This window comes from Lampetra planeri, chromosome 3 (genome assembly GCF_965212315.1).
Source record: "Lampetra planeri chromosome 3, kcLamPlan1.2.h2, whole genome shotgun sequence".
In the NCBI taxonomy this organism is placed as follows: Eukaryota; Metazoa; Chordata; class Hyperoartia; order Petromyzontiformes; family Petromyzontidae; genus Lampetra; species Lampetra planeri.
The window spans coordinates 22,456,262-22,600,440 of record NC_136109.1 but is presented as its reverse complement, the minus strand read 5'-3'; the positions used below and the strand labels follow the sequence as shown (position 1 = coordinate 22,600,440).

Genomic DNA, 144,179 nt, shown 5'->3' with positions numbered 1-144,179 from the left:
TTATTCTCATGTGGCCACACCGTATCTCCCGCTGAGAATGTTTCAAGTATACAAAGAATTACATCAGTGTTTGTTTTGCTTTTTGATTATTTAGACTAATCGCATGCGTGATTTGTGTAGGAAGTGCAAGAAAATGGAAGCCTCTTTGGCCTACGTTTCATCTCATCCTCGTGTTTGACTAAAACTTCGAAACGCTGTACTGTATTTTATTTATTCTAAAACAATACCTGTTTTTGTCATTTAACATTTAATTTGCATTCGACTTTTTCTGCTTCTGACACAAATGTATAAAGAGTCTTCATTCAAAGCATATATTTAGCACGATATATAAATGGCGTACATGACAATGCAGTCCATATGTTAAACCTGAACAATTTGAACATGTATCATGAGACCTTTTGTCAGTAGCAAAGTATGAGAAATAATAAAGCCTACGTGTTAAATAAGAATAGGTTTTACCTGCTTTCTGGCAATAAAGCAGGTACAACCTATTTCTTATACTTTGATACTGACAAAAAGGTCCCATGATGTAGCTGCTCACCCCGAGCTATCAATGCTCTGATACGTACATTGTCTTTGTACTTCTAGACAGAGGTGGGACAAAGTCATTGTTATGCAAGTCCAAGTCGAGTCGCAAGTCATCAAATTCATGACTCGAGTCTGACTCGAGTCCAAGTCACATGACTCGAGTCCACATCTCATAGGTGGGACAAAGTCATTGTTATGCAAGTCCAAGTCGAGTCGCAAGTCATCAAATTCATGACTCGAGTCTGACTCGAGTCCAAGTCACATGACTCGAGTCCACATCTCATAGGTGGGACAAAGTCATTGTTATGCAAGTCCAAGTCGAGTCGCAAGTCATCAAATTCATGACTCGAGTCTGACTCGAGTCCAAGTCACATGACTCGAGTCCACATCTCATAGGTGGGACAAAGTCATTGTTATGCAAGTCCAAGTCGAGTCGCAAGTCATCAAATTCATGACTCGAGTCTGACTCGAGTCCAAGTCACATGACTCGAGTCCACACCTCTGCTTCTAGATTTGAAGTTTTCGTGACTGCAAGGATCCATACTCTTTGATTTTTTCCGGTCAAGTCACGTAGATTAAAAGAAAACAAATACATTAAATCACGACGTTTCGGAGGCAACACAAGCTTGTGTCGTGATTTAATTTATTTGTTTTCTTTTAACCTACGTGACTTTACCGAAAAAACCAAAGAGTATGTCTTTGTACTGTTCGTCTTTTGGCGTTCTCTGGTCTGACACTGGTGAGACTTGGTCATAAAGAAGGCTCTCTCTGGTGTAGGCCATTCCGTTTCAAAGACAATGCCATATGTTATATTATCAGAGCATGTTTGTTTTGCATGTTCACCACAAGTACGTGTGGTTAATGCAGACTTGATTTCATGCAAAAGGTATCTATGTGGTGTTTGAACATCTTAACAACTGTTTTATTGCCATAAAGGGTTAAACCTCTTCTTATTTCTCATAATATGAAAATGTTTTACACTCCATTGAATTACACTGAATGATTTATATCCACGCCGCTGAGTGAATATGCGCACGTTTGCACTGTTCTTGCAATGGATGAACAAACATTTTCACACGCAGACGTCCAATGAATCTTTTAACGCCGCATGTGCACGTGGAACGCGGTCCCGAAGGTTTGGCGGTTGCTATTTGGGTGCAATAAGAAACAGTTCGAAAACAAATTCCTCCCCTACACTCGAGCCATCGAGTGACTGGTTTGTCAGCCACGACCCTGACATTGTGCCAGCTCTCCGGAGGGTGTGATTGATCTTGGCGATAGCAACCGGAAAGCATCGCCTATCTGCCAGCAACGTGATAGATGCCCAATTGGGCCCTAAGGAAGCAGTCCATCTGTGCTGATCACACACACGCTGCCGGTAATCCAGGAGTTCAAATAGAAATGCAAAAAATACAAACCCATGTGTACCTACAGTCATTTGTCATTGTTGGCCCAAAAGCTTGGTCAGCCCAGACCTCTTAAAAGGGACATTTTTGCATTCCCCCGGTGGGGGGAGGTAGGGCAGTTTTGGAAGAGTGAGAGGGTCTATTTTTAAATGATGTGGCCAAATGTACGGTGTGTTGCAAACACTTGCAATGCAGAAACCGGAACCGCAAAACAGATTTTAGGGAAATATTTGAAGAGAAAAAAATGTATTCTTCAAAGGAGAAAATGTCAATGAGTTGAGTTTTGGGATACTTTAGCCAAGACACTGAAACGTTTTTTTTATAAAAAGAATGAATCATCTAAAAAAAAACACATTTGATAAGAAAGAAAAATACCAAATAGTCAGTGGTTATCCAAATAGATATACTTATCTGCTTTAAAGATGCATGCAAATACAGTTAAAAAAATCTAGAATTTATAAAAAGGTTGTGAATATTTGAAAAAATATATATATTAATCAATTGCTTGCCACTTTTGCCTACACAGTAAATAGCTGCAATTACTGACATGTCATGCTGTGGTTTCACCCTGCATTAGTCTTACTTCATTCGTTGTCAATATTTTGATGACCTTGTGACGTTCATGCTTAATGAGGATGGATTGACCATACTTCACCATAGGAGCCAGTGTGGATTGCTGAATAGTTTGGAGAACCCTGGATAAGTTCAGATATCATTTTCCAATGATGTTAGCCATGGGCTGGAGTCAAACCTGAGGCCCAGGCTTCATACCACAGCATGCTAGCCACTGTGCTACCCACTCCATCCCGGTAGCCTTTTGCGAACTTGACAGGGTACATAGCATCTTGTATTTTAAAGTCAAAGAGAGATCAATATCGATTGAAACACAATTTTTCTGTTCAAGCCATACAAGAGTGCTATATTTCTACAAATACGCAACTTTCACTTGTAAAATTTTCAAGGATCGTTGTAAATTTGATAGGCTAAAGCATTCTGATTTGCCATGTCCATGGTCATTACGCTAAGGTGTATGTTTACATTGCCGATTCACCTTTGGATTTGATCAATTGACAAAACCAACAACTCACCCCTGCCCTTGCCCCGTTCTCTCAACCTCGGCCTGCATCTGAACTGCCCACCTACCACTTCCAGCCACCTTCTTTCTCATGGGAGATTTGGTATTGGTTTAGCTGACAGCAAGAACACATTGCTTTTGTTCAACAAACAAGGTAATTGTGCCGATGGCAATTATTCATCGTAATAAGGATAAAGCTATTTGTCACAACATTCTTAAACAAAAATATATCTTCGAACTTGCTTATCTCCAGAAATCTTGTCATTTCGTTTATCAGATGATTGCTTGTTTGTTAAAAATGACATTTTCCAGAATTCTGAAAGCATAGTTAACGTATTTAGTGCTCTCCAACACTTCCTGAAGATAAACATATACTTTTACAACCACACACAAACGCATGTTACACAGTCGTGTATTCGAAAAAATGTGTTTCAACATTCATAAAATGTCTGCAACACGTTTAGCTGCACTATACTGGCTAACATGCTAGAATGCACTGGGATGAACTTAAGCATTGGGATGAATTACCTAACCTCATGGCACATTCTCCCTGCAGCACAATGTCATGACAATTTTGGAAGTGCATATCATTTGCTGAAAGGTGGGTACTATTTCAATTACTATGCATTATTCTCTTCTTACTGTTGCAAACCATACAGTGCTTAACGGTGAATAATGATTTACGATGACTTTTCAATAATACTTTAGGTATCAGGGTGTCAGTTATGCATTCTTTAATATTTGTGATTATCCAGCAGTTTGAGCAAGGTAAAGGCAACTAAACACATTCACGCGTACACTTGGGGCAGTTTGACAATGTTATCAAATTAGTTTCATCTCTCTAAACCTCCACATGGCTCTCGTTGCGTTGGCAATACAGGTCATATCGAGATTTGAGAGCGCCTTAGGGTTTTGCCAAAAGCTCAGGTGTGATCGTTTAACACGCTTTTATTATTTTCAGTTGCATACGTGTTTGTACCCTGTACTGTATATGTGCGTTGCCAATACAGGTCATATCGAGATTTGAGAGAGACTTAGGGTTTTGCCAAAAGCTCAGGTGTGATCGTTTAACACGCTTTTATTATTTTCAGTTTCATACGTTTCGATTTAAAGCTTTCGTGACTGCAGGGATTCATCTTCTTGGTTCTTTCGGTAAAGTCACGTAGAAGGGAAGTAATAAAATAATAAAAATAAAACATAATAAAATAATTCTCACGACGTTTCGGCTACAACGCAAGCAGCCGTCTTCAGGTGAAGAATGAGACACTGCCAAGCTAGGAGCTTATATATAAGCTGAGTTGGAGGTGGAAGAAGAAGAGAGCCTTAACAAAAGAATGTGCATATCAAGAGGAATTTAGCATATTCATGGGAAATGCGTAGGAGGTGGGCGGGGGGGTTTCAAAGTCATATTATGCCCATGCATTATGCAGGATCAGCAGCACCAAAGGGAGGGGGGGGGGTAGCATTAACAAAGGGAGGGCATGTTAATAGTATGTAGAAGCAATGAAACATGTGAATGGGAAAACGGTGGCAGGAGATCCGCAGCGGAGCAAATAATGCATTCCCTGTGGAGAACACAAGATACACAGTTAATGCCAGTGAGTGGACTGCGGTCTGAAAGTCACCATAAACGTGAACAACAATCAGTTAAGATCCGAAGTGGTTTATTACGTCCTTCCAATGATTGCTGAGCCAGAATCCATCTTCTCGGTTGAAATTGTCTCTGTGTTTGTATATGTGGATCGCCTCATGAACGAATCTCTCATGGTAGCCAGATGGCTTGCAGAGAACCTCTGTCTTGGAGAAGTCAATGTCATGTGAACCCACTGAATTGTAACAGTGATCTGCCACGGCTGAGGTGTTTGTCCTACCGTGTTTCAGGTCAGCTTTATGTTCACGGATGCGGTCCGAGACATGTCGTTTGGTTTCTCCAATGTAACTGCTACCACAGAGGCAACTTAGTTTGTAGACGCCAGGGTACTGTATGTCTGGAACCACGTCTTTTACAGACGGAACCAGATCACGGATTTTATGTACTGTGTTGAATCGTACCTGAATCTTGTGTTTAATCAGGATTTTGGAGATCTTTTTTGTGACCCCAGCAATGTAGGGTAAGGTGATGGTTTTGAAAGGCTCCTCAGCAGGATCCTTCTTGACGGTTGGAGTGATGGCCTTGCGGATTGTGTAGTCGGAGTAACCATTAGCCTTAAGAGCTTGGCGTACGTGTTTGAGTTCACTGGCAATGTGTTCCTGGTCGGAGATGCATTGGGCTCTATGGTATAGAGTCTTGATGAGGGAGTTCTTCTGGGATGGATGGTGGTGGGAATCCGGTTTTAGGTAGGCATCCGTATGGGTGGCTTTCCTGTAGACAGAATGGCTCATTGAACCATCAGGTCTCCTTTTAATTAGGACATCCAAAAAGGGTAGCTTGCCATCTTTTTCGACTTCCATGGTGAATCTGATGGCTGGGTGTATGGAATTGATGTGGTCGAGAAATTTGTCTAGAGCAGGCCGGCCATGTGGCCAGATGACAAAAGTGTCATCTACGTACCTCTTCCATAAGGTCGGGTGTAGAGTGGCAGTCTGGATGGCGTCAGTCTCAAATTTCTCCATGAAAATGTTGGCTACAACCGGAGATAGGGGGGAGCCCATTGGGGTGCCCTCAGTTTGCTTGTAGAAGGTTCCATTCCAGGTGAAGTATGTATTGGTTAAGCAGTGTCTCACCAGGGGGGGTACCCCAGCATTCAGTCCTTGATGAACCAAGTCTTCAATGATTGTGATGGTGTCAGGCACAGGAACCTTGGTGAACAAGGAAACCACATCAAAACTGACAAGCAGGTCGTCTGGGGACAGGGAAATCCCCTTGATTGTCGATACCAGGTCAGTAGAGTTTTGTACCGCAGAGGTGGTTTTCCAGTGAAAGGCCGTAGGATTTCAGACAAAAAACGAGCCAGTTTGTAAGTGGGGGAGTTGATAGTAGAGACAATGGGACGAAGAGGTGTATCTTCTTTATGTATCTTTGGCAAGCCGTACAATCTTGGTAGCCTGGCTGCAGAAGGTTTCAACGAGAACTGTTTGGTCTGATCAATTAATGCGGTTGAAGCAGAAATGATTTTGTTGGTTTTGGTGACGAGGCTGTTGGTGGGGTCTCTTTTTATTTTTGTATAGCTGCCATCGTTGAGTAGTTCTTGAATTTTGTTGTTGTATTCTATTTTGTCCATGATGACAGTGGCATTGCCTTTGTCGGCTGAGAGGATGACAATGTCATCCCTCTTTTTTAATTGAGCTAATTCAACAAGCTCCGTGATAAGAAGGCTCAGCTAATCGAGTCTCTCACCTTTCTGAAGAGATGCCGCGACTCTAAGGTAATACCAAACGCATTTACACTAACATCTGCTGCTGTAACTTCTTCTAATGCGAAACGAATTCTGTCTAGAACTAGCTTAGCTCTTATCTCAGAGAAAATCAGACTCACGCGCACCGAACTAGATCAGTTAGACAAGACACTCTACAAATCACACTTATCTTTGAGTGCAACAATGTCCACATCGGATTGGGAACATGTAGAAAAAATGACTGCCTCTTCAGCTGCCGCTATGTCGACTAAATGTAAGGACAACTTGATTTCCAAATTCAACCGCCTCTCAAACAAGAAACCGGACCCACACATTGAAAAGCTAGATGTTAACAAAGTCGTAATTAATCGCAGTAACAGTCCTATTTCTGAAGGTCTGAAATCCGTTTTAGCTAAAGGACTAAACTTTGCAGTCACACCTAGACACATACCAGTTAATGATATAATTGCTCGAGTAGATGTAGCTCTCAAGGGCTTGAGTCACATCGCTGCAGACGTAGCAAGATCTGAAATCTCTGCAACCCTCAAAAACGCTAAGATGCCAGCTAGCAACATCAGCAAAGATGAGCGTTTTGAATTAGCTCAATTAAAAAAGAGGGATGACATTGTCATCCTCTCAGCCGACAAAGGCAATGCCACTGTCATCATGGACAAAATAGAATACAACAACAAAGTTCAAGAACTACTCAACGATGGCAGCTATACAAAAATAAAAAGAGACCCCACCAACAGCCTCGTCACCAAAACCAACAAAATCATTTCTGCTTCAACCGCATTAATTGATCAGACCAAACAGTTCTCGTTGAAACCTTCTGCAGCCAGGCCACCAAGATTGTACGGCTTGCCAAAGATACATAAAGAAGATACACCTCTTCGTCCCATTGTCTCTACTATCAACTCCCCCACTTACAAACTGGCTCGTTTTTTGTCTGAAATCCTACGGCCTTTCACTGGAAAAACCACCTCTGCGGTACAAAACTCTACTGACCTGGTATCGACAATCAAGGGGATTTCCCTGTCCCCAGATGACCTGCTTGTCAGTTTTGATGTGGTTTCCTTGTTCACCAAGGTTCCTGTGCCTGACACCATCGCAATCATTGAAGACTTGGTTCATCAAGGACTGAATGCTGGGGTACCCCCCCTGGTGAGACACTGCTTAACCAATACATACTTCACCTGGAATGGAACCTTCTACAAGCAAACTGAGGGCACCCCAATGGGCTCCCCCTATCTCCGGTTGTAGCCAACATTTTCATGGAGAAATTTGAGACTGACGCCATCCAGACTGCCACTCTACACCCGACCTTATGGAAGAGGTACGTAGATGACACTTTTGTCATCTGGCCACATGGCCGGCCTGCTCTAGACAAATTTCTCGACCACATCAATTCCATACACCCAGCCATCAGATTCACCATGGAAGTCGAAAAAGATGGCAAGCTACCCTTTTTGGATATCCTAATTAAAAGGAGACCTGATGGTTCAATGAGCCATTCTGTCTACAGGAAAGCCACCCATACGGATGCCTACCTAAAACCGGATTCCCACCACCATCCATCCCAGAAGAACTCCCTCATCAAGACTCTATACCATAGAGCCCAATGCATCTCCGACCAGGAACACATTGCCAGTGAACTCAAACACATACGCCAAGCTCTTAAGGCTAATGGTTACTCCGACTACACAATCCGCAAGGCCATCACTCCAACCGTCAAGAAGGATCCTGCTGAGGAGCCTTTCAAAACCATCACCTTACCCTACATTGCTGGGGTCACAAAAAAGATCTCCAAAATCCTGATTAAACACAAGATTCAGGTACGATTCAACACAGTACATAAAATCTGTGATCTGGTTCCGTCTGTAAAAGACGTGGTTCCAGACATACAGTACCCTGGCGTCTACAAACTAAGTTGCCTCTGTGGTAGCAGTTACATTGGAGAAACCAAACGACATGTCTCGGACCGCATCCGTGAACATAAAGCTGACCTGAAACACGGTAGGACAAACACCTCAGCCGTGGCAGATCACTGTTACAATTCAGTGGGTTCACATGACATTGACTTCTCCAAGACAGAGGTTCTCTGCAAGCCATCTGGCTACCATGAGAGATTCGTTCATGAGGCGATCCACATATACAAACACAGAGACAATTTCAACCGAGAAGATGGATTCTGGCTCAGCAATCATTGGAAGGACGTAATAAACCACTTCGGATCTTAACTGATTGTTGTTCACGTTTATGGTGACTTTCAGACCGCAGTCCACTCACTGGCATTAACTGTGTATCTTGTGTTCTCCACAGGGAATGCATTATTTGCTCCGCTGCGGATCTCCTGCCACCGTTTTCCCATTCACATGTTTCATTGCTTCTACATACTATTAACATGCCCTCCCTTTGTTAATGCTACCCCCCCCTCCCTTTGGTGCTGCTGATCCTGCATAATGCATGGGCATAATATGACTTTGAAACCCCCCCGCCCACCTCCTATGCATTTCCCATGAATATGCTAAATTCCTCTTGATATGCACATTCTTTTGTTAAGGATCTCTTCTTCTTCCACCTCCAACTCAGCTTATATATAAGCTCCTAGCTTGGCAGTGTCTCATTCTTCACCTGAAGACGCCTGCTTGCGTTGTAACCGAAACGTCGTGAGAATTGTTTTATTATGTTTTATTTTTATTATTTTATTACTTCCCTTCTACGTGACTTTACCGAAAGAACCAAGAAGAGTTTCATACGTGTTTGTACCCTGTACTGTATATGTGCGATATATTGCCAACACATCAACCACACAGTTAAACTCGTTGTCTGTTTTCTAGTTGTATAATAATAGATGATACCTTTCATGGACACCTTGTAATATCTAAATAAAGGTAAATATGAAGCCCTGCACTTTTTGCCCATGTTCTGCTGGCAGAAGGGAATCCATTAGAAGGTCTATCGGGGCTATGTTGGCCTACTCTTCCAGGCTGGAGAGTTGGGAGCACCCACACTTCATCTCACCACAGACGGCAGCTCCCAGCGCATACATACCGTACATACGGCACATTTTCCACGAGGATGCCTAACCAATGACCGAAATTGGCCTGGGTCCATGCTTTGCATTCTTAGCTCATTAAGAGCCACTTTAAGTCTCTCTGGAGGCTGCATTCAGATGGTGGGGATAAGAAGAGGTCCTTGGCAGTGCAGCCGCTCACAATGTGCCGCTCGCCATGTGTAAGGTTCAGGCAGTCTTTGTCTTGTGAAGATAATTCAACCCGTCTCACCAAATTTAGTAGAATTACGCCACGGGGATAAACTCCTGCGGTTTTAAATCTGATACATCCCTGAATTATATTAACTTCTTCCTTAAAATAGGATTACTTTCAGTGTAAAACCTAATGGAATTCTACAAAATGCGTCTCCTTCGTCACCCATGCACCCACTTGGAGTACATATACAGCATATTTGTTGGCAGTACAAGTGTGAACACCGACAGGGTTACATTTATATAAATTTACATACTTTATTGTATTTAAATCATCCACTACCATGCACATACTCAGCCCAAGCAGACACCAGAGTGGCCAATAGCAGGTGGTTTAAAACGCTGTCTCACAGCATGCACTATGAACATACAGCATCACCACTTACCTTACACATGCATGCACGTAAGCATACAACTTGTGTTGTTTATTGTTGATGTTTTCATCTGTTATAGAGTCAATAGGTGACAGAGTGGCGGCTCGAGAATGGAACACATCCAAGAGCACGACCGCCGGGGAGATGGAGCGATGAATCAGCTCATTGCGGATTATTTCGAATGGTGAGAGCTGGTGCTGACTGAGTGTGTCCTTAATGCAGCAGTCGATTGACCATGACTGATGATGATGATGAAAGTTTCCGACCAATCACCAATGGGAAAAAAAGTTTCTAATAATAGTGACATATAATAAAGCTCACTTATGGTTGCATGACAAAACGTCACAATACCATCTAATGACGAGATAAGTGATATACTGTATTAAACTAACACAAAGTCATTAGGTGGTTGTCATTATTCTCTGGAATTTCTCAGGTATAAATCGTCTTCCAGTTAACGTCTCGCCACAGTGGCGAGACGGTAACTACTTCGCCGGGTATATAGGAGTTGGTGGGTTCGATCCCGACCATGACGCCTGTATATTTGGAGTTCGCATGTTCTCCCTGTGGTCACGTGGATTTTTCTCCGGGTCCTCCGGCTAGTCCCTCCACATTTAGAATCATGCGTTTAGAGTGTTTAGCTGCCAAACATTTCCACATAATAAGCCACTTCATTGAGCTATCATTTGTGGCCAGATCGCTTCTGGAAAAAAGCTATATAGCTCAGTGGGCCTTATGTTTAAAAAAAAAATTAGTTAAAATAAAATGGTGTTGAATGATTGACTGCCATGTGATTAGGAACATAATTGGGATACCATTCTCCTTGGATAAGAACAAAACAAAAACTACTTTTTAAATTGTAATTAGTGGAGAAGTAATGGGATTTGTTAAATTAACTTAACACAAATAGACAATCTACTTGATAAACCTTTTGACATCTGTCATCCTATCACCGTACTGTATTTCTTAAACTGAATTTGAGTTGTTGATGACATTAATGCATTTGTCATAAAAATAATCCTTGCATTTTTATATTCTTTGGGTCTTTAAGGTAAAGTCACGTAGATGACGACCGCTTGTGTTGCGATCGAAACGTCGTAGTTTTTTGTTATTTTCTTTGAACCTATCTACGTGACTTTACCGAAAGACCCAAAGAATATGAATTCCTGCAGTCACGAAAGCTTTAAGTTAAGTTTAATCATTGCTTTGTTATCATATGAGGCATGTGATGCCACATGAAAAACAATAATGTTCCATAACACTGTGTAGCACAGGAATCTTTCACCCACAGTGCACAAATGTGACCACAGGAAAGCATTATGGTTGCAGTATAATGGTTGTGGTCTTACCAAAGTGTCTGTGAATACTCAGGGTTTATCAGAAAATGCAAAAATATTTGTGGATTCACTGGGATCTGAGAATGATTTTATTTGTGTAAAAATGAACGGTGACTGCAAGTACTGAAGTTCCACTCTTTCTGTGGTACCGTGGTGGCGAGATGTTAACTACCTCGCCTGGTATACAGGAGGTCGTGGGTTTGTGGGTTCAATCCTGACCCTGACGCCTATATATTAGAATTCGCATATTCTCCCCGTGGTCACATGGAATTTTCTCCGGGTCCTCCGGTTTTTCTCTCCACATTTATAATCAACATGCGTTTAGGGTATTTGGCTGCTATATATTTCCACATGATAGACCACTTTGTTGAGCTATCATTTGTGGCTGGGTCGTTTCTGGATAATAGCTCTATAGAGCGCAGTGGGCATTACCTGGTAAAATAAAAATAGTAGTTAAGTAGTCGTTAAATGCCATTGTGTGTGGAATTTGTTGGAAACAATGCAAGGAATTATCTCAGTTGCCCCCCCCCCCCCACCTTGAGCTATTCACTATGACAAGAGGGAATAAAGGCACTAATTACACGAGCTTATATTTTATACGAACGTTGTACTGAAATATCACCTAAAAATATATTTTTAGAGAACCCATATGTCACGTAAATAGCCAGCCTTGAAATTGCTTGCTCACGCCATTGCTGATGGTAGGGCCTAAACTAGAGGGAGGTCCAGAGAGTCCATCTTGGGGGTTGTTGAGGCCTACTCATCCACGCGGGCCAGAGGTCTTACGAATAGATTGGAGTAGCCACACTTGATCTCACTGCAAGTGTAGCCATTTATATTGCTGGGTGGATAGAGGATGGAGGGGGATTAAGAAACGCGCCCCATTGTTTCAACCGGCGACCTTTCAATTGCACGTTAAGTGTGCCAAAGCATCCACCACCACTCCGGGATTACAGAGAGTCGATGGCGAATATAATGAACTAGAAATAAAGTTGGTTAAAAACCATGAAACAAAAATACAAAGCCATGATTACATCTTTATTTTTCAGGTGGGAATATTTTTTAATTATGCAACGATATACATTGCTTGATCAGATATTATATTCTATGCGCTATATACATTTTTATATTTAAACATTGTTTCACAATTAACTGTTTATCGTGAGTGTAAATTATTGCTTAATGTGAAGTAATGGACCTTTTCGTATGCATGAAAAATTTTGATTGTTTTCTTATGTACAGACTATTATGAAACTGTATTTTTTTGGCAAAAGTTTGCTAAACATCTGTGTATATTTCGTAACGATTGAAATATTTCAGCAGGCCATGCGCCAACCTGAGGCATTCGTAATTCTAATTCAATCCATGCTTGGGCCTTATTCAGAGAGCACATTTCTTACACAAAATATACATGCTATTTACACATTGTTTACCCAAGCGCTCCCGTGCAAATAGATTTATAACAGAACACTCTCAGGATATAGGTACAGCACATATCAGTAGTGCTCAGCTCTGTGTCACCACACGCATAATAATACGTGTCATTCCATCGGCCTAACTGATTTACATATTATCCCAAAAGAAACCCAACACATCCTTCAATATTATCCAACATAATTAGTTTAAGCAAGTAAACTCACGCTATGCGTTTTTTTTGTGAGCAAACTAATTACTTTATGACATATATTTCGATTCGTTCCGACAAAATATTTCAGTATATGTGTCTACGGGTTGTACATTGCTAATAATGTTGGTTTTTCGGCTTCTTCTACAATCACAGTGGAAACATTCCTTTGAAGACCTTAATGTAAGGTGGTGTTAATTCAGTGAGTCATCGTTTAGTAAAGAAAAATTACTGTCTTACATTTATTTGACTCGAAGGCAGCCATGTACCATGCATTATATACTACCACTAGCGGGACGTACCCGGCGTTGCCCGGGTGAAAAAGACACACACACATCGACTTACACACACACAGACTTCGACCCATACACACACACACACATCGACTGACACACATAGACACACAAACACACATCGACTCACACACGCACATAGAGCCACACACACACATATCGACTAACACGCAGACATATTGACGTACACACACACAGCGACTCACACATAGCCTAATACACACACACATGGACTGACATACACACTTGGACTTACACACACACATCGACATACACACACATTGACTTACGCACACACATGTAGCCACACACACACATCGACTTACACACACACATATGGACTCACACACACAAACACATGGGCTTACACACACACAAACATCGACCCACACACACATCGACTTGCACACACACAGTGACTCACAGACATCGACTTACGCACACACATATATAGACTTACACACACACACATAAACCCACACACACATGTAGACTTGCACACACACATCGACACAGACACGCACATGGACTTAGACACACACAATTATTGTAAAATTGACTAAGCTAATACTGATATATTAGTTGTGTACACACACATACAGCACGCACACACATCGACTTATATACACACACACACGGACGTACACACAAACACATCGTGGCAGACACGCACATCGACTCACATGCACACAAGGACATAGACAAGCACGTAATAATATTGTAATGTTTAGCAACCTAATTTAGATATATCAGTTGTCAACACACAAACGTAATAAAGTAAATATTTGCAGACTTATTTATTTGCACACACACATATGGACTTATGCACACACACACGGACGTACACACACTAACATCGTCGCAGACACGCACATGGACTCACACGCACACAAGGACTTAGACACAATAATAATTAGATTAATATTCACCAAGTAAATTTAGAAATATTAGTTATCAGCACACAAATAATTTTTTTTTACATTTCCAAGGTGATTATTGAAAGAATAGGTTTCTATGTACGTGAGTTTAGCGAAAGAGACCTAGTACCGTGCAGAGCCCCCGGCCTCGCCTAGATTGCCCAGCCAGCTGAGGTGGCACCTTGGCAGGCTGGGGCTGGGCTACCCCCCCCTCAGTCACGATCCCCCCGCCCGCTCTGCAGTAATATGTACGGCCTATAGTGGTAGCATCTACCGACTGCATAGTAGTAACTGCACACATCGGGGTGGGGGGGAGGACATCACACTGTGAAGAATTTACCTGAGCGTTTTATGTTTTTGTTTAGCATTTTTTACGCGAAAGAAAATGTCCCCCTCACCTGCACCGAACGCGTGTCACTTGGTAGAGGCCCCCCGCCCCACCGAAGATGTGTAAGTTGGTATGGTCGAGCGCGCGTTAAAAATAAGTAAACTAAATCGCTAATTTAACTAATTTAAAGTTTAGGGACGTGAAAAACGATTAGCGCTAGCTCACCGTGAGCCTTACAGCGTGATACCTGGCTAATCTTTTTTTTTATGTAAACCCCACCATTTGAGAGCCAAATCCTTCGCAAGTGTGCGAACACACACACAGACAGACGGACACACAGAAAAAATGCCTTTTATAGGTAAGATGTTAAGTACATGATCTATGTAATAATAATAACGTCATTTATATGTCCAGAAATGCATCTCTGCGTATCAAGACTAATTTAAAAAGGATCATGCATTTTAATGTTTGGCCTATTTGGTTTTAGCAACAATTTCACGTTTGGTGAAATCGTCTTTGTAAAGCACAATAATATATTTAATAATATTTGTTTTGTATTAAAACAACGCGTTATTCAAGATCCCACATACTGTACTAATCATGGATGTCATTTTATACATATATTTCTAAAAGCTGCTGTGATGAAAAACAATAAGGTAAAACATTAAATAATTAAGCCTACTGATTAACAGACCTTTGTGAATCCATTGTTGGGTGAAGTCCTCCCCGCACCGTGTAAGTGGGGGATGGTTACACAGAGAAGGGGGGGGGGGGGTCCAGTGCTGGTTTAGATAGCACTCGTTACTGATATTAACCTTGACCGCTAGTGAGTGAACCACTGCACCACCTCTCCTCCCTATGTGTAATTAATATATTAAGATAAATGAAGGCAGCCAAGTTATTTGATGCCATATTGCATATATATATAAATGCCAAACCAGCGGCAAATTGCCTCGCAAATGTCTATACTTTTAAAACCTATTGGCACTTACAGCAATTAAATACTGATCTGCCTTCAAATGGCATTTGAGAGTTTATTGATGATTCACTTTCTCAGGTGTTAAGTTGGTTTTTACATTTAATTTGTAGCCTATTTACTTACGTGGCACCAGATACAACTTATATCAACATTCAGTGTTTGTTATAACATTTCTTTCAGTACACATACCTGCTTGATATATACAACTTCGAAAATAGGTGTGTGCTACAAACCAAATAATCCGAGTGCACACCTGTGGGAAAGAAATCCGCGATAAAGTTGGCACCAGCTGTTCACTACTGAGCAAGCATTCTAACAGCGTAAGGTACATGTGTCTGTACATTTTTAAAAGCTGGCAAGGCATAAACAAGAAAGCAGTGAGTTCCAAAAAGACATTACACGGTCTGTAAAAACAAATTTCTTTAAAAAAAAGAATCCTGCAGGTGTGGCACATCAGTGCCAGTCAGTTATCGGGTGCCAAATGTGATATTTGCCATCTATTGCTGGCGGCAACCTGAATAAACAATTTACAAGTTCACATTAAAAAAGTACGTGATTAAATAAATGTTGACATGTGATTGAATTAGGGGGGAATGGTCAAAATGCGGAGGGTTTTGCAATGATGCTGTTGCATTCTTGGGGCATGACACACACAATGTGCAACCAGTGTGGAGAAGCAGGGTTTGGGGTTTTAGATAAAAAAAATATGTTTGCAGATTATGACTTTTTATTTATTTTGCATTTTGATGTTCGAAAAAGGCTTCAGGGCCTCGAGCTTTTTCCAGTTTTTTTGTTCCTTTTCCGTACAGTAATTGCACCCGAGTGTTGAAACGAGGCAGGCGCTAGCCAAGTAATCTACGTGGGTCTGATGGACGCCAAATAGTCTTTGTACGGAGCTTTTACTTGGGACTCGGCAGTCAACCTTAATAGCAGCTGTCTTCACCAAAAACAACGGGCACAAACAAGTCGGTCCTCCGAGGTGGGGGAAGGAGAGCGTGATGGAGGTATGTGCACATATGGGTATAGGAAGGTAGAGAAAAAAATAATACGTCGCTGCTCTAAAGGCCAACAGAAGGGGAAATCAGACACAGCGCTGCTTTTTGAGAGAATGCAATCGCCAGGGACATGTTATAATGAGTCTACATTGAAGAAAAAAAACACAAGTGGTTGTTTGGTGAAATGGAGAAGGGTTTGATGAGTCACAGTCCGTGCAGATGCAAAACATTAAATGTGTTTCCTATACATCTGACCAGGCATCGAAAACATGCAGCGCATTCCAACGATGCATTATTTTTTTTAGATGTCTTATAATCGATCACAAGTGCCTATATAAACTCCTTTAATCAGCTGACTTTAGAGACATAACTAAATATTGTATCAGTGGACTCACATTAACCTTCATATCCATTATTAATGGCTACCGTTACCAAATTTCTCTGTTGCCTGCAAGCAATCTGGCAGGAATTTCTATAGAGGCATGTTTCATCAGTGTCACTCCATAGTCCTACATTCTGTGGATGTAGTGGCATCTCTTTCGTTTGCCAAAGTATAAATAATCCTTGATGTTGGCACAAGCTACATTTTTTCCATTACATCTGGCTCAAATGATGCCTACAAAATTATGCTCTAGACAATAACGTTCAGAGTAGGGGAAGATTTCTTTGATGGACTTAGTACAAAGATGCAGCCAACTGAATACAATCTGGAAGGTTGTGCTTTTGCAGTTGTCTGAGTGGAAAACACATCAAGGCAGAATATGTTGGTCTTGAGCATTTCTCCCAATTAAGTAAACAAAGCTGCGGTGGTTCAAAGTCAGTATGCTGTGATAGAGACCTGATGAATGGTCAAAAGCAAAACTGTTAACATTTTAAAACAGTGCAGAAAAAAAAACTTGAAGACCAGTCACTCCAAATGTGTCTCGGCTACATGGCCAGGAGACCATGAAAAGACAAATCATCTGCAACCAATTTGAGTCGTCCAGCAAAACCCTGATTTGAGGTCACCCATGTATACAGAGTGGCAGATGTTACAGACAGATGTTTTTGAAGTGTACTTTTCATTATTTTGTTACTCTCGTACGGGGCTGAAAAAACGACACAGTAGAATCGAAATATGTAATCACGTTCGACGGATAACCTGTTTATTTTATTTATATTTATTTTCATATGCATCAAAAACATTTTTTGCATCTATTTAAACTTTAATGTTGTATTTATAGAAAGTCCAGTATAACCCTTATATGTAGTTAACATTGAAGAAAAATGTTGGGCACTTCGATGACAAGCAAAGCAACACAAATTCACTAATGTTAAACTATGTTTATGTATACATGACATGGCTTTCATGTGTCTATACTTTCTTACATTATTATGTACGTGTGTATGTGAAATTATGTAACTTTGTAGACGTTGTAATTGTACCTAGCGAAATGTAGGTCATATAACCACCAACTTCACCAATCCCAGAGCTTGCTTTACAGATTCATTTACAGAAATACTGAGCAAATGAGCTACATCCCTAATATTATAGCGACCTTTCTAACATCACTTTGTGTGTGTATATATATGTACCTATAATAGCAGACAATTAGTTTGATTACTAATTGGCATAAAGAAAGCCACAAGGGCTTTGTGGAATCTGCGGCCTGTAAGCGTTTGTACACGGGACACGTGTCTTTCATAAAAGTACACTGCGGTGACTTTAGAGCCTTTACAGATGCATATTTGTACGCCTTAAGAACAAACTAAGTATTTTTTTTCAACGAATTGTTGCATTTTTAAAACAAAAAACCCACTGGTATGTGGCACACATTGAAGTTATTTACAATTTATTACTGAATATATAATATCAACAATTTATTACAGTGTCTTCTTGGTTCTTTCGGTAAAGTCACGAAGAATGGAAATAATAAAATAATAAAAATAAAACATAATAAAATAATTCTCACGACGTTTCGGCAGAGTCTGTTGTCTCGACAGACCTGTTCTTCACCTGAGGACGGCTGCTTGCGTTGTGGCCGAAACGTCGTGAGAATTATTTTATTGTGTTTTATTTTTATTATTTCCATTCTACGTGACTTTACCGAAAGAACCAAGAAGATGAATCCCTGCAGTCACGAAAGCTTTAAATCGAAATTTATTACAGTGTTTTATGTTTCAGATGTTTTCCTGTAATGTACACACCCAAAGGGTGCTGAAGCACTCCTTGGGTGCATACATTTCCCCCCCAAATATTTTGTCAGATTTTTTTTAGGCTCTTATCGATGTTATTTTCATTAGGCTGTCACCGTCATATCATGAAAAAAAATGTTTATTCGAAAATTTGCGAGGTCCGAGAACAGCTGAACAACATGTGGACACCCTTTCGAGTGTCCTTTATACCTTTACACCTTTATACCTTTATACAACGGAAGGGGTGGGGGTCCACTTTCCCACTCGCTGGATATCAAACTTGATTTGAAGCTTTCGTGACTGCAGGAATTACTCTTTGGTTCTTTCAGTTAAAGTCATGTAGAAAGAAAATAAATTAAATAATAGAGTACGACGTTTCGATTGCAATACAAGCAACCGTCATCAGGTAGAACTACATTTGAGAAAGAGACAAAACACAGACACGAAGACACACAGACAGACACACAAGCAGAGAGAGAGACAACACAGAGACACACAGAGAGAGACACACAACATAGACACACAGATTTAATATCACTGGATATTAAATGTGCGTTTATTTGTTTTATTTTAAATATAATTTTTACAAAAATTACTGAAAAAACATTATCAGTGAAGTAATTCGCAACCCTACACAACAGTTATAGCGACACTGCTCAGAGTTATATCTCCAGCATCTCAGTCGTACCAGCTCAGCACTCTCACTTCTGAACCTATTCGGCTAGCCTCTCATATGATAATTGTTATATTTACTAGTTCCCTGTGGCGAGATGATAACTTACTTGCCTGATATGCAGGAGGTCGTAGGTTCGATCATAGACCCTGACAATGCCTGTTGTATATTTGGAGTCCACGTTCTTTCTCCGCATGGTGGTCGCGTGGATTTTTCTCCGGGTTTTCCTTCTACATTTAGAAACATGGGTTTAGATTATTTAGCTGCTATGATTTCAGTATGTGATGATATGAGTTCTTCCGACGAGATATCGTGTGTGGCCAGGTCGCCTCTGAATGAGAGCTCATAGCTCAGTGGGCTGCAACTGGTAACATTCATATTTGTATATTTTGCTTAGTGGTTATTCTTCAAAGGGGGATATTTCTGCTCGTGCTATATATTATCTTTGCTTTCGATGCACTGAGCCGATTCTTGCTAGGGCCGTTTACATGTACTGTATCTTGTTTGTTTTTTGTTTTATTTTCCCAACCACTCCACTGCCGTTCAAAACCTTTTCACCGAGCCACCATCCCATTCTCCTCTGTGGCAACAAAGGTATGAGATTAGATAAAGTCATTAACGTTTTGCCAAGTTCTTTCGGTGACTTTAGTCCTCTGTTATGTCTGTTATTGTTATTGTTGTAGCAGAGTAATTTTGTCAAATAAACCAATACATAAAAAAAATACTAACAAAACAATAAGGCATTATGGCCACCAAGGAGATGTAGCAATGAAATCAGCTTGAAATCAGCTTGAAATCAGGGGCGCCGTGGTCTCTAGATGTCATCTTCCTCGCCGGTTATGTAGAAGGTCGTAGGTTCAATCCCTGATGCCTGTATATTTTGAGTTTGCTTGTTTTCCCTGTGGTCGCATGGATTTTTATCCGAGTCCTCCGGTTCTTCCCTCCACATTTAGAAACATGCGTTTAGATTACTTGGTTGTGATACATGTCCACATGATAAGCCACTTCGTTGGGCTATCATTTGTGACCAGGTTGCTTCTGAAAAAGAGCAACATAGCTCAGTGGGCTTTGCCTGGTAAATTAAATAGTTAGTTAACTAGTTTCGTATGCAGGTGTTTTGTGGATTGCTACATCGCAGGATCATGAGAAATTCTGACAGCTTGGGGAGGCCTTGATCTAGCAGTGGATAGATTATGGCTGATGATGATGAACAAAACAAATTGAAGTGCCTTTCTCTCAACTACATACGTGTTTCACTACAATTTCTGCATTGAAATGCTGCGTAAATTCGAATTGTATTGAGAATTATACTGTATTGAAAAAGACTAAACAATTACATTTAGTTATACTGTTCGAAAGAAGTTCAACATACATACAAACATAGTTGCTTTAAAAAAAAATCTAAAGTAAAGAATCGTACATCCCAGTAATTGGACCATTTCTCGTGAAAAGGAGGAAGTTCCAGATGTTAGACTTGAAAAGCAAGCTGTACCCTTGATAGTATGAAACAGGGGATTAAAATCACGCATACGCATATATTCTGTAACGATTCCCAATTCGTGTGTGTCCTTGGAAGTACTGAAACATGTTGTAGTGAATTTGTTTTATATGCTACGACATGGATCAGAAAACATTGACGCTACAAAAGCTAATGCCTCTCCAAAGGTACCAACGGAGAGATGCACGCTTGGAATTACATTGAAAGGGGAATCCGTGCATTGCAGAACATTAAAGGCGTCTCGATTTAAAGCTTTCGTGACTGCAGGGATTCATCTTCTTGGTTATTTCGGTAAAGTCACGTAGAAGGGAAGTAATAAAATAATGAAAATAAAACATTTTTATTATTTTATTAGTAAAACATTTTTATTATTAAATTACTTCCCTTCTACGTGACTTTACCGAAATATCCAAGAACATTAAAGGCGTCTTTCGAACTGTTACGGAACGCGAGTGCACGTTGTCGTGGCACGTCGCTTGAAGAATGAGAGACGATGGCCCACGCTCGAGAATGGTGACGGCGCAGTAGCCAATAGCAGGGAACGTTCTCCGAAACGTCGTTCACTCCGGAGATGAGCGGAATGAGATCAGCTCGCGTGCAGGCGCGAGGCGGTGACGACTTGGGGGTGGCTTTCATCCCACGCGGTGGATCGAGCACAGCCGATGATCGTCAGCACTTGTCACACGTTGTGTTTTTTCACTTGACATTTTATGTAATTGTAAAAAGCAGACGAAATTACCGCACTACAGCCTGTTCTGAGTTTGGATTTTCTTAATATTCATCAGGGAATTATATTTTTACGTGATTTCTTGTAATGAACACAATAAATTACTTTTACAAATCAGACCACAATAAATCCACCGGGAGAAAATCACAGCTGCGCGAGTTTATGAATCCTTTCTCTTTTTTTAACACGGCTGAAGATTAAACAACTGCTTGCTTGGCAAAGTGTTTGGAATTCCTATGGCTTTGCATTGGTCCTGTATATTAATCAAGGATCATACTCAAGCTGCCAACTGCCTAACAAGCTCTCTCGCTCTCTCGCTCTCCCTCCTTTTCCTGGCAGTCTGGCTCAAGAGAAGTGGTTTGAGGACGGTTGATGTCTGCGTACAAGAAAATGTGTCCAGACAGCCAGGCCAGATGTTGAAAAACAGCTGTCGAGTTTTTGACCTCAGTAAGGCTTTGTCTTCCAAAGGCACGTCCTGCCTTGTCTGTTTCCTTTAGGGCAAAAAAAGTTTTAAAAAATGTACAATCCAACGTGGACGCCTGCTCTAATTTTCTCGGGCCACAGTCAATTGTACTCTTCAACCTGTAACAAGCCGCTCGTGACACCTTCACTTGGTTGTATATGTCATTAGGTATTGTAATAAGCAATGTCACACGGCAGCGCCTTTGGATTTAACCAATTTTGAAAATATCTTAATGTCAAGTGCCTGTTTCGCACAACGGGACTGCTGGAATGACCTCGAATGCCTTTGTTTCTATACGAGTTCGCGTGAAAATTATATTTGGTGGGGCCACATTTTTCGTAACGTTGAATATGACATGTGCATTGGATATGTCATAGTGTATTCTACTATATTTATCATAGAACAACACTAACACTCGATCATTGAATATGAAATAATATAATTTGTTACATTTCTAATATAACAATGGTATAGGATTTGATGTATCAGTGTTTTATTGTCAATTCCATCAATACTGTAACTCCATCGAATGCACAAGGGACAAACTGTAAACATAGGATAACATGTAATACTGCACACACAATACTGAACATAAATTGAAGACCCCCTGCAGCCTGAAATGTCAAATCTGTCCATCCATGATTCATACTACATTTTTGGGCTAGGCCACGTTATGGGCGACATGTTAAGCTGTCCATCCACGTTGCAGGATCAATTAATTGCTGTGATATTTATATTCGCAAAAGTTCAAAATGTATCTTCATTGACACCATGTGTGTAGGATGTTTATGGACGAACGTTGTCCATCCCGAGTGTAATTTAGCATCGCAAATCTCCTACGGATCTACGGTACAGCCGCTGCACCAGCAAGAAGACCCATACAGTGTGTTCGAGACGACAAGAAGTCTAATGCCGTGGAGACCCAACACATGGTAACATTTATGAGCACAGAAACGCAATGCCCGCTTCATTACCTGTCTCGCTCTGTTAAAACCTCAACAGGGTTCAAATAACAAGGCCGTTTGAGCTATCAACGCGTTTCTGGATTCAGATTTGACATGCTGATAGATGTTCTGGACCAGGTTTGGTGACGTCATTGCATTGGATTTTTTGTTGTTTTTTTCTTCTTCTTTAAAACACTGGGACCTTACCCTTGTGAATGTAGGTGAAGCACCACTACCACTCAAGACGGAGGCGTGCAGCTACCAAAGGGGGTACATAAGAGCAAATAAATCAAAATCACGGTTGCCTACGGTTTCTCGAGAAGAAGTATTTAAGCTATAATGAAGCACACGTGTCTTATGTGCATCTTCATATACTGTAAAATCAAACCCCCGGCCAAGCAGAGTGACGAAGCAGAGTGACGAAGTGGCAGCCAAGGGATGGAACACGTCCGAGAGGATGTGCTACGAGGAGATGGAACGGTGAATTGAGCCATTGTGCAAGTGCTCGGCGGATCGTTGCATCGTCATAGAACCGCGACGACTTGTGGAGGCCTTCATCCAGCAGTGGATTGATCACGGCTGATAACGATGATTGATGATGGTACACTCAACCCATGTAAACATTAGTTCACTTTGAAGCCTTTCAATACCATATATAACACTATTATCACATCACTATATAGTATTTGTTCTGTACGGTTTTTTAAGCAGACATCTGGACATGAAATATTCTTTGATTCATGACAAACCCCTCCACAAAATGATTGTCTCTGTTTCAGTATTTAACGCTCCAGAAAAATATATTTTTGTTATTTTGCAGATATTCGTAGTTGAACCCCATCTACTCAAAGCTAAGAGGTTGTCATGCTTGATCAATGAGTTCCAGGACAAGAACCTTTCCCCTCGAGGACACACTGCATAGTGTTACTTAGATTTGCAAGAATGTTACTGTACAGGGCATAGGATCTGTTTCTGAGGAAATATGTTAACTTGTTCCGTGGACATTTATACACGAGACTTCAGTTACAAAGAAAAGTGTAGCCTGTGTTGTTTCAATCTTTATTGGATTGTTGGACACAATAAAACAAGGATATAAAAGACACACATATAAAATATATACACACATTTCTAATATTGTATTTAATTTCATCGTTGAAATATTGTCGACTCAGAGGTCACGTGAATGAAGCAGCGCCATGGGGTCTGGCACGCCTTACAGCGGCCATTTTTTTTTATATCCAGCAAATCATTCTCGTGGTGTCTGAAAGAATGAATCTATTTATCAGGTCTGTCTTCAAAAATGTTGTATGTGGAACGGTGAACTATTTTCTTGGTATGAGATTAGGCAAGTCGTCTTGAGCATAATTCACACGTATGAAAAAATGTCCATACTATGTCTAGAAGCTCAAAGTCTGGAGACATTTTATTTCTTTGTGAGTCACATCTTCTCACACAAAACGTAAACTGACCATCTCAATGTGAGGCTTGCGTTAGGCTGTCTGTTGTGCTAAACTCTCCAATGCCACAGCTGCTATAAACCTGTGGTCACTCACCCTAATAAACAACGTCACTTGTCGAGGATGATCAAAATGCAATCGACCTCATGTCTTCATTTACAGGTCTGCTGCCAGTCCAATTCACAAAACATTTTGTAAATTTAGAAACCTTTTTTTTTCAATTCACTGCTTGATGAAGGCCGTTGCATGCGCTGTGGATCTTGGGCGTTATTTGACACGCATGTTGACTACGCTGCACAGTGACAAATGATAAAGGCAAGTATCATAGACGTTGAAGTGTTGACATACAGTACAACAATGTATATATATTTATGCACTGCCCTCTGCGGGCAGCATAGTACCAAATTAACCTACTGTGCCAGCTTTCAACCCTGCTTAGCATCTGTGATCTGATGAGATTGGATGCAACTTGGACATGGGAAAGGGAGCCACACGGTGAGCAGGCACCATATGTTCACCCATGCTCTGCGGTCCTCAATATAGTGAAGTATTTGCTAATTAACGGGTGTGTGCATGTGTGGGGGGAAACTGGACTACCTTGGAGAAAACCCACGCGTGCAAGGGGGCAACACTCTTATCACATACAGTTGGAACAGATGGAGGCTACATTTGAACCTCATGGCGGGACCCCGGGGTCCCATAAGCCCCCGGCTCTCGCATAAACTGCGTTGCGACATCATTTTATGTCTGTTGAAGGCGAACGATAGGCAATCTATTTCTACTGTGCCAGCTTTCAACCCTGCTTAGCATCTGTGTTCTGATGAGATTGGATGCAATTTGGAGCTCTACACGATGCGCTAATCAAAGTTACAAAGCTTAGTTTTTTCTGCGCATTCGTCCTCGCTGCTGCGCTTGGACGACGTGACAACAGAATGATCCGCGTCAGGTTTATGTGCGCGGTGGGACGGAGTCGCCAAAAATAAGTAGATTAATTACGATTTTGACTTCCGTTTATTCTGGACCCCGGGGTCGCGCCATAAGGTTAATTTGCTGTATCGCCTTCTAGAAAGGCAGGGTTATGGCACCTCGACGCCTACAGGAGGAGAGTTCCACAACGTTTGTGTGGTCCATCAACCCTCGCCTCCACAGCGCTGGGTTACAGGCGTGCACCACGGCCGCCTGCCACTATTGAGCATGTCAGCACAGATGCTAAGGTTGATACATTTTATAAATGGTCGAGATGGTAACCGTTCAGTCCTGGAATGTCTTGCTCACGCCACTGTGGGCGGAAGGGTCTCAACTATAAGGAGCTCTAGAGAGTCACTATAGATGGCTTTGGCCTACTCTTCTATGCCGGCCAAACATTGTGAAAGGGGTGGGAGTACACATATTTTACCTCACCGCACACAACATGCCAATCAACTGTGGTGTACGCATATTTACTGCCGAATGTATTTTGTACATACAGTATTGGATTTATATTTTGTAGAATAACAATGTGATTATTATAATTTACATTTCCTCATCACATTTAAACAAATCTTGATGGACAACGAAGAGAGTGTCTCTGGAATAAAATAAAATAACAAATTCCTTGGATCTATCGAGTTGGTTATAAAATTACTTTCTGGAATCTTGAGTTATAACCAGTGCAAACAAGGAGGCTGACAATTCTTTTGGCAGATAAATGCTACTTTATTTTAATTTGTAAAATTCTGTCATTTTTGGATTTGGAAATGCATAGCATATTAATTTTGCTGTCCTGCATCAACATTATTTCATTTTCATGTGCTTTGCATTATTAATAATCCATTTTCAAGGAAACTTAATTTAAGGTAGGAATGTGCCACATCGCGCCTAGCATCCATCTATAATGTTATGTATTTAAAGGCAGATGTTAGAAAATTGGACTGGCTTTCAGGCAATCCGATGGAAAAATTGCTTAATCTGAAGAACATTTGGTACTATGTCTCGGGACATTGTAATATGTTCTATTCACTTTCCTGTAGACTCCCTTTGTGTACTGCTGATTTCACATTGCCATGTGTTATCATTAGTCACATCAACTATCTTGAGTTGTTAAAAATAGCATCTTAAATGATCGATAGCTTGGCATTATAGTACAAGAAGTACTAGTCCAAGTGTCCAGAGACCATGCATTTGGCAATCCACACTAATTATTTTTTTAATTTTGCCAGTCATTTCTGCTCAATGTAATTTGTTATCGATGGGATATATTTAGGCTTTGGATGACTAAATATTTAAGCGAGCAGACCGAGGGATGGGTAATTTTTGTTATTAATATTGACGCATGAGACAACATATTGGTATATTGATGCCTATGACTGCCCAATATTATAACACAGCAGACATCAGTCATTCTAATTTAATTTGTTCCCTTGCTTCCTTATGTATGTCCCTGACCGTATATTTTCTTTGAAGCCTTTGAAATACGGCTAATAATATAACATTACTCTAATGGTTTATACCAATAACAACGTCCAAGACAAATAACATACGTAACATCTCCCTGGCCACGGTTATTTAGTCCTGGTAAGCAAGTTAAAAAAACAACTGGAACAAAAAACAAGATAATCGCCGGTCAAATGTCTATAAAATATATTAAAAACTGTGAGAAGTACCAATTGATGTTTTCCTTTTCCAAGCACTCATTCGTTCTAAGGGTATGCGGGAAACGTACCATGAAATTTGGGAGACATTTAATGGGCGCCAAAAGCGCAGTGATTTTCCCTGGGCTGAATATTGCAGTGCTTCACAAAAAATGTCCGGTTATGAGCACTGCCCAATATTTCTACTCACTCGTGCCAAATAAACACATCTAGTTTGGGGTTTGAGGTATCATTATGAACTGGGGCTCCGATTTGTCTAGATATTTTGGCCATCATTCCACCACATTTTGGCGGAATGACAGCCGCTTTGTCACAAAATGGGCCCCGTTCCACAATTTGCAAATCATGTGGGGCCGATTTTGCTCAAAAGATACTCGTGCCGCAATTGCGGAATTGCCCAAAGTGGACAGGGTTAGGACATAGCCAACGATGAAGGATAGTTAACGCAAATATGTGGAAACTTTTCGCCATTGTGCAGGATCGTGTCTGTTGCGCTTGGATCGTGGCTTGCGTGGGGAGCACTTGAGGGGGTGTGGCTGCCCATTCCACCCGAGTTCGTGTGTGCGTTTGACACTTTCATCGTGCAACCTTTTTGCAGAACTTCTGCATAAACTATAGCCACCTTTGGCTTAGCGCGATCATTTTGTGCCTCATTGGCTAATGGAGCAACTGTCACACGAACGGAGACGGACGGAGCCCGATTGGTCAGTTTGGTCCATAGGCAGGGCGAGAGGGCCAATAAGGCGCGGCCCTGATTCCCAGCGACATTTCCCCCAGGCTGGCGATTACCTGTGAGCTATTTTGCGAATAAGTAATATTAAATTTTTTTTTAAAAACACGCCTTCATGAAATGTACTAGTAATGGAATAACTCCACGACTCCAGGAAGTGGCCCCGAAGCTTGCCATAAAATAAGGGACCGTGGTGATTTACAGCCAAAGTCAGTTGACCGTGGACAATTACATCCAAGCCGAAACATAACATATATAAAAAAAAATATTTTAACATTTATATTTGTTTGATAGAATACAGTATTGTCATCAGTATGACATAAGTATACCAAGTTGCAGTCGATACCACATTGGGAAGTGGGTTAAATTTGAGTTACAAGATTTGAGGATACGACGACAACGACAGACTGAATTAATAAAACGCGTGTAATAATAAAAAGGGGGACAACTCATTCTGTTTGGCGAATCGGGCCAAAAAATTAGTACGTGTGTTTGGAGGAATCGTTATTTTTTTGCTAAAAATGTTACCGAAATTTTACATTTTATGCAAAAGCGTTACACAAAAATCTACTTGGATCGGGTCATATAATTTTTTATTATGTAAGCGCTATGTTAATAAATGTCAAGAAATATTTTACCAATTATATCTAATTTCTACTACACGATTAAATGCTTGCCAAAACTACCAATTTAAGTGGTAATCTACCCATTTTGTTTCTTTCATTTTACTACATTACCAATTTTCAAGGCAAAAAACATGTTACATTTTCTCTCAACAGCAGCCAAAAAGATGTTAAGCAGCATTTTCATATACGCAATGTCACATTAAAGGGCTTCTGACCAGCATGGTGAAGTATGCTCAAACAACCCTCATCGCCAACGTGGTGTGGGATTGACAAACGGCCATAAAATATGTAACTATTAACATTGTTATTATACGTCGGAGAGTAAAATGGACATGGTACGCTTGATGACAAGTTTCAGATTTGTTTGTGTAATATCACCTTCCATTCCTCCATCACACATATCACCTTTGCCCAATATGGCAGCGCAAGTTCTTACCCTCGCAGTCCAAGTTCCGCACAAATTCCCCTACCTCCGTATTTCCTGCATGCAATGTGGCAAGCGTTAAGGAGACCGCAAAGGTTATGTTATTCACTCTCTCTAGGGGAGAATGAAATGAATTGCTTTTTCATTTTTTTGTTATGCTCGCATTCCTTTGCTATTACCATGGCACGCTTCCCTCCACTGATGGTAACAAGAGCAGTTGCCCACAATGTTCTTGAGTGTATGGGCCAGTAAAGATGCCCTAATTAATGATAAACATGTATTTTTTTACAGACCTTTGCTAACTTAATGCAGTCTCCAGTCGTTATTCACTCGATCTTTCTGGCCTGTCGATCTCTCTGCCGTGAAGAAATGCGATTTGTATGCAAACATGTATGCTGAACTTCGTTCACACCGTATGTAGCCAACCGTGCTAATTATGATTTCTTATGCTTATTATTAACGAATGTGGATGAGCCCCTCAGCGCGATTATAGTGGTAACGAGGTTTTTTTTTTAAATACCACACTTTAACATGCTGGTTCGAGCGGGTTCTGAAGGGAGAACCCATGATCGGTTCAGACATCACCCCACAAAGGATGTTAAACCATGGCAAGGAATCAAACTCCAAGTCTCTAGGCTCATAACACAGTGGACTAACCACTGCACTACCACTACCGCCCCCTCCAAGAGAATGATAGCCACTGCTGTTTCTAAACTATTGGGAACATTTTAGCTCAGTAAAATACTTATTCATCATCATCATCATATTGCGTGATTCATTAAGGTCTTAAGTTGCATAAAATGACAGAGAATGTGAAAAAATATTACTTATTTGAGGAACTAATACTGTACATTGTTTTGAAACAGTAATTAAACATGGTTTTCACCAGTATAATTTGAGATTTACATGAGAGAGAGAGAGAGAGAAAAAAAACCAGTGACCTGAAAATATGTCAAATGGCTGACAGTGACATATAGCATGTAAATGTTCTGTAATAAATTGTAGAAAATACTTTTAAATGTGTCCTATCGCAGGGGTACAGGGAGGTATGAAAACAGTCAATCGGCACAGAGTTACACTATGCTTAACACCCCTACGTCAAGCGTCTCGGTCTGTTGAGCCTTAATTTTGTCACCTGGGACTAGTGGAATGGTAATTTTCACGGTGTGTTTTTTTCATCTCACGGTTTAACACATTTCAGGAGATTAAGAGATTCTGTAGACTTTGCTTTTAAGGCCTTCCAGGGCTAAGATTGAGAGTTCAGATTGTTTTATGTAGTTTGTTTTTACGGTAAATTATCAGATTATTTATTTATTTGAATCGTTGACCAATTAAATTAACCCTAGCAAAGTTCATATTTATTTAGATTTTTGTCTTCAGAGTCCCATTGCCAGCGACCCCAGAATGAATTAAAATAAATACCGCGTGACTTTGCAGCGTGACCTTAACAGCTTCGTTGTGTCGACAGCTCTTCTCTCACATTTGGAGGAATAAATATATACGACAGTGATTTACAAGTTTCAATACACTTAATGATTTAAAAAAAACTCTTACTTCCATTTTAAGTCAATAAATTCAGCTTCACGACAACGAACTTTTTTTATTGAATTGTATTTACGGATACATGTATATTTAATTAAGAAAAAAATGTAATGTGTGGCAGTGTGGTTTTAAATTTGATATGTAACATAAAAAAAAATGTAAAACCTTTTTTGCGCACATTTGAAATGTTTTCAAATTAAGTGTTATCTCTGGCTGGTATGAACTTGCTTTCATTGGCCATATTAACAAGGAGCATAGGTGCCATGACACAAGTTTGAACTGTTGCATATCTCTAGCTTCATGCCAAAGCAATGCGCTTGAGAAGCAGTTTGAAAACTGGCCGTGTTCACCCGCTAAATCAATTCCTGGGAGAACGCTGTTCGTGCAGCTCGGCCGACGGCGGAATGCGAGTCAGCATGGGGTGCGTTTTTCAGTGACAGCCTCAGATGGGAATTTAGTAAGGGGAAGGGGCCGGAGAGGGCAGAAAAGGGTGGGAGGGAAGGTTGGGTAGTGTTGGTGGGGGGGGGCAGAGGTGGCAAGCTGCGGAGCAAAGGATTGAGTGGAGGGGTTTTCCCCCCCCCTAAACAGATATACTATATGTAATCCCGAGCTATGTGTGACAGACATGTCATCATAACTTTTAGCCAGAAAAAAATTGTGTTAAAATAAAGAGGCGCATATTTTTGCCACCCCCCCCCCCCCCGATACAATTACGACATCTGCAGATATTCGGTTTTAAAATATTTTAATAAACTTTCAGACGTTTATGAGGCAAGTTCCACTAAAGGGTGGCGTAGCATAAACAACGCCAAAAAACCCCGGTAATTTTAGACACATTCCAACGTCTTAACGGACTTCAACGGTAACAGCCACTTTTCGACAAAGAACATTTAAACATGAATGCGTTGCTTTCTTTTTACATCTTTATAAAATGGTCATGTTAAGTCTAGATTGAGTTTTACAGAATTATCTTTTAAAAACACGTGTGGGCATATTTATCATTATATCGTGACAGAATGTTGCTTTACAAAAATTAAGTGCTCAAAATGAGATGGGCCACATTTTTCGTGAGAACAGCCAGACTTTCCATATCTCTGAACAAACAGTGGGAAGAGATTTCGGGTCAAAAGGCCAGGTGTAACACATTACAGGGGATGTTTTTTTGCGTGCTTGCATCATCGGCCTGCAATGAGATGGTGTATGTCCATAAAATCATTGTGGGTATTCGGTGTGGGGACCAGTGTGGCACATCAGTTAGCACGATGGGCTGGGAAATCACAGCGACCCGACTTTCATTGGTGGCTGCAATCAGTAGCGAGTGAGATTTGAACCAGTGGCTAGCGTGGTGACTTTATATGTGCATCCAACCACATCTCTCCCCCAGCCCTACGCTGTGCTCCTCCATCAGCTCAACTATCCAGTCACCAGAACTCTGCCCCTACCACCCGTCACCTACCCTCACCCATGCCCATTTCACCACTTCACGCACGTGCCCCATGCCCCACTGCCTCTCATCCACGTTGCACCCATCAGACACCCTCACTCACCATCACGTTCCACCTTATTCTGCCTTCCCTTCCCCAGCAACATCAGTTCCATCCCTAGCCCCTGTCTCTCCATCCATTCAGTCACCTCCCTCGCTGACAGCCGCTCCACCCCACCCGTTGCTCCCCTCTTGCCCCTTGTGTACCGCCGTCGGCTGGCATTGTAAAGCGCCCCGGAAAGGACGCTAGATAAATCCTGAATAGAACAGAATATAAAACAAGCCCCTTTGTTCAACACATTGCGAGGAGGCCTCCATCTAACGGTTGTCTGAAATAGGACCGTAAATTCCATATAGGTAATGAATTATCTTCACAATGAACTATATTCAACCAATCTATGGTTGCATTTGTCAGCTACATCTCTGTCACTGTTTGTGTTCCTCTTCACCAATATGCCAGCCAAAGGGTAGAAAGCACCCAGGAGGAGGACGTCACCTGCGGAGATGAAGCGAGCAATGACAGCTGGTGTGAAGTGAATGTTTCATCGTCAGGATCGGAAGAGACAGCGATGGCTTGTGGATGCCTTCATCCAGCAGTGGATTATCATGCGTGATGATGATGATGAAGACAGAGATGCAAAAACTAATTTTGCAATGGACGGGCATGAATGCAAATTGTATCAATGGGAATGATATACACGGCCTCTAGAAGTCAGCTCCTAACATCCTGGTGTAACTCGGGATAACAATCTTGGATAAATCACAAAGCCTGGTCAAAGTCCGTTTGAACTGTCTGGTAACATGAAAGACCAGCAGGGATTGAAACAATGGTCAGTTGAAAGGGATTAAACATCAGAAGGAGAGGTTTCTTAATAAAGAAGGAATGTCTTGTTTGGAAGAGATGAACAGGAGGGGTTTGAAAAGCAATTATTTTGGGGAATGTTTAAGGAGAGTGAAAGTCTGTCTGGGCAGTCTGTCTGAGCAGTCTGTCTGAGCAGTCTTGTTTTGAGTTCTGCAGAGACACCTCTGTGTAGACTTTGGAGGGGATGTGGAGGGCCTGGACAGCTCTGGACCATGCAGACAGAACTTTGTGCCCGAGTGTATGTCTGAGGGTGGCTTGTGAAAGGTAGCGCTGTAGAGCAGAGTGAGAGAAGTGGGATAAAAAATTGGGTTGAACGTATTCGACGGTTTCGAAAAAACTTCTGAGTATCACAACGTGGAACAACATTACAAATGTTCACGAGGTAATTTTTTCTACATTTTGCAGGTGTTATTTTGTGTGGTTTGTGAAAGCTTGCAATGTTACACGTATATATTCTTGGTTCTTTCGGTAAGTCACGTATAATGGAAGTAATAAAATAAAACATAATATAATGTTTTATGTTATTATTTTATTTTTATTTTTCTACGTGACTTACCGAAAGAACCAAGAAGATGAATCCCTGCAGTCCCGAAGGCTTTAAATCGAAAGTTACACGTATAATTTACTTTAATTGTAAATATTTCATTTAGACTCCTGCATTGACTAAGACGTACTGTATATCGAAAGTGGCCTTTCTGCTGTGTATTTATAGTCGTATTGTACGGGCCCATTGTCAATCCACTACTCAGTCATGTGTGTTGTTTGACCATACTTCACCATGCTGGTCATTGTGATAAGTGGAAGTGAGAAGTCCCAGCACTGCTTCAGATTTCGCTCTTCACTGATATTAGCTTTTGTCAGGAATCAAACTCATGATGCAGTGTTGCTAAACATTGTGGTGCCACTCCAAACCTTAAATAAAGAATGTTTTAAGATAATAATCAGGACAATTTTTATAAAAACAAAATGACGAAAACATTCAACTCGATTCATTAGTCCATTGCAGAGAGAAAAGAATGCAGTGCCACTCGTGGCGATTACCAAAGTGAGTTAGCTTTGCGTGACATTTTTTTAATACGGCAGTGACTCAGCAGCTCGAACGTGAGATCACATTTATCATGGATCACCTCTTCAAAAATGCCCATCTTAAGATCCTGACGTTGACTAAAAAAATTGCTAAATTGCTTTCCAATTAAAACATATTTATAATATGCGTAAAAGTTAAAACAAGTTTGCACTGACAATGATTCTGAATCAACGTTTGAATATTACCATAATTTTGGTTCTGGATTGTTAAACGTTTGAAATCCGATGTTCAGTGATTTAACGAATATATGTAACTCCTTAATGCCGCAGAGTACAGAGCCAGTCAGCGTATCTATTATAATTAACCAGCAGTATGCTATTTGCCGATGTAGTTATCGTGACGCTCTTGCCAGATTATTCCACTGCCTTATAATGGCATCAATAACTGCCCATAGTTTATACAGCTGCCAACGTAATTTTGATGGTGTCTCTGAAAGCGTTCAAATCATCTGCACTTTCGCATGCCAAACAGACCCACCTGAATACCACACTCATTCCATTGCAGCAAGAATGATAGCTTACTGCCTGCCCTTTGTCAATCCACTATTGGACGAAGGCCTCTCAACGCTGTTTCAGTCATGGCGATTGTTTTCTCCATACTTCGCCATGCTGGTCAATCTTCTTCTTTTGCATGGCAGGATGGGGAAAAAACCCAGCTTTGAAACACGTCATAGTTGAATGCTAACTTTTTTCAACCAATCCAAGGAGGCAATAGATGTTGTACAGAGCGCCGCAACACCACCAGGATGTGCACGGATGGAGCATTCGTCTGTAATGTGTTTGAAGTAGGAAGTCCCAGTACTCGCTCAGATATCACTCTCCATCATCGGGAAATCCAACTGAGGCCGCTGGATTCATAGTGCAGTGTGCTATACATTGTGCCACCACTCAGACCCTCTGGCCAGTGTGCGTTGGTGAATGAGTTGAGTCCCAGGACCGGTTCAGATATCACACCATGCCATGGCCAAGAGTCAAACTCAGACGGCGAGGTTCATAGCGCAGTGCACTAATGCAGAATTGTGTTTCATAACTAACACAATGAAATATTTCACAGTTTAACAGAAAACTTACACACGCTTCACTGTTTTATTTGTAACGGTGTAATGGACTTTACTTTTGAGACATATGTGTACTAAGTATAACGACTCAATTTGCCTTTCAAATTGTACAGGCTGGTGAGATACTGAGAATGTTTTTACTTGTGAAGATCCGTGGCACATTAAACACGACGGTAATTTCAGTCGGGCCTCCCTTATTTGCTTAAGATGCCACGCATTTCAGAGGAGAAATTCTGCACTGTGTGAAACTTGACGACTCATTATTTCTGTTTAATTTAGGCCACATTATATTGCTTTAGGGTAATCGTGCTCTGCGTATCTCTTGCCATCTCCATACAAAATTAACATGATACGATGTTCTACTTTTTATGATGAAATGAACAGCAGGAACCCTGCCATGATTTTTATAAAAGGCTCTTTTTGTTCTATTGTTCATTGAAGTCTTTCAAAGAAAGACCAGTATAACTTTGTGGTCATCAGCGATTTTTGTGTGAAAAAAAACCCCCTAAAAAAGGCATTCATTGTATCACACAGTTCCAATCACCCACATCATCTAGTAACTTAATTACATTGTAACCTTATTTTGAATATCAATACGGCATGGCACACTTGTACATTTGACCACGTGACACACGGCAACACAAATTATTCCCTGTAACCGTGCTTCATATTCACAATGCATCCCCTGCTTGTCAGCCTAACTACTATTCCCCTAAAGTGCGTTCCTTTCCCTTACTGACGTCATTCATGAAGGAGCTATTGTATTTTTTTTCGGTAAACCACCCTATTACGGTAAATTATGTTAAATTGCTGGTTTTATGAACAAAGTGATGATGTGTGATTATGGCTGACATGTTTGCCTGCTTTTTTAGCAGCTTTGCCACGAATCTGGTCAAAATAACTTAATCTATGTTCGTGATTATTTAAAGCATTGGACATATGACTTTCAAGCAGTCGTGCGGTTCCTAAGTCTCTTGGTTAAAACTAAACCATAGAATAATTTGCATATCTGGCCGTTCTGAGGGATTCGAGCCCATAAAATGTTATGACAAAACCCACATTGGCGGGGCAGAAGGAACATTCTGAACATTCGCAATTGGCGAATCACCCCCAAAGCTTATAAACCCACTCCTAATAAAGGTCAAGGCTGAGGCATGCTTTACATGGGCCACCAGGAGCATGCAGTAGACCCTCCCAAGCAAATTGGTAACAGACCAGGGTACAATGGTTGGGTTTGCTGGAGCCATCAATGCCAGGCCCTCTTTGGTCTGGCAGCTTGTTCAGTCATATCACCCCTTAAGGGGGCTTCTTAAAAGTCTATGCCAACAATGGCTATTTATTTCGCATGCCAAGAGAAATGTACTGTATGTGGTGTTTAACATAAGACGTTCTAATGGATATGATTGTATGTAGAACATTAATACCTAGGCTATAACATGTTTGAAAAAAGAAAGTTGTATTTTTATTATACATATTACTGCACAATGTTTTGCTATAAAAATATGATTCTCAAATATGCAATTGTAAAAGTATGTTAAATTGAATGCTTTTGAAATATGCACTTGACAAACGTTACACATTCAGTTGAAGACATAACCAACTGGTGCTGTACTTAAAAACAATGGTGAGAAACCCAAATTGAGCTTTTATTTCATGATGTCTGTTGCATATGGCCAATTACAATGCGCAGCATAAGATAAATCTACGCAACAGACCTAGTATCAACATTTACCAAGAAACACAATTGATAAGATTACAATGTTTTCTTAAACATTTGCAGTAATGCTACCACAATTATGTCCTATATGTAGACTATTAAAAGGACAATTACTGCAATTAGAAATAATTTTGAAAGTGGTACATAATTACAGAGTATTTAACCGAGTAATAATTATAATTTTAAAAAAATTGTGAAATTGAACTCAGAGTTATTCACTTTGCAATTGAATCCTGCACGCATGCCTGCATATGGTAATATCATTATTTTAGTAATGAGCAAATGCAGGAATATTGTAATTAAACATTAGCGCTTACTTCTGTGCTATCTGGACGTAATTGCTTTTGAGAACATGCAAGGTTTCACATGAGATGGGGACCACCTGCAACTTGCCAAACCACGCGACATCACTTGGTGTCGGTCTCAAACAAACAACATTTTTTGGAAGGGAAAAACTATTTCTATTCGAACATAAGCACTGAGACTTCTCCCCCCAAGGCCCAGTGATTGATACACGTCCTTTTTTATGGTCTGAGTGTGAGCCAAGATCCTAGCATCCCAGCACGCAAGGGGCTCCCTCGTGAGAGCACTGTGTACCCCCATCGCCACATTAGCCACAAAGCCAAAGATCCCCCGTATAGCCTTAAACAGATTATTGGGGCAAGTGCCGTTAGCGAGCACCTATGAAGGCTGGCGCGGTACACGAGGGGGTGGGTGGTCAGCATCACGCTCGACCGCCTTTGTCTCCCCAGAAGCGATGTTTTTACACACCGCACCAGGTACTAATTTGAGGCTGAATTGACCTAGGGGAGGCCCAGGACTAGTGCAGATAATTGTCACTGGTGTTGGTAGTGAGCAGGAATTGAATTCGAGTCGCCAGGTTCGTAGTGCAGCGCGCTAACGCGCTGTGCCACCCAATCGCAACATTCGCCACACACGCGCACACACCCATGCTGTGACTTAGCAGTGCTCATTATTGAGATGTAATATTTCATGTATGGATCTATTATCATAATTTTTCTTTGGAGTGTATCTTTTTTAAATCCTGAATATTGGTAAGCAGGGTGGAATGGTGGCACAGTGGTTAGTGCACTGTGGTTTGAACCTGGTGATGGACAATGTTAGTGGAGAATAATATCTGAATTAAGTTCTGGGCACCACTTTCACCAATCCTAATATGACCAGTGTGGTGAAGTATGGTCAAACAACATCGCATCCCCCCATGACTTACAGTGTGTGAAGGACTTCATCCCGTGTTGGATTGATTAATGACTGTAAGTTAACAGACCACTTTAGTTTCCTGGCATTAAGGATTGCCTGTTTCACCCTGTGTATACGTTTGTGTAGTTCACACCATGAAAAAGTGTCTTCTTTAACTGGAAACAAGTTCATAGGCAACGTATTTGCAGCACAACTGTTCAAGCTACGAATGAACGCAAAGAGCATGCAGCTTAACTAATACTTTAGGTGAAAGCTAAATCAGCTCATGTAGATCTCTGCATGAGTTTTTTTTATAATTATTATTACATAACGAGTTCAGAACGTTGTATTTTTTTTTACTCCCTGGTAAACACAACTTAATAACCATCTACTTATGCTAACGGGGCGGACAGCAGCAATGTTGCTGTGGTTTGCTGGACGTCTGCACACTCTGTGAGTTCTGCAGCAGTGGCTCGTGCCCAAAAAAATAGCCAAGGGGTAGGGGATTTTTTTTAAGGCTGCCAACCCCTCCTCGCCCGCATTTCAATCCACCCCCAATCCCCACTTGGCACCCCAGCAAAACCTCTATCCTAAACGCACAACTCTCTACCTCCCTCCTTCTTCAACCCTCCCCTCCCAATCACGTCCCCTCCCCCCTTCACTCCGCAAGCCGCCTCCTCCTCCTCTCTGTTAACCTACAGCGCGTTGTCAATCATAGGATCCGCCTTTTGCGAAGGCGCGCGATTCGCCTTGGAAAGCCTTTAAGCGGCGGCGGCGAGAGCCGATGGTTTCAGTCGCACTCTGCGGGCTCACTGCGAGGCCGCACCAGTGCCAAGGGACCGTGAACACCCACAGTAGACTCGGCCCCAACCGAGCAACACCGCAAGCCCCGAGACGTTTAACCACCACCACCGCCACCACCGCCACCCCACATCCGACGCAGAGGAAGGGGGAATCGGAGTTAAAGGTAACGAACGGCGTTCTTGTCTTGCAAAGCGCACACGTTTTCTGGAGCACACACGCACACAATGATCGCAGGTATGATGGTCCTTTGGACTCGGTATTTATGAGCAAACCTTTTTATTAGTTTGTTTTATTTGAAAAAGATTGCTTTAAAATATCCTCCACCAATGTAGAGGAGTTTTCGATGGTATATTTCTTGCACAAAAGGGACATTGTTAAAAGAATGTATTTTTTTTGGAGCACAGTACAGGAAAGTTTAAATTGCTAACAGATGTCTTGCATCTCGTTGAGTATCGTTATGCGTATGCGGGAGTAAAACGTTTGATGCGAATCAAATGTACAAATACTGTTGAGTTTAGCATTGGTATTCCTATGTGTAAATCAGCTTGCAAAGGATTTTATATATATGTCAAAATGTTTAAAATGTCACTGATTTGTGTTAACAGGGAAAATAAAAAGTCGCTTAAAACGTACCCTTAAAACCCCTTTCTCGTAGTAAGCGCAACAAATAAATGTTCTAATTTCAACAAAATTGTGGCACTTGTTAACTGAAATATTTCACGTTCACAAAATAGTCCAATTGCAAGCAAAATACAGCGACAAAATAGACGCCGTCGGCGTTTTCATGGCGTTTTTTCTATTTGTGCTCCTCCATGCAATGAGAAAGAATGTCAACGCAGTGACTTTCGGTGACTGCATGCCACACATTGGCAGCATCCTGTTCAGTTCGCTCGTCTTTCGGGAGGTCGTTTGTTATCTCTCATCCTATGTCCATGCGAATGTTTAGCGTCGGGGCGGATTGCATGTGCGTGTCTAATGTAGCTTCGTGAAACTACATCAACGTTTGACATGAAATAGCAGTATTGTAATAACAGCACTTATTTTAGAAGTCATAACATTAAACGTTTCACTTGATGCACATGCCGTGCGAAATTTGACTCATGTTAGCAAGCATAATTGTCAAATGTGGCATTGTTTTTCTTGCTTTCATTTACAGCAGTGTGAACCTGCAAGCAGCGAAGCTCCGTATCAAGAGCGTTTGTGCAACGTCGAAAAAGGGGCGCAGATCTTCTGAAGTTTACCACTTAGGGAAGCGTGCACACAACACATACACTTCCTCCGCTCCAAGAAAGCCTGCGCTCTGCGCTCTTAATTCGGCCGGAAACCCCCAGACAAGGGTAAGGGGAGGGTTTTGGGGGGGGGGGGTGTGGAGAGGTTCAATTAAGGATCTGTGGGAACAACAACAAAAAAAACCCACACACAGACAGACACAGACAAAGCATCGCGAGTGAAAATGGAAGCCAGGAGAGGGCTGCTGAGGCTGGCCCTTTGCCTCTCGGCGTTTCTGGGCTTCGCCGTCGAAGGCGCGCTCGGGGCTGAGGGCGACTTCCAAGCGGAGCGGTTCGCGCCGGCCGAGGAGGGCCCCGTTGCACGGGCTCCACGAAGGGGCCGCCACGACGCTTTGCGAGGGTGAGCCAGGGACCTGCACAACCACGCGCACGCACGCACGCACCGGCCCCAACAACGACAACAACAAAAAAGCCACCCATGCCAAAACCGAGCCTCCTCGAATGCCCGCCCGCCCGCCTACGCACGTTTGGCTCTGTCCAGGAATACTCCTGAGATTTGACCAAAATTGTTACTGTGGTTTAAAAAGAAAAATTACCGGGAATAACGTTCAGATTAATATTATTTCGTTCGAGTTTTGTTGTTGTTGTTGCTGTTGCGTTTAAATAAAAAAAAATGTTGGGAGGAAATGAAACCAGGCATGCCTTGATGCGGCAATGCTGCAATTACGCTTTCCCTAAAATAATAGTCGTAGTACTTATTGCAGCAGCGCAATGGCAGAGAATCACTGTAAATTCGTGACATTGACTTTGTGTCTTTGTAGTTTTCTTCAAATTAACCGGCTGGTTTTTTTTTGCAAATGCGTGTTTTCACCCCGAGACATCAGCGCTGCTCTGAATATCCGCTTGATTGTTTTTGACTGGCAAAGTAACATCAGGCACTATACATGAAAATCAGACTTGTCTGAACCTGCCAAAGCAAGCTACACTGTTGGTTTAATATTGTGGGGAAAGGGTCCAGAGGACAAGTGCTGGCCATCCCTTGAAATAAATAGGCACTGGTGTGGGAACGCATTGTAGAGTTATGTTAAACCAGATGAGCGTATCCTCCTATGGAATTAGCACCATTCCTCTGAGGCATCAGTTTATTGTTTGCCAAACACATGCTAACAAGCGCTTGCAGAAATTAACAGCATTGTCATGTGCACATCCACTTGCCAAACATGGCCATTGGCTGGACTTAAGAGAGTTCTTGTTTTTTTCCTGGTAGCACAATCGTGTCGCACAGTCTTGCCAGTGTGTTTGAGGAGGTCGGTGGACCACAACGAGACGGAGTCCGCATGCGATAACTACATGCAGGGCCACATGGTGCCTCTAGGAGGCAATACAACTCGTGTTACCTGCAGAGTTTGATTCACCCCTTGCAAAACTGTGCTTTCTCCAGCCATTCCGCTTAACTAAAATACTCCTATATTCAAAACCGGCCACATGTTATGCGCAAGACTCCACAGAAATCGTTTTTGCGAATGACTTCGGGGTTTTTCTGCACAAATGTAAAAACTTCGATTTCAAGGGGTGACAAAGCATACACCACGTTTATAAGTAATAGCAGTTTAACACGTAGCAGGCTTTCGCGACCAATATCATCCATACTAGAGTTGTTTTGGGTTAGATCGCGTAAATATATAAATGTGTCGTTAAAACCCGCCACCACCCGACACAGCCAACTAGTAAGGGTTGTCACGTAAACAGAACGTGGCCAATTCGTCACTAGTACAGCACACCGATGTCGTGTAGTGTATAGTGTAGTGTATAATAGTGTAGTGTATAGTGTAGTATACTAGTACAGCACACCGGTGTTTTGGAGAGCCAAGCCACGATATTTAAAATCTGAGTACAATGTTGTGGCTTGGCTCTCCAACAGTGCTTTGTATGAAATATATTCGGGGTAGAAACATATGCTGACTGATCGATGAACACCAATGTTAACATCATGATATGCGTATCCAATCGCCTCTTTAACATGCGCTGTATCTCAATTCGTGTGCATGCTATGTCAGTTTCATGTGACTCACGGCAGCCACTGGAGGCACTAATCATTCATTGAACTGCAGTGGACAATAACAAATATATTAAAGCCATTCTTGAATTAAATCGGGAGCCTGAATCATGACAATCTGTGGATTCGTCAGGAGAGTGAATCATTACACTCCCGAAATACAGTCTCGTATATTTCAAGTTGTGTAAGAATAGGTAAACCGTCTATGACTTTGAGTGTTTGTGTGCAAGAAGCAAAATAGATTTGTAGCTACCTATCAGAAGCGGCAATAAAAACAAAACCGACCGAGCAAGCGCGATCCACACGCAGTCCGATGTCCGAATGCGTTTGGGAAATTGAACTCTAAAACTGCGTGTTATTTTAATTGGACCCACTTTTGGCCAGGAGCCTTACATTTCTTTATTTCCCCCTCACTTTTCAGTTACGCGCATTTAATTACGAGCACACCCCAAGCGGTGTGACACAGTGAGCTTGCCGAGAGCCCACGCGTGTGTGTCTGTGTGTCTCTGTGCGTGTCTGTGTGTCTCTGTGTGTGTCTGTGTGTCTGTGCGTGTGTCTGTGTGTGTCTGTGTGCGTCTGTGCGTGTGTCTATATTGTGTGGGGAGCGGTGGTGCAACGGTCAGCGCTACGCTGCGCTACGAACCCGGCGACCCGAGTTCGATTCCCGCTCACGGCCAACAGCCAGTGACGATTATCTGAACCGGTTCTGGGCCTCCCCTAGGTCGACTCAGCCTCAAATGAGTACCTGGTGTGGTGTGTAAACATCGTCACTGGGGGAGACAAAGGCGGTCGGGCGTGGTGTTGGCCACCCACCCCCTCGTGTATTGTTCCGACCTTCATAGGTGCTCCCTAACAGCACTTACCCCAACAGTGTGTTAAGGCTGTACGGGGGATCTTTGTGTGTGTGCGTGCGTGTTGCTGTTGGGTGTCGGGGGGGGTGGTTGTTTATTTTTTGTCCCTGGCACTTTTACAACAACAACAGCAAAATCCCTGCCGGCCTTCGTATCCCGGACTGGTGCGTAAACACGTCTCCGTGTGATCCTTGTGTTGTGCATAGGCGACAAGTACAACACACACACACGCACACGATAAAATGGGTAAAATGGAAAGAATAACAACTCGTCGGTCATTCGCACGGCCCTTCTTTTCCGTCGATTCTTGCTTATGTGCGTGTCTGGGAAACCGAATGCTAAAAGTGAAACGTATCAAAACATCGGCACTTTCGTCGCCTTAAAAAAAACGTTAAACCAGCAAATCATTTAACAATGATACAAATGTACGAGCAATGCACACGCTCGCAACATGCATGCACGCTTATAAAAGGAATTCTAATTTTTTTTGGCATGGTCGAGTGTAAAAATGGACTTCATTTGGCAGATACTATCAGTAACATGATGATACCACATGGTCCTGGAGAACATTTTTTTCTTTGTGTCACTGCTTCTCAGCCAAATCGAGGCCGCTGTGGAATATCTAAAAACTTACTGAGTTGTGCCGCTCGCCTACCTGGACGTTTGCATTTTAATTTGTTTAAATAAAACGCACAAAAAATTGTACATTTAAAAAAATGTTTGTGTTGTTTGTTGTTGTTGTTCTGGTTCATGTAATTTAGACCAAATGTGTGCGGATCCCGGTTTCATTCCTACTGTTGTCCCGGCTGGAAAACTTTACCTGGAGGCAACCAGTGTATCGTGCGTAAGTATAACACACCCTCCCTGGCCAACTCAACAGGAAATTAATGATACAATGTGGTTGATCGCAGTTTAGGCAATGTGACAGCATGACGTGTTGCGTTTACCGGCAATGCTGAAAACGTTCATACAGCACCACAGCGTCGCATGTCCCGACCGTCACACAGCCACACCGAGGAATTGAGCGCAACACATCCAACTGTCGTTGCCTTATCGATGATCATAAACCCGACCTCCTCACACGCAGTGATGTGTTCTTAATCTCACGTACATTCACTCACTTCTAAAGGGCCGGAAAATATTTGTCCACGTTTAATGCAGTTTGCTCTTTACATTTGTCCGGGTAACCTATTTGTTCATGGTGTAGCTGTCATTTTCCGTAGGTGTTCACTTAATATAAAATGATTACTCCGAAATCCTTTCCTGCGATATGACTCTTAGGCCTGTGCGATTTGCCGAAGAGTAAAACATGTAACACAACGAACTTGTGTCTGCTTTCAGTCTCTCTCCCGTGGAAATTCCACACATAGTTGCACTGTACGGTTCTCCGATGTGTTTTCGGGTTGTGCCCGCCTGTTTGTTTGGCACGGTGTCTGACGTTTCGCCCCATGCCCTGCTGGGAACTCGGAGTGAAATGTCAGACATCCATGCCAAGCAAACGCACACGGCACAACCCAGCAAACGCAGCGGAGAGTTCTGCAGCACGACTGTGATGCGCATCCACTGTGTGCGATGTCCTAACGTGTCCCTCTCTTGCACCTCTCGCTCTGTGCGCTGCAGCGATCTGTCGGCACTCGTGCGGCGATGGGTTCTGCTCGCGTCCCAACATGTGCACTTGCTCCAGCGGGCAGATCTCATCCACCTGCGGCTCCAAGTCCAGTGAGTTCCAGGATGGCCAGCGCACGCGCCGGTGTATCTAAATCTCCCAGACGTACGATAGGTTTTTTTTTTATTTTACTACAGTGTTTCTCCTCCAGTCACCTATTCGTCCGAGGAATTTATTATAGTTCTCAGGTGTGTTTTTGGGTTCTCCCACGTGCTGTTTGACATGATGTCCGACGTTTCGCTCCAAGTGTTGGGGGCTCCTCAGGAACTGAATTCAGACATCATGCCATCCAACACGCGGTACAACTCGACAAGATATCGGTGAGCTATACAGCACAACGGCGAAAACCTAAATAGTAGGAAATCACGATCGCTGTTGCCCAAAGTGAATTGACAAGCCTGGAGAATAATTTCTGGCAACTATACGATGTAACGTCCTGTGCAGGAATGAGACTAAGGGCACCGAGCAGCATGTGATCTCATAGTCATTTGTGATTGGCCCATTGACAAGGCCACGTCAAGCCATGCTCTTGTCACATTCAATAGTCGCACATGACGCTGAACGGGGCAATGGCAGCCCAACAACAAACTGATAGTCTTGGTGAGTTGCATTGCCAATGAGAAATGACGGATGGACATTCTCAGCGATGGTTGATATTTTGCGGCTTTCTTAAATAAAATCACTTCTTGTGCAGTGTGCTCTACGTGACTTTTATATAATTCTGCGACTGATAAATGATTTCATAAAGACTGACTTGACTGAACCAGTAGTTGGCCTATTAACGTCACAATATTTTTTTGCGCAGTAAAAAAAAATCAATGCGTATCTACTACGCGTGTGTACGAATTCAACGGGTGTCTGCTGTTTTTCTGCTGACATGGGGAAATCACCGGTGTGCCATTTCACAGTCAGCCAATGCAACATCAGGTGCATGAATGGCGGTAGCTGCGCGGACGACCACTGCTCATGTGGAAAGGGCTACACCGGCACCCACTGCGGACAGCGTGAGTTTTGTCCATAATCGAGTATTTTTTTAGTTTTGTCGCCCACGTGACAAACGCATTCTCGCAGCCGCCACGACAGTCCCCTAAGCCGCTGACGTCATAATTGTTTTATTTTGTCCTCATGCTAATGCATGTGTCGGTGAACTGCAGTGTGTGTGTAAACGTTTTTTTTAAAGATGAGCTACGACTCTACGAAACAGCAAGCTTGGAAAGTTACGTGCTGAAAAAGGCACCCGCATCACAATTTTAACTGATTTGTGTATAAGTGTAAAAAAAATCCCCTTAAATGTTATCATCCTTTGAAACTTTCGTTACACATGTTGTGCATGCTACGCTGCTAATGAGTTCACTAGTGTAAGTAATATATACACGAAATATAAAAACATATACTCAACCAATATATATGTGTAATATAATGGATACATGCCAGATACTCCAGAATTGGCAAAACATAAGCTCGCCCGTGATGAGTTAACTTTCAGAGATATATTTGTAAATGAAGCTAATAATTGGTTTCTGCGGTAATATAATATTTGTAAGCCTTCCCCATTTGGCTCCCGTAATCAATACCAAAGTATTTATAAATTAGTTTGGAGCCAAGAAGAAAATGAATATGTAAGCTTGAAAGAAACCTGACATTTGAGAATATGAATAATTATTTAGGAAGTACATATCTTACGGGTGAAACAAATGCTTAGATGAATTGAGATTGCTTTAAGACGTCACTGAACAATTTCAGTACGTTTTAGATATTTCCTTTGTTGCAGGGAGAATTAAATTGCCAAAAGAAACACTTTCCCACATGCTCTATGTCAGCATAACTGGAGTTCTTTATTGCCAACAGTTTTATTTTATTTAAAGTATTCAAGGAGATCGCTATGGATTTTCACCCATTATAAATGTTGTTGTAAAGAGTAAAAAAAAGATATACATTCCAACATTCGTTAAAGATCAGTTCCCTGAGCCAGTCACGACCAAACTTGGCCCAGCTAAGTGGCAAAAATGTAAGATTAATTAATGCGAACATTAATTACGTTGCAGATGTGGTCTCTTGAGTCACGCACGGACTGGAGATCTGCTGATTGTGCATTTTCTCTCTCATTCTTATTATTGGGAAATATTTGAGACCCATTTTTTTCTCTATTCATCAGCCACTTGGAGCCAGTCCCGATTCTTTCTGTGAATGCAGACTTGGCTCTGTTTCAAATGTTCTTTTTTTATAATGTAAAAAAGATTCTTCACAAAATCCGAGTCTATAAAGACGATTGTTTGCTCGAACCATTTTGAGCAATCTTTTTTTTCATCTGGCCTCATTCTTTGTAAAACTGCAACCTCTAAACTTTGAGAAGCAAATATAATGAAAAACAGCTGCAGGAAAATGTTGATCTCAGCTGAGATCAACGTTCGCACAACAACAAGCTACCCACACATTCTGTATTTAGAGTATTACCACAGTGTATTCATGGTCTACGTGTCCACATTTATAATTATATATATATATTTTTTAATTTAAGCTGATTGGCATTGTAAAGTCATACAAGTTAGTTCACAAATCATTAAATGTAGTTTCAATAATTAATCAAAAATCGGAATCTGGAATATATCCGGAATCTGTCTTGAAATGGTAGATTTACAAGCCGACTGGGAAATAAATACAAACTGTAGGACTAGTCCCAAGACATTGCAACGTAAAGTTTTGATGACAAGCAAATAGTAAATCTCAGCTGATCTATTTCGCAGCTGTGTGTGATACGGGATGTCAGAATGGAGGCCGATGCATTGGGCCAAATCGCTGTGCCTGCGTCTACGGATTCACAGGCCCACACTGTGAACGAGGTCAGTGAGCGAGTGTCCGTGCATGCCCACTTACTCTTCAGCAGCAGATGTCTCTTTCAGGGTGGAACCAACGTTATTATAAAAAGGGTAAAGGTGCAGCCCTTGGAAATGTTTGCTCCTGCCATTGCTAGTGGAAGGGGCCCTCTGCAAGAGGTGGTTATAGAGAGCCACTCTAGAGGGCAAATTTGGCATATTCTTCTACACTATCCAGACGTCTAGGCAAGAGGTGGGGGTACCCACACTTTAACCTACCACACGAAACCTGCCGATCGACAAACTTTAAAAAAAACATTTTTTGTTAAAACAATTATCTACGATGCCAATTTATTTTTTAAATGTTGTGGTCTGCATTCTTACATTGTTCCTGGTTCAGGCTGTTGGCAAAGGTTCTGAGAAATTCTGGGGAAATATTGTTGGTTGAAAATTATATCTGGTGTACCATGTATGAAGTGCATATTGCTTATTATAGCTGAGTACTCATCGGAACAAACTGCACTGGAATACAAAGATAATGTTCTTTTTTCCTACATAATTTATTATTAGTAGTAGTACTAAAGGATAAATGAGCAAGTGGAAAAAGGCATGTGGAGCCAAGATTATTGAACTTTAAAAACAAAACAGATGCTGCTGTTCTGTTCGCTTAAAACCTTAATTCTGGGTAAAGAACACTGAGCATACGGACATCTTTTAGGCAGCGGAATTTATCACCTGTTGGCCACAGGGTTAAGCTACTAGCGCGTTGATCTTTTGGAAACGAACCCATGTCACATTTACAGGCTGTCCAAAGACTAGCTAATAACAAGGTGCTTAAAATAAAACATTCCTCAAGTACACGACACATTAAGGAGGAAGCATGAGCAGCACGTATTCTGTTCCACTTTTTTTAAATTAGTAAATTATAGTATTTTTCATGACAGCTACTTACTCAAATGTTCCACTTCTGCCATATATAAATAAATAAAACCACACGTATAGCTCCTGGAAAGGAAGAGTCAGCAAATTGAAAACATGCACATCTAATCCTAACATTGAAGAGTCATGTTACGTGCAAGCGTTACGTTTCGGCACAGGAATGCCTGTGAGCATCAAATAATCGCCTAATAATACAACATTTTTTTACGTTTACAAAAATGGACGGTAATTATATAAACGCAATGCCGCATGTCCCACCGTTGTACATATGTGGTTCCCGGACCAGTATTCATGCGTGGTGGTAACCATCTTTCTCTGTAGATGTTCGCAAATGTGGCCCATTCACACACGGCAACGTGTCCTTAACTTCGCGCACATTCACTTATTTCCAACATACAGCGAAGCATTTTCCCCAAGTCTGCAGAAGTTTGCGCTCGATGTTTTTGTCCAATGCCAGCCGGGCATAGTGTCACTCTAATGTTCATTCTGTAAATGGCCTTATATCCGACCTCTACACATATCTGCCTCTAACTCAGTCCCTTAGCGAGTCTTATATTTGATCTTGCATCGTAGTAGTAGCAATAACAACAGACACCAACACTGGCTTGGAAAACGTGATTGCCATAGCAACAGACGTTACAACATCATTCTGCAGGCTGCCCTTTATGGCTGGTACGTGAGCCAAGCAAAAAAATATGGAAGAAATCTGCCAGCTTTGAGTCATGGACTTCAGGGTGGGTGGGTAGAGCTCAGGGAGAAGGCCTCCCAAGGGGGAGGGGGTGTTTCCTCATGGGTGTGCCTGTCTGTGAACATTCAAGCACTGCCATGTGCCCCTTCATCATGCGAACCATACCACTTCTTCGTCTTTGCAGCAGCAGCAGCAGCAAGCCTTTAACAAGATACAAATCACCGTGCCGTGAAACACACTCTGCGGAAATAACTCCCTGCCATAGTGGTTCCGTGTGGCCAGATGTTTCACACCTGTGTGGATGTTGGGCCAAGCGGTCTCTGAGAGCGATTCACAGCAGTTTGAGAGCATTTATTAATGCTCCAGTTAACAGGGGCGACTGTGCTCACAAAAAAAACGGGTTAAGGAATACAAAAAAAAGTCAATTGTACATTCCATGGTGGCACGCTTCCCTCTACATTGTTAAAACTCTTGATTGAATGTGTGAAATTTTATTTATTTAGTTGCTCCACCCAACCAAACAAAACTTACATTTGGCAATGAGTATAGTATTCTACATCCGATTATAAATAAATTGTTAAGTTAAAACGCACCACAGGCTGGAATTATTACTCACAACAAAACAACTGCCATTGTTGTTGGCAGCATATATTTGATATGAGGCCGAATTATTTTGTGCAACCAATTTTTTCCCAATTATTTATTTTTCCTAACGTTTAGTTCTTTGGGGCATAGTATTGATTTAAGATAAAAATGATGCAGATATACAGCTTACTCAGCAAAGTCCCATTCGGCTTCCCACGGGTAATGTTTTTTACTGAAACCATTCACAAGCATAATTTTATTTGATTAATTGAACACAGAAATATGAACGTCATTATTTGGGAGCCTGTGTGCACTGGACCTGTGCCACCATCACTAATCACCTAAACTGACCCCCTAAGGTGCTTGCTGGAAGGTTCCCGGCATGGCTGGTACTCATTTACGTTCCAGAAGCAAAAAATAATAAATGAATTGCCTTAAAGTTGAATTTCATATTTGTCATGCGTTTCTACGAAGATTGGGACATTTTTGCACCATTTCCTGAACAAGTACAGAGTTTTTGTGCTCACTAATCTTAATTAAGTTGACAACCCTGCTTTTCTCCATAAGTGAGTTATTTTGGTGAAGGGGCTCAGAAGAGTAAAAAAGGACCCGAGCAAACAGAAGTATGAACTTATTTAACACAGCCTCCAAAGGAAGTGGATGATAACATGCCCACAGTTTAATCAGAAAAAAAAAATTCTGGAATATTATGATGTTTGGAAATTATTCTGTGATCCATTCCGTGGTGGGCTATTTTAAAATTTGCCATTACATTTGTTGAATATGTTCCCAAGCTATTAGGAGACTTTTTAGCCTGCAAAAATAAATGACCAAATGTCAGAAGAACATAGAGTAACAAATTCAACTTTCCGATTAAGTCATGTTTCATGAATGTTGTGAATTATGGCCAAATTAGACATCTTTCTTTGAGTATTAACCAAAATATGATTCGTACAGCTTACATAATTTCCAACGGGTGGATTTTTGTACATCCCAAGCCACCGATAATCATCTATCCTTGCTGGCACAACTGCTGACCATTAACGGGACTGAATTTTATAACAATAATTTACAATTTACATATGTTTGTCAATCCGCTGCTGGATCAAGACCTCCCGATGCTACTGGTAATGGGGGATGTTTGACCATAATTCACCAAATTTATTGGTGTGGTTTTGTGTAAACGGGAGTCCAAGACGCGTTTGGATATCACTCAACACTGCAATTAGCCATGGCTGTGAATCATACTCAGGTGGCCGCATTTTTATAACCAGAGTATTACCTTTAACAATCAATTACTGGCACGTTTTACACTCTCAAGAGCTAAATATAAATCGAATCTGTCATCCTTGGCCGAAAATAACCTTACCATGGGAAAAAAATCGGCAATAACATAACATATAAGTTATGGACAAGGCCTTACCAATTGCTAATTACATATACTTAACAATGTTAGTTGGTTTTACACATTATGTCTAGAAACTCGCCCATAAATATCTTGGACATCTGGAATAACGGCTTACCTTTATGAGAACATTCTACAGCACTTGCTGCAGTTTTATTATGATTATTATTAGCTATATTCTCAGCATGGAACAACACACCAATGCAATAAAATAAAGATTTTTACACAAATGCAAATCTGGAGCGTGCCACGACGACACTGAAGGGGCGCGCTGACAAGCGACTGTCTGACCTCGTTACAGATTACCGCACTGGGCCCTGCTTCACGCAGGTGAGCAATCAGATGTGCCAGGGCCAGGTCAGTGGCATTGTGTGCACAAAGGGACTCTGCTGCGCAACTATTGGCCGAGCCTGGGGCCACCCATGCGAGGTCTGCCCTGCTCAGCCGCATCCCTGCCGCCGGGGATTCATCCCCAATATCCGTACCGGTGCCTGCCAAGGTAAACCCGCCTGCCCATGAGCAATCCTTCACTCGTGCACATGTGTATTTTATGTACACATGGGGTGCATACAATACACAGATCCGACCATGTCTGTCCAGTGCTCGCCGAGCTGCATTAGGTTCCGGTTGCTGAACGAATACACTCACTATACGCAAAGTGCTTGTCACAAATGAACCATAATATCTTGCTGATCTCGTCAAGGAGCATAAACCATTACGCGAGCTCCAGTCATCCTCGCAGCGCCTTGTGGCTGGCCATCGAACAAAGATGGTCAGATGCACTTCTGCGGCCATCTGGAATGCTCTTCCTTCCGATATTAGGAAGCTTCTGGAGCTATGCCCTTTTTAATATAGATTGAAAACTAATTCTCTAAGAATAGCTCTTTTGTATTTAGTTTGTTGTCCTTTCCCTGCACCTCCGATTAGTATGGTTGGCTATGTATGGTGCAAAACAAGTACAAAATAACATACATACAGTGTACATGCATGAATACATATGTACATACATCTTTTACTTGTGCACATACGTATGATATGTGCACATGGGCACGAGAGTACACATGGTTGCGGGAAACCACAGTGACGCGGGATAGAGATGTTTGTGCGCACATCTGTTTGTACGCACAATTAGCTTCACACCATTAGCAGAAGGATGTTTTTTTTGTTTTGACCATCTGCAAGTGTGTTGTATCTGTTGACTCGCAGATGTGGACGAGTGCCAGGCCATCCCTGGCATGTGCAAGGGTGGCACGTGCGTGAACACAGTGGGATCGTACGAGTGCAAATGCCCTTTGGGACACAAGCAGAGTGAACTGTCCCAGCAGTGCGAGGGTGAGCGATGCCGCGCCTCTTGCTACACACGCACACCCGCATACACTGGAAAACATATGTACGTATCGAAATCTTCAAATAATATATTTACGCCTCTTAGAGAAACCAGCAAGCCCATTAGCTCGCAACCGGTCCGGGTGTGAAGTGCTGTAACTTCACCGGCTTCGACTCCCCAACACGTCCATTTACTTTGGCAGCACGGGGTGGGCGACGGGGCTGGTGGCGTGCTCGCTTAATGTGATGGTGAATGAATTGCTGGATGTGAGTTTGCAGCACGCAAGAGAACAGCGAAGCCTGGCTGAGAACAATCACTCGGTTCCTGCCATTCAGTCGAAATGTGGAGGAAATTCCAAGTCTAGCGGACTCACATTATTTATATATGAACCTCATGGCGGGAATAAACGGCGACTCCGTCCCACCGCGCACATAAACGCCGCGACCCACCTGGCGCGGATCATTTTGTTGTCACGTCGTCCAAGCGCAGCAGCAGCGAGGACGAATGCGCAGAAAAAACAAAACTTTTCAACTTTGATTAGCACATCGTCAAGAGGTCGTCGAGAGGAATACATTGCCGTAGCGTTTGCCTTCAACAGACATAAAATGACGTCGCAACGCAGTTTATGCGAGAGCCGGGGGCTAATGGGACCCCGGGGTTCCGCCATGAGGTTAATTTATATATTTTTGTATTGGGCTATACAGTAGATAAAAGTAATACTATTTCAGGGACAGTCTCATGGCAATAGGCATACACAAACAATACTTTGAGATATTCCATAAGAAACTGAATACAGTGCTCATTTTGGTAAAATTGCTATGTTCTTATTCACAAGAATGTTATTCCCATGGAAATATTTTTTTTATTTATGAGCCAACTTGGTAACAGCAATGGGAAGAGTAGAGGTCACATTTGAACATTTTGCAATGTGGCAGCTATAGTTTCACTTAATCTCAAAACACCCAATGCGTGTTTTTATCTTTCAAGGAAATCTACAGCAAAGTGAGGCATATGCCAGGCAGTTTGAAACAAAGAGTCAATGCATAAATAATGCGATGCAGAATGAAAATGGGAAATTGCAGTTGAATGCATTTATGAATGCTAAAATTGGCAGCCTCCATGTTGTTCATTATTCTTAAATTCCAAAGAATTCCATTTAACACCACAGCTGGGCACTCATTCCACAAACGTCAATCTACATTGAGCCAACGCTGCCTGATTGTACGTTGTACGAAGTTCAACATTCACGACGTTTTTAACCTCCTCACTTGAGCGATTCATACACAAGCTTCAAACTACAATACGTTTACATGTAGGATCAACAACTGTCTGTGTTTATATAGCGCAAATGCGCAGCCCTTTGATTTAGTGCTCACACCACTGTTGCAAGAAGGGCCTCCATTATAATGAGCTCTAGAGAGCACCTCTAAGAGGGTTATTTTTCCTACCCTCTACGCTGGGCAGACGTCTTGGTTGAGGTGGGAGTCTATGAATGTATGCCTCCAAATTTCAAGATTGAATATGAATTAGTAAGAAAGGTGGTGCCATTTACTTAAGCCAATGAGAGTTTATTGCGACAGTTTATTTCTGTTACAAGGCGTACGTGGTATTGCATATAGAGGGGTAAATGCAGATGCTAACATACAGGGTACATCCATAAACAAGAGCAAGTGATAAAAATGTATTGTGCAAGATTACAAAACTATGTGAGCCTGAAATAAAATGTAGACATCAGTTCATGTGTTGGGACAGTGAGGGATGGCGACGGCTTGGAGCGGCCCTCATCCAGAAGGGGATTGATCATGGCCAATGATGTTGATGATAATATAATACATTTCAATAATATTAAATATAAGTTGAATAACTTAAGTTTATTAGAACTAAAAGTCCACAAAGTCAACATTACGTAAATATACACTCAAGTAAAAAAATGTAGAGAAAATGTAGAGGAAAAAAAAACCTGGCGAGACAATGGCTGTAATATTTCAGTTTAAACGAAATACGATATTGAAAGTATTGTTAAGCAGAGAATTTATGAAAACATTTTTTGCAAAAGTAATACAACTAAAAGAGAAAAAACTCATGAGTCATAAGCTGTGACCTAAACGGAGCATAAAAAACATGATACAATACACAACGGGACAATAAATGTAAGTTCAGTTTAATAACGTCTGGTAAATCAATTCTCAATCGAATGAAAGTTGATAATAAAGTTCGACATATGAAGCCCTAAGCCTGCCAGTGTCGGTTAAAAGTACTATATATACACACAACATTCTGCCATTGTCCGAAAACAGCAACATTGTTAGCTGCATATATAGTCCGTGTATTCACATTTTGTGTCCAATTCTAGTTCTACAAAGTCAGATGTTTCAAAGTTTATGTCCAATTCTAGTTCTAAGAAGGGAGATGTTTCAAGGTTTGTGCCCAATTCTAGCTCGAAGAAGTGAGATGTTTCAAAGTTTGTGCTCCATGATAGTTCTAAGAAGGGAGATGTTTCAAAGTTTGCATGCAATTCTAGTTCTCAGAAGTGAGATGTTTCAACGTTTATGCCCAATTCTAGTTCTAATAAGTGAGATGTTTTAAAGTTAACGTCCAATTCTAGTTCTAAGAAGTAAGACGTTTCAAAGTATATGCGCAATTCATGTTCTAAATTGGCAGTTGTTTATATAATTTACTGTATATAATATCCCAAAAAAATCACACTACATTAATATAAATAGCATTCTTTAAAAAATATGTGAGGTCCGTTTTTGCTCAGCTATTCATTTGATTTGCTCCATCAATGGACATGGGAAATACATTTTTAAAACGTTGAAAATTGTTTGAGAGTAAAAAATGCTTATATGTGTGCAATTTGAAACATGGCAAAGGATGTGCGTTTGCGAATACGAGTAAATAACGTGTGTAAAATAACGTTTCGAAAGTTGTTTGTCAAAGAGTTGATGATGCTTGGAAACATATGCAAACCCTAAATGTCTTGTAGTGGCCACATCATTGCCACATTCATGCAGCTGGGTAACTTTTAAAAAGCCATCTGTGCTTAATACAAATGAAAAAAGTTAGATAAGTGTAAAAATAAAAAATGACACTTAATATGTTTTACAAAGCATGGTGAGATTTCCTGAGAGAAATCCAGTTTTACACAAAGAAGGAATATTATTCCAAATGGCATAGGGACCAGATCATATCAAACACGTTCACAGAGGAAGAATGTAATGTCCTTCCACATCCTACACCCCATGTGCACAAAGCGAAACATTCAATGATAATTATGACGTTCAGAAGAATTGTAACCAGCTGAGATTCTCTTGATAATCCTTGCTTTGTTTGTGTGCTTCCAAAAACCCTTCTTTAGACATTGACGAATGCGAAACCATCCCTGGCATATGCAACGGTGGAGAGTGCAAAAACACCATCGGGAGCTATTTTTGTAACTGCCCTGCCGGCTTTTCCACGCCACCTGACCGCTCAAGTTGTTTTGGTAGGTGGCCACGTTCAATGTATAGTGCACACACTCTGGCACGCAGAGCGTGACGAACGACTGCAAGCATTTTAGAGAATGAATCACGTGCTTGTGTATCAATCTAAAGGCCGACATTTTTTAAATATAAAAAATGTATTTATTGTTTTCATAATGTATTTGACGTGAATAATTGGAAGGGTCTTCAACGTGTACTCCCCAAGAGCTGTATGTATTGACATTCAGTAGAGTTGACTTCAAATACGATTATATTTTTCAATTTGTTCGATTCCAAGCGATTGTATTTCACTATATTTCTTAGAACTGACTTTCCCGTTGTCAATATACCATATTTTTTACATGGCACAGGCCACATCAAGTGTGTTTGCAAATCACAGCAATGTTTGTGTTTCACTCTTCCCAGACCAGCGCACAGGGGCCTGCTATGCATCACTCGCCAATGGACGGTGCAGTGCAGTGATGCAAGGACAGTTCACGAGGACCCAGTGCTGCTGTGACTCGGGCCGCTGTTGGTCTTATGGCCCTACACCAGAGATGTGCCCCATTCGTGGCACAGGTGAAAGACATTTCGTTCCCCCTCCTACGTGCATTTGCATCTTATCTATGCCTGCCTGCCTCCCAGATCCTCTGCCACCACCCTTATTGTAGAGGATCTCCAGTATCCTATGCTTGTCTGCATGTGTGCGTTTATAGATTTTGAGACTGATTTTAACGTGACAATTTTAAGAGCTTGTAAATGCAAACTGAATGCAAATAATAATGAGACAGTGAAGTGATGATGCTGATGAACCTCCTTGCGAAGTTATTAAAAACTCTTCGCGTGAAAGCAGACAAGAAATAACAGTCGAATAAATAACATCATTAAATAAGTACGCACATACATATTGTTCTATTGTTTACGCCACCACATCCAGCTCACTTTGACATCTGTTAAGTGTTTTGTTGAAATATTTACGTACGTATGTGTTTTGTGTTACGTGCGTGAAACACGTAAAAAAAATAAACGCTTGCGCGTCTCATCCCCGTGCAGAGGAACACCAGCGAATGTGCGAGCGCTTGCCATATTCACCCGGCCCTGGGCAAGGCTATCCGGACAGGCCACATGTCTCCGGTGATCCCAACGGGCCCGGCGGGCCAGGCGTACCCGGCGGACTTGATCAGTTTGGACCGGGTGGCCCGGGTTACATAGGCGGGCCTCACAGGCCTGGACAGGCTGGTGGCCCACATCAATCAAGAGACCCATTATTGCCGGGTGTACCCTTTGGGCCTGGCGGGACGCATTTGCCAGGTGGACTCCCGAGACCAGATACTCCTGGTAGCCAATTTCTACCCGGAGGGCCAGGAGGCCAAGTGGGACCTTACCCTGGCGTTGGTGAGTATCTTTGTTTCTTATCTATACACATACAACATATACAGTGGCACCATAGTAATGCAAACACTTAATCTGCATTATAAAGTAATTTACAGAACACATATACTGAGCCCGCTGTATGTGTTGGAGTGACGGCATTTTCAACCTCACTGCTGAAATTCGTGTAATTTTCTGTTCTTTTTCTGACAAATATTTGCTGGAAAATGTATATCTGCGAAACTACGTAAACCAGACCCACGGTGTTTCATCTTTAACTCCTTTGTCCTTACAGAAACCATTCTAGTGTGAAAAAGAAACCATGTGCATTACACTGCAGCACAATATATTCTGAAGCTTTGGCTGTCATTTGTACAAAAGCCATTGCTATATTTAGCCACTTGGTCATGCACACCAACCTTTTATACATCATACATTTTAGCTTTTCATGAATGTGGTGTACAAATCTAATACTTTGTGTGGTTTCCCCAGGAGGGATTGGTGCTCTGAACCAAACACATTGTGGCCGGGGATTCAAGTCAGACTTCCGTGGTGGTTGTGTTGGTAAGATTTACTCCTTCAATGCTGACTGAAACACCGTAGTAACACGTAAGAAAGCTAATACACATCGCAGCTACTGACTCGCATGAAGTTCGCATTTTCAATTTCAACGTGCGGATACATTTTGCGGCGTTCACAATGTTCGAAGTGTGATTTTATTGATTTATTTTGCAGACATCGACGAATGTGTGTACAATGGGCAGGTCTGTAAAAACGGTCGGTGTGTCAACACGGAAGGAAGCTTCCAGTGCATCTGCAATGCAGGGTTTGAGCTCACTGCTGATGGTCGCAATTGCCTTGGTGAGTGCTCCGAGTGTATCTACGATTGAAATTTCTCCTTGACCACGTCAAAATGGCGGGCACTATTTATCGGTGCATCATAATTATCTGCCCCTGTCTTGCAATAATAAATCCCTGATATCTACGTGGTTATCCACAGATGAAGTAATTGTCCACCACTTCTGAACTCGGGGCTTTGAGAAGATCACTTTCGGGTGGCTCTTATCCATGTACAGACACCAATAGGATTATTTTCTCCACTACTTCCGGGTGACTTCTCTTATCTGCAAAACGATGTGGATCAAATAAATGTATTCAGCACTCCTGGAAGACCATGGTTGAATAAAGGGTAACAGTGGCTAATGGGAAGCATCCAGCTGAGCATAATAGGATTTTCAAGGCTCCACGGGGGCGATAGAAAAGAGACATTGTGGGTAATAGGGCTGAGGATAAGAGGAGCTTCACTGTAGTCAAAACAGTATCAAAGGAGCGTTACCCATAGCACCTTCCACTTTCTAGATTGCAAATCAGTGAAGTCTATAACTGACAAAATAAATATTGCTGTAACATTTAACAGGGTACTATTTAGGTACTATTTATGCATCAAGAGTGATAGTGGACTGGTGCGTAAAACAGTACCGTATGTTTCTTATTACAATGTTTACATATGAGTACACGAATGTGAATGAGCAGTTAAAGGTGAAAGTGCCTTGCATTTGTTTGCTCATGACATTGCTGGCAAAAGGGCCTCCCGCTCGATCGAGTTCAAGAGTGTTCCTCCACAGGCTATTTGAGCCTACTGTTGCACGCTCGTCAGGCAATTTCTGGGATCAGTGGCAGTGCCCACATTTTGACTCACCAAGTGCGCGACTTGCCGATCACCTGTGGTGTTGCCATTTATACTGCTGAATGGAAAGATTCCGGGGAATTTGAGAAGCTCGCCCTTTGTTTTAACTGCCGCACAGTAAAACTAAACCTGTGACCTCTGGATTGCAAGTCTACTATGCTAACTGTTACATAACGGCAGCATACCAGTTAAACACTTACTTTTCCATATTTACAGATCATGACGAGTGCTCCACCACAAACATGTGTCTGAACGGGATGTGCATCAATGAGGACGGGAGCTTCAAGTGCATTTGCAAACCTGGGTTCTACCTGGTGCCCAGCGGACGATACTGCCTCGGTAAATGAGCACTGCTTTACAACGAAAATTTCAGCACGACCACGAATTGAATGCGTTGAACCATGATACATTCTCTCCCGTTAGCTGAGTGCATTTGCCAGTGTATATGGCTCGGTCAGAATGGAGCATCCCCTTGTCGATCTAACGATTTGTAAACTCTGCGGCAGACATTGACGAGTGTCAGACACACGGCATTTGTATGAACGGACGATGCATCAACACCGAGGGCTCCTTCAAGTGCGAGTGTCCTCCAGGCATGATCGTCAGCATGGATGGGCGCCTCTGCATCGGTACGGTGACTATAATCACAATTCAATCACAACATTTAGTTCTATGTATTAAAAAAAGAAAATCTATTACAGGTTTTTTTTACCCATAATTCCTTGCGGGCTGTAGGGTGGAAAATAAAAGTGAATTGTGACAAGGCCATCATGCAATATGGTGCCACTGCAGTCAAAACAATTCACTCCAATTTCAGCTTCTGTATCAATTGGAGGATCACCTCAAAGTAACTTTTGGAGTTTGTTTTTTAAAAGTATACCCAAGTTACGTTTTTTTCAATATACTTGGGTACACTTTTCAAAGGAGACACCCTGTGTAAGCTGTGGGGGAGACGGTGACATTGGACACCCATAGGCTCATAGTGCGGGGTCAACAAGTCAAACTGCACCACGTGGCACCCAATTATCCCCCAAGTTAACTTTTATATGGTACTAGCAATTTTATAGGTCACTGAGTACGCCAGCACACATATTCCAGTGAACCTTTAGCGCCTTGAACAGATGGCCCTATGACATTGAAGTTGTCAAATACTGTCCGTGTTTATTTGCCGAGTTTCAGCCATTATTGGCAGTCCAATAAGCAACCAACAAGGCAGTTCTGTTTATACCCAAGTCCCAATGCGTGCATTTTGGGGCCATGCGCCTTTAAACACAGTTTATGCCCCGGTGTTTGTTTTGCTGCAGACACACACATGCGCAGCACTTGCTACGGCGACTACATGATGGGAAAGTGTCTGACCCCTTTCCCTGGGGCCAACACTAAGTCCGAGTGCTGCTGCGCGAACCCCAACTTTGCATTTGGGGAGCCGTGCTTGCCCTGTCCCGCGGTCAACTCTGGTAAGGAGGAGCAGCACAAGTGCACATTTTACGCGGTGATTCAATACACTCGTGAATTTGCTTGCTTTTATTTTGTGTTTAAGATGTTTTTTTGCCACGATTCTATCGCATGCTATGTTCCAACAATAAACCACGCTGCCCGGTATAGCTACGTGTCGTGCGTGTCCAGTTTTACAAGGTTCAAATATTGGGTTGGCTGAAAATTAAAAAAGAGACACATTTGAAGGATGGCAACGAGGGGTGTGTGAGGGAAAAAACACGAGCAAATTTGGTTAAATATCACCCATTAATATTGCCACCCAATTTTCACAGATGACTACAAGATGCTTTGCCCAACTCCTGGATTCGACAACGGGGGGAAAGGTGAGCATGCATTTCCAATGTTTTGTGGACATTATTTGTACTTCCTGAATATCCGTGCACTTATGCAATGCATTGGGCCGTGTTTAATGTTTTGCACAAATGTGACATCAACAAAAGTGTTCTGGTGTGTATATCTTTATCATTAGAAATTCTAAATGAAGCAGTTTTTAGTTCATACCAAGTACTGCACATTAGTTTATTATGACACTTTTTTAATTTGTAAAGAAACTCCCAAAGAAACCCTAATTGCATTTTAGAAGTATAAGACCATTATTAAGAAGACAGAATAATAGCGTAGAACCTTGACTAAGCTTTTGTTGACACATATGCTGTGTATCCTGAACAGATTACACTGCGTGAAATAAATTCTTAATATGTTTTTAAACGTTTGCACACTCTTTGTGCTCCCTTCCTGACCGTCTCATTCATTACAAATGTTAAGCAGTTCTGCGATATACCTTTCAGACATCAATGAGTGTGCTCTGAACCCGGAGATCTGCACGAATGGACAGTGCGAGAACCAACTGGGCACATACCGTTGTGTCTGCAACATTGGCTACGAATCTGACATCACTGGCAAGAAGTGTGTAGGTGAGTGGTCGACAATTTCACCCCTGCGTAGGTTTTTCGCGGGCGCGCTCTGTAACTCCCCCCGATGTTTCACTCCACGTGCAATGTAACTCCCCCCGATGTTTCACTCCACGCGCCGTGTAACTCCCCCTGATGTTTCACTCCGCGTGCTTGGAGCAAAACATCGGGCGTCATCCCGAGCAACTCACGGTACACATTGGGAAGGTATATATATTTTTTATACTTTGGCACGTGATGTGAAACTTGCACACGTTTGTCATTACAAGCTCAGTTGGTAACAATTTCACTTCACACGCTCTTGAAATATGAGAAGTCGTAAATCAACGGAGGGGTTGGATGTGTGTTTGCACATTTTCTGTGGTTGTTTGGCTTTTGCGCATCTTCCCTAGATGAGGCCCCCCCCCATCCCCCCGAGGACATGAAAAGCGAACAATGTGTTGAGATGATTGTTTTTCAAAAGAAAATTCACAGTTGTCCTTTAGCCGAATTACATCACAGCACCATTGGAACCTCATTTGCCAGTAAAAATATGATAATTGGGTTTTTACCCTTCTATCTGGCAACAAAACTGACACCTTTTTACAAGGAGTCATGTTTGCATAGACCTCTAAGGAAAGCTGTCTCGGGTGTGGGCCAATCAACTTCAAGGATAGTGCACATTATCAGAGTTATGTCTTTTGTTTGTATTATGACTGCAGGTATTGCGGTCTATGCAAACATGACTCCTTGTAAAAAGGTGTCAGTTTTGTTGCCAGATAGAAGGGTAAAAAACCAATTATCATTATTACATCACAGCACTTAGAGCCCTAAGATAACGTTCTGAAGTGACATTACCTGCGTTGGTAACAATGTACGGCCGTTGTGGGCGAACATGCTTACAGAGATCAGGGTCACTGCGACGTCTGCCACGTGTTTTATGGAGGCCGGCACTGTGATGAGTGCCATTGTTTAAGCAGCACATTCACACACACATGCACAATCCGAAGCTCGACATCGTACAAGAAAACCGGACCACAATTTTTTTTTTCCAATAAAAAATACAACAGCGAGGTAGAGTTTATCGCACGCACCGAAAACAATCAACCAGCTGGATGTAAATCACACGTTTCATGGTTGAGCCTACACTCCTGAAGAGTTGTTTTTTTTCTTGAGATTCTGCTCATAAAGTCTAGTTATTTTTTTTTAATAAGGACAGGGTTGAATGCAAAGTCTGCCGGCAGTCCCTGTGGACGTAGGGATTGGCTTTTTTTTTTGCGAGGTAATGATTTGGTGGTACAAAGACCGACTGAAAGATGATAGTTTGGCTCCAGACTAAGTCACGCCTGAAAAGCATATGTGCACGGTCCGCTCTTTTTTCCTAATGCTAAGTGATTGGCAGCCTGAGAACATAATAAATCAGAGCCTCGGGGAAAAGGGATTACAGCAAAAGGAATTCTGCTCAGTGGTTCAGCGTTGCGTCTGCAATTTTGGGAATTTGCCGACCACGAACAAAATGGGAGGATTTCTTTTTTTACCTGCTTTCCCACAGAGGAGAAATAATCCCATAGATTGCCTTCACGTTGGATTACATATTAAAAATCATTTAATGGGTTCGACATGCTTTAAATTTAAAATAGCAGTGCTAGTGATTTGTCTATTTGGCCAATGTTATCAAAATTACCAGTGTGCAATGGGCTCCATGAACCATGTGAAAAACCCTTCAGAGAAGCCCATATTAATCTACTTCCTTGTTAAATTAAAGCGTATATTTTTTATTGTTGCAAAATATCACAAAGTTACGTATTTATATTTATGGATTCCGTTGGTACTTTACGCACAAATGGAGACTCAAAGGACATGCCACACTGAAAATGTGGTGAACAACTTCCAACGATGGAACATCTGTTGACCGATTGTCCACCCTTGCTCACTGCGCATCCCTAGAAACTCCTAACTGCAGATCAGAATGTAACGTCACGCTGTGAAATGTTTTGCTATTTCACTGGACAGCATCATGTCGTCAATATGAAGACGATGTGCCACTCACCCTTGTGAATTTAGGCAAGGCGATGCTGGTCACCCTTGAGTACAGACGATTTATATCAATGTGCAAAATGGTCAACATGGCTAGGGACATAATCTTGGTTCCATGCAACAATGGAAAATGTACATTTTAACGAGTTTTTTTAAATGAAATTAATATTTCAGTTCACCTGGTATTAATTGAAGTCAATCTGTCTGAAAAATAAATCCAGCGATACTAGCAGATCATTGTGTATGTAACAGGATGGGGACTGATTCATATTGGTGGAAAAGCACAAAATACCAGCAGAAAGTGACTGCCAGCACATGAAACAAGAGCTTTGACTAGAAGCCCCATCGCCGTAATCAACGAATATCAATTTCAGCATCTTCGTTTCACTCTCGTCATTAACACATTAACTGGCGATGTTGACATTTTCGTTTAGTGTAGGGCATTACACCACCACCACCACCATCATCAGAAACAGACATTATCCACTGCTGGATGAAGGCCTCATTTTGAAAATAGCAACAAACATCACCGTTGTTGACCCTTTTTTGATCTGAGTTTTACTGTCGCCTTTGTTAAAATGTTGAACAGACGTCGACGAATGCACGCTTCGCGCTCACCTGTGTGATAACGGAAGCTGCCGGAACACACCTGGCAGCTACACCTGTGCCTGCCCGGCGGGATACCTCTTCAAGCACGAGACGGAGATGTGCGAAGGTGGGCTTGGGTTCCGTGCACCCGAGATGCAATGAACATGATGAATTCATTCATTAATCTATTCATTCATTAACTCGGTGAGCTAATCTTTTCCATTAGCAATGCAAGAACAGCAGTGAGATGAGAACAATGGAGTCATACACTTTTGGGCGGCTCTCCATAGCGGCCATAGACGGGGCTATACGGACAATGTTTTCCTGGTTTCAGTGCCACATTGGAGCCTATGGTTGATAGAGTTGGCTTCAGTTAAGTTATATAAATATAAACACTGTATATATATCTTTCTTGACAGATGATGCCAAGTTCCCAATTTGTTGAAGTTGGAAGTCCAGCTATGGCCATGCCCCGATACTACATATTTTCCTCTTTCGTTGATTTATTATTACTATTATTATGTTTTCACTTCCATTGGCGCATACTTCTGTCTATTATATATGTGCAGTATGTTTGTTTTTGTAATGATGTGGCGTGCATATCTGATGCGGAGCATCGCCGTGTGTTTTTTTCCTTCCCCGTCGCCTCTTAGATGTCGACGAGTGTGAGTCTAATCCTTGCATCAATGGAAATTGCCAGAACACGGTGGGCTCATTCACCTGCGTGTGCCTGTCGACAAGCAAGCTCGACCAAACCAAGACCATCTGCATTGGCAAGCCCTCGTGTGACATTCTATTTCCACGAATATTGATTCTCTTTCCTGTAACTTTGCACCCTTTGGACGCTGCGTACGGCACTCTAATCGTTTCTCTCGAACGTGCCTCGCCACCCCCTCCGTCACTCAACGCAAATCGCAATGCACGCAGAGAGCACCAAGGGAACGTGCTGGCTCAACATCATCGACAACCGCTGCGAGGTGAACGTGAATGGTGCCACGCTCAAGTCGGAGTGCTGCTCCACGCTGGGCGCCGCCTGGGGCAGCCCGTGCGAGCCGTGCGAACTCGGTATGAGTTGGCGTGCACCCCACGGCAACGCAACAACAATAAATATCGCCGCTCACTGCAAATGTATCGTAGGTTATTTTTTTGTATGTGTTTTGGCAGTGTGGTGGAGGGGGGGTATTTGTATCCTTGGTTAAATCATGAGCCTGCGTGATTATATTAGGTTATAGATTTGCGTTAGTTATTTACTTGCTTTTAGCTCTGTGCAAGGCCTTGCGACCTCTGAGTGAAATACACTTTGTAAGTGTAAATTATTATTATTCGCTCCAGGTGTTGGGAATTCGGTTCCTGATGAAGCTCCCAGCACATGGAGCGACATAATCACAACAGTGGTTTACACAGCCCTTAGCAATCCTTCTGGTGACGTGTCAGATTTGGGGGTGTTTTTGACCATACTTCACCACGCTGGTCAGTGTGAGACAGTGAAGCGAGTGGGGGGGGGAGGGACTCACGGCCAATTGAAATATCTCTGTCCGCTAACGTAAGCTGTGGCAAGTCACTGGATTCAGAGTGCAGTGCGTGGGGTGGAGCGATGGCAGCTGTTGCTGGAAATTATAGCGGACTCACTTTAATGCATCGGAGAAATACCGGACCATGTTGCATTAAAAAAAAAACTTAGCATTTGTTTTAGCCATTCCCTATTTGCAGCCGAGGTAAAACCCTCCTATTCATTTGGCCCAAACAAATATTCGTTTTTTTAAAAATCAACATTCACTCTGAATGTAAATGCACCAAGTGTGAGTCGTGTGTTGTAAATTCAAATGACCTAAACTTCCCCAAATATTATGTATCTGTGTTTGTGCAACTTCCACAATGAATGAATTTATTTTCGCATCACTAATTGGATGTTTTATTCTTTGATTGAAATTATCTGTGCATCCGATGGCAACTTTGGAGGAAATCCATCCAAAGTGTCCATTAATGCACCAGCGCCTGCATCGTCCTGCTCACCAGTGACCAATCTCCAGACAATTCCTTCTTAAAAAACGGACCTCTGCCGAGTATGCATTAAATAGAATTGTTGACTTCCTATGGCAAGTGAATATCCATGCATACTACTTTATATTAACGCTTGATTTCAATGATCCACTTTTCCGGAAACTTTGGTTTCCAAAAGAGCTCCCCTACCAAATGTGTCTGGCACCTCTATTGTTAAATTGTCTCATTTTTCATAAGGACAGCATGTGCTTTTCACTGTTTTGTTTTGTTTATGCCCAAACGCAATTTCTCTTCTTTGTTGCAGACACCATTTGCCCCAAGGGTTTCTCCAGAGCGAAAGGAACTCAGTGTGAAGGTATCGTCATTTGCGTGGCATTGTTTCCTTCCCTTTAGAGGACTCACTCTCACTGCATAAAACGGACCCGCCCCCCGTGAAGTTTCCAACACGTTACAAGGAAATGAAATGTACACAAGGGAAGACGAAAGCAAACAACGTCGACATGTTAGCCAGTAGGCTTCAATCAGCCATGTGCTGAACATCTTGAATGATTCTTTCTCAGCGTGATATTCTATTCCCTAGTTTCATGAAGGGCGATGTAAAATTATAGAATAAATATGTTATATAAACACAAGTTAAATTACACTTACACATGCTCGTATAATATTGCATCTCAAATTATTTGGCTGGGAACCGCTGTAATAGATAATACATATGTTGACCTGTTGGACCACAAATGGTGCAGTCTGACCAAGTTCTGGCTGAACAAACATTTAATGGTCTAGCACAGGATGTGATCTTTTGCACAATTTCAACACAAGTATAGTGAATGCATCTCACTCTTTGTCTTTTCCCAAAGTTCACCAAAGATGACCTCTCTCTCTCTCTCTCGTGCTCACATTCCGCACCTGCAGACGTGAATGAGTGTGAGGTGTTCGCGGGGATCTGCGTCAACTCTCGCTGTATAAACACGGCCGGCTCATTCAAGTGTGAATGTCCACCTGGCCACACCCTTGAGAGCACCGGCAGGACCTGCATTGGTAAGCCTGATGGAAAAAAAAAACACTCAAAGCAAAACACTTTTCCTCAGTTAAGCAACACGCTTTACACCAACGCTGCCCGCAATGCAGGAAGGTATATTAGGATGAAGGAAGGTATATTGTTCGCCACGGTGAGAGCCAGGCAAATCTGTCTGTCGCCTAATGATGCCGGTTTTAATTATTGGCAAAACATCGTACTCAAATTATGAATGTTGTGGGTTTACTCTCCAACACGCCGGTGTGCTGTCCTAGTAATGAATTGGTATGTTCTGTTTACGTGACAAACCTTACTAATTGGCTGTGTCAGGTGGTGGCGGATTTAACGACACATTTCACGTGATCTCACCAAAAAACCTCTATTATGGATATTTTGAATTGAGTTTCCAGGAGAACTTTTTTTCTATATTTAGGGAACTTTAATGGTATAACAACACTCGAAGTACATGTTCAGGCACTTGAGAGGCAACTTAAATATTCTCACAGACTGACTGAATTTCTAGGCAGTCTGAATAGTAATAGTCTAAATATATATTTTTAGGCAGTATCAATAAAATGTTTGACTGAAATGTGTTTAGCTTGTACAGCATATATATTAAAAAACATTCTTAAGAGATTTTTAAAAAAATAAGTACTATGATTGTCAATGCAGTTACTGCTGAATTCTTTTATGGAATTTTTGATGTGATCAAAAAAGGAATTGTATAAAATATTCTGAAATCGCATTGCAATTATATTGTTAATGCATGTATCTCACTCCGTTACCACAAGAGTAGAGAAAGCATTAGGCCAAAGTCAAAGCTAATCTAGGTCAGTTTTTAAAAATCAAACTATATTATAAAATGTTTTGCTGGCTGGCTGACTGACTGGCAGGACGTGACGTCCGGAGGGAAGAAGGGACGGACAGACGCTCACGGCCAAAGAACATTGCGGGCTTTCTAGTTTATAATAAAATGACAAAATAATGAAATTGCTTGCTCGTGAGACTACCTGGCAGAACGCCCTCCACGAGAGATCGGTCTCAAGAGCCCCTCTAGAGGGTGTTTCCGCACGAGCCAGACACGTTGAAATAGCTTGAGCGTCTTCTTGGTTCTTTCGGTAAAGTCACGTAGAAGGGAAGACGGCTGCTTGCGTTGTGGCCGAAACATCGTGAGAATTATATTATTATATTATTTTATTATTTATTATTTTTATTATTTTATTACTTCCCTTCTACGTGACTTTACCGAAAGAACCAAGAAGATGAATCCCTGCAGTCACGAAAGCTTTAAATCGAAAAAAATATAGCTTGAGCGACCACACTTTTACTTCTGAGAAGTTTCCGCCGTGTAACCACCGCGTCACCCGTTCATTCGGACCTTTCTTGTGACATGTCACGCAGACCTGCGCTTGGAGAACTGCTACCTGTCGTACGAAGAGGAGGAGTGCGAGGAACCGCTGGCCGTGCGTCTCCGCAGCGACGTCTGCTGCTGCTCCCTGGGCAAAGCCTGGGGGCCCGAATGCGAGGGTTGCCCCGAGAAGGGCAGCGCGGAGTACGCCTTCCTTTGCCCACGTGGCCCTGGCTACTCCAACCGTGGTGACCCCATCGGCCGACACTTTTTCAAAGGTGACGGCGGGGTGGGGGGCCTTGCTGCTGCGTCGCAAAGTAATGGTGGCTTGTAGCGGGTTCGTGTTAGTAGCCCTGTACAATTTGGTGGGGGGTGGGGGAGAAGGGGGGAGGCTGGAGGTAGTTGAGCCCCCACCCCCCCCTTCCCTTCTAAAAGCTCCAAGCAATGGCCAACACAGCATTGCCTCACACACATAGGGTGGTGAGAGTTGGAGTGGAGCGCACGATGGACACAAGTAGATTATCGTTACTCGTCGTCGTATTGTTTGCGTTCAACGTTCGTTTCAAGTTTGTTTCACATTGACTGTGTCATTCCCCCCCTTTAAACACGGCCATGCTATACAGGATTGGTTGGAAGCAGCAGTGGTTTACTTCGTGCTTGCTGCTTTGATTTATGAAGATGATAACTTTAAAAAGAAAAGTATTTTTTTACAGTGGGGAAAATGGTCATACAGTTGTTTGAACGTGATCTGTTCAAAACAAGATAAGAGCGCTTGGAAAGATTGACCTAATGAAACGTTTTAGGCCCAAATCCTGTAATTTTGAGAGCACAGTATCAACAAAATCAGAGGATCTGGTGGACAAAAGTATGTTTATTTACTTCTTGTGTAAACTGTGCTTTGGGCTTGCCCTCATTAGCGATGTGTATACGTTATCCTCTCCGCACAGATATCAACGAATGCAAAGTTTTTCCACAAATGTGCTCCAATGGCAAGTGCAGGAACACCATTGGGAGCTTCAAGTGCAACTGTGAAAATGGCTTCGTTTTGGACGCAGAGGGCAAGAACTGTACAGGTATGATCCAACACAATTTACACACCTCTTGGGAAGGGAAGAACAAACATATCCGTAAACATTCGTCCCAGAATAGCCGTTATGTGCTTTGATTTATGTCGCCATGACAAAATATATGCATTTGTTTTCATAACATCATTGACGCTTGTATAAAATTTGAGGATTCCTGGCAGTGCACATTAGGGTGCTTGTTGCTGTAATTGGGCTGCATAAACATGAACTGTAGTGAAATTCAGAGGCGTGAATGTGTGAAGCATCACAGGCACTTAATATCCACATGGGCGCTATTCGTCCAAACTGCACTATACGCTCGTGCCAATGTGCGAACTGATGAATATTGGATTCGAAGGCACCATGAGAATAATATACCCAACCAGGCCAACGCTTTTGTTTTTAAAATATCCTCCTTGTAAGGGCCACTAATGTAAGCACTTTTGTACCAACAAGTTGTTTAACACGTGTGCTAAGATGTGTATGAATACATTTCCAGCGCCGAGTTGACTCGCGTTACTGAACTCTGTCGTTTGTGCACCTCTCCCCCTCTGATGGCTTCCTTCACAGACATTGATGAGTGCAAGATCTCTCACGACATCTGTGGAATGGGAACTTGCGTGAACACACCCGGAAGCTTTGATTGCGAGTGCATGGAGGGCTTTGAGAGTGGCTTCATGATGATGAAGAACTGCATGGGTATGACCTGTACATCATTATCAACAGCATCCTAACTCGCGATAATTTTGGTTATTGTTGTTGTTGTTGTCAGCCTGTAACTTCCCATTGCTGGGAAAGGGCCTCTCCAATTTTCTTACATTCCTCCCTTTCCTGAGTTGTTCTGGTTCAGTAAGGGCCTCCAAATACTTTGATTGCATCTCTTCCATCTCGTCCGCTTTCTTCCTCTGCCTCTTTTGCCTTCTCACGGTATCTACTAAGTTGTTCATTTTACTTCAGAGCTACACCATTGCACGATCGAACACTTGCCTAGGATATGTCGTTGTCTGTCTTGCGTCACGTTCGTGACATGAGCTGCTTGCTTTTTTGGGCACGTTTCGTGCCGCCGTGCAGACATTGACGAATGTGAGCGGAACCCGCTGCTGTGCCGCGGTGGGACATGCGTGAACACGGAGGGCAGCTTCAAGTGCCTGTGTCCACCGGGACACGACCTGAATGAAGATGGAACCGTGTGCATGGGTAAATCTCCTCCGCTCCCTTCGCAGGCAACAACACCGTTTTAGGTCTCTTTATCGCTGCTCCATACGTCAACGTATTTTCCCCCTCCCAGATGAGTGTTTTTCATGAACCTGACCTTTAACAACTATGACAGAGTTACGGTATATATATATACACCAATCTCCAACTTAGTTACACATTTTACCTCATTTAAAAATGCATTAATACAATGAGAAAAAGACAAAAATATATACTTTTTAAAAAATACTGTAAATATTTGTATTTCGCCCAAATATAAACACCTATTTGACTCTATTAGCTCTGCATACTTAAACAACAAACTTAGCAGCAAACAGGACAAAATTATCCTGCTTATTTCGCAGCATGAATGTAAAAGCTAAAGGTGCAGCCTTGCAATTTTTTCTTCATACCGCTGTTGACAGAAGGCCCTCCAATAAAGGAAGCTCTAGAACACCATTTAGAAAATATTTTAGCCTGTTTTCTAAGCTGACCCGATATACGTCAAATGAGGAATTTATATCATAATCTATGTACATTCATACATTACCTCTGTGCTGGTCCTGTGTGCGTGCGTGTGTGTGTGCGCGTGTGTCCGTTCAACAGACGTGGATGAGTGCTCTCTGAGTGGCAATCTGTGCCGAAATGGCCGCTGTGTCAACATGATTGGCTCGTACCAGTGTTCCTGCAACACCGGCTACAGTGCCACCCCAGACCGCCAGGGATGTGTGGGTAAGTGACCTGTCTCTGATCTACATGTACAACATTTTTAGTGCCACTTCAAGCTGTTTACAAAAATCAGACTCAGTATACAGCACCGTTTCATTGTACTTGTGGCCAACTGCCGGGCCATGGAAATCCGACTGTGGGGCAAGGTGAAACGAAGCATGTTGCCATGGTGCCCGATTAACGTTTAAAATAAATATAAATATATATAAATGGTTGTTTACTCCTGTATGTAAAATTGTCTTAATTCATATGGAAGGTATGTGTGTTTATCCTATGCTTTTAAAAACAGGTGCAGCACATGTTTTGTTTGTGTGTATTTTATCAACAAAGCTGTTCATATTCTACGTTGAATTGTGGTTATTGTTGTTGTTATGTTGTTATGTTTTTCCTACAGACATTGATGAGTGCACAATCATGAACGGTGGTTGTGACACCCACTGCTCAAACTCAGACGGAAGCTATGAGTGCAGCTGTGAGCGGGGCTATGCCCTGTTGCCAGACACACGCAGCTGCTCTGGTGAGTGACGTCAATTTATAGACAGTTATATGACCTCCACCGTCAGTCATATTCTCGCCACTCCTGGAATTAATTCCTCATCGCCATCTCCCATGGTCCTACGATGTCATGACCCATCTCGCACCGGCCCATGAGATCATCTTAGCTCAGCATCTCTGTGGCGGTGATCCTCTTGGGTGTGTTTCCTCCTTTGGCTGACATCCTGTCACCAGCCTAGTCCATCTGCTATCATCCCTTCTAGCAATGTGTTGTGCCCAAACCAAATGACCATCCTTGACAGTCAATATTATCTCTATAATTTGTTGTCCACGGGCCACTCGTTTGGTCTCTCTGTGTAATTCCCAGCATGAATCTCTCCATGCTTTATTTTCATATTGATAATTTACTCAATGTCTTTGTCGAAATTGCACCTCCGATTATCACGGTTGGCTACGTAGGGTGCGAAAGAATTTAAACTTGCATACATACATTATTAGTATGACCATTTTTTCCCTCAGCATTTCACAAGTCACTCTCCATATTAGACATGATAGAACGAAAATAGCCTTTAATTGGACATTTTAAATTGTGCCTCATAGGCTTCATACTACTAAGTGCTAATAGCAATTATATAATAGCAATTATAATTACGACTGCACTTTTCACAAATATCAAATTTCCGTAGACTCATATTTAAAGGCTTAAACATTACCTTGTGCCAGAAACACATTATCGACACAATCGAGCGTTTACACTTTCAAGACTGTTTACTTTTTCTATGACATGAAGCTGAACACTGCTTTAAAAAAGAATGACCAAATACACAAGCAGGTGACTGATCATATACATGGACTTGTCAGCCCTTAAGCGTTCACGTACACAAAGTAAGAGAAGTTATTCTATACTATCGTGATAATTATCCACCATGTGAATGCTTTCATGCGAGACCGCATTGGCGGCGGTGCACAAACAAAAACGAGAAGAAACTCAACACACGCAACAATGACACTGTCATAAAAGTCCAAATGTATATTACTAATTTAATAAAAGACATTTCAGGCAATGGCCATTCTTCATAACTTCTAAGAATCATAGATATCATGTTTTTGTCCCTTTAAGGCCAGTGTTATTGACAAATGTGTTCGCTTTTCACGATGTACGAATAATGGTCAAGTGTTTCCCACTCTGTCTTTCAGACATTGATGAGTGCGAGGACAACCCGTACCTGTGTGACGGCGGGCAGTGCACCAACGTTCCAGGAGAGTACCGATGCCTCTGCTATGATGGCTTCATCTCCTCCGTGGACATGAAGACTTGTTCCGGTGAGCCGCGTGCTGTGAGCTCCCAACAAGCTCCCTGCCTCTCTTGACATGAAAATAGAACGAGCGTCTTTGGCATGGGAGCACATTTTTCTTTTTTTTTCAATGAAACATCTGTGTTGGGCCTCTTCTGTGGCTGCGGAGTTTTGTCCTGGTACCTTATTATAAATAGCTTGGAAATGATGGGCAAGGGAGTAAACGGTATGACAGGCTTCTGGACATTAACAAATATCCTGTGATGTAATGACTTACAGAACGACATTGCTGAGTTTGTTAAAATAGGCTATTGTTACGTAATCTAGTTCTGTCAACACTAATTTATTATTTCCGAATAATTATATAAGAAAATTGAACACAGGCCAAAGTTAGAGACCCCAGTGACTCTGTCATGGTCAAGTGCAGCCAGCCGCAGATAACATGCGGAGCAAACAGATACATCTGTAGTGCAGTTATTTATATCAAGTCCTTGGAAAGGGCTCATCGGTGCTGCAGCATAATTACTACAATACAATAAACGAGTGTGTGTCCGGCAGATGTGAATGAGTGCGAGCTGAACCCCAACATCTGCATCCACGGCAAGTGTGAGAACACACGCGGCTCATTCATCTGCCACTGCAAGGTCGGATTCACCGTCAAGAAGGGCTCCACAGGATGCACAGGTTTGATGCGCGCGCCACATTCCTCTGAGTGGAAGGCACATGTAATTTAGTTATGCGTCCGCACGCACGAGTGAAAATTGCTTTCTTTTTTTGCATACAAAAAATGTTGAAAAGTTGAAAAGTCGTTGGCGGCAGGGTCCATGCGGCAGCCTTGAGTGTGTGGCCTTTTTGACATTTAGCGCACAGAGAGAGCTTAATATATTGCATAGTGCAACGTGCGCAGCAGGTTTCCATCGTCTAAGAGAAACTGTGTCGTGTAGTTGCACGGCAAATGTGTTTTCGCATCGAATTTCTTTTCTGATATTTGGCCTCATTTAAGTTTTTTCATTCCTTCAGACGTGGACGAATGCGAGATTGGAGCGCACAACTGCGATATGCATGCGACGTGCGCAAACGTGCAGGGCAGCTTCAAGTGTACCTGCATCGAAGGATACTTTGGAGATGGAGTGAAATGCCAAGGTAAGCACATGTCATCACTTTCCTCAACACAGCAAACTTCGGTGTAATAATTAGGAGGGAATAATAATAATTCATTTGCTATGAATAAGGCAAACACATTCAGAAGTATTTTCTTTGGAACTTTTTAGTTCGTTCAATTCAGCAGCATTCAGGTTGGAAATGATACAGTTATAGTTCAAGCGCCGCTGAAAGAACCTTGAAGCATTTTGAGAATCGTGCAAAAACGTTGCCATGTAGGATTTACTTCTTCTTTCTCCGCTCTTTTCCCCGCGCCCCCCTGCAGATGTCGACGAGTGCGCCAACGGGACGCACAACTGCATCCCAGAGGCCAAGTGCGTCAATATTCCTGGCACTTTTACGTGCGTGTGCAGAGACGGCTTCTCGGGCGATGGACAAACATGTGTGGGTAAGGCTGCACTTAGCACACGCGGCCGCCGTGGCCGCCGCCACGACCTGCCAAGCAACGCAACGTCGAGGGAGATGAGATAATACGAGCGACGTATTTTTTACGGATTTTTTTGGTGTGAAATTTATTCGGCAAAGTCTCAATCACTTATGAAGACTCTTTCAAGAAGGTCCTGCCTGGAGTGTTGGGCCAAATGCTTTTTTTGTGTGTGTGCGTGCATATTTTCTTTGCACGTTCCAGATAACTGGAACATGTTCTTCATAATACCCGATGCTTGTTACGTGACCTTTTCAATAAAACATTCACATCTGAGCGGAGACATGTTGCATAATTTCATATATATGTGCACTGCTTCACTGTGGAAAAGAGGCTAGAGTATCTTAGCTAACTGAGTAGTAAAAGTACTGGATATGCGCACCCATACTGGTCCGGTACTCGGCAAGAGACGAGACAAAAGGTGTTCCCTTCACCAAACTGCACTGACTTCCGTGGGGTGAAGTATAGTCAAACGCTCCCGCCCACTTCCCCCCCACCTTGCCCCGCCCCCCACACATTGGCATGAATATAACATACATTTTCTGTTGCTCTCTTTGTTCCTCTACAGACATGGACGAATGTGCAGAGAACGTGAATCTCTGCGAATTTGGCCAGTGTCTCAACTCGGCTGGCGGTTATCGCTGCGAGTGTGAGATGGGCTTTGTGCCGACCGTCGATGGGCGATCCTGCAAGGGTGAGCAGCACTCATTTGCCAAAGCGCCAACAGCCTGCAGAAGCATCATAGTCGGGGGTTTCAAGCGTCAAGGCTCGACTGTCTCTCTTCTCATTTCCCTCCAGATATCGACGAGTGCATGTTCGACAACATCTGCGTGTTTGGGAAGTGCGAGAACGTGCCCGGAATGTTCCGGTGCGTGTGCGACCCTGGGTATGAAATCGATGAGACCGGAGGGAACTGCACAGGTGAGGAATGCAACTTAATCGAATTTCGTCCCATCAGCCAAGGCTATGGCTGGGAGGTTTTTCAGTGTAAACGGCACCTTATCTGCGTGTTTTTTTCCCCAGGGGTTGTCCATCAGACCTTGAGTTGCATGGATTCCACTCGCAGTTGTCAGAATTGTGTTGTTCTTACACATATGGCAGCTACAACGACCCACGGGATGTATGAATCTTAGAATATATTTAATTTTAAAAGAATAAAAAAAAGTATTATAAATGAGTGCAATTTTTGTTGTTGTTATGTAATAGTGCCACCATATTAGAATTTTTGTTTGCTGTTTAACTAAGTGTGTGACATCAATTACACGTTTTACTTTGTGGATTACGTTCTAAAATGTTAGCCTCAAACACAACCAGACATGGACTAAACTGTGAAACTATTTTAGTTTATTCAGCAGATAAAGCCCACTGAACTATGCCCTCCTTTTCAGAGGCAACCTGGCCACAAATGATGGCTCATCGAAGTGGCTCTTCTCATATGTGGCCATTTCTAGTAGCCATACAATCGAATTCTTAACCTAAATTTATGGAACTGTGGTCAGTAAACGACATTTCCTCCTTTGTTTCTTGAGAATGTCATTGAATCACATTTAATGTTACACGCTGACAGTGGGGGGGGGGGACAAGTTAGAAAATGTATTAACTCATGGAAATGTGCAAAACCCTGTGCAGACAAAGATGAGTGCGCTGATCCCAGCAATTGCTTCAACGGCATCTGCACCAACACACAAGGAAGCTTCCTCTGCACCTGCCCTGCCGACTACCAAATGAGTCCCTCAGGCCAAGGATGTGTGGGTGCGTTTTTAAGTTTTCGTTCCGCAGTATTTGGTTCAGACCTCGACAATTTTAATCCGCACGGTGAAGTGAGAAATAAAGACTTGAAATTTTGGGTCGCGTGGACGGACCTTGCAGACATGGAAAAATTGTGTGTATTTAAACTTTTCTGATATTGCCCTCCCACAGTGGTTGAGTTGTTCTACCAAGCTTCGCAATTTACTTTTCACATGTCCTGATTTCTGTACGCCGGAACAACCAGTTTACATCATGTATTCATTTATAAAATCAGGGAAAGGATGGTTATGCACTCTGGCAGCAACCGACGATGTTCATTCAGCGATAGGCACAATGCAGAAAAAGATGATTTATTGCCGATGAATATTTTCGACTTTTTTTTTTTACTGATCTACACATGTGTTTGCCCGGGACAGACTACAGAGTTGGGAAGTGCTTCCTGGAGTCTACGGAGAGAGGAGACGGCACCTTGAGCTGCAACGTGGAGATTGGCATCGGCATCTCACGCTCGTCGTGCTGCTGTTCCCTGGGCCGAGCTTGGGGTGCCCCGTGCGAGCTGTGTCCCGTCGTCAACACGAGTGCGTACCCGCGGCACTGTGTCCCCCACGTCAGCGACTCCTCATTCCATTAATCATCAACCGCCAATCGTCATCTGTACCCCACTGGACGCAGGCCTCCCCCACGCTGTTTTGGCCCCGCTGGGGATATTTAACCATGCCTCACCACACTGATCAGTGCTTGGTTCGTGAAGGTGGAAAAGCCCAGGATCGGTTGAGATTTCACTCACGACTGACCTGAGCCGGACCCGGAAATTGAATTTGGGCTCAAAGTGTAGCGTGCAAACCACTGCTTCACTGGCTCTATCCTCCCCTTTACTCGGTGGTGTGTTTCATATTATCGCTCAGTGTCAATCCAAGCGGACGGCACCTCTCCATATTTTTTTGTCGTGTGTTTTCAGCGTATATATTCAGTTTTCGTTGTCAATGTCCATGTTTCTGAACCCTAGGCACATGCAGAGACATGAAAGGGAACACGTGGATTGGAGAGCGTACAAAAGTAATTTTGTAGAGAGCATGTTGCTAGAAGGGAGGTTTGTCGGTGCTCGAGACTCATAAATAAATAAATAAACCTAAAGGGGGGGACCTGCTTAGAGCGGCGTGTGGAGCACGGAGATGGATCAACGAAATCTGCTCGCGCTAGAATTGATTCTTGCATTGCAAAACCATGAGAGGTGGTGGCAGCTTGAGGAGATGGCAACAGATCACTTCGCTCTTGTCACTGAAACATTCCTCCAACCACCAAACAACCAAACACAGAACCATGGGGTTGGACAAATATTTATCATTTGCAGCACCACACCTCTGGAATAACCTCCCTGAAGCAATACGCACAGTCGACTCCATCGCCACATTCAAGTTGCAACTCAAAACGCATCTCTTTGCACTTGCATACAACTAACGCACAGCCACAACTTGCTTTTATTTTCATATATTTGAAATAACTATAGATAATATATATTATCATTGTATAGAATGTTTTATTTTTATGTTAAGTATTAATATGATGATGGCAGGTTTGTGCCAGAAAGGCACCACGTGTTGAAGCAAAAATAAATTTACTTGACTTGGATGGCTGCTCCTCATATCTTTACTATCTCTCCTGCATTGGCTAATGTTACTTCAACAATGAAGGATGATTGTTTTAAAATAATTCGTTTGGACACAACTTATATAATAATAGGATTACTGAAAGAAAATGTTGCATATTATATATTTAAATGTACTTTGTCTCTCCACAAACTCCAGCTGAATACAGGATCCTTTGTCCTGGTGGTGAAGGCTTCAGACCAAACCCCTACACCGTCATCTTGGAAGGTAAGTCGGTCAAATCACGTACTAGGAACAAAATAGCAATGCTGTTAACTCATGCACGCTATCGTTTGCTTCCTGTGCCTACACAATGCGCACATTTCGAAACGTGGAATCTAACAGTTCAAATTCAAGCTAGTGCAGAGGCAACAAAAAACGATTCTTTGTTTCCAGTGGCGCATGTTTTTCACAAAGCATACACAAAGACGGTCTCTTCCTGCCAATTTTGGCCACAATACTCCACTGAACTCCATTTCCCCGTCCGTGCAGACATTGACGAATGTACCGAGCTGCCGGGGCTGTGCCAAGGTGGAAACTGCCAAAACACCTTTGGCAGCTTCAAGTGCGTCTGCCAGCCAGGCTTCCGCTTCAACGAGGACAACCGCCAGTGTGAAGGTAACACGTCTCGCCACGTCCTTTCCCAGGGCCACCTCAGTGACTCATTTATGCGTCCTCAGCAGCGGATGTGTGTCCCACGAGCCTAACGATGTTCGCCATTTAAAATCTGCTGAGACAATGGGTTTCAATTGCGCGGGGGACGGGGGGTGGTTGTTTTTCAGATATCGACGAATGCGCCAACTTCCCGACGGTGTGCGGTCCTGGCACCTGCTACAACATTGTCGGGAACTACACGTGTGTCTGCCCACCTGACTACATGCAGGTTAATGGAGGGAACAACTGCATGGGTGAGTACAGCGCGGTGTTGCTGCTCGGCAACACGTTTCTTGCACCGAGGGCGGGCAGCGCAGTTCATAATTGGAAAGTTGCGAAGTTAAAATGTTGTACGGGAGACAACGCTGCCCTCCATTACTTCTGGGGTCTGTAAAACGAGCACCAATTTATCGTGGAACCTCACAAATTGTTGTTGTACGCACAGACTGGTCACCACCACAGGAATGTGGAAGTGTTGCCTATTGTTGTAAACAGAAGATGAGCTCTAACCCATGCTCATTTAATCGGTAAATCACTTATATCCTCGATGTGGGATGAAACAAAGTTTAAAAAAATTACCCATAACATGATAGGCTTTCATTGTGAAGCTACATTGACAGTGTTTCACATGCACAAATAAAAAAAAACTCTACCTATAAACTGCGTCCTTAAACAGGGCAATAACACTGCCATAAAGAATAGGCAGTTGTGTGAATGAATGGGTTGAGGTTTTGTGATATAACATGACAGCACTTGTTACCGGCAACCATCTGTTTTTGCTTCGACAAATGAACTGTATCTGAAACGGAAGGATCAAGGAAATGTTTGAGACAATTTTTTTGTAAATACTGACCAAATTCGGTGCACATTCATACTGATGTCTCTCAACACGGCAACCGACATTGCAGACATGCGCAAAAGCTTCTGCTACAAGACGTACGACGCGGCTGGCTGTGACAACGAGCTGTCGTTCAACCTGACCGAGAAGGAGTGCTGCTGCAGCTACAACGTGGGCAAAGCCTGGAACAGGCCTTGTGCGCCCTGCCCAACCATCTCCACCAGTAATGCAACCACCGTTCTGCTGTCTGCACGTAGCTATTTAGCCCTTGAACCATTGGGCCAAAAACATACTTATTGGTACCACTCAGTGGCAAATCCTTAGGATCTTTTTTTACGAGTATTTCATCTCTAAATCACAAATATATATGATTGCAAATTTGCTATTTATAAAACAGCTCCTTAAAGAAGAGCAAGGTAGGATGTTTGCCATAGAATATACCGTTATTTCAGAAGAAAAACAACTGTGTGATACGAAACAGCTATGAAATATGAATATAAATAGAAATAGTATCTATAAAACAGACAGTACATATGCTAATATGTTTTAGTTTTCATGACGGACTGCCCATAGTGGACTGTTTTCGCATTAGCCACCACAGGCGATACTGACCAACCCCCTTGGCTCGTGGTAGAAAAATGTCTCAACACGGCTTCCTCAAGTGCTTTGTAGTGACCCTAAACTTTCTCCCGAGGGTGGGCTGCAATATCAATTAAGCTACCTTCTTGGATTAAGACCAATGAAGCTCAATATGGCATCTCAGTAAGGGCAGGTTAACACATTAAGGGGCAAGGTAGCCAAACTTTTATGCATGTAGGTGGCAATATTATAGCACTTGCACTTGTGGAGCAGAATATCTCCAGCGCAAGTGATCATAAATTCGTTTCTTATGGAGCGAGGCCACTGCATGATTTTACTTCTCATGAATCAAGTCATTTTAATCTCGGGGGGTTTCGATCCTCATGCTCTTCTCCACATGCTGAATCCGATTACTTTAGGAAAGGAAATAGCACAATTCTAGGCCAACAATATAGATCAATCTTGACTTAACTGAAAGACCCAAAGAATATGAATATAGATAAAGTATTAGAAATATGAATAGGTTTTACCTTTGCTGTAAATGCAACATGCTCTGATAATAAATGCATTGTCTTATATATGCATTGTTTGTTATCAGAGGTGTGTGTTTGCATGTTCACCACAAGTGTGTGTGGTTAATGCAGACTTGATTCCTTGCAAAAGATATCTTTTTGGTGTTTGAACATCTTAACACTTGTTGTATTGCCAGAAAGGGTACAACCTATTCTTATTTTTAACGCTTTGATACTGTCAAAAAAAGGTCCCAAGATAATATAGATAAAATAGGTTTGAGATAGGAAGTCGATATGCAGTCTGATGTTAAACCCACACTCGAATTTTTACTGAATACCTGCGTTTGTAATTGCATGCTAATAAAGTTTTTTGAGAATTGAGTTGACCTTACGCCAATGGGAAATGATCCAGTGAGAGAAAAGAAAAGTTGGCTGCAAGCTGGTGACAAAAAAATCAACAAATGAGCTTATGATTTGGTTACATAACATATTATTACCACTACTACTACAATAAATGGGTCACTTATCTGTGGTTGTACTGCGAATAAACCTGTAATTTACTTCGTTGTGTAAACAAGACATTTCTCCCGACAGAGGCCCACAATCAGCTCTGCGGAGGTGTCCCACCTGGTTACGAGATTGATATCAATACAGGCGAGCGCATTGGTGAGTGCTCTTTTCCTCCTTATACTACTGCACGATCCACCCAACTTGGGTACACAACATTTTACCAAGATGTCTATTGCTGCATTATGCTTTGAATGCAAAGCAATTGATCTGAGTTTACCTTGACAGATATTGACGAGTGCTCCAAGATCCAGGGCATATGCACCAACGGGATGTGCGTCAACCTGCCTGGTAGCTTCCGGTGCGAGTGCCCGATGGGTTTCCTCTACAACGACATTCAGATCATCTGCGAGGGTATGACATCATCATATGTACTGACTCTTACCACCGCTGAGGTCTCAACACATCCTCCATTGTGCATCACCGAAACTGTTTTACTTGCAGGACACGCTTAGCGATCATTCATGCGTATAACTAGTGTCAGATTGTTGAAAGTTTGAGCGATGGGGAATTAAGAAAGTGGAAAAAGAGCTCTGTGATTGAATGGATACAACAATTCACACATCAACGCTGAACATTGACTGTTAAGAAAAAATCGTGGAAAAAAAAAGAAGAAATTGAAAATGCAATGAAAATAATTAAACTCCCCATATATTGCGGGAGTCACTGATACATTGGGAAGATTTTTGAAAAAACAATATCCATATGAAATTTCGTACGAAAAATACAATAACTCTTAACAGAGAACTTTATCCAAGAAAACAACAGATTTAGTGTACCAGATTATTTGAATCTGCGACAAATGCTATGTTGGCCAGATGGGATGAAATATGAGCGGGATAATAAAAAAACACAAGGGAGACATCGAATAATCACAACACACAATTATATCGGCTGTTGGGGAACCTGGCTGTTAACAGCAACAACATCCGATTGATTTTGATGGCCTTGATGCTTTATGCAAAACTACTTACTATTGAATCTTGATTTGAAGCTTTCGTGACTGCAGGAATCCATACTCTTTGGTGAAGACTAATTAGAGCATCCATTGAAAGAAAGGGAAATTACAAAAAAATTCAAACAATTCGATGGCTATAGGATTAGCATGGCTTAGAAATATATCGTGAGTGATCACGTGACAACCTTGATAAATTAGCACGGCATTATAATAAGATTTATAACATTTAATATAAAACATTAACTGTGACTAAACAGATCATCACGTAAATATGTGTACATAACATCAACATATCTTACGTAATGTATTATCATCTAACATAACCATCGAGGGTAACTAATTAACCATGACTAACTTGTTTCAATGTGCAAGTATACACTGCATACTTTTATATTACCAAATGTAAATGTCGTATTTTTCCGCAGCATACCTGTGTGCTCAAGCTATAATAAATCGACACGTTTGCCAACGGAACAACTCTTATTAATTGGCTGTGTCGGGTGAAAGGAGGGTTTATGACAGATTTATTTTGACTTCGCCATCTCACCCACAAATCACTCATGAATTCTGTTACCTGATATAACCCAGCAGATCACCCTTCAAAAACGGGCAATGTATCATGCGTCTCAATGGGCCCGTATTTATCTCCTCGGTACTAAGAAAGCTAATTCTAATCAATATTTGTTCAATAACACCAATGTGCATTTTCCTTCACAGACATCAACGAGTGTGCCAGTGCTGAGAAGATGTGTCAGCGTAATGCTGAGTGCATCAACTCCGTTGGCAGCTACCGCTGCGAGTGCTCTGCAGGCTATACGCAGACTCCATTTGGTCTCTGCATAGGTGGGTATATCTTTACGTCTGCCTATAGCTGTGTGTGTGTGTCTTTGTGAATGCTACAGTCCCAGCAACTCTGGTTCAATTTATGACTGTGCACAACTGCCTTTGTGATAGCCTTGTGTTATAAGAATGACACGAATACCAAATATACTAAATTATTATGACTTATTAACATGCAATGGCAATGTATATCTGATTGTATTTTTGTCAACTCAACCTTAAATATTCACCTGATGTGGTAGCATAACCAGCCTTCGTAGGTGATCACTGTAAGCACTTGATTCTGTCGTCCATATGACCATAGTCTAGATGACCATTAACAATTGACAAGTATGACTCATACCAAATAACAAAAAACGCTATGAGTATCATGTACGGTCAGCCAGAAGACATTTAATACCATGGTAGTGATGAAACAAGTAATTGAGGAGCATCGGAATACAAGCATCTGGCCAGCTTCTCTCATGACAGCTATGCCACTAATTACTCATTTACACACTGGCCATCTGCTCTTTAACTTCAGATTTATCAGGCATTAAACAAGTAAAAACGTTGCCATTAAATGTTCCCTGCATCATAATATAAACTCTGAGAGAAAAACCCCTGGGTATAATTGTTTTGTGCCTCTGCTGCATTCGTAATTTTGGCAGCACTAATCGGATTAGTTCCAAATTTTTGGGTCGTAAAAAGAGTATTATTTATTATCATGAAGCATTATTCACACTTGAGGTTTCGACTATTCTCACCACAATTGCAAACTGTCGTCTTCTTGGATGCCACCAATGGGAGTTTATGTTCGTGCCACGACGCCTCGCGCGGTGCAGACATCTACAGTGCATTCTGGTGTCCCGGTGATGGCGAGCATCGAGCTGTGCGTTTTAAAAGCGCACAGCCGGCAAAAAAAAAAAAGCCAAACAGGAATCTTTTCGCGACACACCTTTCATGACTTCTTGTCGTTGTCTTCTTCATTTAATTTTTTCTTTTCAAGACCGGGACGAGTGCTCCGAGAAGCCGGAGATTTGCAGCCCTGGGCGTTGCCAGGACTCGGAAGGAAGTTATCGCTGCATGTGTCCCAACGGTTACAAGGCCACGGAGGACCAGAGCATGTGCATGGGTAACCCCGCTGATGTCAACACGTCACCCTCTGCAGCTGAACAAACACTTAAAACCTCGGTCACACACAAGGGCGTGTGTATATCTACTACACGTGAATTTGTTTTTGTTCACTATGATTTCCCCCACCCACCCTGTCCCTTCCCCCCGACCCCGCTCCACCCGACTCCAATCAGACGTGGACGAATGCGAGCGCCAACCTTGCGGCAATGGCACGTGCAGGAACACGGTGGGGTCGTTCAACTGCCTCTGCTTCCCCGGCTTCGAGATTTCGGCAAACAATGACTGCATGGGTAAGTCGTCGCCGCACGTGCACGATATTTCCATGGTGAACAACCGCCGCCGTACCGTGCCCCTCTTTTTACCTCCTCGAAATCCTTCACGGTGGATGGGGCTCGGGAGTCTAAAGTCGTTGTGTCAACGAGCTGTGCGTTAAGAGGGCACGGCGTGTGTTCTTTAAGCGCAGTGCCCACTCTCTTCTCCACCAAGCACACGGCTGAGTAAACGCCGACGCGTCTTTCCGCAGCAGAATAGCTGAAGCTTTGCCATGTGAGAATGCTCGTTCTGTAATTTTTTTCCAGTATTATTTTTGAAAAAACATTGTTTGAATAAAAACAATCTATCATCGTGGTTTAAAAAAAGTGCATTAAACGTAAAGAAGTCAGAAGCATGTTTACATGGGAACCACTTCTGTCTTCTTTAAGTTTTCATCACGTACAGTGTTTATCTGTGCATAGTTGTGGCTAAAGTGCAGGAGGCTGTGCATAGTTGTGGCTAAAGTGCAGGAGGCTCCCTTTTTGTCCATTCATTAAACCTCTCTGCACCTCACAAGTAGAATTAAGCCAATGTTTTCATGGAAAATGTTGAGGCAGATGCCACCCAGGCATCCGCCCTGCATCCTTTTGGAAGAGGTATGTAGATGACACGTTCATCATCTGGCCACATGGCCTACCAGCTCTGGACCAATTCTTCAACCACATCAATTCCATACACGCAGCCATCAAATTCACCATGGAGGTGGAAAAGGATGGCAAGTTACCATTATTGGATGTTTTAATCGAAAAGAGACCAGATGGCTCAATGGGACACTGTCTACAGGAAAGCCACCCATATGGATTCCTACCTAAAACCTGACTCCCACCACTATCCATCCCAGAATAATTCCCTCATCAAAACTCTACACCATAGAGCTCGATGTATTTCTGACCATCACCACCTAGTCAGTGAACTGGAACATGTACACCAAGTCCTCAAGATGAATGGATATTCAGACTACACAATCCGTAAAGCTATCACCCCAACCGTTGGGAAAGAACCATCAGAGGAACCAATCAAAACCATCACCTTTCCATACATAGCAGGGGTCACCAGACAGATCTCCAAAATCATGAGCAAACACGAGATCAGGGTTCGATTCAACACAGTACATACAATTTGTGATCTGATCCCATCTGTGAAGATGTGATCCCTGACATGCAATTACCCCCGGCGTCTACAAACTAAGCTGTGTCTGCGGCAGTAGTTACATTGGGGAAACTAAGCGACATGTCTCAGACCGTGTTCGTGAACATAAGGCAGAACTGAAACACGGTAGGACTTATACCTCAGCCGTGGCTGATCATTGTTTTAATGCTGTGGGCACACACGAAATAGATTTTTCCAAGACGAAGGTACTCTGCAAACCCATTGGCTATCAGCAAAGATTCGTTCATGAAGCCATCCAGATATATAAACACAGACACAATTTTAAACGAGAAGATGGGTACAAACTGAGCAATAATTGGAAGGACGTTATCAACCAGGCTAAGTCATAACTGGCTGTTATGCTTAGTAGTTATTTTTGACTCTCTGGTGTTACATTAACAGGTTAAATGTCTTTACATTAACAGTTTAAATGTCTCACACTAACACAGCCACCGTTGCTCGTTTTCCTTGATGTGACGGTGGCTCTACGATTTTACATTGACATGCTAATCTCTCACAATGCAATGGTCAACTCCGCAGCTTCGTCGTCGTGGAGGTAGCTCAGCTCTCCGATCTTACATTGACATGCAAATTTCTTCACTAGCCCCGCCCACTTCGCTTATGACCCTTGGGCTGCACCCATCTCAAACCTTTATAACATCCTGCCTCAGCAGCTCTCGCGCTATTTTTTCACCTGATGACGATAGCTTGCAATCGAAACGTCGTGATATTTTTTAATTATTTTTTCTATCTACGTGGCTTTACCACCGAAAGACCCATAGAATAGAATTAAACAATAACTCCGTAGCGATTTTAAGTTGAGTTACTAATTTAAACACCTATGAAGCGAGTTGTAATGACTGGCGAAACGTCATACTCAGATTGTCAATGTCGTGGCTTTTCTCTCCAACACACCGGTGTGCTGTACTAGTAACGAATTGGCATGCTCTGTTTACGTGACAAACCTTACTAATTAGCTGTGTTGGGTGGTGGCGGGTTTAACGACACATTTTCTATATGACACGATCTAACCCAAAAAAACCTGTATTATGGATGAAAAGTTAAGTAATCAAATGCAAGAGGAAGGTTTTTTTTATCCCTTAAACCTCAGAATCCAAACATCTTCCATAGGTCTTCGAGCACGCTGAACCACTCAGCCACTATGTTTATGAAACATAGTCAACTATCATAAACGTGCAGAACCCATTTCATCACAACACACTACCATAAACACGGAAAAAACCTTTTGGCACATCTGTCCATTTTCGTTTTTGAGTCCTTTAATTTGTATTTTGTTTGTTATTTTCTGCCCTAAAAACGTCTCTCCCTCTCTCTGCTCCTTGCCCTGACAGATAAGGATGAGTGTGTCTCTTTGGCTGCTCACGTCTGCAAGTTTGGTAGTTGCATCAACAACGTGGGCTCTTTCAAGTGTCTTTGCAATGAAGGCTTTGAGCTCACCGCTGACAAGAAGAACTGCAGAGGTATGTGGACGCATAATGATGAAACGTGAATTTATAGGAAGCAACTCTCGCGTCTGATAATTACGCATTAATCGTACTTGGAAACCCAAACAAAACAATATACAGTTCCTTGTTTATTTATCATCTACGCATAGCGTGAGCAAAGCATCTATATCAAAACGGCTGAACCGTTTACACCGCATGCTGACCACAAAAGGGTTGGTTTTTAATACTCACGCGGAATTTATATATTTTTTTTACAGATATTAACGAGTGTCAGCAATTCCGAGGCATGTGTGCGCCTGGAACGTGCCAGAATCTGGAGGGCTCCTTCCGGTGCGTGTGTCCTCCGGGCTACGAGGTCAAGGAAGAGTCATGCACAGGTGCAGAACACTGGCCTCTCAAGGTCAACACCCACAATGCACCGATGTCCACAATGTATTTTCGGGTGTTTACCACGCGTTGGTCTCACCACGGTGGCGAAATGTTATCGTCCTCGCCTGGTATGCAGGAGGTCGGGGGTTCGATCCCGACCCCTAACGCCTGTATATTTAGAAACATGCATTGATATTATAAATGTCAAAATGTTGGGCGACTTTGTTGAGCTATCATTTGTGGCCAGGTCGCTTCTCAAAAATAAGTTAATACCTCAGCGGGCTTTGCCTGGTAGGATGTGGATGGTTTGGTGTTGTATTTGTGTGTGCTGTTTGGGTGATTTGTTTACCTTTATTGTACTTTGCACTACTATCATGTGCTTGTACTGTTTGTTGTTGTAACGTCCTTACCCGCCCCTTCTGGACATCTGTGAAAAGAGCTTTATAGCTCATCAGATACCTCCAGTATCAATAAATATTCTGATTCTGTTCAGCGTGATGTATGTAAAACACGTCACAGAGAGCTATAACGGCACAGCCGTGAGAGCACATACGCAGCAGTGCCCTCAATAACATGTTTAATTTTAAATCACTGTTGTTGTGCGCAGGCCCAATGGCCTATACTACAAAACGATCAGCAACAAAGAGCACTCACGATTTGTTTAGCAGAGGGGAATTATTGGAGGAGCAATCGTGCAGTAGTCAGCAGTCTGTTGTAAAATCTAGCAACCTGAGTTAGATTGCCAGCCACGGCTAATATTAGTGGCAGGTGATATATGAACGGATCCTGAGTTGCCTCCCTGCTTCACGCTGACCTTTGGGGTGAAGGATGGAGAAAGAAAAAACAATGATTGAGATTCCTTTATCCGGTAGTGGATTGACAAAGGGGCTGTGCAAGTTTTAATTATTTACGTAAGACTCGACAAGTTTCCTGAATTGAGCAAGGTCATACGAACTTGGGGAAAGAGACAATTGGAGGGAGTTGCAGAACGAAGGGACGAGGAGAAAGAGAAAATGTTACGCCGTACAACAACGTAGGTCACAGCCAGCCGTGTGGACGAGCGTAAACAATCAATCTCGTTGGCTCCCTTCTGACAACCGATTTCAACTTTCGTCGTCGTCGTGCCTTGCTTTCTCCCCTCCATGGTGTGTGGTATACAGACATTGACGAGTGCTCATCGGAGGAGGACCTGTGCATGATGGGCTCGTGCCTGAACACATTCGGCAGCTTTGAATGCCGTTGTCCCTCGGGCTTCATCCTCTCTGAGACTGGTCGCAAGTGCTACGGTATGGACACGTGCATTGCTGATCCGCATTTGACCATACTTTGGTTTAAGCAAAGCAAGTATACGTTCGAGTTAACTAAAGCGTGAATGAATGTGAAGTCATTTCAAAAATAGCCATCGTTGGAATTTGTTATTCTTTTTAATATTTCAAATAATGTTTGTTTGTCCTTTCCTAACATGTGAAAATAAGTGAAGCCATGTTTATATTTTTTAGCTCACGTACTGTGGTTTTTTTGGCCAGTTGTGTAAAGGAAAATTATGCTCAGTGGTAATTTACAGATGATAATTTCCACAGCAAAAAGTTGGTTCCACAGTGACCCGTCAGTCTCGTGTAGCCACTTTCTGTGACCAAACTGGAGCAGAAACAGATCAGACTAATTTTCCATGATCATTAATGGAACCAAGATTAGAAAGATTATGGGATGTCAGCCAATAAACCAAGATTAAACTTCGAGAGCAATTAATGTCTAAATATATAAGACCTATGTAGGCGTGCACGGGACTTAATTCTCTCATGGAATATTTTCTCGGGAGGGATCGGGGACATTTTCAGGAGCTCACCTCCAGGCATCTCCAGCTGAAATTAAGCCATGGCAATGTAGACACATATATATATACACACAAGACATATATACACAAGAGACACATGCAATATACATAAGATGTTTACGTATCAGTGTTGAAGATCAATGTACACATGCATCATTGGAAACTCCACTCGGCTGCATTCGCGTAAATGATTGCATCTAATTACAGACGTCCGCGTCAACTACTGCTTCTCGGAGTTTGCCCAGGGCAAGTGCTCCACCCCGAAGCCCTTCAACACCAGCAAAGCCGGCTGCTGCTGTAGCATGATGCCAGGCGATGGCTGGGGCGACCCCTGTGAACCGTGCCCCAAACAGAACGAAGGTATGAGCTTGGAGAGAGCCGCCACGTCCCGGGCCTTTACCCATTTTTGGACCTGTGCTGACTCGCATTAAAACAGCGGCCCCATGGCAGACGTGGCCGTATCTGTTGAGTTCGTTCTTCGTCTCCCGCACCTCCGATTAGCACCGTGGGCTACGTACGGTGCGAAAGAAGTTCAGCATACATACATACGTGCGTACATGCGTGCGTGTGTATACCGACGGACAATTAAGAACAGCCCACAGTGCAACCGTGGCCACCAATCTCAAACCGAGAACCACCCAGCAACACCATTGCCCGCTCCGATCATTCCCTGGCAGCGTTTGAGACATTCATCAGGTTACTCATATTCCTGAAGCCATCGATTTAAAGAGCATGGCACACAGATTCGATAGAAACACAAAGACGTTGCTGATCTACTTCCCACCAAACGAGAGAAGAAGTCCAATTGATATGGAAGGGTGTGGTGAGGGAGAAATGGGAGTCTGCGTTCAAGGTTCAGAACCTCTTCCCACAACGTTGTACTGTACCATGCTTCTACACCAATCTTGTGTTTTGTGGTCGGCTGCCGATATTTAAACTCGATCTTACCAATTTTACGAAGTGAATCACATTTCTTGATCATATTTAACATATATTTGACGCGGTTTTTTGCTTATAAATCAGCAACGGACCCATTAACCTTAAATCAACAAGGGTGTTGAACTCCATGTAAAACCTTGCTTCTACTCTAAATTCTGGACAGATATGAGAACAAATTAAAAACCATTTATGGTCTTTCATGGTTTCTCTTATACGTAAAGTCATTCATGTCATTAATATAATTCACGGCTATAGTGTTGAAGAAAAACGAAGCGTAAGGTGTATTTACAGAGCTCTTGCACGGATGCACAATGATACTTTTTCAAGTGTCAACGTGAAATGTGCTCACAATCCCCGACGTGGCATTCAGAATGTGCACTAACCAGGCAACGTTTCTCACCCACACTCAACAGAGGAGGCGTACAGGTTGCTCTGCCCATACGGTCCTGGAACGGTCGTTGGACGAGATGACAGTCGAGAAGGCAAGTGCTTCTTAGAAGATAAATGCGTTACAAAAACACCACTACCATCACCACCACCACCACCACCACCAAAGAAAGAGAGAAATAAAGTTAACACAAATAACTTATCAAAATGGGCCAATTACATTGGTACAATATCTGGAAAGTTTTGCCGAGACATATCTCGACCGCAATGTTCGTATGCCTTTAACTTTCCTCTCGCTCCCCAGATCTGGACGAGTGCCTTGCCAACCCGGGCATCTGCGCCAACGGGCGGTGCATAAACACAGACGGCTCCTTCCGCTGCGACTGCCCGATGGGCTACAACCTCGAGGCGGCGGGCTTCAAATGCGTGGGTCAGTACGCGATGTCACCAGATAACACTCGTGCGAACAGTGCGGCCACGGGCAGCCAAGTCGTCTCTCTCTCTCTCTCCCTCCCGGCAGCCGTCCATTCACCTCCCGCGAATGCAATAGTTTCTTTGGACCTTTCACGTAGGACACATGGAGCACATTGGCGGACGATGCTGCCGTTGAAATATAATGGGAGTGGAGCTGTTGTAATTTTGCGCCCCCCCCTCCCCCACCCATCTCGTGGTTTGATGACCTTTGACAATTTGGGATCGTGATTTGATTCGACGATTCAATAATCGATTCTTTGTATTTGGAACTGTAGTGCGTGGCAGTGCCTCCGGTGGCTGCCGGAGTCATATGAACTCATTACCCACAACAGATATGAACAAAATTAATTAATTAATATGTGCACACTCTGATGTACGTGTCGTGCGTTTAAATAATACATTTTAATATTGATTTGAAGCTTTCGTGACTGCAGGAATCCATACTCTTTGGTTCTTTCGGTAAAGTCACGTAGGTAGAAAAAATAATAGATCACGGCGTTTCGATCGCAACACAAGCAATCATCATCAGGCGATTTAATTGAAACATTGTTATGGGCCGAGAAGAGAGTGCCATGAAGTGAATGTCTTTCGTTTCAAAGTGTTTTGCGCAAACTTATATTTTGTTACCCAGCTCTGGCTGGTCACCTGCTTAAAGCAACACCGTCTTGTACTTTAAAAAGACGTTTACTCCTCTTTTTGTTCCAATAATCCTAAGTCCTGTGAGAAATAAATAAGGTCTACTTCCCTGAGTACTTTAACGTCTCCTATAATAAAGGAAGGCTGTGCCAAGCACGGTCCGTGCGTGCGCCAAGGCATCAAGATTAACAAATGTGATCAGAGTTGAACCCATGCCAGTGATTGTTAGGAAGTGTGCAAAAAATGTCCCAGCCAGCTTTTGGCGGATTCCATGACTTTAGCCAAGAAGTTGAGAAAATGTACACGCGTTTTAAAACAAGTTTAGTTTTTAACGTGAGTTCTGTTTTTTTGGACTTAACTGATTTTAAAATAATGGAAGGCAATTAGACTTGCTTAAAAAAAGTATAATGCAATTTACGAAAGGAAAAAAGAAACTTTAATACATTTTGAAATAGCGATGTCTGTGGCTGATACGTAACTGCCCACTACCACGTAGAGAGATCACGCCCTGGAAATATCCCAATGTCGGAGCTCCGTGCACCACAGCTCTGTTTTGTTTTAGGACCTTTGGTGGCTTCTAAATAAAACGCGTTCCTTAAACATCTCATCAAGTACACCTTGGAGCTAAATGTGCGGACATCCTAAATCGGTGAATGTTTCTCTTGTAGGTCACTTACTTAAATATTGCAACAAACTACCAGGCATTTTATGTGATATTTTGATCTGAAAATGTAAGCCTTCTCATGTATTTTATTTGAAGGTAGCATCTGCTGGTACACTAAGCAGTCTGGCAAAGTAGAAAATATAGAGTAGTCCTTCGAATCATTTGGCATTTTATGCATGACAATATACGGCCATTGGTGGTTGTAAATGACGTATAATAGTCTGCCAATAAATGCAATTATGCTTGGAGTGTAGTACAGTCGCAGTTCAGGCATTAGCATAAATGATCAAGCTCACAATACATATATCGGCATCGCAAATTCATGTTTTTCAATTCACAAATAGGTTCACATGACTTCCTGCAGCCCTAGCAGTGCTACATTCTCTGCAATGTTAGAAATCAGAAATTATGCTTGATTTTTAATCGCAACCCTGAATTATGAGAACGTATTCAATCGCCGGATTTGCAGGGAGAGTGCATGTGGTAAATCGTTCGTTACACCACTTTTTGGATGACCTTCTTCTCTGCTCAGATTGTGGATCACTCACACTTCTTGTTCTTCGTGACCTTTCTGCTGCTTTTCAAACCACAGACCAATCCGTCCTCCTCGAGCATCTCCAAAACTATGTAAGCGCCTCTGGCAAAAACTTCTCTCCTGGCTCTGCTCCTACCTCTCCTTCTCAATTTCCATCCAGGGACTGTCTCAAAAACGCCTGCTCACCTTTTACCTCCACCGCACTTCTCTCACCGATCTGCGTTTGTTCCCAGACGCGAACGAGTGCTCCATTGGGAACCCGTGCGGCAACGGCACGTGCCTGAACGTGCCCGGAGGGTTCGAGTGCACGTGTGACGATGGGTTCGAGCCGGGACCCATGATGACCTGTGAAGGTCAGAACAATGCCCGTAACGCTGTTTTTGGGAATGATTTTGACTCTCCACCTTGCCGCCGTCGTTAATCCTTGTCATACTTACGTCGTCTTCATTGGATTATGGAAATATTAGCTGCAAATATCATAGCACTGCTATGAATTGGCATACGATGTACTGTAGGGGTAGTGCCTTACATCGATATGCCCTATTCCAAGCCAGCCTATTTTCAGGAAAGTATCCAGTGAAAAATTAAGCCCTGGTTTGTGCCCTTATAAAGTCAAGGGCAAACTGATGTTTATTTTATTTAAAACCTGCTGAACTGACTCCCATAATTTTTGCTACAACATATTCCTTTATTGAACCAAACTGACCTAGTTTGTATTATGTCCTACAGTGTGAAAACTAGATTACAAAAATACGTTTTGATGTTGATTCCTTTGAAAATGTTTGGCTGCTGGAGACATTAGAGAGTGAGGCCCTTGTGGTCTGTAATGGCTTCCTTGGGATTATCTGATTGTTTTAAATAGCGCTACAGTTTAATGCAAAAAAACAGCGTTCAGGCCAGCGCTTTCCTTTATGCTCAGCTCATGTGGGAATCGTTTCGCTAAAGTAAATTCACATAATGCCAGCTTTCTAAAGGCCCTCGGTTTATGGCTTTGTCGCGCGCCACTTTGAAAGATTGTCGTAAATTACCACCCGGTTCAAACAGCGGGTTGCACGGCTCTTTGCGAACACCCACAGATCTGAACGAGTGCTCCCTGAACCCTCTCCTGTGCGCCTTCCGCTGCGTCAACAACTTCGGATCCTACGAGTGCATGTGTCCCACTGGCTACGTCCTGCGCGAGGATCGCCGCATGTGCAAAGGTGGGAGGAGGAGACACCGCGGATTTTGGTGGCATGCCCAGGGTCCATTAAGCAGGAGGAATGCAAGTGCGGCTTTCAGCCCCTGTGCCTGCTCAACAGTGGGGCCCACTGTGGTGAACAGGCAATGGTTGCAGAGCGAATCTGTGCCATTGATATACATTCTTTTTAAATGGTGAAACAAACAATACAGTTACCGAATTCCTTTGCTGACCAGATGTTTGGGTTAGGTTTGCTGTATATGTGTATGCTCCAACAAGGGCATGCGAGGGTACGTTATGGTTTTTACCCTGGTGACCACACCGATGATATATGATTCATCTTCATATTATTCAAAAGATTAATACACGCCGAGTTTAAAAACCTAAAGATAAGAGTATAATCACGAGCAGATATGATTACAGTTTCCACACGTTTCTACACTGTCTGTGGTCTCTGCAAAGTCATCGCTGCAATTTGTTACGGTTAATTTAGGTCAACTGGCAGCTCACTTGCAGTGGAGACTGTTTTATTATATTCCAGTATTGGAGCCTGATATGACCAGCAGTAGATAATTTGGTTAAATATTTCTCAGGAAGGGAATTATTATTTCTCTTCTCGTTGTCACTGGCTCCCTCTTCTTTGAGTTCCATGAAACATCTTCATCCCATTTCACCCACAGACCAGGATGAGTGTGAAGAAGCACTCGACAACTGTGCATCCAGAAACATGATTTGCAAGAACCTCATCGGCACCTACATGTGCATCTGCCCGCCTGGGTACACACGCCGGCCCGATGGTGAAGGCTGCATTGGTAAGAATGAAGAACCTAAGCAAACATCGTTGTTTATTGTGGGGTGTTGTTATTTCAGGAGTAAATAAATGGACACTTTAAGTCTGAGCTTCACGATTGGAGAGCACAGGGCAACTTTTTGTTATAGGTGGGTCGCTGGGTAAAGAGGTAAGGAGGACTCAACATTTTAATGCAAGGGTTGCCACTTGTCCTATGTTCCCAGGATCATCCTCTTTGTGGTAGATGTCTTAGAAAACCTGTAAGTCTTCCCAGAACATTAAAAGTCCTATTTTTGTCTTGTCGTGCAATCGTACACCACTGAAGCGAGTGCATTCGCACATAGTTCTCCCCTCCTCTCTACGTTTTTGTGAGATATTCTTTCTCTCATGATATGTCCCGGGTTTTTTTGTTCCGCGGAGGTGGCAACTCTAGTCTATCATCATGTAGAAACTATTATATATTTAAAATGTAACCACTGTCACACCTTTTAAGATCCACAGCACGATATGAACAAAGCATTCCACGCAATGTGTGTATATATATATTTTTTAAACAAAATCTCAAGCAACTTGAGAGACACACGCGATGTTTTATTTTTATTTTCTCCTCCATTAATGCTGCGTGAGATGCAAATATCTTAAAACAAAGGTAAGTTATTGGAAAATTGTTGGTGTTGGCAGCCATGTTGGACCTGCACTTTTGCTCCTCGAATTCCTCCATTCACCGGGACGAGGCGCCGTGCTGCGCACTGTCTTGCAGACGAGAACGAGTGCCGTCTGAAGCCTGGAATTTGTGAGAACGGCCGCTGCATCAACAACGTTGGCAGCTACAAGTGCGTCTGCAATGAGGGCTTCTCCCTGAACCAGGATGAGACGGAGTGTGTCGGTAAGGCCTGCGCAGTGCGACGTTTTTTTTTGCTGTTGTCTAAAGTTGCGTTTGTGGCTCTTTCACTGCGGCTCGTTTCCATTGGTAATGGACAGAGTTAGAGGAAGGGAGCCAGATCGGTTTCCTCTTGTCTACGCGGCCTTCAAAGATCCAAGGCACGATGCGTCTCGTGAGGCTAAACAAAGGAACAACACAGCAGTGCCACGATATATCAGTGTCAAGAATTAATGAAAACTAAAGCTTTGGATTGTGATCCTTTCACTGATTGTTTTACGTATTTTAAAACACTCTGGTTCAGAAAGACATTTGGGGTTTCTTCCTGGCTTATATTTCAAAGTAGTAGCGTGCTTATTAAAGGGTGTACCTCAGCGATTCCATGAATTGTCGTGATTCACAGTCAATTCAAGAGTAGATATTTTTTTTATGTGTACGGCACAGTGAATGGTAGCACCTCCAGTGGCTGTGGGGTCCATGTGAACTGATTACGTACAATATATATGAACAGGAAAACATTGTTTCTTACAGATGCGATTAAATTAGTAAAAAAAATGTAGATTCCTCGGTTGATCGGTACACCATTAAACACCCTCTACTCAAGTTACTCAATTGGGATTATGCATGTGAATTATCGCCCCTACTGGCAGACTGATGACTAACTCTTGCAAATAAGATGATCCTGGTCTCTTGTGACTTTCACAGAGCGCTTGAGAAATATACTTCATTGATGAATTCAGAGCACAACAGGCAACGTTGGCATATGTAAAATAGTGATGAAGCATTTCCTGTGTTATTATTATAGGAAACATACTACCTCTTCACAACAATTGCAAACTAAAAGTATATTTTAAAAATATAAATACATTAATTTGTTTTGCAGCAACATTCGCAAATGCTAGTGAGCTGGTGAACTGTAACAATGTTTGGCATGTGCTTGGGAGCCTGAATAACAAAACAGTTTAGGCTCCGGTAGAAGAAGAAAATATGATTTCCTTTTCCTCAGTCAGGCAAACAGCACGTCTCCCTTGTGACAGGGCAGCGCAAACACATTCAAATGCCATATCATCGTTAATCCTCGCCTGACATGTAAACATTCACCTCACTCATCTGTCTTCCATAAATCCCCTTGTACATAAAATCACTTGAAGGTCCCGTCCAGGTTTTTTTTCTGACCAGAAAAAAACAGTCAGAAAACAGCTCCGCTTGAGCTGAAGAGGCAGCTTAATCTTGGATTAAAAAATTGTGTATTATAAAATTAAATGACCAATTATCTTGTAAAAAAGAACTGTCCCGAAGGAATAGTGTTTCATGCTATTAAATACTTCCTCACACATTCCAACACCAGGTTGGCTTTCCTCCAACCCTCCATTTGACTTTGCCTTAAGGACAGTACATATTTCACATACATAGTGTATGATTTTTTTGTTTTAAAAAGGCATTTTTTTCAAAAGAAAATATATTTTTTGAAATGATGCTCAGTGATTTATTTACATGGCTGGTAGATGTTATACCATTGGTATCCAGATTCTCTTTTCGTTACTCACAAGATGACTGTGAGACTGAAAGGAATGCAGAACTGTTCACAGAACCTTATGTCGCTCTTGCATTCCTGTGGAATAGTTTACAAAAGGAAGACCATAAGTCTCAAAATTGGCGATCAGTTCTAACATTCACTCACACAATGCCTTTCATTGGCCAAGAATTTGGGTCATTTGCCAACACTTTTGGTCACTTGGCAAGGCAGTGGGACACATGAGAAATTGAGGATACTTTACAAGCTAAGAGCCCGGGACAAGCAAAGGTTGTAAATTATTAACTACTAGCGGGAAGTACCTGGCATTGCCCGGGTCTTAAAAATATTTCAAAACTACTCTTAAAAATGTAACCGCAGTGCGTACTGACTGTGGTGGTACCTGCTTTCACTGCAGCAGTGCATACTGTGGTGGTACCTGCTATGATTAGAGCAGTGCATACCGACTGTGGTGGTACCTGCTATGATTAGAGCAGTGCATTCTGACTCTATAGCAGTATTTATGGACTGTATAGCACAAAGTACTCACCTGACAGAGTGGCGTGGTGAGGCCGAGTCCCGTGCAGAGCCTCCGGCCTCGCCTAGATTGTCCAGCCGGCCGAGGTGGCACCTTGGCAGGCTGGGGCTGGGCTGCTACCCCTGACCCCCCCCCCCCCAGCCACGATCTCCCCGGCCGTTCTGCAGTAATATCTACGGCCTATAGTGGTAGCATCTAGCGACTGTATAGTAATAATAACTGCACGCATTGCGGTGGGGGGGACGTCACACAGTGAAGAATTAACGTTAGCGTTTAGTGTTTTTTATAGCATTTTTAACGGGAAAGAAAATGCCCCCCTCACTCCCACCGAAGGGATGCGACTTGGCATGGGCCATCCCCCCCACCAAAGGAGCGTGAGTTGGTATGGTCGGTCACGTGTCATACATAAATAAATAAATAAAAGGAAACGCACAAAAATCGCACTAAATCGCTAATTAAACTAATTTAAAGTTGACGTCTGTGAAAAAGGAATCGCGCTTGCTGACCGCGGGGCTTACGGCGTGGTAGCTGGCTATTTTTTTTTATGTAAACCCCACCGTTGGAGAGCCAAGCGTGCGACCACATACAAACCCACACACAAATCCACACACAATTTTTTACTTTTATATAGATAGATAGATGATAGATAGAAGATAGTTAAAGGTAAATGTGCAGCCCTGCAATCGCTTGCTCACAGCACTGTTGGTGGAAGGGCCTTCACCAGAGAGAGCTCTTTATCAGAATGTTTACTTAGACTTAGACTGGAGAAATCCTACAAGCTTTTAAGCTCTTTTTGCACAGATGCCCGGTATGGGTGGGTCAGCAAACCCTCGAGAGGGCATTTTGCCAGATGTCTTGGAAGCGGTCAAAGTACCAACACTTTACCCAACCACACGTGACCTGATCAGTGGCGAACCCACATATATGCAATATATACCTGTTTTGGAATATATAGTGTTTGACGAATGTTCATTAAATGTATTACTTGGTTTGTGATCCAATTTTTGAGATTGGATAAAAAAAACTTGTCTATCTCTTAAAATGTAGGTTTTCCCCTTTTTTCTGGCAACAAGCAGGTGTTAAGATGTTAAAACACCAAACTGAAACCTTTTACAAGGAATCATGTCTGCATTAACCACAATACTTGTGGTCAGAATGCAAAAAAAAACATGCTCTGATAATATATGCATTACCGAAAGAACCAAAGAGTAATATATGCATTGTCTTTGAAACTGATTGATCCACACCAGAGACAGCTTTCGTTTGAGTCTAGTCTCAAAACGGTTTTAGACCAGAGGATGCCAAAAGGCCTTTTGGCGTCGTCTGGTCTTACACCGGAGGTCATCCAGTCACTGTGCCACAAATTTAAAAAAAACTCACATTTATACAATAAGCGTGCACAATAATTATATGTAAGCCTAAACAAACGATTACCAATCTAGTCCAAAATACGTCCAAATAACTTTTAGAATCATACTAACTCCTCGGAATTTCAAATGATTGCAGAATAATTTGATGGTGTATCCAACTTCTTGAGAAAGGATGTTGAATGAAGCAGTTTTCATTCTCTTTACGCGCAAAATTATTAAAATATGTGTTACACACAGTATGTTAGTATATTTGGCCGTAAGCAACGTGACTGGTATTGAAGGGAGGGCACTAATAAATAAAATATCGGTAAGCATGCAATAATAATTATGGTGCTATGTTTATACATTTAGCAAGGGGTGTTGATCAACATATTCAGAGTGGCGTATCTTGGTTTGTGCAATGGAAAGAGAGCCAAGGTTTCTCATGGCTGATGGATCATGGGTCATAAATCTAGACGAGCCGGAGGTCATTGCAGCTAAGTAACCCTCACAGAGCACGCAGTCATTCACTCAACAAGGCTCCAAGACAGCGTGGGATTATAGCCTGAGAATATTTTCATTACACTCAGCCTCTGGAGCAATGAAGCTGTGAAAGAACCAGTGCGCTTAAACTTATGGACCTGGCAACATCCACTGCTAAGGATAGGAAAAAAACAAGCATTTTCACGTGTGTAGGTATAAACCTAACTGCATGTCAATTCCTACGATTACAGTACAATAATAATGTATAGTGCTTTGTAACTCCACTGCTGGATGAAGGCCTTCTCAAGCCATGTCATTCATGTGGGCTATTTGACTATACCTCATCACGCTGGTCAGTGTGGGTTGGCAAAGTGGCAGCCTGGAGGGAGGGGTAGTACCGATTCGGATATCACTCGCCACTGATATTCGTAATGGCTGAGAATCGAACGTGGTTCGCTGTGTTCATAGTGCAGCCTCTGAACCACCGCATCGCACCCCCCCTCCACCCCTTTTTGTCTTATCAAGCCACTGAAAACTCCGATTAGCACGGTTGGCTACGTACGGTGCGAAAGAAGTTCAACATATATCTACTGATATTGAATTTCCAAAAGGGGAAATATATTCTGCTGCTTTTTGGCACCTTCACCACCCCCAAAAATGTATTTTAGGTATCGGGTTTAATCATGTGTCAGTGAAATGAGACGGAAAGGACATTTACATTCCGTTAAGGAATTTATTTTGTTGTCTACTTAAGCATGGAGTATCCAGTTTCTTCACACAAATTCAAATAGAACACTTGATGACAGATTTTTATATGTGGCCCTTTGCAATAATAATATGAATTTGAGCAAAAGGTTAAAAAAATCGCATTTGTTTGCCATTCTCAGTCTGTTGTTGACCACAAAGTCTTCCCGTGGTGGTTTCTTTTGTTGAATTCGTTTTCCTTGAAGCGTTGAAGTAAGTAAAAAAGACAGGAAAAAAGAAAGCCTCCCAGTGACATGTGATCCTATCATAATTCCCCTTTGGTGTGTTATCCCAAATGCATTGCATTTTTTGCATTCAACAATGAATCACTAAAATAATTCCTACATGTCATTTTTAACCTCTGGATCAAGGCCTCCCCCCCACACCGCGTTGATCGTGGAGGTTATTGTTTGACCATACTTCACCACAATATAGTCATTATGGGTCAGTGGGAGGGGTGGCAGTGTCGGAGTGGGGGGTGATGCAGTTAATTTAAATAACCGGCTATGTTGAGTTATAAACGAGTCAGGATTTCTGAATTTGTAATTGTTTTATTGTATCTTGCATAGCTGTTGTACATTATGTACTATGAGGAAGGGCTATTGCCAGAAACATCACCTGTATATATTTATTATTTTAAGGCAGAGTTATTGTCCAATGTTTTAACATTTTGGCTCTGTGTGATCGTGCACCACTGCCAAAGCACTGTCACCAAATACATTTTCCATAACGTCATAAATCATTCCACAGATGTTGTTAATTGTGCAGGTTATGCCTCTGCCGACGACAATTAACGCCACCGCTAACCCACACGCGCACGCGCGATGTGCCCGACTGTCGAGCGCAGACAGCCGCAGGGGCTTCTGCTTCACGGAGGTCATCCAGTCGCTGTGCCAGATGGTGTCAAGCAGCCGCAACCTAGTCACCAAGTCCGAGTGCTGCTGCGATGGAGGGCGCGGCTGGGGCCAGCAGTGTGATATCTGCCCGCTGCCTGGCACTGCCCAATACAAGAAGCTGTGCCCGCACGGTCCCGGCTACACCACTGATGGGCGAGGTGAGCAGCTCCAGTCTTTTTTTCTATAGGGGTGCCACGATGGAGAGATGTTATCTCCCTCACCTGGTATGCAGGAGGTCGTGGGTTCCAGGACGCCTGTTTATTTGGAGTTTGCATGTTCATCCCGTGGTCGCGTGGAGTTTTCTCCGGGTCTTCTGGTTTTCCCCTCCACATTTACAAACATGCGTTTTGAGTATGTGGCTGCTATACATTTCCACGTGATAAGCCACTTCGTTGAGCTATCATTTGTGGCCAGGTCGCTTATGAAAAAGAGCTACATAGCTGAGTGGGCCTTAGCTGGTAAAATGAGAAATTGTTTAGTTTTATATCGTTTTTAGTTTATATGTGGTGCAGCCGATTCAGTTGTGACAATGTAACTGGAGCACTAGCTCTATCATCAAACTACAATAATGAACATAGAATAGACATGGACACACACCCGCACTGAGGTGTGGATGATGTACATACAGCTAGCTCTTAATGAATGAGTTTGACAATTGTGCAAATGTGCCCGGTTGACTTGAGCACAGAATAGAAAGATGGTTCACACGCGCAGAATTTACATTTGTCGACACAGATGTCTCCTTTACAGATGTGCACTGACTAGTCCAGGAATGATTCAAGGCCTCACAATGCAATTAACTGTCACTGTTAAGGGTATCATTTAGAATTAAGCTACAATGTATGTCACTATTGCCACGACAGACATGCAGAGGTTTATAGGAATTAAACTCGTATGATAAAACCTTCACACTACCATCCTTGCTAGTCTTTCGTTTTATTGACCTAAATCTAACAGCTAAGTTATATCCTTTAAATATGGATGATATATTTATGCACACCTAATATATATGAATTGAATAGCGAATGTGTGTACAGTATGTATGTTGGTCTTCTTTCGTACCGTACATAGCCAACCGTGCGGGAATGCGTGATACACACACACACGTGACACACGTGAAACGATAGATGCGTGAGAACTCTTCCCGTGTGCTGCAGACATCGACGAGTGCACGGTGATGCCGGGCATGTGTCACCACGGGCAGTGCATCAACAGCGAGGGCTCCTACCATTGCATGTGCAACAACGGCTACACAACCGACATCACCCGCACGGGCTGCGTGGGTACGTACCCATTCACATCACTTCAAACAACCCCCTCCCTCTCTCAATATTGATGTGCCATGTCCTTTTTTCAAAGGCGTCAGCGATCGTGGCCTTGCATTTATCTCCGTCCATGATGTCATTCAAGAACTTTGCATTGACTACTCCCAGTTGCATTCAAATGTTGAAATTGCTTATGTAGTTAATTATGTAATTATTTTTCGCTCTTCTCTACCTTCTAGCGATGTAATTTCCCCAGTCAAAGCATTATAATAAGTCTCTTATTTTCTCATTACATGACCAAGAAATCTGACTTGCCTTCCTCTAATTATGATGAAATATTTGTAAACGTACTGATATCTGTAATACATTCATGTTACTCATCTTGTCTGTCCGTGACATTTTTACCATTCTTCACAAAACACACATTTCTATTGCTCCTTGTTTGCTTTGTAAGGTCTTTGTAATCGTTCATATTTAATCCATATTGGAGAACAGATCATACGGAGCACTGTGTTATTATTATTATTGTCGTAAATAACTTCGTATTTATTTTAATACAAATCCCATTGTCTGAAACATATACTTCAAACATTCACTTGGGCATATACGCCAAGTGCTTATGATAATAATTCAAGTGCTGTGTGAAGTCCTCTCGTTGCTGTGTTGATGGTGGGGGGTTTTGGGCACTGCGGTGGTGAGATGTTAAATCCCTCAAATGGTATGATGGAGGTCGTGGGTCCATTCCCGACCTTCACGCCTGTTGTATATTTGGAGTTTGCTTATTTTCCCTGTGGTCGCATGGATTTTTCTCCGGGTTTTCCCTCCATATTTAGAAACGTGCTTTTAAAGTATTGGCCTGCTATAAATGTCCACATGTATTGGCCTGCTATAAATGTCCACACATACAATTGGAATCTGTAATTTTGTAGCTAGATTCTTGTCTCGTATAATTAGACATAAGAATATGTGGAAAGGAAATGCCTACAATGAACATATAAATAAAATTAGCAAAATGCAATTTTTGGGATATTCATTCAGATTTGTTGATTTCTAAAGTAAAACTATTGTGGAGAAGTAATTCTTAAATTTGTAAAAAAAAATTGCACAAGCCAATACGCAACATGGCATATGTAGAGTTTTTGTGAAAGTAGTGTTATTGTGGGCTAATACACGCATGATGTTCTGCACATATTGGGCAGAAAGCGAGCCGATCAGTTGCAAACTGCCAATACTTTTTGTAGTACTGCATAGGCTTTCGCGGTTGTACTGTATAGCTCTCTGATGTGTTTTCTGGTTGTACCGCAAACAAGCGGAACAACTGAAAACCACATCAGAGCAGTATTTGTTCTCTAACCAAATAATGTTGCCAAAAAGTGCAACTTTACTCGCATTTTTCTTTTTTTACTCAAGATGTGTTCCTCTTCTGCATCACGGCTAACCTGCGGCTTTTACAATAGATCTGGACGAATGTGCCCAATCGCCAAAGCCCTGCAACTTCATCTGCAAGAACACAGAAGGCAGCTACCAGTGTGCCTGTCCACGTGGCTACATCATGCAGGAGGACGGCAGGACATGCAGAGGTCAGATCATCTACCCATACATAAAACACACTAAAATCCCCCATATAGCCTGAACAGACTGTTGGGGCCAGTGCTGTTAGAAAGCACCTATGAAGGCCGGCATGGCACATGAGGGGGTGGGTCGCCAGCACCACACCAAACCACCAAATAACCGTCACTGGTGTTGGCCATGAGTGGGTCACTGAGTTCGTAGTGCAACACGCTAACTGCTACACTACCACTCCCCACATGTACAGGCACATATATATTTACATGTAATGTTACATCACCAACGGTGTCATTGTTTCAAATCCGTCGTGTTAAAAGTGAGCATCCGTTGTAAGAATTCATATCCTTAAGCTGATATGCCATTTGTGTGCCATTGTTTAATTGGTCACTAATGTTTTACAAATGTGAAAAGGCCAATATATATAAAAGCGTTATGCAATTCCAAAAAAATGTATTTCATTGTTTTAACAATGTCTAAATTAGCGATTTATGCATGTGAAAATCAAAAGACAAACAATTCTTCATTTAAAATAAACAGAATGTTTCACCGTCAGAATTTTCACAGAGAATTAGAGTGCATTACACACATTCAACATAATGTTTTTATGGATTGAAAACCTGTTTACACTTATCAGTGAAATATTTCAGGGGAAAAAAGAAAACATTAAAATCCCTGCCAACTGCCCAAACGTACACTGGCTAAGCGATCTGTTCTAAAAGCATCTAATTGGTCTGCGTACTTGTCACACCATTGAAATCAAATGAGTTTACGAAGTATGCAAGCGCCAACGAAAACATAAACAATAATTTGATAAAACCGTCACAGGCATCTAGAGGGTATTTGTTTTTACTTACCCCCCCCCCTCCCGAGTGTTGATGGTCTGCAGAGGAATGTTCTACAAAAAAGGCAAGGAAGAGCAAAACGTTGAATGTCCAATATGGACGATATTTTTGTGATACGTTTTAACTTTTCCTTTTTATTGTCACTTGGGAGAGAAGAAAATAACTGTGGAGAGGTTTTTTTTGCGGCCTATTTACATCATACAAATAGCCACACGTTAGTTTCTAACATTGCAAATAAACGTTCATCATATCGGCTGCTATTACATCAAACAGTAATTGGAGCGCTCCTAATAAAGTGTGATTTTAACATGAATTTTGACATGTTTTGCATAACATTCAATTTTATCCCTGGAAATGGAACTGGCAGTAAATGAAATGTAAACCAACACTTCTCTGAAATGGTATGTGTTGACCTACAACGTGCCATTTTATTTATTTGACTCCGTTTATTGCTGCAAGGTCGTATTATATTTTGCCAGCATACACAAATAAATGATCCGGTGACTGAAATTTTCTGCTAAATGTACAACAGATATTCGAAAACGTGGGGTTTTTTCCCTTTCGAATTGCACAACCTAATGCCGATTAAATTCATCCTGCAGCGGTGCACTGGCATCCCAACTCAAACTGCCCTGACCGGTGGTATACCAGAGACGTGTTTAGTCTGTCACACAGTGACAATGCAAGCAGTTACTGCCAGAATAAAGTACACCCTCGAATTGCATCCCACGAGCAACAACAGTTGTTTATTTGGATATAAACTACTGCTTTCTGTCACGTTCAAAACGAGCTGTGGGAATCCCTTTGGTATAAAGGAAGGGGGGTAAAACTAATAAAAGAGCACGGCTTCATTCCAGTAACGGAAATCTGTCTGCATGCCTCTCCTGGGGTCATGGTGGGAGGTTGGAATTTTTGTTCAACATTTACAAGAGTTACGAAGTAAAAAAAAAGAGGCAGCAATGAAATCATAGTTAATGATGTCGTTTAAAATTACACCCACTCAGCTGTAAACGCACTACTTTGATAGCCACTTCAGGAAACGTGTTCTTGCAATCAACAGTTCGCCCGAGTAATCGGTTCGTTTATTCACCGCTGCTTGCAGACCTCGACGAATGTGCCAGCAAGCAGCACAACTGCCAGTTCCTGTGCGTGAACACCATCGGAGGCTTCACCTGCAAGTGTCCCCCGGGATTCACGCAGCATCACACCGCGTGCATTGGCAAGTCTCGCGCACTTCCCCCGACGCCCCCACCATCCCGGCACACAAAAAACAAAGACAAAGATCCGCCCTCACCCCCCCTCTTGCAGCCTGTAACAGAGTGTTGGGGCAAGTGCTTTTAGCGGGCAGCGGCTATGAAGGCCGGCACGGCACACGAAGGGGGTTTGGTGGCCAGCACCACGCCCGGCCGGCCGCCTTTATCCTCCCAGTGGTGATGTTTACACACCGCATAACGTACTCATTTGAGGCTCAGCACCGGTTCAGATAATCGTCACTGGTGTGGATCGCGAGCGGGAATGGAACCCGGATCGCCGGGTTTGTAGCGCAGCGTGCTAGCCACTACACTGCCGCTCGCAATACGCGTGCAATTATTGGCTGGAGCAGACCCTGGCTTTGGCTTTCACAAATGGCCGTAAACTTGATTACTTCGAAATGCTCAGGTTGAGAGGCAAAGGGGGCATAGGTGGTGAGGTGGGGAGGGGAATGAAATTGTTCTCAACTGCCAGCGCAGGTTTCCTGTCACTTTGACAGGTTAACAAATGGGCACATTTAATGCACAGGAATTCTATATTTGCTGATTGTGAGTGACTGATTGAGTGAGTGGTCAATAGTAATTCAAACCAGGTTTCTAGTGGGCTGGAACCACAAAAAAACGCTATACTTTGTGGTTACCCCCCCCCACCCCCGTCTTCTGTAGAAAAGGCCAAAATTGTGGAATTGTTAAAAGGAAAATAATCCCAGTTGCATGTAAAGGTAATTAGGCAAAGGTGCAGCCCTGAAATGTCTCCCTCATCCTACTGCTAGCAGAAGAGCATCTACTAGAGGAGAGTGAGCCCCTCCAGAGGGTAATTGGCCTACTCTTTCACATTGGCCCGATGTCTTCGAATAAGTAGGAATACCCACACTTAACGCGACCGCGTGAGACCTGACCATAGCTACCTGTGGTGTACTCATTTATGCTGTTGGATGAACAGTACAGGGTGGATTTAAGAAACATGCACCATCGTTTCAGCTGCGACTCTGGGAGATCGAATCTCACCAATTGAAATTCCAGTGTGCTAACCATGACACCGTGACAACTGAAGTTGTGACACAAACTTAACAATAACTCAGAGTGGTATGTTTGTTTGCTGTATGTGTGTGTATTTTGAACTTCTTTCGCACCGTACGCAGCCAACCGTGTTAATCTGAGGTATGGGGGCAGGACAACAAACTAAACACAAAACGCAGTTCTAAGGAAATGAGTTTTAAATCTAGATTTAAAAGTACATTGCTCCAGCAGCTGCCTAATATCGGAAGGAAGAGCGCTCCAGACGACCGCAGAAGCGCGTCTGAAAGCGCCCAACGCAGTAATCGTCTTTATTCGATAGCCGGCCAAAAAGCCGCGGCGACGATGACCGGAGTTTGCGTGTGATGATGGCTTATGTTCCTTGTTGTTGTGAATGGCCACAGACAACAACGAGTGCGTGTCCCAGCCCGGAACATGTGGCTCCAAGGGTGTGTGCCAGAACTCTCCGGGCAGCTTCTCGTGCGAGTGCCAGAAGGGCTTCAGCCTCGACAACAGTGGCAGCAACTGTGAAGGTAACAAATTCTGCAGCACCAAGTTGTTCCTCTGTTGGGAAGTCGGTTGCACGTGTGTAACGCGCGAGCACAGTAAGCATAGAAGCTTTCGTATGGACGTGCACTACCACACAGCGGTATTTATTGAATTGCTGTCCCTCACATTTCATTCTGAAGCGTCGTTTTGTTGTACTGTACACGTCGATGGCACGGGCCAGAGGGAGCGCATTTTCTACTTATTGCAGAGGTTCGTGGTTCGCATCCCGTAGGCCGCCTTGGCTAGTACTACAGACATATTAACCGTAAAATATATCCCCTGTTTGCTTCACAGTGGACGTTAAAAGATCGTGTGATGTAATTCGAAAAGTCGTTCAATATTTGCCAAATAAAGATACCTGCAAATTACTCGATTGGCCCTCCTCTACTGTGAAACTACTGCAGACTATGTCTGTGCCTTTGCTTTAAGAATGGCACAAACACCAATTGTGGGTGCCACGGTGGCAAGATGTTAACTACCTCGCCTGGTATACAGGAAGTCGTGGGCTCGATCCTAACCCTGACACCTGTATATTTGGAGTTTCCATGTTTCTTTCCCCGTGGACGCGTGGATTTCTCTCCGGGACCTCCGGTTTTTTCCTCCATATTTAGAAACATGCATTCAGAGTATTTGGCTGATATTAATTTCCACATGATAAGCCACTTCGTTGAGCTATCATTTGTGGCCAGGTCGCGTCTTAAAAAAGAGCTCTACAGCTCAGTGGGACTAAACTGGTGAAATAAAATAAGTAGTTTAGTTTAATGGTGGACATTTTTTTGTATTATTCTTTCCAGACATGGACGAGTGCTCTGGAAACCACCGCTGCCAGCACGGCTGTCAGAACATGCTGGGCGGCTACCGGTGCGGCTGCCCCTCGGGATACCTGCAGCATTTCCAATGGAACCAGTGTGTCGGTGGGTGCACAGTCGTCTGCTACGTAACAGCCGCCAAACAACTGATGGCAACAGAGTTAAACATAAGATCGCAAAGGGAGATATGCAGCCCCTGCGATTGCTTGCTCACGCCTATGTTGGCGGAAGGGGCTTCTGCTTGAGACAGCTCTAAAGAGGCCATAGAGAGGTTGTTTGGCCTACTCTTCCCTGCCGGTCAAGACGTATCGGGAAGAGGTGGGAGCACTCACACGTGACCCCACTGCATGCAACCTGCCGACCAACTACGGTGCACTCGTTTCCTGAATTTACTTCCAGCGTGGTGGAGCGGCGACAGCATGCGAGGCTCGCAATTGGAAGGTTGCGAGTTTAAAGTCTGGACAGGGTTTTGACTCGATCCCTTCATCCGTTTGAGGTCGATAACATGACATGAGGTCAGGCTTTCTTGAAGGCAGTTGATGATGATGGCTGCACTATGGAAAGACCCTCACCCTCTGCTACCAATGTTTTGCCATTGCCAGGAAGTGAACTCAGGACATTGGGTTCATAGTGAATTTTGCTAACAACTGCACCACGAACCAAAGTTGTAAAACGTGTTTTTTAAGGGATTGTATTGTGGTGGCTATCCAGCACTGTGGCTCGGACAAATGTTGCGAAACTTTTTTCCCGTGTGCATCAATAGGGTGCCATTCCCTGGCTCGCCAGGAGAATGCAAAAATGTCGACTCCACATGTGGCTTTTTATGGGGTGCTCCGATTTCTTCCCACGTTTAAAGACTCATTAAATGACCGATAACACCTGAATATATAGAGCACTGCAGAGCTTGGCCAATTGTTGGCGTCCGCTCACTGCGTGGCTGACTTCCTTCTTGTCTGTGGTTCTTCGCACTTCTGAGTCATTCTCCTTCTTTGAGAGTGAGTCAAACCCGTGCCCATTACAAGTTGAAATTATTATTACCATTATGATTAGTTACCTAAGGCAAACCATGATGTGCTGCGTTGAGAATTTTTAGAATTCAGTTTAAGTGCCAGAGGCTTTGAGGTTCACGACGAAAGGCGCAACATAAATTGAATTATTAGAATTATTAATCTTAGAAACGTACCATTGCTGGCCTTAGCGGCTTTGTCCCCTTGTTTAATTTGCCCCTTTGCGTTTTCCCGCAGACGAGAACGAGTGCACGAACCCCCAGGTGTGTGGTTCGGCGTCGTGCTACAACACGCTTGGCAGCTTCAAGTGCGCCTGTCCAAATGGATACAACTTCGATCAGTTCTCCGGCGGGTGCAATGACGTCAACGAGTGCTCACACTCCAAGGCGCCCTGCAACTTTGGCTGTTCCAACACGGAGGGTGGATACCTGTGCGGCTGTCCTCCTGGCTACTTCCGCGCCGGCCAGGGGTAAGTGGTCAAGCCTTTGCATCACGGTGGCTTTGAGATGTTAACTACCTCGCCTGGTATACAGGAGGTCGTGGGTTCGATCCCGACCGTGATTACTGCTGTATATTTGGAGTCTGCGTCTCTCTCTCATCATCATCATCACGGTGGCTGGGAGATGTTAACTAGCTCGCCGAGTATACAGGAGGTCGTGGGTTCAATCCCGACTTCCTGTGGTCACCTGAATTTTTTTGGGGTACTCCGGTTTTTTCCTCCACATTTAGAGTCAACATGCGTTTCGAGTATTTGGCTGCTATAAATTTCCACGTGATAAGCCGCTTCCGTTGGGCTATCATTTGTGAGCAGGTCGCTTCTGAAAAAGAACTACAAAGCTCAGTGGGAACTTACCTGGAAAAATAAATAAATAAAAGTTTACAATTCTTAGCGCAGTAGAGTGGGGGTGGAATTCCGCAGAGGGAAATACATTACGTATTTGAATACACAACGAGTGCTTTGAGTTGCACCAACAAACCGCTTAGGGTCTACGACTACGAGCAGTCATTCAGTGCAGAGTTTGGACATTACGAGTGTTTTTGTACACGGTCCACCCACGCTCGAATGCGCTCGTTTCAGTTTAATATGCGCTCATGGAAAGATGGTTGGCCTGGAGCTCTTTGGTTTTCAAGCAGTCCCAAGATTCTTGGAGATCATTATTGAAAATAATTAAGTGTACTGCAGATGTCCCAGCACATGTGTTTATAGCAAAGATGTCTAACCTGGCAATTAAACAAAAGCTGTGTTAAATAAACGGTAAACTATGGGACTGCATTGGCAGGGCTCTACAAGCACAAACTGAAGAAGAAATCCCCAACACGCTGCCTTATTACAGAAAGTAATTATAACAGAGTGATGTTCTGGGCAGTGGTCCCTCTTTAGTGTGAGGTTGTTTTCTAAACCACCATTCAATAACACGTAAAAAATAAGGGACTGCGTTAGCAGTGGTGCACAATCGCTTACCACGTTCATCGTTAACCCTGCCTTATAAGAGAAAAGGCTGCTTTTATTAAGTAGTTCATCTCACAGATCGCGTGCGTAAAGAATGTTTGGCGATATGGTTTTCATCTTCACTCTATCATGCCAAGTTACCACAAACCTTCACAAGTCATTTCTTTTTGCTCTGTCTGCCCGAGGCAGTGCCGCATGTGGAAGGGACTGTATATTTTTTAAGTGAATGAACTTTTTTCAGCTTCTTACGAGATGATCAATGCCAAGTGTAAAGGGCACCGTTGTTCTCCAGCGCCGCGTGATTTCTGCTAGGTATCGCATCCTAATGCCACTGTCACAAAACGCATTCATCACCGATACTGTGGCCTATCAAGGAGAGTTAAGCGATAGGTGATGCCTTTGGGCAATATACCCCTTCTTCGAAGCACATATCACGCATTGGACCATTCCTACGTGAATATGAATTCGTCTGTGGAACGATTCCCACGTTGAAATCTCCAATCACACTGACTTTTATATGCAAAATAATCGTCTTATAGAACACCATTAGTTTGAATGGAGATTAAATAAACAAAAGAAATAAATAAATAGAATGTATGCTTTCACCACTTTATCTGTGCAGTAGAGAGTTTCACTACTTCACTACCAAGCTGTTATATACCATAAGCGCATCTATTAAGAAATATTAAAACACAATTGTTTTGATAGTTTACTGAATTCCGCCAGGAAACAACTGCGCACCTTAAAAAAAAAATAACCTGGCAATTAGCTATTACTTTAGCACATAGGTATGATGGTGAGACTGACATTTCTGGCAAATCTCCTGATGAAACTGGTTGTAATCACCAGTGAAACTTCCTACTCAATTGGTAACGTTGTAGGTTTACTCGCCATCACACCGATGTGCTGAAGTAATAGCTAATTGCCACGTTTTTTCACATGACAACCCTTACTAAAAAATACAGTACTCAGATTGTAAATGTTGTCGCTTTGCTGTCCAACACACCGGTGTGCTGTACTAGTAACAAATTGGCATGTTCTCTTTAAGTGACAAACTTTACTAATCGGCTGTGTCAGATGGTGGTGGGTTTAATAACATTTACGCAATCCAACCCACGTATTTTTAAAAATTATAAATGCAAGATTTGATTTGTAAATTCACCCCCCCCCCCATGCTGGTAACATAGCCCGAGGACACGACGGGTGAAGAGCGGTGGATGCGCAAATGATGGGCCGGGGGGTGGCGGGGATTAATCACCCTGCGCTTGACTTCCCTGCAGGCACTGTGTGTCTGGAGGCAGCGCTGGGGGTAAGAGCGCGTACGGACCGGGGTCCGCGCCGGGGACTGGGCCCGCAGAGCTGCAGGAGGATGAGAACGTGCTGTCGTCGGAGACGTGCTACGAGTGCAAGATCAACGGCTACCCCAAGCCCAACCGCCAGCGCAGAAATGCCGGGCCGAACGCGCAACCTGCAGAGGTATGGACAGTGCGCCCGCGGGCCTGACGCCTTCCGTGAGTCTTATACCCACCCAGCACGGAGGCTCACAATCAGGAGGTTGTGAGGGTTCCTATCCTGGTCAGGGGGTTGATTCAGTCCTTCATCCCTCCGGGGGTCAATAATATGAGTAAGAACTTTTTGTGGGGAAGTCAACAGTGGTTGTCCTATGGAGACACTTAACCCCACCACAGGAATGTGTAATTTCCACCACTGGCTCAGGGATTTTAACGGGACATGAGCACCGCCTCAATGCTCGTTTGAGCATTGAATTCGTTCTGACCCATTTTGAGCACTTGAAATAACAACCTGGTGCCTAGGCGAATTTAATGCATGGGAACTTGGGGTCTCACGCTGCATCAACTCATTCATTGAAATGAGTCTTTCACTCATGATACATGCATACAATTATAAGCGTAAGAATGGATTACTTTATATTCAGATGCTTTGCATTTAATGGGTTCAAGCGATTCCTGCTCCAACTAGGCTACTTTCACGACATTCACCACAATGTAAAATAAATAAAATCTTGAATCGAATTACAATCAAGAATCCTGACAATTCATCGAATCACAATGGGGGTGGCGAGGAAAGTAATTGAAGACCAAATGGGAATGTTATGAGTTGGAGAAGATGCAACCACCGTGCAGACTGGCCAGAGTGTCTCCAAACTCACTGGCATTGTCACGAGCAGATGATGTTTGTTGATGTCTGGACATGGAGGACTCTTCACCTAGTAATTATTTATATAGCTTTCAGTGTTTTCTGTTCTTTCCAGTGAGCCACTCTATTTGCTTGCAAGCACAGATCTTGGGTTTGGGTTCCAATTGACAGCCACATGGCAATGTTGACGACACATGTTATTTGCTGAAGAGTAAAACTCCAAACCATTTGTAACATATTTCACGAAGATGGGACATTGTGTGATTATGTCCTGGAGAAATATGTAAACTAATGGAAATTGCTTTAAATGACCAGTTCAGAAATAATACTGTTCTATTGTTTCATTAGAGCATTCATAAGAAGATGGAATATATTGTAATGGCAAGTTGAAAAATACAAGGTTTTTTTTTCTTTACAATCATTGGTAGGAAAGAAAGACCTTGGAATTTTAGCTGACATTGATTATGAAAAAGGTCAACAGACCAGTCAGCCTCCTTCAGAAAGGCCAGTGAGTTAAAACATCACAATATTCTTTTGAGAAACGAACCTATTGTTAATTATAATAATGGGGCTTTCGGCAGGACATGTCGCCAGAAGCGATGATGTCCGATGCTTAAAACGAGGTGCTTGGTGGATTGTTGCATCGCCAGTCCACGAGAGATGGAGACAGCCAGCAGTGTATTGACCATGGCGGTAGATTAATATTATGAATTTCCGAAGTGAACCGAGACATAAACTCTGTGCCAGATTCAGATGCACACACGGGCTTATTTGAATTAACTGACCAATAAAACCCTCAACAATGGAAGGATGCTCTGAACTCACAGTTCACCGCCTTGCCAGTAATCATTTCCATTAAGGATCGCAATGGCCTTCCCAAATGTGATTGTGCCACAGTTTTGATTCTAAAAACATTTTCGCGAAGCAATGGAAAAGTTGGAAATACTTGCTGAGCACAAAAGCACACACAGCTTTAAACATCTGAGGCTGCTTTTGTTGGCACTTCGAAGGAAGCCTGAATAAATAAATGCAGGGCAGGGCAGCGTGGCTCGAGGAAGATTTGTTGACGTTAAGAGCCCAGGGCTCTTTAAAATTGTTGCCTTGGGTGCAGCCATTTCCTTGACATAAAAGAGACTCAAGAACATTTTGCATGTTTGTGCTAGGCAACTATTCCTAGTGTGTTGCATATCACACCATTGTTTTTCCCATGCCTAGTCCAATAAACAGACATACAACGGATCGACCCGATTGATTCATGTAATTATTTTTTATAGAGTCGTTATATGCATTGCCTTGCTTCATCGTGGCTTAATTTCCAATTGTGGTTGAATGTTTTATCTCAGCGAGACTAAAAAAAACGATTCACACGGGTCCAAAATCGTACAGGATCTGAACGATATAACTTTGGACATGCATTCATCTACCCGAGCTCTAAAAATTACATCGTTTTCATACCGCAGGGGAGTGGGAAAAAAATGAGAGGTTAACCGAGCACACTCGTGTTCCTTTCTTCCCACCCACGTGCCACAGTTGCGCGAGAACGCCACAGACATCAACATGGCCAGCCTGGACGTGGAGCGCCCCGTGATCGTGCACGTCAACATCAGCTCGCTGGAGGACGGAGACTCCATCCTCGACCTCTTGCCGGCGCTCGCCCCGCTTAACAACCACGTTAAGTACTCAATCGTGGCTGGCAACGAGGCGGGCATCTTCCGCATCGGTCAGATCCTAGCCGACGACGAGAGCGAGTCGGAGAGCCGGAGCGACCTCGGCAGCTCGCTGCTCCTGGCCAAGCGCAAGGCGGTGGCCGTGCAGCGTCCGTCCACTCACACCCTCGAGGTCACCGGCGTGCCCACCTTCCGCCGCAAGGAGCTCCGGCGGCTGGAGGCCGCTCACGAGAAGGACTACCTCGCCGGGGAGCTCGGTCAGGCTCTGCGATTGAAGCTGCGCATCCAGCTGCATTGATCGCACCCGCCGCTCGTGCCTGTGTGCACGCCACGCGCGCGCACTCACACACACACACGCGCGCGCATGAGTGTGTGTGTGAGTGTGCGCGCACCACTGAGTTAGACAGCAGTAAGGGTTGAGGTAATTGCTGAGAGATTGTGTGAGGAATACGAGATTGGGAAAAAACGGAGTGTTGTTATATGGGTGGGGTAGGTGGGGGAATAAAGGTGTTGGGGGTTGATTGAAATAAAACTACCAATAATGATAATAATAATAAGAATGCATTTAGAAAGCTGCCTAGTGATACCGCAAACACAAAGTACAATATTAACCATGTACATTGTCTACTCCAAAGAGCAGTGATGTTGTTACAATATATAACTACGGTTGTGAAGCTGTGCGCCACACACTAAATAATAACAAATTGGCTTGAAATAAACTGGGTACTGTATTAAAAGTATTATATAAAATAATTGAGATATCATTGTACATGCCTTTTCTATTTTATTTTTGAACAATATTTTTGCCCCCTTTGTTTCAACTTTAGCTCTGTATTTCTAAATTCTGTGCTATTCAGATTCAAACTTTTGAATGCAAGATGCCCAATGAGACTGTCAATTTTCTGTTAGCTTTGCATCAATACTGGAGTAATAGTCTAATGACATTTTCTATAAGTTGATCTCTTTGCATCATGATAGGCAAGACAAAAACTATGAAATTTTATCATACATGAAGTGAAATTGTAACAGTCAGGCTTTCTGCAATAAGAATTCAACTTAACGTTTTTAAAAGTGAATTGTGACAAAATGGTAATAAATGTCTGCCTGTTGGTCAAAATATGTCAATGTGCATTTTCCTGGGTTAAGGCCAGTAATTCCAAAAAGCACAACTTAATTAAGCAATGATGTATTGGCGTTTGCAACTCAAGTACTGCCAAATAAAAAATATATATAAACATTTCCAGAAAAGTTAATCAATTCAGCGTGAAAGTCTGCACAGCCATTTGTGGTCCCAAAAAGAAATGGTGCATTTGACGCCAGATTACAAGAGGAACTCAAAAACGTGAAACAGGAGTTGTTTGGCTTACTAGCTATTACACAAACAGTTAATATGAATGCAATTGTTGTAAGATTCGCTGACTAACAACACGCTATTTAAAAAAAATGGTGCTAGTAATATGGTTATGAAGAATACTGCACTGCTAAGCCGTATTTCAAACGTACAAATGAATATGAAAGAATTACTGTACGTTTTGATTCTATAATTTTTTTCTAAAAATACATTACATTATATACATTAAAAAAACTACATGTAAAATACTTTAATGTGATCTATGTTAATTCCTTTCCATTTTTGAACTTGAAGCTCTTTGTTAATCACAAGCTAGCGTATTTTAGTATCTGTGGGGTTTTTACAATTTTTTGTTAATTACTTCAGGGTTTTTGTGTGTTGTTTGCAAGTAAGAAATCATCATCTTGTATAATATCGGCACCGATTCAAACGACAGTGGGTAGCTGTAGAAACATGATGCTTTTATTTTTTTGGATGTTTAAAGTCTGCAGTAGGTGATGATTTTCCACCTATCGTCTGTCAAAAATGACAAAACCATGTATAAAAAACAACCTTATGCTGGGTAAAAGCTAATCTGTGACCTGTACTGAGGAATGAAGTAATAGACCACTGCAAAGACTGTTGATATAATGTTTTGTAATTGTCCGTAAACTGTTAATATTACACGGCAATAAACCTTGAATGAACAAAAAAAACCATCGCAATCGGCCTCAATTTAATAAAATATTTTGTAAAAGCACGGAGCTCAACACCAATATGAAAAGAATGACTCGATTGTAATGTTTGGATGCAAGCTCACAGTGTCCAAGTGTCAAGCCTTGAATTTTAGGTGAAAAGGGGAAAATGTGCTTAAAGCATTTATTTTCTTGAGGCCATGTGATATTCATAAAAAAAATTGTAAAGGATAATATAAATCATGAAACCTACATTTAACATGAAAATCTCGTGCCGCTCACAAAACTTGTTGGTTAACCAAAAACATCCCAAAGAGTTCCCTAAATATGTTGTTGTTCGTTTGAGAATTGTTTAAATTCCTGTATCGTTGTTCACAGCCTGACTTAATAAAAAAACAAAGCAAATATATTTTTTTATTTTCATATAGTCCCACAGAATGTAACTTGACCTTTTGAATAAAAGGAGGGGAAAAAGAACAACAACCTCAGAGTCTGACTAGAACATTAGGAGCTGGTTCTCAATAAACAACCATAACACACACACATGCATTTCGCTTCATAAGCAAGGAATGTTCACCCCCACATTCAGTGGCTTGGGTACACATTCAATGTAAACCAGATGTTAGTAGCCAGTTGTCATTTAGAATGCTGTGCCCTGCAGACCGCCTCTTGGAGCCATCCATCTTATTCCCTACACACAAACACACACATAAAAAAAACAGTGTGGACTGAAATTCTTTGCCATGTCCACTGCCAGGCCACACAGCGGTCTTGAATTTGATTGTTGAAACCGTGCGAGTAATGTTTCTTTTTTACGGCCTGGTATGATATGTTAATTCCAATTAATAAAAAATATACACGTACAGTGACAACAGTAGCATAAAGAATAACAAGAGTATGTGAATGGTAATGTGAATGATGAAATAATAGCCAGGCTAAGGCGTTCTTTGAATTGCAAATTCAAGTCACACGATGCTTATGGGTCGCAGTAAGGGAGAATAAAAAAACAGATAGACTTTTGATAAGAACAGAAAGCACAACTGCACAATTTACGCATAATGCGAACACGAATCCAAAAGCAATTATGAGGAAAGGCATTACACCATCATATACCGTTATCTTTTTGTCAAGAATAACTTTCACGGTACATGCAAAAACATCACTCTCCGATCTGCCTTTGGGCTGGGCCGCCTGTTGTTCTCACGGTGTGTGACATTTCGCCCCACGTGTTGCTGGGATTTAAACGTCAGACATTGCGACGAAAGAACCACAAGCGGTGCAAAGCGAACGCCGAATCGGAGAGACGTACGGCGCCACTGCGAAAGCCTCCTCGGTCGTTCGAGTGACGCAATGTCCGACGTTTCGCTCCACGTGCCGCTGGGAGCTTCGTCAGGAAGTGAATTGAAGCATCGTACTGTACAACCCGAGAGGCGACACCAGCGCATGGCACCGCACGCACGCGTGTTAAATAGCAAGTCAAACAATTCAATAAAAGAAATGGGCTGAAATGAGCATGCAGCACAAAGAACAGATTTTTCACAGACACCGTCGATCAGTGACATAGAGCGCAATATCACATGGTATTTGTATACAGTTGTATAACCAAGCAATAGAGAGTCCCACCAATAAGTTGGCAGCATAGCATCACTTCAAACTGGGGCAATAACAACACAGGAAGTCATGAGGGCTTGGAATAAGCTTAGCGGATGTCACTTGAGCAAGCAGATCTGGAAAGAGATACCGAATAACGACAATAATGTGAACCAAGATAATCTAGTGGTTAGACAATGAGCCAATATGCACGATGCCAACGATTGCAGTTTTCCAGTCACTGAACAACGAACAGAATATTATCAGGGTAATCTTAATGCGGTATTTTTTTTAAGTTGACAATGATGGTTTCTTTGGAGCTCGGAAAGCTCTTTGCCCAGTTGCTAAATCTTCCCACCCAGCAGTATAAGTGAGTGGGTGCCCCACGGATAATGGATCGGCAGGTAGCGGATGGTGGGAACTCCCAACTCTTCCAATGCATCTGGCGAGAGTGGAAGAGTGGACCAAATAACCCTCCAGATGTGGGATATCGAGGTGATATGTGTAGCTTCTTCTCGTGGAGGCCCTTCCACCATCAGTGGGCGTGAGTAAGGCATTGCAAGGCGGCGCCGTTACCTCATTTGAACACTTAACAAAGTGTATTTTTTCAGCCAAGTTCTACCCACTGCTGGATAAAGGCCTCCCTACACCGTCACCATCCCACATTGTCCCATGATGCCACGCTCCACTTGAATCCTCCACGTGACTTTATCTCATCACTCCATCTCCATGGCAATAGTTTTCTTGGGCACATTGTCTGCTTCTGATTACGATTTCTGTTGAATGCCACGGATACGTGGAGGACTCCGTACAAGAAAGTAAATGTAATACAAATCAGAAGAGGTGTCAGACAAGGAGGTACATTCGCAACAACACTATTTACAGGAAACTTTGAAACCTCAATAAACATATGCGCAAAACCAAATCCAAGTACAACAACTTTTCTGAACATAAGGAAATCAATATTTGATAGACACAATACAGTAAAATATTTTATACCTGAGCATCAGGATAAAAAAAAAATTGAAATAAAGAGGCAAACCACAGCATAATGTAGTGCTTTTGGAAAAGTGAAATTGACAATAAAAAACACAACAAGCCTTTCAAGATTATAGACACACAGAAGTATTATGCCTTCAAAATACATTGTATGGTTGCATACTTAAAATGTAAAGCTCAAAGACAGGTCCCCAGGGTCATTGAATATTCATCTAATTCTCCGACTTATAACAAATATTCGGTGCTAATGATGGCACTCTAATTAACTTACAGGTAAATGTGTGTGATGTTCGATTCCATACGATGCAGCGCTAATATTTTCGCATATCATATGCAGCTCGTGTTACACTTTAAAGTATAACTAAAGTAACACAATAAATCCCCAAAAGCCAAAGGGGTAACGCTTCATATGCCAATTAAAAAACTATTAAGAAAGTCTTTAACTCCTATTATCCAATCTAACCTTTAAGCCTCTATTTAAGTGCTATGAAGAAGAGCCATTGGCCAAAATGTCACCAATATATATTTATTTCATAATAGAGTTTTTTTTGGGTTAGATCGTGTAAATATATTTCTTTCTCTTATGGGCACTGTGTCATTGATGAAGGTTGAGTTTTTTTTAATGAAGTTTAGAGCATGATACTTGTGTTTACTTTACTGACACCTTCCGAAACTGGCATACAATTAACTGGGTTTCAGGTTCGTGATAAATCAATAGAATTATTAATCATTTATCATAATTATGCACCATCAATTCACTGCTGGATGAAGGCATCCCCCAAGCCGTCGCTGCCACTACCACCACCTTGTGGAGGCATTCATCATCATAATGTATAAGAACGCCGAATTTTTTTTGTTATAATTCCGTAGCTACTTAAGCAGAATTGGTCTGTTTCTAATTATCTGGGCTTTAGCTTACAAATGAGCACCTCATTATAAACTATCCATCGTGTATAAATGAATATGACAAATAATGTAAAAAAAATATTTTACACATACTCTAACAAAAACAAACTTTATGCCATTATAAAATCACCACCTTCGGATTATAAATGTCAGCTGAGTGAAATCAGAATACGTGTGTGTATGGTCTATTTTCATTACTACATTAACCTTTAACATGTGGAAACACAAGATACAGTCGGTGGACTTGCATGATTAACACTCAAGACAAACACATGTTCAAACCCTGCAGCCAAATCAACAGGCACCCAAAACATGGATAAGCTAGGATAGTGGCACATTCGATATAACTGCAAACTCAACAAGGAGCAAAATGTCCTAAAATGTCCATCGCCTCTTTGAGCAATGGCTGTCTCGTACACGTGATGAGTATTTGTTACTCTCAAGAGGTCAAATTCACCTTTACATACATTCTATGGTGTTTGAGACTTCACAACAACGCGGGTACTAACATGTAACATGAATCAATGGCAATGAGATCGTATATTAATATTTTACGGCGTTGCAGGAAACGATCCCTTACAAAAAATTATTTGGAAGAGGATTTTTTTTTATGTTAAAAGCCATGAAATCCATGTAAAAAAACAATGTGTAACAAATTTCGCTTGTTTCATGCCGACTAAAATCTTGTAATAGTTACATTTTAAAACAAAACAAAAATTATATTTAACAAAATGGATAAACACATTAACCGTTTTAACATGTGTTAAACGGAAATGAGAATACATTTTAAATTAAAACGCATTTGGACTCTTCATGAGATATGCAGAGCGGCTGACCTAGAAAGATGCTACATTCCGCTTCTAACATCTGCAGAGGAAGTTGGTACTTTACGCTCATATCGCAGATGTTAACCTACAAAGCACACACAAGAAGGTATGCACCGAGCGCAAACATCGTCTCAATCTTTACCCGTAAATAAAAGTTCTCGCACGTCGAGGACTTAAAAAAAAAACTTTTGTTTAGCGATGGAGGCACAGGCCAGCGTTGCGATGCCAAAGGGCAAGTCTAAACAAAATGTTTAAAAAAAACGGTGATCTCAAAATGTAAAACAGACGCCCGGAAATTCCACAAGCCTCGGAATGATGTGGTCCCCTTTTTTGCTCAAAAAAAGTGGGGCGGAGAGAAGGGGAATGGGCTCCAAATTGTGACTGTCATTACTGGGGTACACCATGCCTTGAGCCATACGCCGTAAATACACGCTTGAGCAAAATCCGAATTTAGGCCCTTCAAAGGAGGTAAAGGCACAGCACTGTATATTAACCCTATCAACAGATTCGCCTGCACTTTGCGCCTTCCAAAATGATACATCAATGTGGGACACATAAAAAAATAGATGACAGTACTTTATTCCACCGGGAAGCCTGCCTGCATCTCAAGACTTTGTTTTCCAGAATTCCACTCGAGGTTCTCGAATGTGTTTACGAGTTGTTACCTCGCGTGGTTTCGCATAAATTCTGACATCTCACTCCGCCCGTTCAATGTTGGAAACGGTCATGAACAACAACCCATAAAACACACACACACATTGGAACGGCGTACAACACAAGCCTCGAAAACATATGCAGTGTGTCCTCCATCGGGGGTTCGGTACATTTATGAAGTATTCTTTGTCGGAGGGAACCGAATTATCTGGGGGAAATGTGCCTCTACAAATGAGAACGCAAACAAAATCAGTGTCTCCTAAAGGCTGTTACAATCTTACAGCTGGGTGTCCCACAGACGATTCACCAACATCACCTTCCAAAGCAGAAGACTGATGGGTAGGTGCCACTACGGCCAGAGCGTTAAATATAAATGACAGTTAGAAAACACAAACGTATTGTCAAATATCTAAATACAATTGGGAAAGTGTACTGACGTTGCTTCGCTGATATTGTGTGCAAGTCAACGTTAAGCGATGAGCGATTCACGAATCATTCCAGCGTCTGCACTTGTATCAACGGCCATTGCATTGACCAGGATGGTGAAGTATGATCAAACACATTCCCACAACCAACATAGCATGTGGAGGCCTTCATCCATTCGTGGATTGACAAAGGGCTGCGATTAATTAATTATATTATTTATACAGGGAAAATCAGTACAACGTGTGTCTCTAAACTCACAATAGAGCCTTATGGTGGTGTAATGCCACGGGCACTGCATTGGATAGCTCAGAGCTCCTGAACTCAAATCTGGCCACTGCTCATCGTTGACTCATTGGCTTACACATGCTACCAATTGTGATGGTCACCAGTGGTGCTGCTAGGCAAGCCCTGCAAAACCTTAGGGCCTCAAGCACCACAAGGAACCCCCAGTATCATTCACAATAACAGTTATGCACTAAATATATCAACCTGAATTCAGATCCTAATAAAAAGAAAAAGACAATGAACATAATGTCAAATTAACCTATCTAATATCTACCTTACTCTTTGGTTCTTTCTGTGCCTTTACAATATTTATTTTCTACCTACGTGACTTTACCGAAAGACCCAAAGAGTATAGATTACTGCAGTCACGAAAGCTTCAAATCAAGATGGATATCTACCTTGTCTACAGCTCTTCTCTCATCTCACTTATTCTTGATCTCATCGCATCTCTCATTTCACTACATTTCTGTTTCATCTGTATCTCTCACCTCCTTACACCTCCATCTGTTGTCCGCATTTATATCCTCTTGCTCCAATCTCTATCTCTTGTCAATATCTCTTCGGTCTTACACCGTGATAGAGGCCTACTTAAGGCCCCCACTGGTCGAGCATCACCACTGATGCTCACAGACCAACTACTGTTGACATTACATCCTATACCATCACCATTTTAGCTTTGGGTCATTGTCGAATCTAAGACACTTCACCTGCTTAATGGTAGAAAACTGCACGTGTGCAGGGCTTACTTTGTCATCAAACTGGAATAGCCAGTTGCACCCATAGCGAGAAGAATACTGGATGTGGTGTACAGGGTGTGGAGACATTTTCTGGGTCGCAAATCCAGACCCTGCCGGAAATGGAGCCGTGCATATGCAAAAAATAAGATAAAAGCAATGCGCGTGAATGAATGGGCCTCCTGACAGCAGTTCAAATAAAGCACGGCTGCTCATGATAAAGCTACATTCGCTTTAAAACTAAAGCACGTGGTTTATATTGAGTGCCATCTTTGTGTGGGGGGGGGAAGAGGAGAAAAATCCAGACAATGCCAAATATTTGCAAAGCATAAAGTCATCCATACAGGAGGAGGCATTCATAGATTGTGTCATTGACAACACTTATGGGAGAATCTAGATTAGAAGTTTTCGTGACTGCTGGGATCCATATTCGTTGGTGCTTTCGGTAAAGGCACGTAGGTATGAAAATAAATACATTAAATCACGACGTTTCGATTGCAACACAAGCAATCATCATCAGGTGGGAAAACCACAGCAAGAATATTTTTTGTGCTGTGGTTTTCCCACCCGATGATGATTGCTTGTGTTGCAATCGAAACGTCATGGGAAAAAGCGTGTGCTTATAGACGACTTGCTTGAACAATGTGAACATCCAGTAAGCATGCACACCCCTCACTATGAACTGTGAAATGGACATTCGAATATAAAAACACGTTTTATACCATTTTCTCCGGATAATGAGACAGACTTCCCCCCCCCCTGTATTTTAAAGCAAAAGCTCGAGGTCCACCATATAATCTCATAGATATACGTGTGTGGCCAGATTTGTATGACTTTATTGACAATGAACACAAGTTAAGGGTACATTTACTTTCCGGAGCATCCTATAATGCGGAGAAAATGGTAACACGGCAACTTGTAAATCATGCTCAAATAATTCAAGGAATCGTTCATGTTACAATTCCATTCATAGCTCATTTCAATCCATTGATTGATGAAAATCTATCCATGCGGTTTGTCGATGAGGGTTATTTTACAATAAATCACAATGCTAGTCAGTTGCGAAATTAAATTAAGTGATAGCAGGGACGGAGAACCAGGACCGATTCAGAAATATCCCACTACTCGCTTTAGCCGTAGCTAGAAATCAGGTTCAGAGCCATGGGCTGAATGCGCCAATGATCGTGCCTTTGATTTGTATTCACAGCACTGTGTCCTGGCAGAGACAGCTGTGTTCAGCAGGAGGGCACACTATTGCAACAGACGTAACAAATACCGTGATGATCCAGTGAAGGACCCCCCCCATCCCCCCTTCATAGATGCAGGCCTGGCTTAAAGGGGCAGCGTGCTTTCTCGTCCATTGTCTTCTCAGTCACCAGAGACCACTCGAGGCTGCCTGAGGTCAACACAACCTGGAAAAGAATGAAGGTGACCGGACCTTGTGCTGACCACCCAACCCCATGTGTGCCGGGCCAACATGCAACCTCACGTTCAAGGCACATTCCCCTGCTGTCCTTTTAGGCACCCAGCATATATAAGTTCTCTTTTTACAACCCCATCAAAATCCTGAAGCAATTGGAAACATAAGTGGTATTTATTTAAATAATAAAAATGACTCATATTTTGTGCTTAACAATGCACAAATGATCGTGCATATTGTTAAGCACTATATAACAGTCAAATGCATAAAAAATAATAAGTTGTAATAAACAACGATATAAACGTTGTATAACAGCAGGATGGATTGACGGTGAGGTGTTTAGTGCATTGTACTATGAACCCAGCAACTTTGGCAACCAAAGTTCAATTCCCAGCCACAGCCAATATCAGTGGAAAGTGACATTTGAACCGGTCCTGCCTGCCCACCCCACCTCATCAGGCCACACTGACCAACAGCGTGAAGGAAGTATGGTCAAACAGCCCCATGATCAATAGCACAATGTGTAGGGAGGCTAGATTTGAAGCTTTCGTGACTGTAAGGATTCATACTCTTAGGTTATTTCGGTAAAGTCACGTAGGCAAAAAATAAAATAAAAGTTAAATCATTATTATTTTATTTCCATTATTACTTTTATTAACTTTTAATTTTATTTTTACCTACGTGACTTTACCGAAATAACCTAAGAGTATGTGTAGGGAGGCTTTCACACAGCAGTGTATTGACAACGGACCTGTCAGATGATGTCTGTACATTCAATTGTAACAATAACAAATGCATACTTTGTACAAGTGCATTATTTTATTTCAAATCTAAAATCTAGCGGCACTGGTTTTATCCTGCATGTCAATTCAATTGCGCATGGAGAAGTTATCAATACATCTTTGAGGAAAGCAACACATTTTAAACACTTGTTTCAGTATTGTCCTATTAGACGGATGCCATCAGAGAACAAGAGAAGCACTAGAAATTGTGCTCAATTCCCAAGGAAGGGCTTCTCTCCCAGGTCAATGAAATTCCAATTGGCAACTCTGACTAGAAACGCAGCCTAAATGGTGCTAATGCAGTAAATTACTATTGCTATGTTGGATCGCAGTGGTATGAAGCCGATTAACAAGGGAAATTAGATATATCAAACTTCCTTATCAGAATTTAGCTATCGAATAAAGACGGTCACCACATCGTGCACTTTCAAATGTGCTTCTGCGGCCGTCTAGAACGCTCTTCCTTCCGATATTAGTAAGCCACCGGCGCTATGCACTTTTAAATCATCTAGATTGAAAACACTGCTTTTGTGTTTAGCTTGTTATCCTTCCCCCGCACCTACGATTATCACGGTTGGCTACGTACGGTGCGAAAGAAGTTCAACATACACCTATATACATAGTGATGTTGCTGTTTGTGGCACATTAGGAAGGGAACACTTTTTTAATTATGTCCTTATGCAGCAAGGGATTAAAGTGTGGTTCTGTGAAAGTCCTGATGTGCTGTGCAGTGCATCAATACATGTGTGTACAGCAGCATGTGATGACTGAATTGGGCCTGTAGGTGGCTGGCAGGGTGAATGATTAACCGGACTTGGACACCAGCCACATGGTTAATGGCGACTCGGAAGAATTGCTGTGTGTGACACACGTGCTGTTGCATTTTACAGAGTGACGGTGCTGTTCTTCACGAGATTGCTGTTAACCACAATAAATGTGTCTGCCCTCGATTTGGAGCACCTGCCCACGTCCTTCATTCCGAGTGTGCAACATGTTGTCCCTGCTGATGTTGCCTCTGTTGCTTCATGACAGGGATAGAGATGATGCAGAAGAGATAGTGTTCCACAGGAAGCATCAGCAAGCCTAAGCACTTCATGTTACTTGTTTGGCAAGCGAGAAGAATCTGCAGCACTCAGGAGAAACCCAGGAGTAGAGCATATAACACTTTAATGATCATCCTCACAGCAACGGTGGTTTGGGAGTTTCATATATCTTGCAGCGATTCACCAGCCTATGCCTGCGAAGTGATCGATTACAAGCACCATGCGTACACTACACCAGGCACCCATTAATGGCTGAGCCGACCGAGCAAAAGGTTCAGAGTAACTCTCACGCACGCACATTAGCATGTGCGGATACTTGTGTGTGACATGGGAAGGAGGCAGATTGGTCGGCTCACAGACTGTCCTTGGAGTGAGTGTACTAACGTGAGCACCTGCGGTTCCAATTCTCCTCGGAACTCCCCAATTGCTGTGATGGAGTATTTGTGTGGCTTTGGGTCTGCACCCCAATCCGCATAGAGAATCGGACCAAAAAAATCGGACAAAAAAAATAATTGGACCAAAAAAATCGGACGAAATGTTTTTTTACCAAAAAAATCGGACCTACAAAATCAGACTCTAAAATCGGACCCGAAACTGCTTTGAAAAATAGGCGCAGAAGCTTGGAAACAAAAAGCTGCACAAATACGGTGCGAGGTCTTATTGGAGTAATTGTGTTGTCCACTACTCCCAGACGAATATTTTTTTAAATAGTGCTTTACAGTCGACACTTTGTTAAGTCTAATTTCACAAAGTTTACATTAATCTCACGTAAAGTGAAAAGAGGCCGAATGGGCAGGATGCACCATAACACTTTAAAGACAGGCAGCTAAACAAATAGAGAGCTACCAAATGTCTGCACGTAAGCAGACATATTTGGCCCAGTTTTTACTCAGCAAACTGTCTGGGTATTTTAATGTAGTAACCGTCTAAGCTTTACTTGGCTTAATTTCATGCACTTCCAAGCTTGCCAGATTCAAATAGCATGAGAGAAAAAATACTAAGTTACAATGTTTCCTGGTACCTGTGTATACATGCGCAAATTAAGTAAATGTTCATCTACTTATTGAAAGCAGTGGTGGATTACATTTTGAATGCTGAAAGAACACACTTGCCTTTAAAAAATATAACAATATAATTAGTTAATAACCACTAACATTACCGTTAGTCTTCTTGGTTATTTCGGTAAAGTCACGTAGAATGGAAATAACAAAATAATAAAAATAAAACATAATACAATAATTCTCACGACGTTTCGGCCACAACGCAAGCAGCCGTCCTCAGGTGAAGAACAGGTCTGTCATTCAGACTCTGTCTTATCGACAGACCTGTTCTTCACATGTGGACGGCTGCTTGCGTTGTGGCCGAAACGTCGTGAGAATTATTTTATTATGTTTTATTTTTATTATTTTATTATTTCCATTCTACGTGACTTTACCGAAAGAACCAAGAAGATGAATCCCTGCAGTCACGAAAGCTTTAAATCGAAATATTACCGTTAGTGTTTCCTCTAGGCACAAATGTCATGACGTGCAGTGGCAATGGTCAGCACACTGTCCAAGATGCCAAGGATTGACACACTGGACTTCGAATCCAGAGGTGGCTCGTTCGATCTCGCACCGTGACCGTTGAAACCACGACGCGAATTTCACAAATACATCCGCCTCTGTCCACCAAGCATAGACGAGTAAACCGCAGTTCGTAAATCGGCAGGTCGTGTATGGGGTGGTATAAATGTGTTACGCCCTTCTCTTCCAAGATGGCTGGACGTGTGGTCGGCCAAATTGATGAAGCTCTCCAGGAGCTCTCTAAAAGCTCCCTCTATTGGAGACCCTTCCACCAGCGGTGGTGTGAGCAAGTAATTGCCGGGCTGCACCTTTACCTTGTATAGACGCAAAGTGGATGCGTAACAAGTATAACCCGTAAAAACAAAGTTAACCGAAAGAACCAAATAATAATTCCTGCAGTCACGAAAGTTCTAAAATTAAGATTGAACCACTTCTACGGGGAAGTTTTAAGCTTATCTTTTCTCTCTCTCTCTGGCGATTTGTTTTCTCTGCCTGTGTCCTCTTTAGAATGTTCACACTCAAATTCTAACTTAGCAATCTTTGAAATACGTAATCAACCAGGCTATGCGTTAATTGTGTGTTGACCGACCCTCTGTGTTGTATTACATTACATTTCGATATTTTACTAGGTTATTTATTTATAGTGTGTCTTTCTCCTGATTTTCAGGCTTGCTTGCCGTGTAATCGTTCTTGCAGCACCAATTGATATGCTAATTTTTTCTCTACCCCCCTCCCTCTCTCTGCCTCCGCCCCCTCTGTCTATTTAAGGCCACCACACAGAGACGATCACCCCTCTCTGTTACCTGTGTTACTCTCGCTATGTATCTTGGTAATATCTGTCTGCTAATATGTCTGTCTATAGTTTTCTGGTTAGATTTTATGTCGCTATTTCATTATACCTGATGATGATTGCTTGTGTTGCAATCGAAACGTCGTATTCTATTATTTAATTTAATTTATTATTTTATCTTTAGACGTGACTTAACCGAAAGAACCAAATAATAAAAACAAAGTTTTTCACTATAAATCCTTTATATGCGTGGCGGCTAGAGTCCTCTCGTCCTCTGGCTTGAGATGGCTGCCACCTATGGGTCAGATGATTGCATTACACCATTAAGCAATTGGTAATTAAATATAATATTTTTGTCCTAATAAATGTAAAATTTTGGAAAAAAATGTTCACGAACATTAATTGTCACGCACAACGAGTCTGTGTGGAAAATGTCAGCTCGATTGGATCACGCGAAGTGGGTTAAAAACGACCGAAAGATTTGCACGGTCGTAAGCAAGCAAGCAAACTTAATATAAAGGATTTAAAAATAGGTCAAACACGAGGGCATTGCCTTCTTTAACTCGTAAAATATCAAACAATAATTTCTACGTTCCTCTTCTGATAAAAATTTAATATTCCACTTCAGAGCATTGGTATTAAATTACAAATGTATTTTGCATTAGGATTGAACAATGCAATGTAAAACAATATGGCGAAAGAAAACTTGGTGGAAATTAATTTGAAGTGTCATTAAATGTTCTCAGTGGGCTCGTGAAGAGTCCAACAACACCTTAGGCTTTCTAACTCTTAGCCATAGTTTGCTGTTGCCAAATGTTGTTCACGTGACAGAACATGGAAAACATGAATGTAAAGGATATAAATTATGATGCTGGATTTTTTTGGTAGGGGATTAAAAAAAGAACCATGAGCAATACTTGACACTTGTACCAGACAGCTGTCAGGACGCTGTAATGCAGAGGTGTGGACTCGAGTCATGTGACTTGGACTCGAGTCAGACTCGAGTCATGAATTTGATGACTTGCGACTCGACTTGGACTTGCATAACAATGACTTTGTCCCACCTATGAGATGTGGACTCGAGTCATGTGACTTGGACTCGAGTCAGACTCGAGTCATGAATTTGATGACTTGCGACTCGACTTGGACTTGCATAACAATGACTTTGTCCCACCTATGAGATGTGGACTCGAGTCATGTGACTTGGACTCGAGTCAGACTCGAGTCATGAATTTGATGACTTGCGACTCGACTTGGACTTGCATAACAATGACTTTGTCCCACCTCTGCTGTAATGTTCCACGCCCAGTGGGAATAATTAACACCAACGGCTGGCACAGGTCTAAGCAAACTCGTGCCCAGTGTGGGGGCCATTTCCCCTCACGGGCTAGTCGTGCGATTAACGTGCGAGTTTGAAGCCACCTCCGGACGCACTCGCCAGCCTTGGCGCCCTCTCCCTATTTTGTGTGGGCCCATAACCAGTGCCCCACACTGTAGTAATAACGTAGGCCCTTATATATAAAAAAAAAAACCCTGAAAAACGAAATTCGTCCGGGTTAATCGTGCTCCTTTTTTTCAAATGCACTCGTTGAAACAAACCGTTTTGGTCTGAGCCCCCTGCTAATTTTGAGACGGAAAGCTAGTTTGACTTGGATGAGAATAACCCCCAATGTATAGATTAACTAGGAAAACACTTGTTGAAATCTTTGTTTCCATAAGTGTGGGCCAAAAAGAAATAGTGCTGACTTTTTTGTTGTTTTGAGAATGGAAACAACTTTCACTGGCTTTGAGAATTGTGCTGGATCATTTAAAATGTTCACACAAAATTTTCAACACATAACCATATGAAGAAAAGTACGTTCCACAGTTTGATTTAGAAGCCCAAGTCATACGTTACAATTGTAATAAATAATAGTGCATTTCTCAAAGTAAAACTGGCAACAATTAGACACCATGAAGTCAAGCAGTAAAACGCTCAAGCACATACATCACGCAAATATTTTTCCCGGTGATGGGAGTCTACCCCTCGGTGTGGGCAATGCAGCAAACAAACAATCGCAGCTGCTATGTCATGGAGTAATCCTCGACCATCTTTGCCCGAATCTGCTCGCATGTCATGCCAAAAAAAATCAGGAAGAAAAAATAATTCTTATCCGCGTATCTTGCGGCATTTGTTTCCTGGAGGTACAGTAACTTTCTCAGCCTTTTGAGTTCGGCTATCGGCGTACGTTGGAAGAAAACAAAAGAGGAGACGGTGGCGCTTTCATCCTCCAGACCAAGGGGGGCCTTAGCGCCGTGGCCAGCCTTGCAGACGGGACGCTGAAACTTGAACCACGTGAGAATGCGGACGCATGGACCCTCCAAAAGCATCCGTCTCCTCCAAAAGCCAGGGGTTGTTTGTTGGTCACTATCCACCAGCGTTCGGGCAGGAATGAAAGTCCTGTTCCTGATTTTCAGCGACAAACCACGTTTGCCCTGGAACGACGGTGGGTCGGTGCTAACGGTGGAGTATCCTGCGCGAAACCACCTGCAATTTTAACCCAGAAAAAACGGCTCATTGTGGAAGATTTTTACGAGGCGGACATGGTATGGGAAGGAGCTTCGCAGTTCATTAAAAGAAAACATCAGACAGTTGGCAAGCTTTGCTCGTAATCCCCTAGTTTCTAATTTAGCAGGTGGTCGTGTCTACCGCGTATCGTGCGGTTTCAAACGAAAGATACATCAAAAGGCATGCGATGCCTATTTTTACATTTTAAAAACACATTTGTAGGGCTTTAATATATCCCCTGTTGATTCTCCGATACATGGCACTATGCTGAACTACAATTCATTAACTGTGCCGATAAACTTACAGTGGAGAACCTTTCAGGGAATAAACACACTATTTGGTTATATCATAACTGATACAAGACATATGGGAACGAATCTCCTCTCTTTCTACATGCTGTAAAATTAAACCTCTTCTGGCAAACGATGCAAGGTTAAAGAAGAACTAAAACCAATCACTTCTGAGTTGGACCAACATTGCCGGTCTGGTTTCTGGCAAAAAAAAGATCGAGCCAGCCACGGTTCCCCCTTGGGGGGCTGGCGAGATGGGATTGGGAGGGGTGGGAGAGGGGTGTGTGTGCGTGGGAGAAACTTTTTACACATTAACATCAAAACATAGGCTAATACCCCTGGCAGAGACAATGCGTCCATATTTGGTCAGCCTTTGTTCTTTCGTTCACAACTTGGGAGATCTTTTGTACTTGCTTACTTGCAATCTTCATCTTGACAAATTTCATCACATTGGGTTCAGTGTTAATTCAGGCATTTTATTTATTGTGATTATTGTTATTTAAAAAAAGAGAATCTAAGATTGTGGATAAAATAAAAAGAACAACAGATGTTTTTGATTGAGATGTTTGCTTCCAAAAACCTTGAGCATCGTAAAGTGTAAACTGCGCATCGTTTTGTTTACAGGCATTTTGCATATTTTCCATCTGAATAGCGCAGCAATTCATCGTAATATACATTAAGTTGTTTCTAATAGGACAGATGAAACTGGAGCCTAAAGCTGTTTTGGGGGCCAACCTGTTTTGCAATTCATTGCTGCACATATATGTATGGATCCTGCACACTGCTTTTCAAATAAGAGTCTAGAATTTAATTTATTTTAACCTGAACATAAACTGTGGGTTCTGACCCCCGCTAATCGGAATTGGTAGAGAGGCGATCAGACTGTGACAGGTAATTATTTCCACATGTGACCGGAAACCAATTTCATCGACTCCAGAATGATGAGTGGATTTGTTTGCTTCACTTGGCAAGAAAACAATTAAAGAGGGGACAAAAAGGGAAACATCACCATTCCTTGGAATTTTATATGGCCCCTTCCTTTTCCGATGCATCTGCCATATCTTACACGAAACCATACTTTTATTGAAGCATTTAAAGAAGTGTACTTTCTAAAACAAATATTTCAAATGTCTCCCTCTAGTGGTGCTTCACTGGAATGTTTTCCATTTAGAAAAAAATGACCAAAACATGTAAAAGTGTTAACATCAGTGCCAATTCACTGCTGGATGAAGACCTCCCCACGTTCTGTGTCAGTCATGGGAGTCGATTTTACTATACTTCATCACACTGGTGGTTGGGGAAGGGGATGGTGGAGGAGGGCCCAAGACCGGTTTCAGCTGTGTGACCAGGATTCAAACCAGAGGTCGCAACCGGGTACCCGATACCTGTACCCTACCCGATACCCGGCTACCCGTACCCGGCCGGGTACGGGTACGGGTAGGCCGTGAGTCACTGGTGAGTAACCGTTTGTCACTCATTTCGGTTTAGGGTACGGGTACGGGTAGGGTACGGGTACCCATTTGCGACCCTGGTGCGGCCAGGTACGGGTACGGGTAAGGAATCAAAACCCGTTTGCGACCTCTGATTCAAACTGAGGTTCACAGTGCACAGTTTACATCACTCCAGTCAAAGCGGGTTCACGTTCTATAGATCTCTTTACGTTAATTAGGCTGCATGGCGCTCTAGCAGAGTTTGACCCGCTCCTTCTGAGGCTGCGAGTTCAAATTCCAGTTGGAGGTCGACTAAGTCCATCGTGAATCCCTCCACGGTGGTGGTGAGCACAGGCCCATAGGCCCTACATGCGAAGGGGTCGGAAAACAAACAGCACGATTGAACGATTGAATGTGTAACATATAACCGTTGAATGCTTTTCTTGATTTGAGCAAAGTTGTAAGAATGTGGGAAAAGAGATGGTGGGGAGTGAATTCCAAATTAAAGCAGTGTGTGGAGAGAAGTTGAAATATGTGTTTTCGCCTGCAATATGGTGGTCGAACAGAGTATGGGTGAAACAAAACAGTGATTCTGTTAGACCAAGTCCTCAACATCGGTGTATGGATCAACTATTAAAGTTCATGGCAACGGTGACGATGGCAGTAGCGACAGAAGAGTGAACAGGAGGCGACGACTGCTGGCGAGCAAACAACTCAAGTGAATCTTTGAGTGCTCGTTTATTAATCAACCTGACCACGAGGTGTCTAAAGCAAGCTCCCGGCCACAGGAATGTGGACATTCTAAATCGCTCGCCCAGAATCTCTTATAGAACACGGACACCGTCGAATTGAAATGAACACCGCTCATTTGAGACTGTGGACATACATATTTTTAAACATTAAAATATCGCGTTTCCCCGAGGTTACCCTGCCTTCTATTAAGATGGCTTTTTTTTTTAAAGCAAGGTATTACAGAACATGGGTTTCCTGTGGACAAACTGTGCTCTCCTAATGAGGATACAACCTAATTGCAAACGCAGCATGACACTAATCCTTTCATGCATAGCAAAAACTTACCGCCCGCAACATTTTTTCTCGTTTTGTTCCAAGAGAAAATTCAGTTGACCACATCAACTTTGTGTCGACACATTTAAGGTAGCAGATCCAACGACAACAACGCAATTGTTTTAATCGCGCGACAAGCAAATACAAAAATAGAGTGCTTGGCCGTACAGGTAAGGCGCCTGTCCAGTCGATGTGAGAAGTGGTTCCCCTGTTGTCAGCAGGGCTCGATCGGTGCCAACAAAAACATATCTGGGTTTTCGTGGCCATGCTGGAAGAGACGTGAACACGTTTCCATGGTGTTGGTAAAAACCGAACAAACGCACGTCATGCTTACTGTTCACACCATATAATTTGCCACGAATGCGTCTTTAATTATTAGACTAATTAAATGTGCTAAACTATGTCACGAGTTGTGCAAAGACTATATTTCATACTTGCATGGTTTGCGCTCGAGTGTATGTGTGTGTGTGTATATATATAAATCTCTGCAATGTAGAGGGGGGAATTTTTTTAATCCAACTAACATCTTGCAATACTTGCAAAGCAATTGCGGTGATCGAAAAAATGTACAGACGGATCATGAAAGGCTACGTTGCCAGTAAACACATGACAACATTTTTCTCATAGTATTCGCAATTATAATTTACATCCCTTTGCGAATCAGTTTCTGGATGAAGATTTCTTCGTCTCCGATTAGCACGGTTGGCTACGTATGGTGTGAAAGAAGTTCAACATACATACCTACCTATCTACCTCCCCATTCCATGTTGGTCCTGGTGGTTGTTTGACCATTTTTAATCACACTAATCAGTGAGGGATGGTGATGGCAGTCTTCAGGACTGGTTCAAACATAATTTGCCACGGATGTTAGCTTTGGCTCCGAATCAAATTCATATAACCGGGGATGAGGTTACAATGTGCTAACAACTGTGCCACTGCTACACTCCATTTTTACTTTTATATTTCATTTGATTCCAATGTTACTCTTTGGCCACTACTGAAACAGTTAAATGTGTGCTTAGTAACATCTCAGACATGATTTAAAGCAAACTCAATAAAAAGCAACCATAACGCAAATAATTGTGTATTCCTAATTTAGAAGCAAAAAAAAATGTCAATCAAAATATAACATTTAAATTAGAGTGGTATTTAGACAAAATGGGAAATTCACCTAAATGTTCACGCATAGTTTCATGTAATTGTCCAATTACACAGTATATGCCTGAGCCATGTTTTAATGAACAGTTTTGTTACAAAAAATATATGATGTAAAATTGAATATATTGTTTACATGAAAAATGTCCCAACCATATTGGCGGCATTGCTACATACGTGGCTAAAATAATTTAGAAATGTTGTTTTGTTTAACATCAACCACAATTGCATACCATGTAAAATTACGTCGCATAATACATTCATACACATCGCATTCAGTCAATTTTTGTCTTCTTCTTCCTCCATTCGAGTCGACGAAGAACAGCTTAAATTACATAAAATGTTGGAATGCTTTGGCAAAAAAAAAAAAATTTGCAAAGAAAATACATAAAAATTATTTCCAGATTAGTGTGAGGTAGGTAACAAATCCACAAGAGCTTTGTGGGAGACGAACGTTCTGTTCTTTCTCACAGGCGTGCTTGAGGCCCCCTCGGTGTTGGGGTCGAGTGCCGGGTTGGCTGGCCAATCGTCAACGCGGCATCAACAAGTCAGACGCGGTTAGCGTCTCGGCCAAGTCTCTTCCCCACACTCGTTCGCGTAAAACCAAACATGCTTGTGGCAGCTCCCAGGAGCTGCCCGCAGCTCAAACGCGGCGGACGTCGATGAGCGCAAATGTTCATGGAGGAGCAGCGTTCCAAACTTTATTGCCGTGTCCGACCGTAATGTAGTGCCGCCTGCCTACCCACTCACTTACTGCTTCTTCCTTCGCCCGAAGCAATTTTTTTTTCCAATGGTGCTTATTGCATAGTAATATCGTAACGTCGTGCACATGTAAACACTTAACGCGCAGACATGCACACACCCATGGGCTGGGCAACAGTCTCATTCTTCAAATAGAAAATAATGACATAATACATGCTTTAATGACAAGCACTTCTTGATGACCGATTCGACACAAAACGGGAATTGACAAAATATGCCTGGCCTTTTTCAACAGAGTACATCACCTTAAATTACGTCACGTAAATATTTAAATGGGGGTTATGAACACGGTCTGGTCCTTTTTTTATTTTCTTCTGGATGAAGGCCTCCCTCTTACAAGATCGGGTCATAGGCTGTGTTTTATGTAACACGCCCTGATTGTTCACCTCATGACATTAATCGTGTGCACACAGTATCACGCAGCTTTTTACCCACATTTCTAAAAACAGTTTTTTTTTACATTTAAATACAAAGCGGACACATATTTCGCTCTACATTATTCTGATTGTTTAATTTAAAAAAACTCAGTCATCTTCTGTCAAGAATGCATACTGCATCACAATGAGCGATTTCGTGGATGAAGCTTTACACCAGCTGAGATAAGTCACGTAGCGACACACACATCGGTTGTCATGCTTGGCAGATAGAGTCTATTGTCTTCCACGACCCCGAAATCCACAACCCCCCCCCCGACAGGATCTGGTTACCTGGCAACCTCAGCCCTAAAATATCAGAATCAGAATGTTTATTAAGACTGGAGAAATACGATGAGCTAACAAGCTCACAAGGAAAGCCATTGAAAAGTTTCAGTTGTGAAAAGAAAGTGCCCGATATTACACACACGCTTGTGCATCAATCTAGAATTGTATCTACTTGTTTATTATGATATTTAATCGGTTAATGGACTTATGTACGATACTATTTAGTAAACCACTGAATAGCTGTAAGACCTTTTTCCCACAACCTAAATAATATATTTGGAAGCATGCCAGGCTGAGTTATGTCAAACATGATGAGATAATAATCCAAGAACCTTGAGAACATGTTGGAAGGTTTGGGGTTCTACATATACTCTGGGGTATTTGTCAAATAAATTTATATGTAAAGGGATTTAAGATTACTGTGAATTAGAGTTAGGGGTGAAGTTAAATAACAAAAATAAAATGTTTACACTGCACGCATTTGAGAAGTGGTGGAATCATTTTGCTGGATACTTGCAGATTCACGATTCAATAGTTTTGAAAAAGATAAACAATATTAGCTCGAGAGTGATTATTTAAATCGTTGTTGTTGTTGTTCTCAAACTCTATGTTTTATTTTACCAGGGTAAGGCCCACTGAGATACACAGTTCTTTTCAGAAGCGCTCTGGCCACAAACGATAGGTCAACAAAGTGGCTCATCATGTGGAAATGTATAACAGGAGCCACATACTCTGAATGCATGTTTATTCTAAATGTGGAGGGGGAAAACAAAGGACCTGGAGAAAAATAAATGCGACCACGGGGAGAACATGCAAACTCCAAATATACAGGCGTCAGGATTGGGATTGAACCCACAACCTCCTCCATAGCCGGCGATGTAGTTAACATCTCACAACCGTGGCGCCCCATTTTATCAACTCGCTGCTGGATGAGGGCCCTACCATGCCTATGCAGCTCTTGAAGGGTTATTTAAGCATTCTGGTCTGAAGGCGGGCAGTATGGATCTGTAAAGCATTTAAGTGCAGTACAAAGATTGATTGTTTATGCTTCAAAAGTTGTTGTTTTGGAGATTAAAAAATAAACGAGAGCCTTCAGAATTTTTATTAGCCCCTTCATGCAGCGTGATTTTGAGCCCTTTTCTTGTATTTGATCAAATCAAGATGGATAACTTTTCAACCAAAATTGACAACCTAAATGTTATCAGAAAATTCACGATAAACAAAATGTTTACAAATAAAAACATTCTCAGAAAAAGCACCCCACAAATCATGTCATTAAAATACAATCTATCCTACCAGGAAATTAATTGCAGACGTACAATAAAACAACAAGCTCTAAAGCTTGCTCACAATACAAAGGCAGATGTTTAGAACATTTCACTATTGGTAACAAATAAATATTCAGTTTTCGGCGTACTTATGCCCCAAGGGCCTTATTATATAGTAGAACGCACTTAATGTTTTCCTGAAAGTATGCATCGGGTTATTTTTAGTCAGTGGCTATAAAACCAAACATTTAGTTCACGTACTGTTAAGAGTGTTATTGTTTTATCCTACAACACCTTGCTATTTAAACAGTTAGCGTATCAATATAACATTAATTGTAAGTTGTTTTATTTACAAATAAATATGGTATTGGAAACGTTTGTACAACATAACAAGCAACTGCTATCAAACTTTACTCAGAACGTTGTCATTGCATTGTCAAAGCACCAAGACTCCACATTGTGGTTTTCATTACTTTAATGATCCTAGGATGGGGAAAAGAGCATACGTACACTTCCTCACATTTTTGGAGCATGTGAAATCTAAAAGGGCATTTTTTATATGCAGAACACACCAAGTCTTAAACAACCTTCATCATCAGCCACGATCTATCCACTGCTGGAGGAGGGCCTTCCCAAAGGCCGTACATGCACATTGACTGTAACTATAATGATGCTGTTAGATTCACTCCTGTTGATCGGAATGTTACACAGCGGTACCATATTTACGACTGATAGCAATAAAGACACCCATTATACAACGAATCTCAAATGCAGATACGTAGCTGCAGCGGAAATTCCTTGTACATGTTTACATGAAACATTGTAATTGTAACGCTGCGTGGTATACAATGGCACACTATACATATGCCGTACTAGCCACTGTTGGCAGACTCACTTTTGAAACAATCTTCATTCTAGAATGTTCTTTTGGGTATTTTGTAAAAACAAAAAAAACCTCCACGACTTTGTAAATCCACCTCTGGATGAAACAGGAGTGGCACTTGCCCATTGGGGACTCGAGGTATAGTAATGATACACAAGGAGAGATAAGACAAATGCAGACAAAAGAAGAGGCACTCTTTGGGACTTTACCGAAAGACCCAAAGAGTATAAATTCATGCAGTCACGAAAACTTTAAGTCAAGATCAAAGAAGAGGTGTAGCAGGATGGGAGAAGATAAATGCAGCCAAGATAGAGGCGTGATATCGTATGCTTATTCGCATTTTTTTTATCACTAGGGCCCCTTGATTTTTTTGAAGTGGAGCCTAAGTTTTTTTATTGGTTTTCTACTTTTATTCATGGAGGTTGTTTGGCCATACTTTACCATGCTGGTGAGTGTGGGTTGTAAAAAGGGCCCCAGGACTAGTTGCTCAGATTCACTCGCCACTGATGATAAACGAATTTTGTTTTGACTATTTTTTATCTATACTTGGTAAGGCCCACTAGGCTGTATAGCTCTTTTTCAGAAACGACCTGGCCACAAATGATAGCTCAACGAAGTGGCTCAGCACGTGGAAATGTATAGCAGCCAAATACTCTAAACGCATGTCGATTCTAAATGTGGATGAAATAACCGGAAGACCCGGAGAAAATTCCACCGACCAGGGACAGGACATGCAAATCGCAAACATACAGGCGTCAGGGTTGGGATCGAACCCACGACCTCCTGTATACCACTCGAGGTAGTTGACATCTTGCCACCACGGCACCCTGAACATAGCGCCACTGATGTTAACCACGGCCAGGAAACAAACTTAGGTCGTAGCGCAATGTGCGAACCACTGGACCGATGCTGAGTTACTTGAGAAAACGTACCAACTTCCAAACTCAACAAATTACCATTCATGTCACAGTGTAGTCTTGATGCATGCCATAAATCTAAGTTATCTTAAACACATCAAGCTGTAAGTGTTTATGGTTTCCCATGAAAAATGGAATGTACAATTATTGTTTTATGAAAAATGTGGTCAAGGAACACATTAATTTGTGTGCTTAAATAAGTCTAATTATTGCCATTTATTTCTTAAACATTCCATCCACATCAACGTTACCATATTTGTATCTACATCAGTGAATATAACGGTAATATGTAAGTGCGGAGTGTAATAAAACATTTATTATGAGGGCAAAACAGTGACAGTTTTCCTCAATTCTGAGTGGGTACCAGTCCCCTAGCCAAATAATTATCCATAATTGTGTGAAGCCATTCAAAAAGGCACCTGGGGGCACACTACAGTGAAATTGAATGGTAACCCCACCCATCACCTCCACCTCGCCATTTACCAATGCAACGCAACCCTATGGGCATTCTCTCCTCACTCCCACTCAACAAAGCCTAACACTACAGAAAACAAATCGAGTGAGAGAGAAAGCAAGGAATCAATTTAATTTGTTTTCCCACGTGCTGTAGGAATTTAGTTCCACACCAACTGCCCCCCCCCATCCCTTCACCAACCTTCACCCTCTTTCCTCCCACCCACCTCACTGGATAATCACCATAGATTACATGCCTATTTGCCAGAAGTGAATTTTCAGTGCTCCACCCAAAGCAGACCACAGCTGCATCTGCTAGGGGTTTAGATTCTGCTATGATGGATTGATTTAATTATTGCCAATGTCACATTTCATGGAATTTGGAAGGTCTTTTAAGTGCACCAATAGCCAAGTGTTGGCTGGGTCGTGATGACCATGATACCATGCGGATTATGTTAAGAAGTGGACAACCAATTCTAGTATTGTCTTTGGAAGTTCGGTATGTATCCATACTTAGCTCGAAGCATGAGTATCCTAAATATCTGAGTGTTTGCTTCTGCCATTTGAATTCCGTCTAGACCTCCTGGAAGTGCGTTCAGACAAGGATAATGGGGGGAAGTGGGGTGGGAGGGTCCAATTTTAGTAATTCATTAGAATTAATGTGAGTTTTCATGATGAGGTTTATCATCAGCTTGGCTCCATGGAGTAGGTATGACATAACGTACGTTTGGAACATGCAAACCCCCAATTGCACAATAAGACTGGTGGGTGTAATTAGGTTTACCAAGTCTTCAACTTACACAAGAAACATTGACGCCAAGATATACATTTTAAATAAATTCCTCTGACAATAAAAAAAAATCTACGTTGCAGATATATATATTTTTTAAATCAACCTTTCCTCCAACTTCAAATGTGGTTTTCAAAACAATGCAAAAATCATTGGACAATTTTCAGAAAAGGGTGCCAAAAAACAAGCGCAAAAAAATTCCATAAAAGGCAAAATTGCCAATTTTGCTTCAAATTAATTCCAAGGGAAAAATGAACGCAAACAAAACATCCTACTCATCATATAGTACAACAAGGGGGTGAAAACATCATGTTCCAAAAAATAAATTAATAGCACACTTCCTCATTGAAATAACATCACGCATTCCTCCACTACAAAGGCAGTAATCAATAACACATTTTCCTAGCCTTTACGATAGTGAAACGAAATTTCCAATAAAAAAAATGTTGAGTGCTTATTTGCGTGAAGAAATGGCGTTTGTGTTACGTGGCAAAGTCGATTCGAAGAATCATGTTTAAGGAAGCGCCCACAACTAAGTGACCAAAGATATGTTTTGCTGGCTTGTTTTGTAAAATACACAAAATGAATCCAACAACTATTGAATTCACTGTAACATTTTGTCCATCATCCACCCACACTCCTGAAACAAACATCTGCATTGAAACAGCTATTAGCAAAACAATATGCCATTTAAGGGCTTTTTCAAAAGCTTTCCAAAGGATGCTATTCATCAGGGTTGAAGGTTTATTAAAATGCTTTAATTTACGGCTTGTTATCTGATACATTGTCAACAATGTAATAAATGGAGTGGTACAATTCAACGATTTATTTTATCAGCAGGCATGTGAAGATTCACAACCGTGAAATCCAATGAACTGCCATCATTTGAAGACATTCATACATATTTATCTCATTCTGTGTGGTTTTAATTATCCGTCTCCTCTGATCTGTAAATATTGCTCTGTTTTCATTAGATTCGACCAAAAGCAACATCACTTGCATGGACTGTAAATAACTGAGTCACAAATTGTGGATTTATTCTATGTAGTTTCACAATAATGAAACAATGCGTGCCGCTCCTTTCTCAGTCCAGTGAGGGCCTCCCCACACTGTGGTAATCATGGGGGATGCCGAACCATACTGAGCCACGCTGGTGAATGTGCGGGTTCGTGAAGAGGGTGCCCAGGATTTGTTCAGATGACACGCACCGCTGATGTCGGCAGGTCGCTGGGTTCATCGAACAAGAGTTCGCAAACCACGGTGCCACTCACCTCTCATTTCTTCAAACACTGGTTTTTGTCTTTTAGTTTCGTTGTCCTTGACGGTTGGCTTGCGTACGGTGTGAAATAAGTTCAATGTACAGACATATATATTTAGACATACCTTCCTCTGGGAGCATAATTTAACATTTTATCGTTTGTTACATGCCCCTTCTTTTACATTTACCAATTATGTTTTATACCTATTACTGGCATATAACCAGGTCAGATATGACTTGCCACTCATGTTTGCCATTTGCCCGGAAATTAAAACAGGCAAACGGGTTCAAAGTGTAGTAGATTAACCACTCTATCAATGTGCCCCCTTGTTACATATGCCAACATTAGTAGCAAATTATATCTTAACCGGTCCTGGTACCACCCCACCCTGCCCCTTTTCTTCACACAAACCAGCGTGATGATGTATGGTCAAGTAACCTCCAAGACTGACATGGCGTGAGAATGGTTTCTTCCAGCAGTGGATTTACAAAGGGTTGCACGTAACATATATTTTATTTTGTGCCTGTTTTTCCATGTTTAAGAGCTTAAACAGTGTTTTGTATGGCAATACAAATAATAATATCTGTATTTAGATACATCTCAGAAGTAGTTCTGTGAGATCACCTTCTGGAGGCCTTTCTGTCACATGAGGCGATGCACTGCTGATGAGAATTCTCAACGTGAACGTCATCTCAATGATTCCCATAGCACAATTAGCATGGAAATATAAAAAAATGGGCAACAAATGTATAAATGTCAGCGCTATAATAAATATTAAACTTCATTTTTCTTTGGGCCTTCACTTGTTTCACCACATCCTTGATAATTATTATTCATCTTTCAAGAACTTTTTTATGGAGGCGGAAATAGTTTAAAGTTTGCAAACGTGATTGCAAAAATAAATCAACATTTCTTTTCATATTTTTAAGTGCAATTGTATATGTGCACCTTTTACATAACCCTTGGACCGCTGGTTAAAATAACCATCTGCACACATCACACACAGGCCCTGTGACTATCGAGCACACTGCAGAGATATTTTCTTTATTAACCGCTTGCCGGGGGATATTTTGAAAGCTGCCGTGCTTCCTCGTGGCAGACCTTACTTTTGTTGGGGAGCACATAGCAGCAGGGACTCTAACCACACCCATATAAAAAAAGTTATTGGGAAACAGGACAATGCAAGATTATAATGACAATGTTATGCCAACAAACGTAATAAAGTTCCAAAGAACATTTGCACAATGGAACGTTGAGAAAAATATGGGCATTCACGTTTTATGAATGATAATTAATTAAATAGCGCCTGGATTGTAAAACGCACAGACGTGGAAAAATAAAATGGAATATAAGCTGAAAAGCGTGCAAAGCAGCACGGACAGGTATCTTGTTTGAATTACGGCTGATAGACAAGGAAGAGGAATATCTGGATTGGAGAAAAAACGCACGTCAGAGACATATTGTCTCAAACCTATGAAAAGGACACTGCCGCTGGTCGGACAGATAGCCTAGCCAGTGGTCGAGACTAACAATGGAGTGGCAGCCAAAGGAGAGAGAGAAAAAAAAGCCGAAAGGACGTTGCCACAGAAATGGAGCGATGAACGTGGCCGGTGTACAGGTGCTGGATTGAACATTGCACGTCGACACCACGAGAAATGGCGGTAACTTTGAGAAGGCCTTCATCAAGCAATAGGTGTAACATGACTATTGGTTGATATTAAATGACCTTTCTAAAATCTCGAAAAACATGAGGCCATTTTCCATAAACGTCATTTGCCTTCAAATGTCGTGTTTATGTTCGACAATTTGCAACTCACGAAATTATCATCACATTGTTTTAACTTTTGAAAACTACTATGATGTACGTATAAAGTGTTGTTTCAGCTGCTTCAAAAGAACGTTCCAGTTTAATTGAGGACAAGTGAGTGGTCATCTTGAAGTTTTGGAGTAAAATGAAAAACGTTTCCAACATTCGTTGATTGTTTCTAAGAATATGGGGCGAAAATTAAAGAGATACAAAAAAAAATAGTATCGGGAATAGTACCGTAGAGAAAAAACTAGC

General features: G+C 42.2%; 1 protein-coding gene across 1 annotated transcript; it reads left to right on the top strand.

The window, feature by feature from the left end:
- Positions 1-38,491: 38,491 nt before the first annotated feature.
- On the top strand, positions 38,492-116,982 carry LOC144741420 (fibrillin-2-like). Its single transcript, XM_078623959.1, has 65 exons — positions 38,492-38,721; positions 39,715-40,187; positions 43,456-43,538; positions 44,315-44,413; positions 45,269-45,364; positions 47,105-47,200; positions 51,092-51,289; positions 51,997-52,122; positions 55,476-55,601; positions 56,005-56,157; positions 56,632-56,973; positions 57,442-57,513; positions 57,685-57,810; positions 58,853-58,975; positions 59,143-59,265; positions 59,941-60,093; positions 60,406-60,456; positions 60,922-61,047; positions 63,650-63,775; positions 64,302-64,421; positions 64,576-64,713; positions 65,954-66,004; positions 66,562-66,687; positions 68,066-68,290; positions 68,960-69,085; positions 69,647-69,775; positions 70,148-70,273; positions 70,877-71,002; positions 71,394-71,516; positions 72,692-72,817; positions 73,348-73,473; positions 73,810-73,932; positions 74,216-74,338; positions 74,943-75,068; positions 75,173-75,295; positions 76,004-76,126; positions 76,540-76,701; positions 77,929-77,997; positions 78,262-78,387; positions 78,552-78,677; positions 79,332-79,484; positions 80,947-81,018; positions 81,148-81,273; positions 82,595-82,720; positions 83,706-83,831; positions 84,007-84,123; positions 86,647-86,775; positions 87,018-87,137; positions 88,290-88,415; positions 89,171-89,323; positions 90,316-90,384; positions 90,594-90,719; positions 92,832-92,951; positions 93,675-93,797; positions 94,456-94,587; positions 95,326-95,451; positions 100,920-101,126; positions 102,126-102,251; positions 103,691-103,813; positions 105,747-105,863; positions 107,316-107,444; positions 108,255-108,374; positions 109,514-109,745; positions 112,007-112,202; positions 114,414-116,982. Exons 2-65 carry the CDS (start codon positions 40,012-40,014, stop codon positions 114,846-114,848), a joined length of 8,667 nt encoding a protein of 2,888 aa, XP_078480085.1. The 5' UTR covers positions 38,492-38,721; positions 39,715-40,011; the 3' UTR covers positions 114,849-116,982.
- The last annotated feature ends 27,197 nt before the right edge of the window (positions 116,983-144,179 follow it).

Bases quoted from the DNA above. Each gene is read 5' to 3' on its own strand.
- LOC144741420 (XM_078623959.1), top strand. From the start codon at position 40,012: ATGGAAGCCAGGAGAGGGCTGCTGAGGCTGGCCCTTTGCCTCTCGGCG. The intron at 66,688-68,065 runs GTAAGCCTGATG...CATGTCACGCAG, and splicing joins CACCGGCAGGACCTGCATTG to ACCTGCGCTTGGAGAACTGC. The intron at 75,069-75,172 runs GTGAGCAGCACT...ATTTCCCTCCAG, and splicing joins CGATGGGCGATCCTGCAAGG to ATATCGACGAGTGCATGTTC.